Source organism: Pituophis catenifer, unplaced genomic scaffold, assembly GCF_029215685.1.
Source record: "Pituophis catenifer annectens isolate HBS135680 unplaced genomic scaffold, rPitCat1.0.hap2 SCAF_1, whole genome shotgun sequence".
NCBI classification, from domain to species: Eukaryota; Metazoa; Chordata; class Lepidosauria; order Squamata; family Colubridae; genus Pituophis; species Pituophis catenifer.
This window is the reverse complement of record NW_027256881.1, coordinates 66,706,739-66,821,496: the sequence shown is the minus strand read 5'-3', so window position 1 is coordinate 66,821,496 and position 114,758 is coordinate 66,706,739. Positions and strand designations below refer to the sequence as shown.

The window sequence follows — 114,758 nt, the reverse complement described above, 5'->3', positions numbered from 1 at the left end:
AATAGGCTGTTGGGTTGTTGATGGACAATTCCCATTTCCCCTCAAGCATACTTGCACATGGCCATTATTAAAAAATACTCCAGTTGATCTCTTTGTATCCTCTATCTCAGCGGTTCTCAACCTGACCCCTTTGGGGGTCAAACGGCCATTTCCCAGGGGTCGCCAAAGCCCTCTCTCGCCCCCCCCCCCCGCCTTCACTCACCCTCTGCCTCTGCTGGATCGCCCGGTCGCCGTTCGCTTACCCCGCCCACTCCCAATCTATTGCTGCTCCGGAGTCCCAGCTGATGGCTAGAGGGAAAAAAACTTTAAATTCTTGCCACGGGGCTTCAAAGAGCTAGCTGCAAAGAGGTAAATTCCTGGAGCAAGTTTTTTCCCCCTAGCTATACTGAAAAGAGAAAGCGAAAAAGCAGGGTCTTAGCTGACAAAATGAGGCAGAGAGGTTTCTTTTTCTTTTTCCTCACCAAAAAAGGTAGGTACAAAACTGCAAACAATGGGAAATTTAGGGCAAGAGGAGGTTCAAGATTTTAAAACACAAAAGAAAAAAAGCTCTATTTAACTAGGGAATTGTAATAATTGAGATACTATTAATTGTATATTGTGCTGAAAGCAGAAATGGTTAAGTTGTGGTTTGGAGGAATATATGGGGGAAATTATTTGGTTTATTATTATTGGTAAATATAATTAATTGATTTGTAAGAAATTGGATTGCATGGAAATAATTGGAATATTCATGTTCATATTGATAAATATACAAAAAAGATAGTTATATAACTAATTGATTTATATTAAAATGTTGAATTTGTATTAAACAACTGTATTACATAATTAACCAATGTGAGGATGGATATAAAAATAGATGACAATGCAAAGAGGTATAATATAGAATAGAAGGGAAAAATTGAATTTGATTAAGATTAGAGATGAGGATGAAGGGTAATATTGGTTTTTTTAAAAAATAGTTGAGGAATAAATATGGTAAAAAGGAAATATAGAAATTGTAAATTTAATTGAAATGACTAAATACTGTGTTGGAAGAAATATCCTTCTGGGTTCTGCTCCAAGTGGGGAAAAAGACACTGGAAACATGGAGACTGTTTGGAAAGATGTTTTAATAGTGGACAGGATCACATGGCTTGATGGGGCCCATTGTGTTAGTTTCTGTTGCTATTGTGTTGCAAATGTCCTTTGACAAAGGATTGACTTTCTGCCTCTGGCCCATTAACAAAGGGTGGGGGGCAGGAAGGTGGGAGCTGCTTTGTCTGTAAAATATGCTTCTCCATTTCTCATCCAGGGAAATATAATATTCTGCCTTTTTAATATTTCCCAAAATATTTCATTCTTCTAGGAAAGAGGTGGCTGCTAACCTCCTACAACTGTTTAAATTTGTGGACCGGCCAAATACTCTGTTCAAAGAAAATATGTTGTATGTTTGTATGTGTGTTTCTAATTATTGCTATTTATTGCTATTTGTTCTCTTTTATTCTTTAAAGTTTAACAATTCATTCTTTATCTTAATATCTTTATATTTGTTTGGGGTTGGCTTTCTTCCCTTTCATCTTTTTTATTGTACAGCAATCTTTCTCCTCAAACCTACCACCTTTGTCTTTTCTTTCTTACTTACTTTCTCTTCCCCCCCTCTTCTTCTTCTCCCTACTTCCTCTTTCTCCTTCTCCTCCTCTCTTCCTCCCTCTCTTACCTTCACTCCTATTCTAATTTCCCTTCCCTTCCTTCATCCCTCTCTATTGCTGTATCCTTTTATGCATATGGACTACTCAGAGGGCTGAAAAAGTTATTTTTGACTGGTCCTCGCCCTTTTGACCAGTCCTCGAACTTACGACTGTCCTCACATTTTACGTTTTTGCCCTATCTTGTCACCATGGTGAAGAGAAGCAGTTGTGAAATGAGTGACATGGTTGTTAAGAATGCTACAATGGGCATAAATGATGACCAGTCATAACTGCGAAGACCGGTCAAAAGTGCAAGGACCTGTCAGAAATCACATTTTTCAGCCCTCTGGGTAGTCCTTTTGTGCACAGGGACTACTCAGAGGGCTGAAAAAGTTATTTTTGACTGGTCCTCGCACTTTTGACCAGTCCTCGAATTTACGACTGTCCTCACATTTTACGTTTTTTGCCCTATCTTATACCATGTTGAAGAGAAGCAGTTGTGAAATGAGTGACATGGTTGTTAAGAATGCTGCACAGGCATAAATGTGAGGATGGTCATAAGTGTGAGGACCAGTCAAAAGTGCGAGGACCTGTCAGAAATGACTTTTTTTCAGCCCTCTGAGTAGTCCCTATACACATAGCCATGGCCACCCGGTCACATGACCAGCTAGCCACGCCCACTCGGTCACATGACCTCCAAGCCATGCCCACAAAATAAGCCACGCCCACAGAACCGGTAGTAAAAGAAATTTAGAACCCACCCCTGGTTGGGGGTCACCACAACATGAGGAACTGTATTAAAGGGTCGCGGCATTAGGAAGGTTGAGAACCACTGCTCTATCTATTCTCTAATGTAAATGGGAGTGTTTGAGTGAAACTGACTGAAATCCCCCAGTCCATTCATAAAATCCATATTTAGGAGAAGAGAATTGAGATATTGTCTACTGTGTTTCCCCGAAAATAAGACCCTATCTTATATTTTTTTTGAACCCTGAAATAAGCGCTTGGCCTTATTGCCATGCGCTCAAAAGCCCGATTGGGCTTATTATCAGGGGATATCTTATTTTGGGGGAAACAGGGTAAATTAGGCAACAAATAATTCAGACGTATCCCTTCACTTTTTGTTACAAGCACTGCTAATCTTCTGTATAGCTCAACCCAGCACTTTCCAGTGTCTTCCCAACACTGCTTCCCCTACTTTCAGGTTCCATATTTTCAATTGATTAGAAAGAACATAATTCCCATTCTGAATGATGCAGGTATCCTTGCCTTACAGTAATTCATTCAGTGACCAAAATTATAACAGAAAAAGTGACTTTATCACCGGTTTTCATACTTAATGAGCATGGTAGCTTCCCCACGTTTACATAATCAGAATTTGGGCACTTGGCAACTGACATGTACTTATGACAGTTGCACTGTCCTAGGGTCATGTGATTACCATTTGTAGCCTTCCCAGCTGGCTTCTGACAAGCAAACAATGTGGGGATCTGGATTCACTTAATGACTGCATGGTTCACTTAATAGTTGCAGTGATTTGCTTAACAACTGGCAAAAAGGTTGTAAAATGAGGAAAAACTCACTTAATAACTACTTCGCTTAGCAATAGAAATTTTAGTTTCAAATGTGGTGGTAACTCAAGGGCTACTTGTATACAGTAAGTTTAGTAGTTAGTTTACCCTTGGCTCCTTAATTTATCTTTTTAATTTCATATTCTAATTATTCCAGTGTTATTTAGGCATAAGCCTTTGTTCTTTTTTTAGGTGACACAGAATGGAATTCATTGTTATTTTGCCCTGCGGTCACTTTGGCTTGGATACTATCACACAACTCTAAACATAACACCGAGAAAACACACATTATTGTTTTTTTATCCTAATCACCCTGTTATTTAATTGTTTACCCTTCTAGTTTGTTTTTAGGGTTATCAACTGTCTGCGTACTTAGTTGTCATGAATCCGAGGAGTCTAATAGATGATAAGCTAAGATGAACCTATATATGAGGAGGGTGGTTTTTAAAATCCTTTACATTCCAGTTTAGGAATTGAGCCAGATGTGCTCATTCCTGACCTCTCAGATTGCCAAGTATTGGTTCGTGCCCTGATTATTTCACATCTGTATTATTGGTGCAGTTTGTTGGCTGGATTTCCTGCTTTGATTCTTCAAATACATTGACATATCATTCCACTGAGAAGAAGAAAAAACTCAGAGAGCAGCGTAGAAAACCACCATAGATGCATAAGAAGCTTTCCGTTGAGCTGAGTTTAAAGGTGCAAGTATAGGAAAAAGGAAGTGGGTTTAATCACCAAGGAGGTGAATCAACAAGAAGCCAGTTTCTGCAGAAAATCTATTAAGCTAATGTGCAAAAAGAACTTAGATTTGCATGGGAAGCTATCTAAGCTTCTTTGGTTATGTCAGTAGTAAGAGGTAGAAAAAGGGAGATGTAGGGTTGAAAAGATGGTAGGATAATAGCAAGGCACCAGGAGAAGACAGAACATTACAACTCCTCTTTTCCTCTAATCTTCTCTTCAAAGGAGTTTGATATTCAAATAGACCTAAACAGAACAATTGAATAAGGAGAAAGTAGCAAGCCAGATGTATAAAGAGATGGTGGGGTACATTTTGCTTGCAAGAATGAATTGAGGTCTTCAGATGTTCTCATCAGTTACATGAGAACACTGGTGTCCAGAGGGTGAGGGTAAAATCTGCAAAATGGTAGACATGATGTCCTGATCAAAGTATACCATTTTTCTACATATATTGTATGTCATCTTGTAGATTTTGAATTCCACCCCCCCCACCCATGAATACCCATGTCAGATGGTCTTGAATGAGGAGGTAGATGCTATTTCAGAGTTGCTTTCTGTGGGCTTTGAGAAATCACAGAGGATAAAGTTAATGAAGGAGGTTGAATGTCCTATCTTTAAATTGGGCATTCAACTTTTTTTTTGAGAGTGACCAATGTAGTTGGGAATAGAATATAAAGTACTTGATTTCAGCAAAGCATCTGGTAAACCGACTTTTGAGATTCTAGCAGAGAAAATGACAAAAGGTGGGCCAAACTAGACTATTATTAAATGAACAGAACGCAGATTAAGCCATCATACTCAGCAAAGAGATATATATAAAATTTTAAGTAGTTATTTAAAAGCTAAAAGAGCAACAAGAGAAAAAAGAAAGAGAAAAAAGGAAAGAACATTAACAATTTGCCAAGTATAAAATTACAAAACATTTTTACCAATTTTGAAAGTGAAAAAAAATCCATTCTTATAAGTCACGTGAATATAAAAAAATATATAAAGATAATCATACAGCAGTTTAGCATTTCAGAATTTCTATCAAGTCAGATGTTAACAAAACACTCCAAATAATAAAAATGGGCAGGAATATCTAATTAATCTGAAACAGTACATTCTTAACTTTATGGCTAATCAGATAAAGCTTTAAAATCTTATATCAAAATAAACCTGAAATTCAGATGTGATAAAAGTTATGTGCCAAAATATAGACCATAAATACTTTTCAAATTGAGTTGTAGTTAGCATCAGACTCATTTTTCAGATGTGAAGTTACTTTGACACTTATGCTCATCATAAAAATTAATACGTCAGTCATGTAGAGATTGAACACAATTTCCAACGAGAAGTGTAGATTTACAATGGTTATCATATATAAAAGCCTCTCAGCACACTTTGTAGACTTGGCGATAGTTCACAGAATAACAACTAGCAGAGAAGGAAAATAAATATTTAAGATTTGTTAGGTTTAGGTTTAGGTTTATTTGGATTTATATACCGCCCTTCTCCCGAAGGACTCAGGACGGTGAACAGCCAAAGATAAAACATGTACAATATAAAATTTAAAAAATAATTTAAAACATATTAAACAAATTTGGCCCATACTAATTAAAACACTCCTTTTTTAAAAAAGCAAATTAAAATTAAGCAATTAAAAAGAGTTAGGCCAGCCTAGCTTGTTGGAATAAAAAAGTCTTGAGGGCACGGCGGAAAGTCCGTAAATCCGGGATCCTCCGTATCTCCGGGGGGAGCTCGTTCCAAAGGGCAGGTGCCCCCACAGAGAAGGCTCTCCCCCTGGGAGCTGCCAGTCGACACTGACTGACGGCACCCTGAGGAGCTCCTCTCTGTGGGAGCGTACTGGCCGGTGAGAGGCTACCGGTGGCAGAAGACGGTCTCGTAAGTACCCAGGTCCTAAGCCATGGAACACTCTAAAGGTGGTAACCAATACCTTGAAGCGCACCCGGAAGACCACCGGGAGCCAGTGCAGCTTGCACAGGAGAGGTGTTACATGGGAGCACCCATGTTTCACACTAAGTGAATCATTTTCCAAAATTGTGAGTTTTGAGACATTGCTGCAAGAAATAGAAAAACAATCCAACTTGATGTTACATTTCAAACAGTTTTTTGAATATGTATTATTAATTTTGACAATCAACTGCAGAATAATATATCAATGAAAAACATACGTTTCCTTTAAGTATAATATTTTACAGTAATATTTACTTTCCATTGCTATTCCCATTGTTGCATATTGATTGTTCCATTTAAATTATTAATCATTCTGTGTCTTGTTCAGTTTCTGAATCATATTTCAGTAACCACTGAAATACATATACAAGTCCTAACAGAAGTAAGATGAATTTCATCAGGGTGAAATGCAAAATATTTCATTTGGACCGAAAAAAACCAATGGCCTGAATATAGGATGGGAAAGGACTTTACTGAACAGCTATTCATGCAAAATGGGCCCAAATCACAAGCTCAACATAAGCCAACAAAAGCAAATGCAATTCAAGATTGCAAGATGCATCAATAGAAGAATTTTGTCCAGATCAAGAGCAGTCGATGTTACTCTCTATTCTGCATTGATTAAGCCACACCTACAATATAACATTGAGTTCTGGGCATTGTATTTTAGGAAGAACTTTGATATACTGAAGCACTTGAACCAAGATTATGACTGGAAGGAAAAATTGTAAAAAAACCTGGATGGTGGGGGGGGGCACCTTGCTAGGCCACGAGTGCCATGGCCCACGTGGGATGGAGCCGCAGCGGCAAAACAAGCCAGGCAAGCTGGAGACTGGGGATGGTGGGGGGGAAGGGCAGCTTGCTAGGCCGCAGCACCGCGTTGGATGTAGCTGTGGCAGTGAAGCAAGTCAGGCAAGCTGGAGTCTGGGGATGGTGACAGTGAGTGGGGCCACTAACTAGGCTGCAGCGCTGCATGGGATGGAGCTGTGGCAGTGAAGCAAACCAGAAAACCAGCAGGAGTCTGGGGATGGTGATGGTGAGGGGCGGCAGCTAACTAGGCTGCAATGCCGCATGGGATGCAGCCGCGGCAGCGAAGCAAGTCAGGCAAGTTGGAGGCCGGGGATGGGGGGGGCAGTTAGCTAGGCCACGACTCGCAGGCTTACTTACCCAGGCAGGCAAATCAGGGCTGCTCAGTTGGGCCGCAGGCACCATGTGAGAAGGCAGGCAAGCCGTAGAGACTGTGTGGTCAATGGAAGCGAGGACAGTATGCTATGCCCAGGAGGCGAGATGAGTAGTGACTGGGTGGGGCGGAGTGAGATGGTGGGCGGGGTGGGATGAGAGGGTGGGCAGGGCGAGCAGCGAGCGGGCAGGTGCGGGGCCAGCCAAGGTAGTATTTGCTGGTTCTCTGAACTACTCAAAATTTCTATTACCGGTTCGCCCGAACCATACCAGCTGAATACCACTTCTGGATAGGAACTATAAATTAACAATGTCAACTGCATACAAAGAAAATTTGTATAAGATGTTTTATAGATGGCATTTTGCGCCAGCGAGGTTGGTAAAGATGTTTAAAGATAAGTCGGCTAAGTGCTGGAAGTGCCATCAGATACCTGGGTCATATTATCATATGTGGTGAACATGCTCAAAAGCAAAAAAATATTGGACAAAAATACATACGTGGCTGGAAAAACTGATAAAGCAGCATATTGATTAAAAGCCGAAAATATTTTTGTCGAGGATTTTACCCGAAAGATATTGTAAGGGGAATGTATATTTAATTATCCATATATTAACTGCAGCTAGAATTGTATTTGCACAAAATTGGAAAAATGAAGAGATCCCTACATATGAGAATGTGATCAGGAAAATATTAAAATGTGCAGAAATGAATAGATTAATGCTAGCAAATAAGGAGAAAGAACAAACTGAATATTATATGACATGGGACTTATTTTATCAATGGTTAGATAATAAAAATGGAAGTTAGAAACAGGGAAACAAAAGAAAAAGATTAGTGAAATAAAGAAGATATGTTAAGAGAGTGAAGCAAGTATTGATTATTATGTTTAATACTATCATTTTAATATTATAGAATTAATGTTAATGTAATGAATATTGTTGTAAATCTTGATTATCATTTTACAAAGATATTTGTACCCAGACGGCACACTGTTTAATGATATATTTATCATTAAATTTTATATATAAAGCCTGGGTACTTAGTTATGTCATGGGACTAGCCTGCTAATCTCAAGTTTACCTCAGAGCCTCATGTTTCATACCCTGACTGTGATTTAGGCAAGTGTGGTCCAGCTGTTCTGATACTGCAAGATACTCAGTAGCTACAAATTATGTAAGTAATCTGGACAACATGTCATGATGCCACAGATTCTTTTTATAACGCTAGTAAGAGCTGGATTTCTTTGAGGTCCACTAGTTAAGCTCAGTGACACATTTCAGTTGTCTAAATTGTAATGAATCATGGAATGGCATACATCGACTTGATCACTAGGTGGCACAACATAATCATTTACTAATATTAGGAAGGAGGATGCTTCATTTTTACAAGTATGTTTTTCTATTATCTATCTAACACTAGGGATAACCTCCTGCTGATATAGCTATGGTCTACTATATTTTATATATCAAGGAGATAATTTGGTTTCTGGATTGAAGGCTGGACGACAGCAGTTAAAATGCAGGCTGGGCTCTAAAGAGAAGCATCAGTTTTCTGAATTATAATATTCTGAGTATAAAGTAACTTTGTACCCTTTCCTTTCCTTTCCTTTCCTTTCCTTTCCTTTCCTTTCCTTTCCTTTCCTTTCCTTTCCTTTCCTTTCCTTTCCTTTCCTTTCCTTTCCTTTCCTTTCCTTTCCCTTCCCTTCCTTTTTTAAGAGGCAATATTATTCTGTCAAGAACTGCTCAAATTTTTCAAGGTTCTTGAGAAAAGCTGATTTGCACAAAGATATCTGTCACTTATTTTTTCATCATTTGAGTGCTAAGCTAAATACTGCTGAAACTATTGGTCATTAACTATATTTGATTTATATTCAAATTGCACATCAAATCAGTTCAGCTATTCATCATATGATGCATCTATATGAGCTTTGAACCATAAAGATGGGAAATTTGTGGTTTCTCTAGAATAAGAAACTGAATAATTACTGAATTATCATTTCCAGCATTTCATTTGGATTTCTCCTCATTAGCTAATGTTGCTAAGAATTCAGCAGCATTGTGAGGGTCATATGTTCCCCAATCCTACAATATCTATTTAACTTGGATTAAAAATCACAATCTTGGTCATTTATTCTTCTTTATTCATTGTCGGAAGACATCAGAAGGCTCAGGGGCACTCTAAAGTTTGTAGAACACAAAATGTCTTTTTGTGAGCTCATGAAAATATAGGGTAATTCAGTAGCTTAAATGGCTTTAAAAGGTGGTTGAGATTATTAGATCTAGATATAGTCTGTTCCTAAGTATCAGCTATTGAGAACTAATGCTAGGAATGACGTCTGGTAGACTTTGTATAAGCATCTGATTAGATAAACATTTAGACCGATCCAGCAAGCAATTGTGAAAGTAACATTGAATGGAGAGTACCATTAACTTCCCAATGAGCATTTGGTTTAATCAAAAGTTACTATCTTGCTGTTGACGGTATTATCATCTAATATCCTCTAACAATTCCCCTTTGTCTTGTGTGTCACGAATATCCAAGTTTTCCTTAGAAACCTGCCCCATTTTCATATATCCCATAATACTTCTTCAATTGTAATGATAATATTTGGGGCATTCTTTTAAGGAAGTTTTTCACAGCCTTCAAAGCAGACTTATATAAGACTTTCCCATATAATTTCCACTGCCAGAGAGTCCATTCATCTTGGTACCCCTCTCTTCTTTTGCTTCTCCTGTTTTATCCAGCCTGTTTGCAATCCTTGCACTTATATATCCATTTGATCATCTGCTTAGCTTTCCAGGGGTTGTATTTATGTTTATAGTAGACTATAGGATGGAGTGTGTCGGTAGGCTAGGTGTGTGTGGGAGCAAACTGCTACAAAATTATTTTGTATGAGGGGCTATGAAGGGGATTTCTTATTAATCCTAGGACCAGCACAGATGCACTACATTGCAGACCCTGACACAATGTAACAGTTATTGGATAATTTGGTTTAGATTCAGCATGCAGACATAACAGGAATTTTTGAAAGTCATACATAGAAGTGGTTTATATTTTCTTTTACAGGGTCCCTATGGAGCTTAATGAGAAAAAAAGAATAAAACAAATCAGAAAAAGGTGTTATTCTAAAAATGCTTTCACATTTAGGCAAATAAAATGTTACCTGCTGGGAAATGATACTGATCAACTTTGTTATAATTTTTTTTTTACAAAGCTCTTTTGAGATTTTACACACCAGCATTTCCCCAACTTGATTGATATGCATAGAGAATATAGCACAGTAGTTGTGAAAAATATAAAACTGATGTTTACATTAACAGATGGCTCTCAGACTTTGAATTCCTCATAAATTCAGTTCACATTGATTTTTAAAGAACATTCAGATCACAAAGAGGACGTGTTTTATATGTAATTTCATTTTTGTGGAAACGATTGTGAGAGACATTTGGGGAAATAGAGTTTAAGCCTGTGATATTTTTCTACGGTGGAAAAATACAAAATTAAATATAATATGTCAAACTCACTTTGAAATTCTGTTGCCTTTAGTATTGAACATGTATTGAGTATTGAGCAAGTATTGCCATGAGCTCAGTCTTTTTCTTTAGGTGATGCAGTGGTGGGTTCCTCCCGGTTCCGCCTGGTTCTGCTGAGCCGGTAGCGATGATGATATGATGTTTTTTTTATTTTTTGTTTTTTTATTATACCTAGATTCAATGGTGTCCAGGATGTTCTATTTCCATTTCCCATGTCAGTGTCCAGAAAAAACTCAGATTTCTTTCTGGAATGTTGCCAAACCCATTCACAGAGCTATTTCAATCCTGGATTTCTGGTCTAGTTTTCTGCTGCAGCAGAAATTTGTCCTTTATCCTGGAATAAATTGAAAATCTGATAAAGGTAGATACAGTTTTTGATTAATTTACATTGTTTTGATTTTGTTTCTATATATGCAATGCAATTAGCAGGCTGATTCTGTTGTTGTTATTATGTGCTCTGGATTGTATTCATTCACATTTCAATCAAGGCTTTCCTCTTCCTTCTGACATTATTTCATTATTCTGAACAAAAATAATGGATAATAACATGCTAACTTTTCTCAGTGATGCTCTGTTTGTCATTTTGACAGTTGGATAAGTAGCATCTCTAGAATAATCCATATTTACATTGCAAAGCCTTCCCAACACTAATTGCCAGTCTTGTAATTAAGGATGCTGGCATAATGTAACTAGAAAGGGGAGGGGGGTTCTTTGCTTTGGAAAGATAAATTGTTTTTTAATAAGCCCCTATGAGAATTAAAATAAAATATACAGTTTTGCTCAGCACAGATACATTTTATTTATGATTGTTAACTCTGGTCTGCCTGTGACATTGTGTAGAAGAGGAAGCTAAACATGTTACTGTAGTTTGTTGGGAAAAAAACATAGACCCAGTCATCTCAAGAGGTGTTTTAAAGGCTAACCAATTTATTGTGGCATAAACCAGGTCCCCTCCCAACATCACATTTGCAAGAAGGATTTACAGCTAAATGAAATGTCAGCCAGATGCTCAGCAGCAGTGTGGAATGTCAGGAAGATAAGTTCTATAAACTTAGTCCAAAGTGTGCCCAGTGAGCAAATTGATCACTAAAGCTGTTAACTTTAGCTACCTCAGAAGACTTCAGAGAAGCTGAAAAGCTCCTGACTGGCATGCAGTGCTTAACACAGAGATGCGAACAGTTCCATAACTGGCAACAGGACTGAAATACTAATTGATGCATCTGGGAGACCAAGCCAGCGTGAGCTCACTGCAAACCTGAACTTTGAAGATAGCCAACACTTTGGAAAAAATCCCTATAGGAATGGTTATGAGCAGCACGGCTGAACACATCCATCTCTGCCAACTTAGGGCTCTCTTAGACTGAGATGTAAAATAACAGCTCATGAACTCTTCAGAGTTTTTTTTTTTAAATAATAATAATCTCATTAAAATGCTGAAGCTATTTCTCTCTCTACACCCCCCCTTTTTTTAAAAAAAACATTTGCCTTCTGCAAATGAATGCCAAGGAATGATGCATACTGAAATCAAAGGAAGCAGAATAACTTCTGTACATTTATGGCAATTTTCATACCTGACTTTTTTTTTTTAATAAAGGGAACGTTTTGGCATTTTAATAGTTCTGTAGTTTGGCTGCAATTTTTGCATTTTTCAGAGGTTTCATTAGGCAACAAGCATTTGCGAGCTTGGTACTTGGTAGATAACATGTTTTGAAAAGAAAACACTGCCAGATCTGGCTGTAGAAATCTGGAGGGCAGCAAAGAAATACTGCCCTCTGTACGTCATCCAGATTTCTGACGCATTAGTATGATAGTCCCAATTAAAAATCCGTACCCACATTTGGTGGGAGAAGCATGAACTCTTCTTGATGCTGAATGATGGTTGAAATGAGGGGTCCTTGGTGCTCTCTGAGCTTGGTTGTTTTCTTGCAGATGTTTCATCTAGGTAAGTGCTGGGGGCACTGATGATCCTACCTAGTTTGGGTAATGAAAAGCCTGCAAGAAAACAATTAAGCTCAGAGAGCACCAAGGATCCCACATAGGAAAACGGTAGGGAAATGGCCTAATTAATGCTGTACTCTACTCTACTCTACTCCGACAGATGCTTGCTTTTTACATTCCAGATCCTTAGTGCAGGAAAGGTTGGGGATGGGTGATTTTGAGTCAAATAAATGTGTTTATATGGATCACATCATGTATTGAAACTGTCTGGTTATCTCTGGTGTCAGAGCAGGGCCTTGGCAAAAACATGATTTGGCCAACGCCTATTAGTATATAGATGTTAGTCAAAAGTATACTTGATGGATTTAGGATTGCAATCTATTAGTGTATAAATCTTGTGGGGAAAAGTTGAGATAACCCTCCTGTTGGAATCTTCATTCCCAGTTCATTCACTGGGATCCATAGTTAGTAAAAATAGGAAGATCAGAACCAAGCATACTGAATATTTAAAGACCAATGCTTAAAGCTTAAATGCCAAATAGGTTTTATTATGAAAGTTCCATGCTATGCCTGCATATGAGTTTCCTCTCTTCAGTTTGGGGAAAAAGAAGGACGAGGATGAACACAATCTATTCCTTCTGTTGACAGCAGGCTGCAGCTTCGAGTGTTGAGGCTCCCAATAAGTCAATAAATGGTTAACTGGAAAGAAATGCTGGTTTCAGCAAAAAGAATCCAAACCCATTGTTAAATACAGAAATGTGACTGCAGGATGCTGCAAACAGCTGTAAATGTGGCCTGATCCAAAATGTGATCATGTGACTGTGAGGATGGGTGGGTATTAGAATTCTGAATGTGGATTATTTATTTATTTATTTATTTATTTATTTATTTATTTATTTATTTATTTATTTATTTATTTAGCATATGGCATACAATGTCAAGGAAATCTACACATGCTAGATACCTAATGCAGCCCCGAGCTAGTTCATACTGGTTTTGGCACTTGTGTGCCTATCCTTGGTGCATCACACTGCAGAGGGTGATCCAGCTTTACACTGATTAAGTAGTAGCTCTCAGGTTGCTAGCTTTTCAGGCTCCATCGCTGGTCTCGCCTCATCTCGTGTCATTTCGCATCATGTTGCGATGCCTCATGTGTGGCCAGGTCCAGCACTGGCTTCCGCTATCCTCACACACAAACGCAGCTAGTTTTTCCCACAGAAGTGGCACATGCTTATCTATTTTCAATATTGCATGGTTTTGAACGGCTGGGGGGGGGCAAGAGTGAAGGATCGAGTGATGGGAGCTCACTCTTATCTCACAGAGTTGGCCTCAAACCATTTCTGGCCAGCAGACTGGCGCAGTGTCAGTAAGCCTGATGCTTATTGTAGCCTTACAACAGCAAGGTCTGTTGTAACTTTGAACAGTCACTAAGTGAGCAGTCATAAGTTGAAGACTACATGTACACATAATGGGTCAGAGACCATGTCTTGAATTTTGAAAGTGACAGTTATAAAGATTTAACAAGAATATTTTTCTTAGTAAGTATTGTCACCTCAGAGGGCTTTCTGGAATCTGCTGCGGTGGTTATGGACATCTCATTGGCTCCAGAATGTGATTTCCTCTGAAATATATGAGATACCCAATACATCTCTTAAGCATCTGTGAAAATTATTTCTTTGTCCAGGACTGATTAGAAATAACTTTCAAAAGCTGGATATGATTTGGCTCTGGGTGTCCTATCAGTTCTTCTTTAGGAATCTATGAAACATTCCTGATATAATAAAAATAGCCATCATATCATATCTCAGGCATATTTAGATTTTTCTAGCTCCTGGTGTGTCTGACTATTGTCTGGCCATATTCTTTTAATAGGGAGGCTTTTGTAATATTTTTCTGTAAAATGAGGGCTAAACCTCATGGCCATAACCCAAGTTTTTCCCCATAGAAAATAAGAAAATAAGAAGTGAGTGCAGGGGTGAAATCCAGCAGGTTCTGACAGGTTCTGGAGAACCGGTAGCAGAAATTTTGAACAGTTCGGAGAACTGGTAGCGGAAATTGTGAGTAGTTCGGAGAACCAGCAAATACCACCTCTGGCTGGCCCCAGAGTGGGGAGGGAATGAGGATTTTGCAGTATCCTTCCCCTGGAGTGGGGTGGGAATGAAGATTTTGCAGTATCCTTCACCTGCCACGCCCACCAAGCCATGCCCACCAAGCCACGTCATGTCCACCAAGCCACGTCCACAGAACCAGTAGTAAAAAAAATGGATTTCACCACTGAGTGCACGGGTGTGTTGAGCCCAGTGGATTTACATCCTTTTCCCTAGAACATCTCTCTCTTCCTATTTTAATAATTGTTGAGGATAACTAATCAGCCATAATATATTTTTAAATACATCAGTTTTATATAAGTGCCTAGCCCCAAGTAAATGCATTTAATTTCAAACCAGCAGAAACAATTCTATATTTTTTCAGCAGTCATATGCTGCCATTATTGAAGTGAAATTAAAATGCAAAGCTGCCTATTCAGAATCACCTTTTTTCCCTTTTGTTCTACATTCTTTTATCAAGAACTCCTGAAATAGCAAAAAGTGTTAGTTGTATGCTTTGCAATTAAAACTACAGATATAGCTCCTAAAAAGGGGCCCCAAGCACACTGTAAAGTCCAAAGTTTAAAACAATGTTCTGTAGTTGTTCTACTGGCTAGGGAAAGAATGCCTTGCTTATTGTCTGTGACTCAGCCTGTCACTGGAAGTTCAAACAAATGAGCAGAAATGAAGAAAGCGACACATTTATCTAATGCTGCTGCATTTGATCTTGGAAAGATTAAAGCTGCTGTTCTATGCACGCTTACTTCAAAATAGATTTCACTGAGCTGGGCTGACTTTTTTGCAAACTTGTGCAATAAAATAGCACTATACAGTATGACAGCAAAGACCAAGTCCCTTATTTCCTTTGTGATTTTCCATCAATCAATCGTCTTTGGGTTTATGAATATAGCTAAACATGACTTGAAAAGAAAATTATATCACTCTTATGGGTTAATTGCTTGAAGCATTTTTAGCAGATGGGTTATTTTTTTACAAAAAAGAAAGAAAGAAAAAGAAGGCTCCATCGATTTTATGGCAATTAGTTTATGTGTAAACATGGAAGAAGCCAAAGAATGCTAAATTCTATAGAAACATGGATGGAATTTATTAAAATCCAGCTATATAGAGTGCGTGATTAAGTTATCCCAGCTAACATTTTTTGGAGAAAATTGTAAAACTACAATTTGAAGGAATACTTGTCAAGAGCTCAATAAAAAACATAAACCAATCACAATCTTTTCCATAATTTCATTCTCCTTCTACTGGCTTTCCATGTTTCTCTTATGAGATTTATTTCTTCAGATCTGCATGTGTGCATGTGTTTATTATTTCTGTTTTGGATAAAATTTTGTTGGAAGTCCCCAGTTGAATTTTTTATTAATGGGAAAGAAGGCCACGTAGAAAGGAGGAAGTTTGTGACCTGCGTGATTTTGTTGAATAGTATTGCTAAACATTGGCTATACTGGTGAAATTACTGAGAGCTGAAGTTCTCTTTTAAATAAATAAATAAATAACTTTATTGTCATTGTACATGTGTACACAGTATACCCATAGAACGAAATTCATTTAACACCCAAAGACCAGGTCCAACACACATAACAATCCCCAAACACACTCCCACCCACCACAATTCTCCACCCCTAAACCACCTTTTGGCTTCTGTATCACAGAGGTAACAGATCAGAAATACAAATTTTAAGTTAAACGATTTCTAGAAGATGGGAACCATTTTTTTCATTCACTAGAATTTTTTCACGAGCACTTCATTTATAGAAAATAAAATGAATGCATGATACCAATATTAGGAAGATGGATAGAACAGTTGCAAGTGATTTGAAAATGTAATCAACTTCACCACTGTGACGAAGAGGTCTCAGAAGTGCTACAAATATGCAGTAGCAACAAAAGGCCTCATTCCTATTGCACAGAAAAAGGAAAGAATTTAAAAACCAAGCAGCAGTCCTGGCTTCTTTTCTGGGTCAAGGAGAGGTTTTGAATCAATTTTAATTGTGCTACATTCTTGTACAGTATGGGGCATGATGGATCAGTGGTTAAAGACACTGAGCTTGTCAGTTGGAGAGCTGACAGACTAGGCTCGAGACCCGAGCTCCACGCAACAGAGTGAGCTCCCGTTACTTGCTTCAGCTCCTGCCTACCTAGCAGTTGAAAAGCATGCAAATGCAAGTAAATTAATAAGTATCACTTCAATGGGAAGGCAACAGTGTTCCATGAGTCTTTGTCTTATAGCCATGCTGGCCATATGACCACGGAAAATAACTTTGGACAATGCTGGCTTCCTCAGCCAAGAAACGGAAATGAGCACCGTGCCCTAGAATCAGACACAATTGACAGGAAAACCTTTACTTGTTATTGTTATCTCTTTTATTCATTAAACATGAAACTCAATCAACTGAACATTTAAAAATGTGTCACAATTACGATTGACTGGTGCTAATGGTTGATACGAGTTGCTCCCAACATCCTAGGTAATGTATCAACCAAGTATCTTCTTAAAATATATGATGTTCCGAGTAGCGATTTTGCAGGTCTGCTGGTGTTATTGCAGGAAGCTGTAATTTCATTATTATTATTATTATTATTATTATTATTATTATTATTATTATTATTATCTTTTATTAATTAAAAATGAAACTCAGTCAACTGGATAGTTTTATTACTATTTTGATGATGATGATGATGATGATTATTATTATTATTATTATTATTATTATTATTATTATTATTTACATTGATTTTTATTTTTATTGTTCTAATCATCATCAAATAAATTTCTGTCTGTAAAGAAAGATAAAACTGACCAAATTCTGTCAATTTCACTTCTCATTTTTGCCTTGGTACTGAGGGGTTGAGACCTCCTTCAAGATCTGGACTCCCTTCATAGCTGTCTGATTGAGCTAATCATGTCTCAACCTATCTTATATGGTTGTTGCTATGGGCATAAGATGGAGGCCCCTACGTAACTCAATTTGTACTTCTGGATAAAAAGAAAAGAAATATAAATCAGTAACAAAAACAATTCTTCCATCAATTTTACTTTTTTCCCAGTCCTCTCATCCTTGCTGGTATATTTTCTACCACAAAACACTATGCCTTTTAACAGTACCTCTACACAGTTTCTGATGAGATTCAGCTGTAACACTGCAAGATGTTGGCAATGACAGAGAAGACACTGGGATATACTGAAACATGTTGCTTTTATTTCTGTGAAATAAAAAGTTAGTCGGCTTAGCCTGAAAATTTGCACCTGAAAATAAAACAAAGGATCAAACATGCTATGAGAAATACATTCTGGGTAATATCAGGAATTTAATATAACAAAGTTATGAGAAAAACTAATAACAATTGCATTAAAAAGTAATATTTACACAGCTTTAAATTAATGCAATATACAATAATTTCATTAGTGTTATTTAATTGACAACTTGGTATGCATTATAAATATAATTTATAATTAGCATTATAAATATAACATGTAGTTTTCTTTCAAACACGAATTCTAATTTTATGGAGACTTAAAGTAATGATTTTTAAATATGAAATACGATAAAAAGAGATTTCTATATCAATCCATCCCTTTGGTATTCCCATTTAAGTTCAAACAAATAATCAAGTATTTTATCTTTGGTTACATTTAGTAACATTGTAAATCAGTTTTCCCAATGTGATTTCCCCCAGAGAAGTTGAATTATCTCTCTCTTCAGTCCTAACCCATTTGGATTGTGCTGGAGATTTCTTTATTTATTTGTCCAATTTATTGGCCGCCCATCTTACCACAGGGTAACTCTGGGAAGTTTACAATATTAAATGAGATGGTAGGAGTTCTCCAAGAAACTGAGAGCTCCAGAATAGGGAGTTCTGCTCTAAACAATGGCCCACTTCACAGCCAGTCATTGCTCCTAAGCCTGATCTTCAGTGGCAGAAAACCCAAATTAATGGTCAACCAAAACAATAGTTTGGATCCTATGGAATGTCTTTAAATGCTTAATATTTTCAAGAGTTCCTCACCATAGAAAGCCTACCTTGATTTGGGATTATCTTTTTGCAACAGTGAAATGAAAATAATTTTAGCAAATGTCCTAGTATGCATTTCAGTTTAATGTTCATCATATTGTTTAGTGTGTACTGTTTACAATGCCAAGAAAAATAGCCACCGCGCCCTGCATGAATGACAACACTGAAGAATATTACTTAAACTAGCTGTCCTCAAATATGTAGTTCCCCTCATAGATTTAGACTACAACTCAGCCAGACGAGCCTTGCAGAATCTGAATCCTAATATATCTGCAGGGCACAAATTTAGGGAATGCTGGCTTTATTCATTTCCTTTTTTAAAAGACAAAATGGACTTCCACCAGCATACCTCAAAAGAAAAACAACAAGAAGAATTGCACTGTATTTGGGGTTATTCTACAAATCCCACATTTTTATAATTACCCTTATGATTCTGCCTAATTTATTCAAAGCCCTATTGAATTATGCAAGTGTCTCCAGGATTTGCTAAGGCCTCTAACTCCATATGTACATGGTGTAACAAACACATACTGATTACTGACTCATGTATAACCAAGCCCACTATCTACTGAAACGGGCTTCCTATTACATTGTCTCCCATCTGCCTCTAAAGTGTTGTAACATCTAGATCTTGTAATGGATTGACATTAACGACTGTAATTATTATGTTCTTAACTTCACACATTGCTTGGTTGCTTTTATGCAGACAATGGAACAGTTATGGAATCATGCAATATATACTTTTTTTTTAAAAAAAGAGGAGTATAAAACATTGAATATTCTTGTAATAAAGCAGTTACGGTGCATAGGCATTCATCAAAGTCATATCATAAAACTGAATTACATAAGCATGCAGCAATTGCCTTGTGCTCAGCCTTTGGAAATTAAAGCACATTGCTCAAATACAAGGTAGATATAGTGTGTAGCAACTTGTTTTTGCAAATTACATTTCCCACAGGTGCACTAGAAAAAACAAGACCATAGCAGGTCTAAGCAATGCAAGGAACTCTTGTTTGGGAAATTGGTAAGGCTTATCTCAAGTATCTAAAGTATTTAAGCAGAGCTGTTCTTTTCCTCTGATTATCAGTTCACATAAAAGAAATGTCAATCTAGGGATAAACTATATGAGTAAATTATTGTTTTTTTCATATTTTTCCCTCTATGAGAATTCCTGTAACACTCTAGATCAGGGGTGTCAAACTCACGGCGTCATGTGACATATCAGAACTATTTCCTCTTCGCTGGCATGGTCAGCACATGACACATCCAGCCTGCAGCCCGCAAGTTTGACAGTCTTGCTCTAGACCATTTTACTTTTATTATAGTGACCAGTTTTAATTGAATAAACTGAGGGTTGCTCCAAAATGTTTCTAGTCAGCAGATGGCTCAGGATCCTTCAACCTTGGTTACAATTACATATCCAAACAGAGCTTTAGAGAAAAATATTTCCACATCTAGTTACTGAACAAGGTAGCCATGTGATTTTAAGAGTTTAGACCTCTCTACTCTTTGATAACAATAAGTATCACACAAACATACGGTTCTGTTCCTGCCACTTCTAAATTCTGTTTCTATCGTTTTCAAAATAATGATTCTGACCACTGCAAAAAGTGGATTTATTTGTCTCTAAAAAGATGGCATGAGAATTTCCTAACTGTCCTGGGTTATCAAGTTCCAATTCCTAAGCAAGGGGTCTCTCAGCATTATTTTCTAATTTAGCACCCCATTGAAAGCATGTTGATAGTCAGGGGTAGGTTCTACTTACCTTTACTACCGGTTCGCAACGGGGCCGCACGCACGCACGCTCTTCTGCACAAGCGCAGAAGCTTCTGCGCATGTGCAGAAGTGTTTTCATGATGTCACGGTCAGTGGGCGGAGCCTTCCGCCGGTTTTACTACTGGTTCTGTAGAACCGGTGCGAACCAGGGGCAACCCACCACTGTTGATAGTGGAATCCATTATTTATTGGATAATAAACAAAATGCAAATTCCATATCAACCTATTCTTTAAATCCCATGTTAATATGGTAATTATTCAACTATGAAAGGTATCTTTTACTGAGGTAGGATTGACATTAAAATTTATAACAGTAAATGAATACACAAAAATGATCCAGATTATCACAAATGATAATCTGCCTGCCTATGTACCTATATCTTTTATGGCCAAAGGAATGGAAGTGTTAAAAAAGAAAGAAACAAAATCACACTGTTGTAAACAACATGGACCATTTTGGGGGAGTTGGTTTGATCACATTAGTCAAAACGTAATTTTCTGGCCTTTTCTTTTTCTTTAATTATGATAATGAATGTTGAAGTTATGAAAGAATAGGTGTGAGTTCACCACCTTGAGTTATTTATAAAAATAATAATGGCAGGATATAATGAATGAATGAATGAATGAATGAATGAATGAATGTTTTATATAATAAAGTCAAATGTTAAAAGTTCAAAATAAGTCCAATATAAATAATACACAAGGCTTAAGTATGTGATTAGGTTTAAAGTCGTATATTAAATATTCTGAAAACCTGCCCTTCACAAAGATGATATTTTCATGACAAGGGTTAAAGAAAAGTTATTAAAAGGGTAAAAAGGGATGAAACGGAACATTATTTTATGAAGTTTAGATCAAGAATTAAAGTGTTGAATTATTGTTTCATACCTATAAGTCTGAGATGGAGAAATCAATGCAATTAATTGTATAATCTTTCAAGGAGTTTTCAATCTGAGTACATTTGAGTTGATTAAAAAGTCATGTACTGTATTTATTAAAATTATCTTTATAGTGCCTATATAAGAATTAAGGAGAACAATTTTTAACTGGACTTCTTATAGTATAGCTGGGTCCTTATGTATATTCACAATAGATCTTGGCTAAAGTTATCTCATAAATATGGTTTATTTTCAGTGCAGTCTCCTGCATGGATATTGTCATAACAGTTTCATGAATATATACTTGCCAATGCAAAAACCAAACAATTCATACCTAAATCAACAACTTGGTATGGAGCAGCATGTATGCTTACTATATATTGACCTGAAGGCTTTTAATATTTTTTTCTTGGTTAATCATAAAAATAGACTATGAAGATGTGAGGTTCATTTGTAAAACAATTTTTCATGAGATTATTACTTTATAGCCAGGCCTCAGGAAAGAAATGCTTTTCTCAAGGCCAGAATGCTCATCATGATAATTTTTTAAACTTTTAAATATTATACAAAATGAATGAGCCAATTTAGTCTAGAATAATGTATCCAGGAAGAGAAGAAATATCCCCTATTAAAAACCCACTGAATAAACGGATGAGGAAGGAAGGCCAGTCAGAAGGTGAGCCAAGTCAAGTTTTATTGTCAAAAGAGTGTGGGGTGGGTGGGTGCCAAAGGCCAGAGAGGAAACTGGGTTTTGGTACCTTGCCTACTGAACCAGCAGTGGTGCCTTCTACTTTGTACTATTGTGGACAAGATGAGGGGAGGGTTGCTAGAGGAGGAACTCTTTCCCCACAACAGCAAAATATGAATGGTGTTGACATTTCAAACAGCCAACCTACCCCTCCATGAAGACGAAGGAATGTGAAGAGGAGGCAGATGCTACATCAGAACCATGCTGAGCTCCATCTGTCCCAACACCAGAACCTCCAGTCTTGCTTTCCTGATGGAGATTCAGGAAGTCAGTGACTCTAATTATTGTGATTCGCAAGGCACTCTGACAGCTCCATAATAGCTAAACACAGCAAATTATCATCTATGTAGTTCAGTCATTGTTTTTTCTGAAGTTATAGACAAACAGTTTACTTTGGTTTGACTCTATTTTGGGATTTTTTAAAAAAGAATTTTGAATGAATTAAAAAATCAGACATTCAGTGTGGTTGGCTACAGTGCTGAAATCTGAACCGGTTTGCTACCGGTTTGCTGGCTGTGCATGCGTGTGCATGCGCACAAAATGTGTGTGTGTTGTGTGCGCATGTGCAGTGTGCACCAAACATGTGCTATGTGCGCATGTGCAGTGCACATCAAATGTGCACTGAGTGCGCATGTACAGTGTGCACCAAACACACGCTGCGTGCATGCACAGTACGCACCAAACGTACGTTGGATGTTTAAAAAGCTACTGGTTCAGGCGAACTGGTAGTTAAAAAAAGCTACGATCTGATGATCACTTGTACTGCAGGGTTTAGCTTTGCTAGAAAGCAGGATTTCCTGCTTTCTAGCGAAGCTAAACTACGCGTCACAGCTGATCCCTCCCTCGCTGTTCTACTTACCTTCCCAAGACTCCTTTTGGTGCATACTGCACATGTGTGCGTGCAGCATGCACAAAAAAGGAGGCTTGGGAAGTTAAGTAGAACAGCGAGGGGGGATCAGCTGTGGCGTGCAGTTTAGGTAAACCACGCCATAGTTTAGGTAAACCGCATGGCACAGGTGATCGTCAGATTGTAGCTTTTTTAAACTACTGGTTTGATCAAATCGGTACCTAACTACTGGTTCAACTGAACTGGTAGCTTTTTTAAAATACCGGTTCACCTGAACCGGTGGTTTTTATCACTACCAGTTCGCACAAACCGGTAGCATTTCACTTCTGGTTGGCTAGCTTTTGGAGTATTGGCTGTGGTGTATGTGTCACTGTATATCCATCCATGTACCCTCTGCATCATGAATTCTTTTGTACATAAGTATGCATTCATCCTCTTGTGCACTGTGGACTGCACAGAAGTGTTTAAACAGAGCCATCTGGTGGGAATCTGAGGCTTCTGGAAGGTGCTAGACTAGGTGACTTCCAACAATATATTTCTGTGATGCAGCTAGTGGTGCATTCTGCTGCAAAGCTTTTGAAGTTGGTTTGATGTTTGTGGCAGATTTTCTGTAGCACTTCAAATGTCAAAATTGCTGAGCAATCTGAATTTAGCATGGATGGCAGCCAGCAAGGAGACACTATTTCTCTGAACTGTTATGTCTAGCTTTCCACAATCCGTGTTTGTTTGTTTGTTTGTTTGTTTGTTTGTTTGTTTGTTTGTAGGAGTAGGAAGTGGATGCCACCGGGCAACAAAATAAATTTTCTTTTTTGGGGTACATATTTAAAGAACCTGACTCTTCAGACCAATGATAAGTTAATGGCAACAAAAAGTTAAGAGTTTTTCTGAATCTATTTATAATTATCTAGCTGCCCCCCTTGACTTTTGCACTCTGCAAATATCACATGCTATGTCCATATAATCCAAAACTGCTTTGGATTCCAGATTTATGGAAAAAATTGTGATACCAGATATGTAAAAAATAAATAGATCAGGCATCAATGACAAAACTTGCAAATCACAATGCTCTTGTAAATTATTATGTTCTGTGCAGGAAACAAAGCACATTTTGTGCATGAACACCTCTATTGTTTCAATAAACATTAAAAATGATGACTGAATTATATATTATTAAGGGTTTTTCTATAGGTAAATTGCAGACTGAGGAGTCCTTGGTCTCTCTCAGCTTCATTTTTTTCTTGCAGACAATTCATTACTCAAACTAGGGAACATCATCAGTGCACTGACAATGTTTCCTAGTTTGGGTAATGAAATGTCTGCAAGAAAAAGCCAACCTCAGAGAGCACCAAGGCCCCCCTCATTTCAACCCTGAGCTACAAATATTCTAGTTCTATCAGAAATCATAAACTGCTAGAAGGAGCTCAGCATCATTAGAACATAAAATTTCTAGACTAAAATAATGGATGTGATGGACAAAAGGAGGAGAATATGCAGGGGTGAGCTTCAACAATTTTAGCAAGGGGTTCTCTACCCAGTTGCTGGGTGGGCGTGGCCATGGTGGGTGTGGCCATGTCAGCCTTCTGCACCACAGCAGGGGGGGCATTTTTACCCTCCCCGGGCTCCAGAGGCTTTTTTCAAGCCTCCGGGAGGGTGAAAACGGCCTCCCCAGGCACCAGGGACACTCTGGAGGCCAGAAATGGGCTGTTTCTGGCCTTCTCGAACTTCCGGTAGGCCCATTTTTCACTTCCCCAAGCCTCCGCACGCACCCTGCACTTACTTGCATTCAAAATGGGCTGCGTGGAGACTCCTGAGATGGGTGGGGCAGGGTGGGAGTGGCCAGCCAGGAGTGGGATTTGGGGCTTCTCCAAACTGCCCAGAATCTTAGGCAGAGGTTCTCCCAAACCCCTGTGGACCTCCAACAGCCCACCCCTGAGAATATGTCTGCAATAAGTAACTTTAGGAAATCAGTTTAAAAGAAAGCTTTACAGTGCAATTCTATCTATATTCACCCTGCTGAAGTCAGTTTACTTCTGACTGATATGAAGAGACTGTATGAATAGTCTTAAAGTTTTTGGTGTTCCGTTCATCTTCTTCCAGCATCATTGCAACCCTTACCATATATTGTATCAGCTAGCTCTGAAAGTTGGTGCTTTCACTTTCCACTTCAAACAAATTATTGTATTTTTCGGTAAAAAAATTCACCTAAAAGTGGGTGAAAATTTAGGTGCATCTTATATACCGAAAGTAGCCCCGGCCAAACACTAGGCCCCACCCTTTGGCCTCTGCCTCCCAGCAAGCAGCAAGAAGAAACAGCCCATTGCAGCTTCAGCACAGCCTAATTAGCACAAATTGATTGTCCGTTGGATTGGCCTCCCGACTCCCAGCTGTTTTTCATGGGCCTCTGTTGCTTGCTGCAAGGAGGTAAATTGCTGGGAGCAGATTTTTTTTTTCTTGTGCTAATCAAGCTATGCTGAAAACAAAAATGAAAGTAAAGCAGGCTATTTGTTGCAACAAAATTGCTGGGAGGCAGAGGCAGATTTCTTTTTCTTGTTTTCCTCATCAAAAAAGGTAGGTGCGTCTTCTGGTCTGGAGCGTCTTATACTCTGAAAAATATGGTAAACTTTCCTGCTCAGCCAGAAGAAAGTACTTGAATTTATCAATGCTGAATACCCTGCCTTCAATATTAAGCAAGCTGAAATTTGGAAGCTCATATCTATAGTGAAAGAATGTGAATGGGACTGATGAGTTTTTAATAAATGGCTACTCATAACAATTTATAGAATTTCCCAGAACGTGATATGGAAATACAACTTCTGAGCAACCTTTCCAACCTATCACAACAGACTGGCTGTTATAATTACCACAAATTAAAAATATAATTGTATACATGCAAACAGTGCTCTAGAACTATAGTATAAGGTTTCCCTATTTTTCCTGGATTTTCACTTTGTAGGGGAAACTGATGGATTAATTTTAGTTTAGTACGAATTTATTTTAAAAATACTTTAAATACTAATGATAGGCTTGCTAATAGAGAGTTGAGTAGTTTGAATGCGAAATAATACATTTGCCTACAAAAAAATTATCTTGTCATATTAATTACTCTGCTTCTCTTTCTCAAAATCTAAAAATTTAAAATTAAATCCACTTTATAATCAGAAATTCTATAGATTATGTTGTAAGCTTTAGAAATCTATAAGGATTTGTTATTATTAAAAAGAGGTACCCAAATGACATTATTATAGTTGGAGCTTAAAAAAAACCCATCAGTAAACAAAATCATTTAGATGTTAGAAAAGTTAGTCTAAGAATATTTATCTGGAAAATGTTAAAGTGGGAACATTATTTCTCCATGAACAGTAAAGATAAACATCTTAAATAACAGAAGAACTCACCATATTTTTTTTAAATAAAGCCATTTTCTGTTAACATGATATTCGACTATCAATTACCGCCAAAGTCATTTTAACTTTTGACTTCATTTTAAGATCTCTCAGTATCTTATCAGAAGCTTGAGTAAACCTCATATCACAATTCATTTGCATTACAATTGCTGACATCAAGAGGGTTTCCACGGGGACTCTCGTAAGAATGATACTGAGATCAGGATTACATGGGATTGCTTAATGGATTACATGGGAGATGAGGAGGGAGGCATGCATGAATTGAATGCTCATCTTCCCTTGTGGGCTGCCTGGGAAGGAAAGAATGGGTGAATTGCCTCTGAGCCCCTACTGAAGTGGTTGGGGAATTCTTCAAGTTGCCAAGGTTGAGAAACACCATCCTAGAGGATTGTTCCCCATTTCTTCACAACATAAATGTAAGCTTTAGCCCTGCAGAAACGATTTTACACAGAGACAAGTATTTTGCTTCAGTATGGCAGGTAAAGTTACATGCCACCTACTGTTGCGTCATATTTTAAAAAATAAAAATGTATTTTGTAGAGATTAAAGCATACATTTTTTTAAAAAAATCAGACAATCGAAATAAATTGGTACATGACTGGGAGAAGGTAATGGTTATGGTTGATTAGAACTATTCCCTTTACAATTTTGTTTTAGAGGTTCAAGTAATAATAGGTCATTTAAATATAAATGGATTGGACATAGTATTATAAATTCAGGTAGACAATCAGTATCTTAAACTGGGCATATACTATTTATACAATACAGGCTTTGTGTGTACTTAAATTATGGGATTGAGGGAAATCTGCACTTACTATAAACTGTTCTAAGAATTTTTTTCCATAATCAAACTTGCTTTGTATATACATTTTACTATATAGCAGAGAGAGGTAGAAATAACCTTTAAACTGAAGAATCCAGCATGCTTTTAAATATGAATGAGATATGTCCAAACCAACAGCAAAGCTGAAAAGACATTCATTGTCAGCAGTAACAAATCTAACATTTGTAAATAATACAGTATACAGAATATAGTTTAAAGAACATTTTATGTAAGTGTGCTTTTTTACTATAAATTGTTTTTTAATTTTTAAAAAAGTCTATTGTCCATAAATAAGAAAGTGGGAGTCAGCATGAGTCCTACTCTATTACTCCCTTGGCTGTGATACTGAACAGTACAAGGGGCGTCAGTTCATATTGCTTATGGCAGATTTATTGGCTGCTGCTTTGCTGTGTTTGTAGATTAGACAGTTTGAAATCTTTGCTGTTGAACTTTTAGCATAATGTGAATACCAGTCCCTTTCAAACACAGCTTTAAGTTGCTTAATTATGCTGGTTTTGTTCCCTGTGTCTGCATGGTTGATGACAAGACCAGCTCCAGCATTCTGATTAAAATAGGTCCCAACCCAGTCAAAATTGCCTATAAGGTAAATGAAAGGACAATCAAAGTTATGCAATGATTGGAAAACATTCCTCAAGAACAATTCTTTTTCTTAATTAAACTTCAGGCTGAACACTTTTGACTTTTTATATTTAATATAGAGGCAGACTGAATTTACCTTCTCCATGAGAATCTCAGCTTCATACGTAAACAGATTATGTCACATGCTAATTTTTTCAAATCTAATGTTTACTAATAAAACAAGATTTTATATAAATTATCATATCAATTAGGTTTTCATTCTTCAAATGCTTTATACTTAATCTGTTATTCTCGATTCAAAGCTACAAACAGTATACAAATAATCCGTCTGGAACTAGCTCATTCAATTCTTTACTTACCAATATAAGCAGCTCTTTCAGTCACCACATATTTATTGCGATTTAGCTTGAGAAGAGAAGAGTTTTTTGGCTCCTTAATAAAACATGCACTTTCTGATTCAAGATCAAAGAATTTCTGAATTAAATGAAAAAAAAACTCACTTAGAGATAGCTAATCTCCACTTTGCTGAAGGAACTTGAAATTTAAACATGCTGACCTATCAGATTTGGAAAAGGGAAAATAAAATCTATAAAAACATTATGAAATAACCTAAATATAAAGAGGAGTTATGATTGCATTTTGCAAAATTTCCACATTAACAGACAAGTTGATTTTCACAAGCTTGATACTTTATTGCTAGTTGTGATTATGTAAACAGTAAGTACAGGTAGTCCTTGAGTTATGACAACAATTGAGCCCAAAATTTCTGTTGCTAAGTGAAACATTTGTTAAGTGAGTTTTGCCCCATTTTACCACCTTTCTTGCCACAGTTGTGGCAAGTGAATCATTCAAGCTGTTTAGTTAGTAACATGGTTGTTAAGTGAATCTGGCTTCCCCATTGACTTTCCTTGTCAGAAGGTCACAAAAGGGGATGACATGACCCCAGGACACTGCAACTGTCATAAATATGAGTAGGTTGCCAAGCGTCTGAATTTTGAACACATGATCATGGGGATGCTGCAATGTTTGTAAGTGTGGAAAAACAGTCATAAATTACTTTTTTTCAGTGCCATTGTAACTTTGAATGATCACTAAATGAACTGTTGTAAATCGAGGACTATCTGTAATTCATAAAGGCAATAAGTAGCATGTCCTCAAACTGATACCCTAATTCCCCACTATTACTTTGGTACAGCCCAAAGTAAGAGACCAAAAGATTTTCAGCTACAATTCATTGATATTATTAGCTTTATTTATTTTTTCCTGGATTAGAGAAATAAGCAATTTCCTAAACCACAAATAGTTTTCCTAAATCACATTGAAAACCTAACTCAGTTTGTCTGAGACTGGACATAACTATAGTTTTAAAAGAATCAAATCCTTCCTCTTTAAAATGCAAGAGAAAGCTGTGCTGCACTCATGGGCGGGGGGCAGTTACAATAGTTCTTTTTAGGACTTTGCTATAGGGCAAGAGGAATTATATTACTGAACAATACATCTGAACAATTCTTTAGATTTTAGGTAAAGAGGAAACAATATTCTGAGATGACTTCACTCATATTATGAAGAAAATTATGAAAGATTCATAGAATCAAAGAATCAACATATACCACAATCGCAACCATGCTTAATTGGCAAGAGGGGAACCAAACACAATCTAAGCAGAGAATGGGCAGTGAGAATAATACGGAAACTTGAAATAATGACCCTCACTTTCCATTATTAGTAAGAGGAAAAAAAGACCCTGTTTTATTTTACTGTGGATTTACATTGGAATTCATATGATTGAGATTCAACATGATTGCTAAAGAAATGTACTAGAATATTGTTTTAGCTATATAAACAAACAATACGAGGAATACTTACAACTTTTAAACTACAGTTAGAAACATCAGTGCAAATTGCTTTAAGAGATGAAATGAAGTTAAAAGTGAGGGGATTTGTTTCTTTGGATAAACTTATAAGGAGTCGCACTTTAATATTGCGTAGAATCAGTGCTTCTCTGATCTTTCCATCCAAAAAAGGCCAATACCTATAAAAAAAGGAGCCTATGTTATTCAGGTTTTTTTTTTTAATGAAAAGCCAGGATTTGTGATATAAAAACAAAAATAAAACCCTAACCAAGCAATTCTGAAGTACCATGACTCTCAAACAATCTCTCACATTGAAAAAGGTAGAACTTATCAATGTCTTGAGAAACAAAAATGTATAGTAGCATTTGTCAAGGTCAAACTGTATGGCTAGAAAATTAAGTGGAAGTCCAAGAATGGATAAAAGTAGAGCTAGGAATGTGATAATGATCCTGGTTGTCTTAGTTAAAATAGAAGTGTTATAGGAGAGCTTTCTGTAATATGATAGGGTATTTTTATCTTTTTTTCAGTCACAATTTAAAATAGTATTAGCCAAGAGGTCAAGCCCAACGGCAATGTTATCAAATTTATTAGGACTTTTAGAATTGGGGGTAGTAGTGAGGTTTCTTTTCTTTTTCTTGCATAGAAAAAATATAGAATTTCTCATGGTTATACTGCAGTGGTGGGTTTCAAATTTTTTTACTACTGGTTCTGTGGGCATGGCTTGGTGGGCATGGCATGGCTTGGTGGGCGTGGTTTGGTGGGTGTGGCAGGGAAAGGTTACTGCAAAATCCCTATTTCCTCCTGATCAGCTGGGACTTGGGAGGCAGAGAATAGATGAGGGTGGGGCCAGTCAGAATTTTTATTACCAGTTCTCCGAACTACTCAAACTTTCCGCTACCGGTTCTCCAGAACTGGTCAGAACCTGCTGAAACCCACCTCTGTTATACTGACTCAGGGATACGAGGGCTGGTTAGATCGCTTTTTCCTTAGGATTTCCTGTGCACATAAGAAATCAGTGATTCTGCTAGATATCACTTCTAATTGACAGGTCCCATTAGGAAATCAAGTTATATATTTTCCCATTGAAAACATAATGTGTGGTAACAAGTCTGAATAAATGATATATTAAAAATAAACATTAAGTTGGAAAATTAGGAAATAAATTACATTTTTGATAGTACATGATCAGTTGCTTATCAACATAATGAAACATGCTAGCTATAGAACTGCAAAGAAAGATTTTTTTTTTTTTGCAGGATTTGTGACTGAATCTCAGACGTGCTCAGCAAAATCTACAAAATCTTTAAACCTTTGCAGGCTTGCTACTTTTCAGTTTAGTTGGGACTTACATCTTCTATAGTTTCCAGCCAACAAGTATCATAGGAATTCTGGAAACAGAAGTCCAAGTACTATTAGAATAAATTAATTATTTGTTTGTTAGATTTATATCTTGTATTTCTTCCGGGAATTCCAGGTAATACGTAAGGAGATGTTCTTTCATTCCATTCTTACACCAAACCTGTGAAGTACTAGGTAACTGGCTTAAAGTTATCCTGTGAATTTGAATGCTTGAGGATAGGTTTCTCCTAGATCTTAGTCCTAACATTTTAATCACTCTACAACATAAGCTCCTGAATGTGCTAAACTGGGAAAGAGAGTTCTTACCAAATGCTTTTCTCAGAAAATATAATGTATTTATATTAATATAACAATACATAATGAAGATTTCTGGTGTCTACTCACCTTGTCTTATTTATTATATTAACAATAGGCAGATAGTCCATAACAGCTATATATATAAACTGTTCAGCATTATCTACCACATTATAGATTGCATCAGTATCCAAAGTCCTGTCTTTAGGGCATAGGAGCTTTGGAGAATTCTGTGGAGAGAAGATTAAAAATATATTAACAGAAATATAAAAGATCTCATTTCAGGTTTTTTTGTGTGTAAAATTATAAAATCATTGTACTCACACCTGTAACAAGATGGCCTGTATAAGTTTTAATATTTTAGTAGTGTTTATCATGATGTCTTATCAATCGATATATTTTATGTTACTTATATGCAGTGGTGGAATTCAATTTTCTTTACTACCAGTTCTGTGGGCATGGCTTGGTGGGCGTGGCAGGGGAAGGATACTGCAAAATCTCCATTCCCACCCCACTCCTGGGGGGAAGGATATTGCAAAATCTTCATTCCCACCCCACTCTGGGGTCAGCCAGAGGTGGTATTTACTGGTTCTCCGAACTACTCAAAATTTCCGCTACCTGTTCTCCAGAACCTGTTAGAACCTGCTGTATTTCACCCCTGCTTATATGCTACCATGAAAGTATTTCTGTTCTGAAAAGCAGGATATAATTGTTATCTCTGATTTCTCTAATAAGGGTGTTGGTTGAATTCATAATTATTCTGCATTAAATAAATAATGCAGGTTATTTAAATCATGTAGTTGCAAAATCCATCATTATCTGTAATGGAGTCTTGAATATAATTAAAAATATATGTTTGCAACTACAAAATTCATAATTTTCTCTGGATAAATTGGGGATATTCCAGAGTAAATGCTGGAGGGGCAGGAATGAAAAAACTGAAGATAATTCCATTTGCATGACCAGAAGGGTTCTTGTGTTACTGAATTCATTTCTAATTCAAATCAAAAGATTCTAGGGAGTTCACATTAGAGTAAAATAAAAATAAATAAAAACAGTTAAAAAAATAAAAAGACTTCAGCAATATCATTAGCCAAAAATATTTAATAGTATGGTATAAGGCAAAAATATAATTTTCTATTAATTATGCTTTAGATTTATTATGTTGCAGCTCCTGTCTTCTGGAACATTCTCCCCAGAGATTCACCTGGCTCCCACCTGTATGACATTTAGGAAATTACTAAAAATTCATTGTTCTTCCAGGTCTTGAAATAGGACAATAGGGAGCACCATAATTATACATATGAGTTTTCACACAGAGAAATACTTTAAAATCCATATTTCCCTTTTAAAGAAGGGAAGAAGTTTCAAATGAGCAATGACCTTAGGTGTCATTTTATGGCTTTTGTCCTTGAGCAATGTCTGTAACTGAACAAGTATTAAAAAGGAGTAGAAATATTACATATTGATGTTCATCAAGGCAGCTTTCAGACGCTCAATACATTCCCTGATAGTGTCTGACCTGAGTTTCAAACTTGGAGGGATTCACCTGTGCCTTGGTTAAGCTGAAATAGAATCTTTCCTTTCAACTGCAGGCTATCTTCAACAAATTTATGGGAATTTTCTAATAATTCCCCTTGTTATTGAGATAACGGAATCATATAATAATATCCAGCATTTTCCCTTATGATCACCTGCAGGGCCAATTTTAGGATTACAAGATAAAATACTATAGAGAAAATTACACTTTAGGCTGCAGCCAAGAAAGACTGTTTTGCAAAAAAATGGGTTTAGCAGTTGTTTCTATTTTGGCTAAAATACAATTGATTAGTGACGTGAGTAGCCTGATCAATATAATAGTACCTTGGCTTCTAAATCTTATAATTTAAGTATCTATTAAGAAAAGAAATATGTTAAGGCTATAACTAAGGTAAGAAATATTTTAAAGGCAAAGAAAGAGGAAAGAGAAAGGGAAAGATGTAGTATTCAGTTATAATTACAAATAAAATTATCAGTAACAGAGCTGTGTTTGATCTGGTTAAAGTATTTTCTCCTAGAACAAAGGTACTATTTTCTGTCTCCTTTCATAGGCCCAAAAGATTTCATAGGAGAGCTGCTGTATTACCACCAAGACAGTTCCTAACATTGCTTTACTAATAAGCATATATTAGATATATCTGCACCTCCTTAGAATCACATCTTCTCCTTTAAGTTCATTTTTATTCCTTATTGCTGCCAGAATTTTTCTGGGTAAAAGGAAATCATTGAATAGTAGATTCCGAGGACATCCCATATCATGTAGCAACAAACTTCCTTCTCATACATAAAGATGCAAGTCTTCACTACAGGAATATGTTGCTTCCCACTAACATAATTTACATGCTAATGGCATCTATGAGGGCAATGTGTGGTTAAGAAGTTTGGTGTATAAATAAATAAATTTATAGCACTATTGGTTTTGCAAATATTGAGTATGTTAGGGATATAATTTTAGGGGGGAGTAACTCAGGTTAGCAGCTAAAATTATCTAAAAACAAGAACAAAAATACTCACTGAGACAAAGATTTCTGACTTGGTTTCATTCAATTTAAGAAGCAGTTTATTTTTAGTGCCATACACTGCATACAGTCTTTTAGACCAAGTGGGGGGAACTTTGCTCTTGGATTTCAAGGAACTGTACAAGGCAAATATCCTTTGTAAATCTAAAACCAGGCAACTGCAGTTGTATACGATGATGCCAAGCTCCTTCATCTGTGAAATCAAAGTATGTATTACAAGGCACATTGTCTATTATAAGACAGGTTGATGTGATTATTAGATGTTCTTTTGCTGCAAAGACTATTACTTATGTTGAAATATATACACATATGTTGAGCACCTCAGTCTAAACTGGAATCCTGTTGTTTTGTCTTCCTTTGCATTTATTTGTTGGTGCTGGAAATAATCAGTAATAAATAGCAAAAAGAATAAGACAGGTTTTCATATTATAACAAATAGCTTGTAAGCAGATAGTAAATTCCATCCTGAAAAGGACAGAGCTTCAGCACATGCCTATTTTATATTTTAATTTAAATTATTTTATAATAGAAATTGACACAGTGAATATACAATATAAGTTTTAAATGATTGCACAACAATTCCAATTCCTGGAAAACTATTCTCTTATAAATTTCTCCTTGGTTCACATTTGCAGGTCAACATAGTACACTATGTTTCTAGCATCACCTTCATTCGTTCTGTATTAAACATGATGCTCTGCACATACTGTATCTTCCACTAACTCTTATAAATCTCAAATAGCATGTCAAATCTGCAAGAAAGGCTGCTCTAGTGCCAAAGAAAAAGCAATGCATAATAAGGAACAGACAGTCCTAAAACTTAGATTCTGATCCCTCCAGGTGGGACAAGATGATTGGGAAATATGAGTACAGCACATCATCTCAGGGGTGCTTTGAGGCTGTAAAGTTAGAAATTACGCACTCCTGAAGAAATTATTTTCTTTCAATATTAAACATATATGCAAAAATGACCATTCTTCTTCTTTGACAATCTTATCCCTTCAGAAGCTGAATATATTCATTAGGCTAATTTTAATTCAGATATGGAATCATTCATATGGAACCATATGAGCCACAGTGGCACAGTGGTTAGAGTGCAGTACTGCAGGCTATTTTTGCTGCCAGCTGCCTGCAATTTGGCAGTTCAAATCTCACCAGGCTCAAGGTTGACTCAGCCTTCCATCCTTTCCGAGGTGGGTAAAATGAGGACCCAAAATTGTTGGGGGCAATATGCTGACTCTGTAAACCGCTTAGAGAGGGCTGTAAAGTTCTGTAAAGCGGTATATAAGTCTAAGCACTATTGCTATTGCTATTTCTTATAGCTATTATTTTTTACAACTATGAAAAAAGTAGTTAAGTTTCATAACATTTGAAAGCACTTGTCACATCTTATGCAGGCTCTTTATATACATGAGTTTATCCCTGTTTTGAAACAACAGCACTAATCTGTTCTTTTAGAATCAAAATTATTTTTACTGGTCACCTAGAGCAGGGCTTGGAAATTAAGGCTGCCAATGCTGACACCCCACCCCTGCTATGCCAAGACCCTGCCAATGTTGCCAACACTCCATCCATCCAATGCCGATAACGCCCTGCCCTCCACCACCAATGCCTGCCACTGCAGGCTGGACTGGGACAGCCTGCAGAGAGATGTGGCCTGCGGGCCATAAAATGTCTGACTTACAGGAAACAATGTGAATTGCCCTTTGTTTCTTTTGGTAACAGGGCTACAAAAACAAATGGGTAGCAAACAATGCAAACAAACATTTTTTTAAAACAGTCTTGCTAAAGACTGAAGCCAGAAGCCAGCAACAAAATCAAGACTCAATAATGCCCATAAAAATACATTGGATTAAACATGCATAGGGTTCCCTTTTTTACATTTTTAAAAGCCCAAACTCACTTTTGCATTTAACTATTTATACATTCAGAAACAAAACCATGGCTAAACACAACTGAAGTAGCTATCAGGATATCAGAGTTTAATTAGTGATTTCCTGACTAGTTTAGTAGTTAATCTGAATGGCAGATCAAGATTATAGAGAATATAAACAGGCATTTGTTATTAGTAAACTAGAGATTTTGAGGCAAGATCAAATCCAAGTCTCCTCTTCTGAAAGCTCAAAATCTGATCTAATTTGATCTATTTGTAAACTAAATTTACAATTTGTTCAATGTCTGGGAACCATCTGTTGTAGCCTCATTCCCTGAGATAAGTTAAGATACAATCGCTAACCATGTTTGTCTTTGTCTCTGTGGCAGCCTGACAGATGTAGTGATTTCATCTGAAGGTAATTTGATCAAATAACTCCATCACAGCAGATATGTGAAACTGCACGGCATGATGAGACATATTTATATATCCATCTAGAAAGGCCATACATTTTGTTCACTCGTCTGGTCCTTCAGTCAGTGTTGTTTTGCATTGCAACCATTTGGATTACCATCACCTTAATAGTTAGAACTTGTTGCGTCTGATGCTTTACTGGAGGCAAGGAATAGATCATCTTGCTTTTCACAGAGATGTGCTGAATAGAAGCTTGCACAAGCTTAATACATTCCCTATGTCATCTAGATGATGTGGGAAAACATGATACTTTTGCCTGACGACTTGTGATGCAAAAAAGAAAAGCAATAGTGGAATAAGATCAGGATTCTGTTGCACTCAGTTTCTGTCTCTCTTTATCTCCGGTGTCATTTGGGCCTGCAACTGAGTTGCTTCAAACAATCAATTATTTAGGAAATTGATGTTGGGGGAAAATGTCATCCAATCTGTTGCATTTCATAGTAGTGAAGAAGCTAGTATCTGCCAAATGGCATGTAGACCCACAGTGACAAAAGCATTAGATCTAGAAAATGACATCATTGATTGTTGACCATAAGCCTATAAACCTGCTGCATTGCCCTCAGACATAATTATTCTGCATACAGACTATTAACTGCAAAAGAGTTCTTTAAATGAATTTCCTACTATCTATGAAGAAGAAAAAGAAGGACTATTGGAGGAAAAACAGTTTGTATCCAAGTTATATGCCTTATACATCGGAGAATAATGTACACACTGGTACATGGGCAATTGAAACTGAGCCTACAAAGCTAATAAAACTAATAATAGTAGTAAAGGTTGCCATATAGCCTATTGTATCATATTACTTTCTATAATTTTAGAAGATTCAGTTAAGAACAGTACAATTTCTGGAATTATATCATGAAATGAAATAATTAACCATAATATAAATGATCCACATATACAAAAGCCAATGGCTATTTCTTCCATAACAAGTTAATTATGATTTTTAAAATAATTTGTTTTGCAGTTTAAAGAACTAATACCTGCCCCAGTGAACTCCAATCTAAATTGGCACTTCCAATGTACACATGTTGCTTATCCACAATCCAGAATGATGACTGCAAATGACCATCATTATAAGCAGTTAAATTTACATATATCACTTCTGCACCTAAACAAAATAAAAAATATAACAATTAGAACATGTAATTAAATCCTCTCTTAATGATAGTGATTACATAAAGTCACATAGAGCTCAGTGAGACATAGTTCAAAATATCTGAGGCTGAATTTATTTTAAAAATAGACTGGCAGAAGTTACAGAATTGTAATTACCCATCTGCAGACATTCACAGATTAAAATGTGTCTAGAAAATGTTTCTCAATTCATTGTATTCACTTTGATTATGAAGATGGCCTTGAGTTAGTAATTAAGTATTGACTGACACATGGAAGAAAATTATACTAGGGTAAACAGAGCATTTTGAATTCTTGTAAGTGAAGTTTTTCTCATACAATAGTCTTGCCACATTTTTTGAATTTTACAAAAGATAGCATCCTTCAACTTCTAACCCCTTTTCCCTCTGTTTTCTTCTTACCACAAAAAAAGTTGCCCAGGAAGTAAAAGATGGAATAACTGTCCAATATCTTGATTTACAAAGCTAGGACCCCACTGATCCAAAAGTATACTATATCGTATCATTACTATACTACAATGTACTACTGCACGCTAAGTACTATCTTGGAAGACCCTGACAAAAAGTGGCTAAATGGAAAAAAATTATAATACATTCCAAACAAAGAAAGAATGAAAAAAAAAAAACCAGCTATATCAAAGGTTTTAGGATGTAACACAACCTAAGTTATTTTTTTTTAGAAGCCTGACATAGTGCAAATGATTTGCCCGTATTTTTCGGAGTATAAGACGAACCGGACTATAAGACACACATACCTTTTTTGGTGAGGAAAACAAGAAAAAGAAATCTGCCTCTGCCTCCCAGCAATTTTACCTCAATGCAGCAAACAGCAAACAGCTTGCTTTACTTTCATTTTCATTTTCAGCATAGCTTGATTAGCACAAGAAAAAAAAATCTGCTCCCAGCAATTTACCTCCTTGCAAGCAAGCAGCAGAGGCCCACACAGCAATAGGCTATGACAATCCCTGCAGCCTGAAACAGCTGAGAGTGGGTGACAATCAACTTGTGCTAATTAGACTGTGCTGAAGCTGAAATAGGCTGTTTCTTCTCGCTGCTTGCTGCAAGGAGGTAAATTGCTGGGAGGCAGAGGCCAAAGGGTGGGGGCCAGTGGGTGGGAGGGGCTACATTCGGTGTATGAGACGCACCCAAATTTTCACTGCCTTTTGGGGGGGGAGGTGCATTTTATACTCCAAAAAATATGGTATGTTCTTTCTGAAATGAATGAAAATAGTTTTTCTTGTTTTTGGTCATACATTAAAAGGAACACATTTCTAGCTTTTCAATGAGATTTTTTAACTTTAAAAAAGCATTCCTTCATTTTTAAAATGCCACAATGCAGATAAAAATAAGCAACTGCACAAACACTGTCAGTGCCAACTTTACTGGGACTTTTAATATATACGAATAGAAGAAAGTATTATTTAAAATATGGAATAATGGAATGTTATCTACCAGAGGAACACAATTGTTCCTGAAACTCCTCTAAAGGAGGGAGGCATGTCTACCAAGTCAAGATGGAGCAATTGCGGCTTGATGGCCATAAGCAACCCAGCTGGAATCAAGTGCAGCGTTTATGTCACTCCTATTTTTGTCATGCACCCATAACAAATGTTCAGGGTGTCACCTCTTTTTTGCCTTAACCAATTGCTTTCTCTAGGCTGAGACACTCAAGAGTGCTACTAGATGATGAAAAATGAACCTGTTTAAACACTGCTAACAGCCTTTATTAACAATGATAGTATTACAATTAGAGCAGCAAAATATAGTTATTTTTCTGCTTTTATTGCACCAGTGGATTGCTGTCTGGTGGCTTCATTTAGGGTAACCCAGTCCCAGAGAGAGAAAGAATTAAAAGCTCCAGAGGGATGAACTGGGCTGAGCACTGAGGCTTTAGCTGATTCAGACAGATCTTCCACATGAAAGGAAGCCAGCTGAGCAGCTATAAGATGTTAAGGGAAACTGACTGGTTATTTTGGCCAGCAATGAGTGGAGTTGACAGAAGAGTTGTAACTGTGCTATTATTCCGGCTTGCAGATATGTAGCTTCCAAAAGAAAATGCTAAGAAGTTCAGTTGTAAAGAAGCCCAACCAAACCAGTCCAGCTATCTGATGATTAGTGGTAATGCCGTGTGGTGCAGTGGTGGGTTGCAGAAGCAAAGCGCGCAAGTGAAGCAAGTGCACGTATGCAATCCTGTTGCAAACCAGTAGTAAAGGTAAGTAGAACCCACCCCGGTGTGGTGGCAAGGAGACAAGATATCCTTGACCCAATGGTGACATTAATCTGAAAAGGTTTGTGTGCAGGTGGAGGAGAAACCTAAATTCCCACACCATCCAGTCCTCTTGTTCAATTTAGTGATGAGAAACAGAGGCCATGTTTCTAGAGAAAAATACTAGTGATTGCACTGCAGTGGCAAACACTCCTATATGATTTTTTCTTAGAACTTGGGATAGGAAAAGCTTAAATGGAGGCAAAAAATAGGGGGGAGGGAAAATCAGAAAACCATATCCTGTCATCTTTCTTTGCTAAGGAATAGCTGTTTATTTCTTGTGAAAGTATTCAAAAGTAAAGCAACTGGCTGAGCAGATAACAAGATACTACTTTAGTAAAACTGCCAGAATGTTGAATTTATATTTTACCAATAAAGAAATAGTAGTATAGCTCTATTTCAAGCTATTTAGCTCTCATCAGCTAGCCATGCACTTTCTGGGATTCGAACCCAGGCTACTTGCATTTTAGGTAGATGTATTAACCTCTAAGCCATGGGCTCTCCTTGCTTTGTCAGCTATACCAGGGGGGAGATTTAAGTGTTTTCCGGTGAAACCGGTCTATTAGGGCAACCTGGTCTACCCAAATATGGGACAGAGCATACTGCTTCTGCTTTCGCCTTTCAGCCCCAATCCAGGAGCCTTCGCAGGTAGTCGCTTTCGCGATAAACTATTTTTTGTGTTGAATTTATATTTTACCGACAAAGAAATAAAGGGAGACTAGTATAGATCTATTTCAAGCTATTTAGCTCTCATCAGCTAGCCATACCAGAAGTACAGGAAGAAGGCTAGAAAGATGCAGCTGAGGGGTCAGAGCTTCAACACAGTGCTGAAATATCTATGGACCTGAAGAAGCTTCTTGGATGAGAAGTTAAACATCTTCAAAGAAAAAATAGAAAGTCCAGTTGCCTCTTGAAAAAGCACCTTGGGACAGTACTGAAATATATTTGTCTATGTATTTATTTATTTAAACAATTTATACAGTACTTCATCTAATAGCAGTGACTCTAATAAAAGCACCCGCAGCAGAAATAATTCAGTATGTTACCTCCGGTTTATATCATCCAAAAAAGTATTCACAAAACAGCCCGACAATGATTTCCCCTTCAGATATCCAAAGTATCTTTCTTTTTTCATTTCTTTGTTGGAATCTTCTACGCCAGGATTGTCCCCAAACAGACCCCCAAAATATTGACCCTACCTTCCCAGCCAATAATAACCTTTCTTAGTAAGATAAAGAATTCCTATGGTTACTATCCATGCCACCTGCAGCATTTCTTGTTCAAAGTAAAGATAGATTTATCTCATCCATGCGTATGCCAATCTGCTAGCTAGGATCTCTAAAGACCATCAACAAGCAAGCCAAAAAACAATTGCCTATTTCCAGTGGTGGGCTTCAAGTAATTTAACAACCGGTTCTCTGCCCTAATGATTTCTTCCAACAACCAGTTTGCCAAACTGCTCAGAAAGTTAACAACTGGTTCTCCCGAAGTGGTGTGAACTGGCTGAATCCCACCACTGCCTATTTCCTGCCAACTACAAGATACATGGTACCAATGCATACTTGGGATTGTTTTAACTCTAGGGATTAAGATATGTTGATGCTGTTGAGGTATATTGTAAATGGTTTCCAGAAAACTGACTCAAAGTATGATGATGAAACTGTTTTGTGCGTGCAACTAATTGATAATTGTAACTTTTGATACGCTGATAGAGCTTCCAGTGCTCATTTTGAAATATTAAAGAGAATTAAGGTTTATGAAGGTTTAGTGAATTATTTCTTTATTTTGGCCCCACTGGGGGCCAAAATAAAATGGGGCTGGGGACCATAGACAGCTCACACCTGACCTTAGTTGTAATAAAAAGAAAAATAAAATCGGAATGAAAACTTTGTGAGATGTAGAAGTATTACTTTCTTTTTAATGTATTATTTATCCCACTAGAGACAAATAATTCAATACAGTAAAGTTTGTATATTTGTATAATTTGATCCCAAATTATATTTAATTGGTAGTTGTGTATCACTAATTTCACAGAAACTTTCCGAAAAAAGAAAGTGAGATATTTTAACTAGAAATTACAGTTCTCAGAGAAAAAGAATTCATTGTTTTTTAGGAGACAAATTATTTTAAAAAGATATTAACTGCAACGAGAAGAATCTTTTTATTTGGTTGTGTTCCAATGGCTCAAGGATAGTATCTCCAGACATTTCAAGCTTCCCTTTTAGCATTTTTGTCAAAGGCCTGGAGATATTCCAAAGATTCCATTAATTCAAAATCTTTGCACTCAAATAGGGCAAGCATAAAAATAGAATGCTCATATTAACAACATAAAGCTATTTTATTACTCATCCAATTTTTAAACTGAAAATTATTTTTATGTTATCCAAGACTATGATATTTAAAATAGTTTAATTTCTAGTAATACATTCTATTTAAAGAAAACCCACTGCTTTGTCTCTCCTCACTGCTTTCTCATTAGTAATAGCTGTGAATAATTCTTTTTCCCTCTAACTATTTTTTCTTTTCTATACACCCCCAAAACACTACATTTTCAAAACAGAACCAAACCTTGGAGGTCTTTTAATCTAACCCCCTGCTCAGGTAGGAAATTCTAAACCATTTCATATTTAGCTTCAGTATTTTTATTGTTTAACACAATCACTGTTCTTTTTCATTATATTTCTACTGAAATATAATGCATATGTTTCAGGAAGTCACTGTTTATAATAACATATATATTATTACGAAGTACATATTCAGTATTTTTTCTTTTTCTCGTTGATTCTGGTTGTACTCTAATGGTCAAGTAAAGTAGGTGTAATTACGTAACCCAACAAACAAATACAATGTCAGCCTCCGCTTCTATATTGCTTGCTTGCTATGGCTGCCATTGTAACGGGGGGAGGGGGGAACTGTCTTGGTAGTTGGGAGGGGGGAAGCGAGCTGGTGGAGATGTCTCATAACAGGGAGTGAATTGGAGAAAGTTTCCCTCAGCGTTTTCTCTGCAGCTGGGAGGCGTGCTGATAACCAGTCAAGGTCAACTGTCCTGGCATACCAGAAGGATGGAGCCATCTGAAGCTGCACCCCACATGACACCTTGGGGGGGATGTGGATTGGTCAATCCTGACTGGTCCCTTGGGGGGAGGGATTTGGGGCTGCTTTCTGTATGTGTTTTTCGCGCTAGTGCCTCAGACCTTGCTTTTCTTTGATTGCATTCAGTTCATACTCAGTAAAAGTACCTTTCTCTATAAAATGGAGTCGGGGTTTTTCTTTCTTGAGTACTGAAAGGAAGCATACCTGACATACAACTTCAGAGTTTTCTCTTTTGTACTACCGGTATTTCATAAATTCTTATATGTGAGTGTGTGTGTGTGTGTGTGTGTGTAAACATATGGTTGTTGCTGTTTTTCTCAGTATTTATATCACTTAGTTGCAAAGTCCACTTGTTTTGCATTGCACTCACCTTAACTAGTCATCCAATTTAACACTAAGATGAGAAATACGCCTTTTTAAGATATTATAATTCTACAAAGTCAATATGGAAGCTGTATATATGTATGCCATTTGTCCTCTTCCAAATATCAGTATACAGTAGTATTAATACCTATAGAAAAGAGGCTTTCACTTGATAAATTGAACATGCTAAAGCTCCAATATAATCTGCGGTTTTATTAGCACAGGAATCCTGTTTTCATGAAGCTCTCCCAGGGTAAAATTCTGCACTGGAAGTTTTATTATATACAGATCTTCTATATAACACACCACTCTAGATCCTGGGTGGCCTCATTTAATAATTTCATGTACTGTATTTGTTCATGTGACAGGGCAGAACCTCATTGTGTAAACATAATGAACTAAGAGACTTCCTCTATCAACTTCTAGAACTGACAGACATACTGAAAGCTTCAGAAATATAAACAGATTTATACCTCTGTGGTCCCAGCAAAGAAAGGCTTATTTGGGACTCATTTCAGACGGGTATACAACAGGGGTAAAATCTACTTACCTTCCCTATCGGTTTGGAAGTGCGCACGCCATGCATGCTCCGCCTGTGCACGCAAGCGGAGCACACGTGTGCGCCATCTTCACATCCAATTTTGGACCCTCTGCGCATGTGCACAGCCTGCTGCGCATGAGCAGGGGTCAAAAACAGATTACTTCCTGGTTAAAACCATTAAGTAATGATGTCTGGGCGGGTGGGTGGAGCCTTGTGATGCCGCTGCTACCGGTTCACCAAACCACGTGCCATCGCCACTACCAGTTCGCCTGAGCAAACTGGTAGCATTTCACCCCTGGTATACAACAAGCCATAAATTATCAGGTTCCATGGTTAAAGAAAGTGTTCCAATGGTTTGGATTTATTTAATAGCTGCATAGTGAAATCCAATTTTTTAAAAATAGATTCTGTATCTCTCCTCAACTATTCATACAGGTCAATTTACATAGTTCATATATTTGAGTATCAGCGACTTAACATTTTCTAATATTGACCTACTTTCCAGCACCACAGTATATCTCTGCAATCATAGGAAAATTAATGCTTTCTATATTTTTTCTTGTGTGCCATGTTTCCTTTATCTACCTCATTATACTAAGTCACATAATCAATAAGCATTTTGCAAGTATTTATACTCAAAGATGAATATGGCACATCCTACTGAGAATTAAAGCTGTATGATATATCTTTATCTCTCACACACATAATATACTTCCCAGTTTAGACTTAACTGGTAGATTTTTATTTTTTGTTTTCCCTTCATCCTTTATGGTGATCAGCCACCTCTGATTAATATATTTATATATATATACATACACATCATTCTATTCCCTTTAACAGTTAGCAGAATTTTCACAGTACAGAAATGGAGCAAGAACTAGGAAACCACAAGAATTAAGGCATGACATAAGACATGTACAAGAAGTATTAAAATATCTAGTTTACACTATAATTCACTACACCTTAATACAGATACCTTACAACAGACAGTTTAACTATCCACTGTTTTCTACCAGCATCTGCATGTCTTAAAATCTTATCTATTCATCTTCTAATCTTGAATAAACACTGTCTTAAGGTACATAAATTCATCTACTTGCTTTAACTCTTCACATTTATACATAACATATACAGTGAGTCACTCCATTTTACTGCCAGATACAATTGATTATCTGAAGCATTACCTCTGGGCCATACTCTCCATTGACTCATATAATCTATCTTGAATTTGCTGCGATTTGTTTGGGCATCCTCTGCATACAAAAGTACTCTACACAGACATTGACATTCCCAACTAACATATCTCTAATGTCACCACAAGTGTTTCATTATGCATTTCTCCATAAATGCCTAAATCATACATAGGTATTATCACACATATTACTTCCTGTTCAATGCTGAGCCTGTTCTGAACCATTCCATTTACTCTGGGGCAAGTTGACTTCCATCATTTATTGCTTTTATTCACTTTTATCGTTAGTTTTCTCTAACACAATGTTCCTTCTCACATTACTGTGTTTCTGAATAACCTCCTAAAGAGTGGAAGTCTGGTCTGCAAATCCCTTGCCCAATAGAAATCATAGCTTCCCAATGTTATGAGACATTTAACAGAGGATCCTATAAATATTTTAGGTTAATTGTATGGTGCTGTGTGATACATTTGAATAGGTTTGCTTTATAATTTGGAATTTCTCTTTCATCCTTCCTCATTTCATATACAATTGAACAACAAGATAGAGATAGCTTGAAACAGAATCTGCAGGGAATACATTCCATATGTCTTACATTTGTGTTTAAGAACTCACCATGCAGATCTGCAATTTTGAAATACTCTTACTGGCACTTGGTAAAAGGATACTACTCTAATGCAGACCCAGGTAGATTTCAGGATGCTTGTTCATTTGAATAGGACTCCCCTCCCTTCATTTATGCAGACTGGCAGATTAATGGCACCAGATCAGTTAACAAGTCTATGAAAGACCTGGGAGTAAAATTAAAATTTACATCCAAGTACAAATACAATTCACTGGATCTCATTGAATCCATAAGCGTCAACATTCAAATATAGAAGCTCCATGGGAACTTAAGGGAGATTTTCCAATTTTTGTTTTCCAAATTTCTTTTTCTTTTATTTATGCATGTCTAAGTTTCCATGTTATTTTCTCATTCTAGGATAACTTACCACCATTCTGTTGGCCATCTCATCACAGCATCTGGTTTCACACCTCCCTGCAAAGTGAATGAGAAAATGAGCCTGATTTTGATGTGAATTACAAAGAAGTTCTAGAATGGGAGTTATTTTTTTTTTAACTTTTACCTCCCACCTCCCAAATAGATGCAGTGCATCTAACCTTAGGCTTGAGAATATATGCTAACAATAAAAGCTCTAAACTTGTTTTTCTCCCTGAAATACTTGGTTAATGAAACTTTGTGTAAAAATTAGCTTACATTCCCATAGAGCATCTTGAATAATTGAATGTTGACACAATAATGGTTTAAAATATTGGTGAGTTGAATGTTGATGAATGTGTTATCTTCACTAGTAACACAGTAGACCCTTTTAGTGCCTGACATGGACACAGTAAATGATGAGAGTAAATTATGAGTTACATAAAGGCATTAAAAAAACCTATTAAAATAGTAACAAGGTAAAGATATAGAGAGATAACTGCAGTATGTTTGCGTTTCTGTAAATGCAGTATGAAGAATAGAGATAGGTTATTAGAAGGAGAATTCTGCACCTGATTTAAAATTTCGGAAATTTTAAACTGCTCATACATTATTTTTCCTATTAATAAACATTACCATAAAACAGAACAGATTACAATTTAGGCAAATTCCATCAATGTCCCCCTTGCTAGCCTTGCATTTTAAAGAAATTATATTAGTTACAATAGCAATTGTAACATAGTAATTGTAAAATAAATACATGGGACAAAAGAAAAATTAGGGTTTCAATTTTTGAATTTTTTAACTATTTATTTAGTAATGTAGTTATATTATTTAATTATAGTATATGAAATATATCCTTTATCACACCAGCAATACAAGACCATTTATTTTTAATTGATTGACACTTCAAGCAAACAGGCTGTATCCTGAGGATGTAAGAAGCACTAGATTTGGCTAACTTCTTAATACTTTTTCATATGCCACAGTTATACAAATAAAAACATTTTTTCTTTAAAGAAAATAAATGTATAGCTTTGATTTATTTGGCTCAAAATGTTTTTATTTCAGACAAAACTGGTTTGTTAAATACTACAATCTTCTAGGTCTTCAGTACTATATAAACACTTTACCAATACAATAATTAAATTGTATTGTAAATGGTGAGTATCCAATTTTGGAATTGATGGATCCAATCCATCAATTACAACATAAAAAATTATTATTTGACAGAACTGAAACAAATAAATACTGTAGTGCATAGAACAAATATTTCAATAAAGTTGAAGACTTCATTATGTATAAAATTGGCAAAAAAAATTCTGAAATCTATATAATCTATATAAATCTATATAAAAATTATATTTGGATTCTGTAGTAAACAGTTACATTTTATTTATATATGTTGTAGGACTTATATATTATTAATTGCTGTGTCACAGAGATACATCATATAATAGATGCTTATTTTCCAATATTTATTTATTTATTTATTTATTATATTTCTATACCGCCTTTCTCCCGTAGGACTCAAGGCAGTGTACAGTCAAGAAAAATATAGACACACAAACATCATAAAATTGCTAATTAAAATTATTACTTAGTTTGGTCAATTAAATAAAACCCAGAATTAGATAACATTTAAAAAATCATTCACATGTTCGTATGTTTAGCCCCGCCTGTTGGAACATCAGGGTCTTGAGGGCACGACGGAAAGCACGGAGATCAGGGATATTCCGTATCTCCGGTGGCAGTTCATTCCAAAGGGTTGGAGCCCCCACAGAGAAGGCCCTCCCCCTGGGGTCGCTAGTCGACATAATTTGACTGACGGTACCCTCCCTGTGAGAACGAACTGGTCGGTGGGAGGCTATTGGTGGCAAAAGACGGTCTCGTAGGTACCCAGGTCCTAAGCCACGGAGCGCTTTAAAGGTGATAACTAACACCTTGAATCGATATGCAGAGAGCTTAATTTCAATTATTTGTTTAAAGCTTATTAATACAAAATTGTATTATGAATGTCTCCTCCCAGAGTGTGCCATATTAAAATATATGGTTTATAAAGTATATTTCCACTTGACTTGATTGTGCTCTGTTTTAAAATCACCACAATTCAAAATTAAGTAACACAGAGAGACATATTTCAGTCTACCACCATAAAAGTATATAGCTGTCCTATATGCCTGATGCCCAATGAAGGGAACTTTTGATAGTGCAGAAAAAAATTGAGTTCTTTTGTAAATTTGTTCTTTGTTTTCTATCAGCATCATTGTGAAGATTTATATATCTAACAGTGTTTTCTGTTTTAATATGGATTGGCATAATTTGATCAAAGTGAAACCATTTACGCAATACAAAATACTTAATCATGTTCAACTTTTCCACAGAACTAAATGAAAATCAAAAATGCTTGACTTTACAAGGCATAATCCAGCAATGGTTTTGTATACCATGTCAACAACCCACATGTGTGACATAAGCAATAGAGCTTTATCACTATAATAAGACAAAACAAAGTTCATGCCCTTACCCTTTTTTTCCAAGTCATTTAATAATTTGGACTTCTTGTGAAGAATATCACTCACTAATTTGATTTCAATATTTTGGGACAATAATTCTTCCAATTTTTCAAAAATTTGCTGCCCCTATGAGGAAAAGATTTATTTATTTACTTACGTAAAACATTGATATGGTCGCCATTTTAAACCAAACTTTGGGCAGTTCGCAACCCAAAAATAAAAACAATGTATAAACATGGAATTAAAACAAAAAAGGCTAGGTGCTGCAACCTTCCTATGCATGCCATAACAAGTTCATTCCATGCCAATCTCAGCAGTTGGTGGAAAACCTAGGTCTTAAGTGCTTTTCAGAAGGTTAAGGAGGTGTAGAACTTCTAGACCTCAGGCGGAAGAGTCTCCATAGGACAGAGGCTGCCATAGAAAAGGCACACATCCTAAGTCCCATAAGATGGCAGCATTTAAAGGAAGGGACTAGTGGGATGAGCAGGAATTACATTATATATGAAATCAATGAGTTTATGGAACCTGGGAAGCTTAAAAGGAACTCAAGAGAACAATTGACTGCAGAAGAATTTATTTTTGGATGGTTTTCATATACACAAAAAGAGATTTAATATAGATACAAAGGTAATTGGGAATTAAAAAAAGATAAAATGGACTCTGAAACTGAACTCTATACAAATGATGAATATGGGATGTACAAACTTTTGCTCAGATTTAAAATGGAGGAAGAACAAGTTAAACAGTGCATGATGCTACACTTCTGTGTCAGAAGCACAAAAGGGCTTCTGTAGTGAAAGGATCAGCCAATGACATCACCATTGCCTGGGGGATGCCCAGATGGGGCTCCTTTCATGTTCCCATTAGGTTGCTCACTAAAGTCCTACCCATCTATCTATTCACAGTCATCTGCTTTAAAACTGTTGAGTTGGCAGGAGCTGGAGTGAGTGATAGGAGCTCACCCTGCCACACGGTAGCAACCAGGTTTCCAACACAAGTCTGCTGATCGTCAGATCAGCATCCTAACCACGTGAGCCACTGTGTTCCCCAGTGTATGATAAAATGGCCTAAGAATTTTGGTTATAATATACAGAGATGAATCAATTGGGAGAAAAAGTAGTTAAAAGGACTGAAATTCATATTGTGTTAAAATTTAAGAAGGAATTTTTACTAAATGATATACCGTTGGCGTATTACACCAGAGAAATAAGTTAAGATGTATAAAGATACTTCTAATATCTGTTGGCAATGTGGAAAATATGAAGGATCATTTTAACATGAATGGTAGATTTGTGAAAAACAAAAAATATTTGATACAAATAAATATAATGATGCAATGAATTTTAAAGACTCACTTTCAAAGGAAATCAGAATAATTTATACTTGGATTTATGGATAACCAATTAGAAAAGATTTATGGAAGATTAGTTTTGTATATGGTAATTGCAATAAGACCACTGTATGCAGAAAACTGGAAAAATATTGAAATGCCCACAATAGAAGAATGAATTGTAAAGATGATGGAACATGTGTAAATGGCAAAATTGACCTACAGTAATTAGGGATATGACAATTATATCTTTATTAAAAGGACTGGAAACCTTTTATGGATTTTTTCTGAAAATGAAAAAAAAATGAAGTGGTTGTGTATGGATTTGCTGATTAAAAATGGTTGATTACAGGAAGAGGAGAATTATGTAATTTTAATGAGGAAGGAAAAAGGGATAAATTTGTTTCAACAGCTGTAAGAAAGTTTATATATATATTCTTTTTTCTTCTATCTGTATTTCCTTTCACACTTTTCTTACTTTTTCATCTCACCTCATTTTTTCTGTTCTTTAATCTTTATACTATTTCATATTTCTCTTTAATCTATGAAACAATTTTTAATAAACATTACTTTTAAAAAAAATCAATGCCATTGTGTCTGTGTGTATGTATGAAGGTGTATAATATACTGTGTTATATTATATGATAGTGTTTCTATAAGACTTTAAAACTATTGCCTGGAAAAAGGATTTGAAGCTTACAAAGTCATGTAGATAGTATCAAGCAGAATGATATCTCACATTCCCCTTAAATAAGAACACTGTGCAAGATGTCTCATTTTAAGCCAAAAAGTTAAAATAATTGGAAGCCTTTACACTATCACGAAAATCAGTGAGCAATTTTGAAAAGCAATTAGATGCTAAATTTTGACAGCATCTTTGGCATCGAGATTGCAAACTACATTACTTCTAAAATTCATGTTATGTACTCTGACTTTTTAAAAGAATTGCAAGGTAAGATAATATTGCAAGCTTCTAATTATATTAAGTTGCTAATCAGCATTTTAGAAAATGCATTGACAGAAATTTGAATTTGGTGGTGGTTCCTCTACTGAATGCAAAAAAAAAAAAAAAATTGACACAATACAATTTACATTTTTTGAGCATTCCTGTAAGTTGTTAAGGTCTAAGTGAGGAGTAGCAGGCTTTTCCCCAACAAAAGATAGTGGCTTGTGTTTGGAAGTCATCTGACTCTAAAGAATCACTGCCTATAATTCTAGACCCAGCCATGCATGACGCAACACACAAGTGGAAAGAGCTTGTACATGTAGTCCTTGACTTATGACCACAATTGATCCTCAAATTTCCATTGCTAAGCAAGACAGTTGTTAAGTGAGTTGCTGATATAAACAGATGACTGAAAATTTCCATGAATTATTGGAAAGATAATTGCTATTAAGTGAATCTAATTACAGCTTTATACACAGATACAAAGAGAGATCCCTTAGTATGGGGATGGACAGATACTGAGATTTTTTTTCTATTTAAATTGCAATTTCTCTAAAAAGAAAGCTTAACTTTCTAGATATCCATCTTTCACCATGAAGTATAATTCGATAACTTTTTAATGGAATCTAAATGATCTTTCTCAAAATCCATTATGTGCACAGCTATAATGTTATCACTTGATCTCGCCAATATTTCGGCAGGGGCTTGATTGTTCTTTTACCAAAAATTCAGTTATTGCAACAGCAAAGGCTGCAAAAACTGAATTTTTTCAAGGCCTGTTTGGCTGATTTTGTGATAATTCAGTCTTTGTTTATAAGAAAAATTGACAAATTGGAATTATATCAATTTAAAAATTGCAGGTAAATCCTTCTTAAGAGTGTTAGAGCAAAAAGTAATATTAATGTTTGGGATCATCTTAATTGTTCCTTATAAATGTATTGATATGCTAAATATGCTAAATGCGAGAGTGTGGAATAAACAAACATTCAATTAAAACTGCTTTTGATTTCACAATTCAGATCTGAATTGTTAGCAACTCCTAAATCTCTAAATCACTTGTTGTATTGAAAAGTATTTTAGAAGAGTCTAACCTTCCAAATTCCTGAGTCCATTTGGATTGAGGTAGGCTGTAAATATAGTATTTTAAAACAAACAATCCTATTGAATTTCTGATAGACAGCTGAACAATATTAGATAGATATTTGTAATTTATAGGAATTTTGAATTATGGAGCAGGAATATCCTAGTTTAATCAATTTGTGATCTTGTATTTAAAGAATATTAATTATATTGCTTTTAGCCTTGAGACTAATTCATCAAAATATATTTTTTCATGGATTCATCAATGCTTTTATAAAAATAACATAGACAATAAAATTTTCTTCTCATTACTATGAGACTTCACAAACAGCACAAAAATTATATTTGCCATATATTAGAAATGCTTTTATTCTAACCATAGTAAAAAAAAAATAGGATTGTTTAAAATCGCTGTGATAAACTAACATATTACTAAAGAACAAACAGAAATGAATTTGACTAACAAAACAGGCACTGTTTATCCTTTATTGCAACCTTCCCATCCTCATTAAATAATAATTCCCAGAATCTCAGCTGGCATCATTGCAATCTGACAACCAGGAGAGTGCCAGGACCATTTAGTAGAATATGTAAACTAATTTAATAATTTTGAAAGAGGTTTCTTTAAAAAGAATTTTATTTTCTGTCTAAATACATATGCAAAATATCATTATAATAAAACATGAAAAAAGTCCATGATCAAGTTAGGAAACTCCTTATAATCTGGTATCACCATTTTCACTATTAAACTTATATGATCTGAAATATTATTACTCATTCTAAAAGGCTATTCTACAGGCAACTGCTTCAATCTCACAATGAGAATAACTGGAAATTATTTTCTTATTTAAATAAAACCTGAAGGATTCAGACTCAGGCAAGATTGAACTGTAAAACTGTAAACCAAGCAGACAATAAGACTTGAAAATTTTAAAGAATGTACCTGCCATGGAGTTGAATGACTGTGACTAAGGTTCCATTGGGAAGACACTATGTCAACCGATGCTTTAGCCATATTAAGTAAATTCATCCACCCCTGGAAAAGAGACAAATGGGATGGTGCACTGTCTGAATAGTTTATGCCTTCAGGAATATTTTCCACAAGAACAACTCTGAGAAGACACAAAGAAAAAACAATACAGGTTTTCAAATGTTCCCATTTTAGAAATGCATCAGCTCTCTGGGGCCTTCTTTATGGTAGGTGGGGTGGTGATGAAATCTTCAATCTCTGCCCGTCAAACACTGGGGAAATCAGGAGATCCAGGCAGTTCAAATCAGTATAAAGATTTATTGCAAGCTTAAGCTCTTTACAAGAATCTGATCAACTGGCGGTCAAGAGAAATGAGCGAGAGATAAGAGAGGCATTCATAGTAGGCTGGACTTAGATCTCTTGTGGGTGTTCAGGGACTTGTGCCTTATAACAACTTTACTCTTCCCTCAGGCTCAGCCTGGTCATCTGCTACACTGTTTTAACTAAAGATTTGGGGCTTGGATAGGAGGGGGGAATTGTGGTACATTACTCTGCACATACTTGTATGTCTGCTAGCCTTCCTTCTTTGTTATGCCATATTTTGTTCCCAAATTAGCATTAATGATTACAAATGCTATCCACTTTAAGTTTTAATTATGTTTAGGATTATAGGGAACAGTAAGTCAGACATATTAGGATCTATATTTGCCTTTCAGTTAGTATAACTAACTTAAGTGATAGTTTGACTCTCTAACATCTTAAGACACAACCCTTTACTAAACTTGCTACACTTTCTACTAAAAGCAGGTGTTATATGGAGTGTAAATATTTTAATTTACAAATATTTTATGTGATCTTTCATTTAATCTTTATCTATATCCTCAAGAAAATTAAATTCAATGTTTCTATAGAAGTAAAGAAACTTGCCATGGATTTATTTATAGCTTAATAATTCTTTGAATTGAATAACTCTTATCCTTTAGTTGTGAAATTTACCAGGCATCCAGATGAAAAGGTGTTGCTTTTTTTTAATTTATTCATTACTTTTCATCTGATAGTTCATCCATAATTTACATGGCTTGGTGTTAAATACAAGAATGTGACATGAACTCCCAGTTAACAGTATATTAATATTAAAACATTTTAAAATTGATTTCATTTTTTAAAGCCAAATAACTTAGATTTCAAAAATGTTGAAGTTTTATTATAGTATCTGGTTGAAAATAAAATCTAAACTATATTGAAGTATAATTTCTAAAGAGATTCTGCTACTCAGTGCACATAGCATTGAGTTAGATAGACCAATTATTTGAGCTCTAGCTTCCATCTCCCAGAATAAGATTTAAAAAGCAATGAGATAACAATAGTAACAAAAAGCACAGGATCAAGTTTTGTATATTTTCACTAAGAGGCAAAAAATATTTTTGCATCAGAAGAAATTTTGTTGTAATGAATTTTTTTCTGGTCAAGTGGCAATAGATTAAGTATTCAAATTGCTTCTGGGAGGACTAAATATTGATGATTAAAAATGAAAACACTGATCTGTCTGTACTACACATTGCAAGGAAGATAAATAAGAGCAAGAAAAAAGACAATCAGGTCAAGGGCATCTATTCTGCAGAACATACTAAAATGATATATTAACTTATACTGAAACTGACAAAGTATCATCAAGATAGGTCTTGGTCCTTGATAAGGAAAATACAGAGTGAGCACCAATGATAAATAAATGGTGAACATTACAGCAAGTAGATGAATGCCTATACCTTGTTGGAATGTTTATTAAAAATATTATTAATGAAAAATTTAAGATGTACAAATATTGGTAAAGGGATGGTGGGTAACATGTGGTCTGTTATGATGAATGAGTGTTTATCAAAAAGAGTAAAAATGGCCCTGTATGACAATATGCTTCTACCAGTACATTATATGGAAGTGAGAGCTGGATATATCAGGAAAAACATAAAAACAAATTGAATGTAGTACAAGAAATGTATTTGCCGTAAATGTATTCTAAGCATGTGAATGTATTTAAATGTACTTAAAAAGTATTAACAAAGAAATGAGGGATAGCAACAGCAAGCGAGCGAAAGAAAGAATAAACTATGAATGGTTACTAAATGCATATGGACGTGAAATGACAAATTCAAAAGAAATATGGCTTGATCATATTGAGAGAATGAATGAGAATCCTGCTCCAAAATAAGTTGAGAGGATGGGGAAAACTGAAAATGGGAGAAGTTAATGAAGAAAATATGATGTATGGAGTGGTTGCAATATAGGTATGCTGCAAGCAATGACGGCTTGCAAGGACAGAGAAATATAATGAGATATATAGTGAATGTGTTGGTGTAAATTAGATTATGCTGCTTCTTTTTCTTATCTCAGATCTTTAATTTCTTTGGCTCAGTATTTTTTTTACCGTTTTCTGCACTCTCCCTATATTGTTTATCCCAAATGGAATGCATGATAGATATTTATCCAGTATCACCTTGATCTAGAAACCTGTGTAGAGAGAGGAACAAGTTTATAGAAAAGCCAGGAGTAAAGAAGAAAATGCATTTTTAGCATCTAGTTTCCTATACCCATCAATTCTAAAGTAATGAAAGAAGAAAAATATGTCTAGATTTCAATCTCTCTGCTCTTCAGGTGTAATACCGTAATTCTCCCACAACATTAATCTACTAATAGGAAACAGAAATGAATTCCATATCTACTGAGCCTACTTGATTCTTTTTTGCTGCGCTTTTTCAAATCTATTTAAGAATATTAAGGTTTAGAAGGATTATGGGCAAATAACAGTCTATGATCAAAGAACCTTCCTGTTAAACCTAATATGGTTTGGTGAGGACATCTAGACAGGGTCTGCTAAAGGTCCTTCCTTGGCAAGAGGAGCATGTACCAGAAGGCCAGACACATTCCCCAAGAGATGTGTTTGGTCTTCTTAATTCTAACATTAAGGAAATTTTTGTTTTATAAGCAGAATTTTGATGCCTATGTGTATTAGGGAGCCATTATAAATTTTAAATAATACTATGCATTTTAAATGAGTTTCAACTGAAATATTTTTTTTTGATGACAATGAAACAATACTGAGAGGTGTTCAACAGAGCAATGGCAGATGGGAAAAAATGTCCCTGTGTCTAGTTGTTTTGGCATGCAATGTCCTACAGCAGTGTCCTGAGGGGAGGAGTTGAACTTGTACCGATGGTGGCACTTGATACTTGATTAGGATCTGTGCAAATGGCAACTCAAGGAGGAATATTTTCTGTAGGCTTTATGGTCCTGAAGCTTATCGCTGCAATTTATGAAAACCATTTGCAAGACATTGTCCAAAATACTGGTCATTAGCTACTCATCCAGGTGGTAATGGCAGAGGGGAGGGTTGCACTGAGAAGGGTCTTTGGGATAGTTCATTTGGTATCAGTGGACTGCTGAGTGTGAGAGTAATAAGTGGGTGAATAGGTGGAGATATATGTGAATGAATGGATGGATATGTCTGTATGTATTCAGAAGTTAAGTGAGAGCACTGAGAATATACACTAATTAAGAAAAGGTTTTAAACATTCTGAATTCTTACCAAATATAAGAACAAGACAAAGACCACGAACAATTTTATCATGCATTACTGAAATACAAATATGTGAATGTGAATGAAGAGTCAATGTACACAAAAATATTTCTTTTTGCATAATAAAAAGGTGATGAGTCATGCGTGAATGATAATACCATTTAAAGAAAACAAATCTTTATAAGCATATGGTTATTTGTTGTTTCTTAATGTCCAGAATGTCATAGGTATCTATGGTTACTCATCTTCTTTGTTACCTAACATGTGAAGGTGCCTCAGTCCAACAAACAGTAAAATAAACAGCTCAAATACAGCTAAAATTCCAACATGCAGCAAGACCGAGGACTACAACGTAAAACAAGAGAAGATAAAAGGGGAAAACTGCAATTTATAAAATGTGCTTGGGAATACCTGTAAAAGAATGCTTCTGTATTACAGTGGATATTTTTATAACACAATTGCCAAATTTCATATTATTTTTATCAAGGCTTGCCCCCTTCTGTGTATATACACGGAATCTGTTGATGTGGAAGAATTATTTGGACAGCTGGTTCCAGACCTTTTTCTCTTTTGAAATCCAGCTAAAAGTCAGGGCAGTTGTGTTTTTGCCTGACATAAAAATGGTTGGGATAATTGTATATGTGCCTGTACATGTGTATGTATATATGTAGGCATGTGCATGTATAAATATATATATAATGTATAATGTATAATGTATAATGTATAATGTATAATGTATAATGTATAATGTATAATGTATAATGTATAATGTATAATGTATAATGTATAATGTATAGTATAGTATAGTTTAGTATTGTATTGTATTGTATATTATATAATATTCTTCAGATATGAAAAAATATGGTCTATGCATGGCTCTCAATATAATGCTTGCTTGCACAATACTAATACAAAATGCATGCTTTTTTGTGAAGCTCTTGGTGCCCTCTGAGTTTGGTTGTTTGCTTGCAGAGATTATCAATAAGGTAGCATCAGTAGGTAACATTAGCAACGATTATGTTACCTAGGCAGATAATGAAACATCTGTAAGTAAACAACCCAACTCAGAGGGCACGAAAGATTCCACAGTACAACTTTGATCTACTGATATTCTCTTTTATTGCATGGTTTATTGTTTTAAAGAGAAGGTCGGTGCTTCATTAAAAATGCCCCTTTTCTTAGAAAAGGAAGGAGAAAAAATATACAAATACCAAATTTATATGTAGTGCAAGAAGATATTTTTGAATTAAGCAATAAAAGATACACATACAAATAAATTTATAATTTAAAAAGAAAAAGATAGGAAGAAAATTTTTAAAAAACTAAAAAGCTTAAAAAATATTCTTGCCCACATTTCAGAATGTAGGCACTAGATTTTATGTTACTTTATTATCTATTAATTTAAACACATGAAATCTAATTTCAGCTCACATGAATATTAGTACATATTGCTTTTTCTGGTTGTTGTGAATGATAATGTACATCTTACTTATCTATATATTTATTTCCCTATAAAAATGGTAAACTACCTGTCATTCAATAAAAACCCAGAACAGAATACATAATACTATAAAAATACAATATCAGTTATTTTATAAAAGTTATTTTATAAAATATTACATGGTAAGAAGCATAAAATAACCAAAACATCTCAACAAATGATGTAATAAAAGTTACAAAAGTGAGAATGCAAACTTTGACATAACACATAATGCAGAACACCTGCAAGCCCTTATTTACAAAGCTGATAAAGAATCTGAACAAGTCAAAGGCTCTATGCTTAAATGGATACATAATTTGAATCAGTAACATACACACACACACACACACACACACACACACACACACACATATATATATATATATATATATATATATATATATATATATATATATATATATATATATATATATGTATGTTTTTCTTCTAGCCAGGTTTTCCCTACGTAGCCAAGGTTTTTTTGTAGCTCCAGCTCAGTAGAATCTCATCTACTCGGTTCTGGGCTTTTTTTTTTTTTTTTTTTACAAAAAAAACTTGGCTACGTAGGGAAAACCTGGCTAGAAGAAAAACACACATAAACCCTACGAAGAAGTAAGAAAATTGATATATATATATATATATATATATATATATATATATATATATATATAGATGGAAATTTCAGTGGAAGAATGTTAAATTCACTTCAAATTTTACTCTTAGAGAAAAGTGATACAGGAGGTTTAATCATTAGTTTATTAAATACAAGTCTTGTCTACTAATTGTTTACCAAAATTGACAATGTATTCTCTAAAAATTGCTGGAAATGTAATGAGCAGTTGGATCATTTTATCATATCTGATATCAATACTTCTGGAAAAGATCCTTCCTAGAAATAAAATAAATCTTAAAAGCCAAATTTCCTTTTTAACCTGCAATTTTTTAAAAATTAAATGTTACCAACCGTACATTTCTTTAACGTATACTGAGTTAGCTTTGTATATGCTAACCGCACAAAATCTTATACCCTTTTTATTAGAAAAGCTGTTGGATCCCTTCAGAGGAATGATTAACCTAGTTGTGAGAGTATGTTTCAATGTCCAGGATAACTATGTACTTCAAAAGTAAATCTGACACAGAATTCAGCTCAAACTAAAAACCACTCTCAGACTATAATTTGAAACATAGTTTTGTACTGCAACCAAAATTGAATTACTCTATGTAGAGAGTCTACATTTAACTTCCTGGAATATTCAAATTAGAATAGATTTTCAGTATGGGTTTAATTAATTATAGCTGTTAACTTCAGACAGTGATTTATACTGTATTGATCGAAGTTCTTGATATTTATTCTCAAATCAAACTTGTGATTCATCTTCTTTTAAAGAGGTATAATGTATTTTAATTATTTATAAGTAATTAATTATAACTCAGACTTTTTAGATCTATGACATTTTAGTTTCTTTATATTTAACGCTTATTTCTTATTTATACTTTTTCTATAACAGGGGTTCCCAAATAGTGGTGGGTTTCAAAAAATTTTACTAGCGGTTCTGTGGGTGTGGTGTTGCTTGGTGGGCATGGCATGGCTTGGTGGGCGTGGCTTGGTGGGCGTGGCAGGGGAAAGATACTGCAAAATCTCCATTCCCTCCCCACTCCAGGGGAAGGATACTGCAAAATCCCCATTTCTTCCTGATCAGCTGGGACTTGGGAGACAGAGAATAGATGTGGGTGGGGCCAGTCAGAATTTTTACTACCGGTTCTCCGAACTACTCAAAATTTCCACTACCAGCTCTCCAGAACTGGTCAGAACCTGCTGAAACCCACCTCTGTTCCCAAACCCTGGTCCATGGACCAGCACTGGGCCGCAGCATACCAGAAACTGGGCCAGGTAAACAAGCGAAGCCCCATCCGTGGGATGCAGGCACCACACAAAACCATGCGTCCTCCAGTCCGCAGAAAAATCTCTCTCCACAGAACTGGTCCCTGGTACCCAAAAGGTTGGAGGCTACTGCTCTTCTCAAACACACACACACTATTTATTTATTTATTTATTTATTTATTTATTTATTTATTTATTGGTTTGATTTATATGCCGCCCTTCTCTGGAGACTCAGGGCGGTTTACAATGCGTTAAGCAATAGCCTTCATACTTTTGTATATACCTGCTTAGTAGGGCTTTCGGGGGCCCCCTAAGCAGTGTTCTTTTTTATACAAAGTCAGTTTATTGCCCCCACAAATGGGTCCTCATTTTACCTACCTCGAAAGGATGAAAGGCTGAGTCAACCTTGAGCTTGGTGAGATTTGAACTTGCAGTAATTGCAGGCAGCTGATGTTACTTAACAGTACTTTAGTCTGCTGCGCCACCAAGGCTCATGATACATATAAATAAGATGACTTTTTCTGTTTATGCCATTTTCCTCTTTTCTTTTTAGTTATTTTGTAATAGTTTTATATGACTCTTTTGTCTCTGTATTGCTTAGATAAATACGTTTTTAAAAAATCTGGTTTGCATTGATTTACAAAATGTACATGGCCACCCATTTAAAATATATAATTTCAGGTGGCTAACACACCAGTACAGTACAACATTTTTGTATCAATTCAATTTCTTCAATTCATTGGGAAAGATCTTTTCTAATTCACGACAAAGAAGCTATATCGATTACTCTCATACAAAAAATGCATCATTTCAGTGATAGATGTTCAAAATCTTCTCAGTCATATTGTAGCAACACCAACAATAGTGAACAATGCCCGCCTTCACACAGGGGCTTTCCAGTCCTTAGATCTATTTTCAACTACCAACTTATTTCTAGAATGGCAGGCTCAACTTCTGCACCTTCTGATCTTATTTGAATTTGTTTTTGTATATGCATCTTGTCCAAGACTCTCCCAATGGATTCTTCCTTATAGGGTTGGGAGAGCATTGCAACTTTTGTCAAACCCAGAGTTTCTGAAACAAAATGGAGAGGGCCTAAACTTATAAAAGTACTATAACTTCTAGCAAAGAGTTTCTCTCAAAGCTTTCAAATTAATTCTAGATAATCATTCATTTGGATGTTAATGAACAATGCTACACTGGCCATTATCTCAATAGACAAGGTGAATTCATTCTTGTATTCAATGTTCCTCACTGTCAATTTGGGCAATTGCATATTTCCAGAAGCATTAATCTCATGGCTTTTAGTGTGCAAGCACTGGCAACAATATTTTCTTACCATTTGGGTCAAGCCTGACAGGGAGTCCACAATAGTGATTGCACTGCAATGTCACCCAGTCTCTATTCCAATACTGTGGGCTCCACAGATTTGTTTATACTTGAGTACAACATAAAATACAACAAATATTCCAATTTGTTCTCTTCCACAAAGATACTGAAAGCAAGCATTAAAAATGCCTGTTTTATATAAGTTTTGCTTATATTGATTATTCTATGTTGTCCACAGTCACTTCTCATGAGATGGGTAGCTACCGTATATAAATTTTATTAATTAATAGATAGATAGATAAAACAAGACACACAGAGAGAGACTAATTACATTCAGCTGCTAATTCCAGAGATCCTGTCCAGAAGTGTAGAACCCAAAAAAACTAGTATTGTATCAAAGAAGGGTTATGGTAGATACATGATTTGGAGTAGGCAAAATACAGTGTCCTGTATTTTATTTTAATGAACAGCATGTTCCACCTCCTGTAAGTATACATTATTTTTACATTTATGTAAAGCACAAGGATCAAGAAGAAAAGTTTTCTTTAATGGTTTTTCAAGTGGTCAACTGTACATTCACATTCTAATTCCAAGCTTACTTTGGCACCTTTCTCATTCCAAAGTAGACTTGATTTGCATGGGTTCAAGAAAATAAGGGAACAGTGGAGCTATCAACAACAGCATGCACGATGGGCTGAAGAAGTTACATTTTTCCTCTATAAACTTTACTAGAAACATTCTGAACTATATTCTGAAAAGGCCCATAAAAATACATTTGAAAGCATGGTTAACTACAGAATCATGCCTGCAGGTAAATCACATTTTAAATATGAGCCATATATTATATTCACCTTTGTTATTCATTTGGATATTTGCTTGTGTTAATATGAGAAAGAAAAATGTGTAATAAGACCATGCAATCTGATCAATTTAAACCCACATTTAAAAATGTTATCTATTGAGCTTCTGGTTCAAATGGATGATGTTGTGAAATTAGAGATTATTTCAAAAATCTGACATTCACATTGCTCTTACAAATGAATTGCAATTCACCTTGTTTTTATACCTCTAAAGACAATTTTAAAATTTCTCCTCTATATATCTTTTGCATCAGAGCAGCCATTTATCCCAAAAAAGAAGCTTTGTTTGTTACCTCTTACCGACAGTTATTTTGACAGTTTTTTTCTGTGAGTCCATATTCATCTTCTCCCACAATATCCACAGCTGAAAATATTAGTGCAACCAGAATTGCAAAGCAGCAAACCAGTGCAAAAATCACGATGCATTTTTGCTGGGACTGAAAGACATTAAGGAGAAGAAATTGATATCAGAAGAGTCAAGTATCTTTCCAGTTATTGCAAACACTATATAGTTTAGTCTAAAAATAGTTTGCTTTGATCTAAAAATTGCTCAAATTTGTATCACACACATCAAAAAAGACAAAGCATTGTCATCTTCGTTTTGACTATTTTATCACAACCTTGTTAATGGTGTTTTTTTTTTTTTACTATACATCATGTATGCCATGATATGGACAAAATACTTTAACCTTTTGTCAATTATCCTAATTTTAAAGAAAAATACTCAATAGTGCTGAAGAACTGACACAACACAACACCCCCCCCCACACACACACACAGACTTTTGAGAGAGAGAGAGAGAGAGAGAGAGAGAGAGAGAGAGAGAGAGAGAGAGAGAGAGAGAGAGAAAAGTACTGAAGTGTACAGTATCCAGCTGTGCTGGATACTGCCATGCAACAGCTTCCATTTTTCTTTTACTCACCGTTTACATTTCTAAGATACATAATTATATGACCTAAAACCTACTGGTTAAAGATCTTATTTTCTAATTCATATCAAAACTAACAAATATAGCATAGCTGCTGCATAGTAAACTATGCAATTTCTTCAAATAAGTCCAACTCATTTTATTGCATAAGCACAAATTATACAAAACGGCGATGAAAAGCATTTTATTTTTTTCCAACAAGAAATTAACATCTCAATCTACCTAAATCAAATTATAGGCAAACATATGTACCAAAAACATGCATGTTAGAATACACATCTAGAAGTTGGTCAGTTAAATAATAAATAAATGGCCAATTAATCCAGACCAGCATCTCTTGCACCCCCTGAGACAGACGTGAGTAAAGGAGTATTAGGATCCATAGATTCAGCCTTAATTCCTTCCATCAGAATGACCCATCCAAAGAAATCCTGGGGAAGCAGTCTCAGCCATCTCTCTCTCTCTCCCAGATCATAGCAGAGTCCATGGAAATGACTAACAATCAAATGAACTTGATAATGATGAATATTGTCAGTGAATATTGTCAGCATCACATTGTATGCCATCTAATCCAAAGAGCCAAGGTGGTGCAGTGGTTAGAGTGCACTGCTGCAGGCTACTTCAGCTGACTGCTAGCTGCAGTTCGACATTCAAATCTCACTGGTTCAAGGTTGACACAGCCTTCCATTCTTCCGAGATTGGGCAAAATGAGGACCCAGATTGTTGGGGAAAATATGCTGAGTCTGTAAACCACTTAGAGAGGGCTGTAAAAGCACTGTGAAGAGGTATATAAGTCTAAGTGCTATTGTTATTGCTAATCAGCCAGCAGGATGGAGAAAGGTGCCATCCTTTGGCCACCCTTTGACTAAATGGCCAATGTCAAAAAAACAGGTTAAACTCAGCACTAGCCTCACCAACCGAAGAGATCCATTCAGTCTTGTAACTTGGAAAGCAACCTACCTTAGATGCTGGGACAATTACAGTGATAGCCACAGGCCACAAAAGAAAAGAAAATCTCTATGCTCAGAGGGACAAGTCCAGATTATTTTGGGCAGCAGTGCCCAAACCCCACAACCTCTAACAATGATGCAGCTTGATCTCCAGTAAGCAAACAAACTGAAAGCCTCTCATGAGAACCTGGCAAGTTCCACTGCAGCAACGAAAAAGTGTCGCAAGAATCTCCCAGAGTTTGGAACCAATACCCTAAAAAAATATCAGATAACAAAACATAACTTGCAAAACAAACCAGCCAAAATAATAATAAAAAACCCTTCATAATTTAATATAACCTAAACAAAAACTCTCCCTTTCACTAAAACCAGATGACCTCCATGATGCCATCTTAAAAATTAAATATTGTAGTAGACACAATTGAAGTAATCTTATGTACTCCTCCTGAAATCTGATAAAAGAAAAGAATTAGATAATATACAAGTAGGAGAGCCAGTTTGAAGATAGGTTCTAGCCCCACCTTTGACATAAAGCCATCTGGGTGACCTTAGGCCAGTTATTCTCTCTCAACCTTAGGAAGAAGGAAATGACAAATCATTTCCCAAAAAATATTGCCTAGAAACCTTAGATGGCTTCCTTCCTTTTGTTCAACCATGAATCTATTACTTTTTCTTCCAGCTCTTAATGATAATTTCTATTTTAAAAATAAATTCTTCATCCCACATAAGTCACCAATTCTAGATTCTCTAAGATATATATTTGAAATGATTAGAACCCTTAGTCATATTTATGCAGATATATTGAAAATATACAATACTAATGCAACCTTCCCCCATCTGCCATGCTCTTGTGGTATTAGGACTGCCAGCTGGAAACAGAGAAATTGCAAACCTAACACATCAGGAAAGATCTAGCTTGGAGGAGGTTGGCCTGATATATTTATTTTGATAACATGACAGAAGTCATAATAAATTATACTGCAAGCGAACTTGGATTGTTTTTCAAATGCACACCACACATTTTCCCCTCTATAGCTAAGTGTTATCTGTAGAGAAAACTGCCATCTGTGTACTGAAATATATGTTAATTTCTTTCTTTCAACCTCAATTCTCTAAAGCTATCTAGCTCTTATTCAAAGCAGAAATGGCAAGACTGAACACTGCTTTTGGGAATCAGTCAGTGAATTGAAATGAACTGGAATGTGCTACTTCATATCAGAAGAGCAGATGATCTTCTACTGCGAACAAAAGAACATAGAAAAAGAGTAATAATCATTGTTAACAAAAGGATGTCAAAATTAATACTCAGATATTAACCCCCCAAATGACAGAATGATATCAATTCAAGTCCAAGGCAACTTGGTGATGCAAGACAATGTTCCAACCATAGATATGAAGCAAACAGAAGATGAACAATTCTATGCTAATTCGCAGCACTATGTCAGCACTACACCAGAAACAAAAAAAGACAACATGCTAATTATAGCAGACTGGAATGCTTAATCTGAAAGGAAAATATCTGAAATAAAACAGGCGACAAACAAATGGTTTTGCCAATTAAATTCAATATTTATAACAAATGCTTTCTTTGAACAACCTAAAACAACTACTGTAATGAAAAATGCTGGTTAGAAAACATAAAAATTATAATTAAAATTTCTGGAAGAAATATCAACAACCTTAAAAAGCTGTTTATACCACTATGACGGCTTGAAGTGAAGAAGATTGAAGGAATTTCTTCTTGAAGATGAAAAGAACAGTGCAAAAGCCAGTCTGCTGCTCAATGGTTTAAAAAACAACAACTAAAAAATAAAATTATGCCAACAATGGATATAAGCAGAGAAGAAGCTGATGCTTCTTCTCTGCTTATATCCATTGTTGGCATAATTTTATTTTTTAGGCTCAAAAATTCACAGGGATGGTGATGGTATAGCCATGAAATGAAAAGACATCTGCTACATGTGAGAAAGATGACAGATCTAGACAAAATATTCAAGTGCAGAGACATCACACTGACAATAACAGCATGAATTGTAAAAACTATATTTTTCCCAATTGGAACATATGGCTGTGAAAACTGTACCATCAGAAAGGCCAAGTGAAGATAAATTAATGCCTTTGATTTATGGTGCTAGAGAAAAATGGTTGAGAATACCTTGGACCATAGGAAGCAAAAGATTACAATACTAAAACAACACAAAACTGGCTTGCTTGCAAGAAGCACTAATAAGGATAGCATTTTAGAACCATAATGCAAAGGCAAAAGACTCAAGAGAAAACCCCAATGCTTAGGGGGAGGGGGAAATCAAAGGAAGTTGATGGAAGACAAGGTTGTTACATACTATCACTGATGACACAAACATGAATTACAAGAAGGAAAGAGTTATTGGCAGACAATCCTTGTGAAATGATATCCATCAGGTTGCAAAGGCTGAAAAGCAACTGAATGACTGAGTAACATCATATGAGAGTTTGACATTTACCTCTGTGTTCCCTAACTTCACTGTTCCATAATAATTATAGCTGAGTGTGCCTGATTTAATATCACTAACTGCCTGCCATTTAATATTACGTAGTTATAGTGAGTTATTTGACACTTACCTGTTGAATAGCTCTAACAAATGTATAGTACTACTGAATGTACTACTGAACATTAATATAAAGTCAATAAAAACTTGGGTAAGGAACCTGACTCTAAAGTATATTGATAGTAAATTTGAGTAAGGGATTATGTGGGGTCTTCAGTGTTCTCTAAGCTTGGTTGTTTTCTTCAGATGCTACATTACCAAACTAAATAACATGAACAGTGCCAGAAGGAGTGAGGCCTGCTCCCTATATATACTAGTTGGTTACTCCCACCAACATTGATATACTTATCAATGTTGGTGGAGGTATCCTTGATTATTCCTATTGTTTACTGTTAGCTTGTTTTTGTGAGTTGGTAGTTCTTTGACTGGGGTATAGTTTATTACTTGACTGTTGATCTAGTGTTAATCTTGGTTGTTGATTGCTGGTGAGGAGGTGATTTGGTCTTTTTGTTTTCTTTTTGACTTTTTGATTGTTTCTTTGAATGGCATGTGAATATTTGTTTGTTTATTTATTTATTTATTTATTTATTTATTTATTTATTTATCTATCTATCTATCTATTTATTTATTCGATTTATATGCCGCCCTTCTCTGGAGACTCAGGGCGGTTTACAATGCGTTAAGCAATAGCCTTCATACTTTTGTATATATCTGCTTTGTAGGGCTTTCGGGGTCCCCCTAAGTGGTGTTCTTTTTTATACAAAGTCAGCTTATTGCCCCCACAAACCGGGTCCTCATTTTACCTACCTCAAAAGGATGGAAGGCTGAGTCAACCTTGAGCCTGGTGAGATTTGAACTTGCAGTAATTGCAGGCAGCTGGTGTTACTTAATAGCACTTTAGTCTGCTGCGCCACCAAGGCTCATCATTTATGTCTGTTGATGGCTGATTTGTCTGAGTACCAGGCTTTCAAGAATTCTCTAGCATTTTTGGACTTGGCTTGGTCAAGGATGCTCATAGTTTCCTATTTAAAACTGTTTGTCTTTCCATATGTTGTGAAATTAAGGAGTTTTCTTCATGTCTTTTGACTGCTAGTGTTCATGGATGTGTTCTTTAGTCTTCTGCCTGTTTGTCCTACATAGTGTCTGCTATAGTCCTTATACCATAAGTTATAGATAACTCTTGTTTTTTTTTCTTCTGGGGCTGCTGGGTTTTTGGTTTTCTTAGAATGTTTTGGAGGGCTTTAGTTGGTTTGTATGCTACAGTGATGCTGTGTGGCTTTAATAATCTGTTGGTGGTTTCTGAGATGTTTTTGATATATAGAAGTGTTATCCTTTTCACAGCTGATGCTTTCATACTTCTTTTCATGCCTTTTCTGAAATAATCATCTGTAACTTATGAAATTTCCTGAATTGGGCTGAATGTTCAACTTTCAGAAGGCTATTATGAATTACATGCTTTTTTCATTTTTTGTTTATCTTCTCTCTTTTCTGAACTTGTATCATTTATGCCTTGATAAACTCTGTGTTGGGCTATTTCAAGTAAAGGAATTTACAAAATTTCTGTGGTTATTTTTTATTGCTTTTCTACTCTTTTTTGTTTTTTTAACTTTGTAATCTGCCCAGAGTCCTAGCAGAGAGATGTGAAACCATATAAATTTAATCAATAAAATATAGAACATAGAATCAAAAGGCTAGAAGAGACCTCAGAAGTTTTCTAGTCCAATCCCCTGCTCAAGGCAGGACAATGGAGAACTCCAGGAGCAAGCTATTCCATTGATTAATTTTTTTCACTGTCAGAAAATTTACTTACTTCTAGGTTCTTGAGATCCAACCTAGTTTGAGCTTGAGCAATATTGGATTGATGGATATACTACAGCAGGGGTCCCCAGCCCCTGGGCGGTGGTCTACATGTGTGGTGGGCGGGCGCATGTGTATGTGCAGCTTGACTTCCATGAGCAGCAGGCTGGTGTGCACAGCGGGCCGGCTTGCACACATACCAGCCCACCACTTGTGCAGCTTGGTTCCCCCTCCTGCCAGGCTGCCAAACTGTAAAGGTTGGGGACCACTGTAGTACAGTGGTAATAGTAATAAATATGTCAAATGAAATGTTTTAAAAGAATGTTAAGTGCATACGTGTAAGAAAAGAATTTAACACCGTGTGAATTATGATGCGTTTGTATATTTCTAAAACATAATATAACCGATTAGTCTTTTTGTTTGGCATATTCGTGTTCAATAAAAACAAAGCAAAGATAAATAGGTATTTAACTGAAATATTATATGTCACATACAAATTGCAATTTGCCTTTCTCTATGTTCTTTCAGCCATATTTTTAATATAAAACTATACTGAAAGTCTCTGCTTTATGTAATTAAAGTTATTGCCTATAATTTAACACAGGTTATAAAATATTCTATATAATTTAACATTAAACCTTTCTCTGCTTTAGATCATGTTCTTTTTGGCCCTAATCATGAATATTGTTTCTGTTCTTTCCTCCCAAGAATGAGATTAAAAGTATTCCCTGTCAGGCTTTGAGTTGGTTACCATAGTAACTCCTTGGTGTTTTTTTTTTTCCTTTTCCTTTTTCTTTACAGAATTCAGACTTCTACAGTACAAGTTTTATTCCTGCAAGAGGACTGGAAAAACAATAAATAATAAATCTGAAATTGTAGGAAGACTAAAACAACAACATTAAGGAAGAGTGATATTTGGGGAATATGCTTGTTTTTAAATCTGTATACAAAACAAAATTGTATTGAATCTTGTAAGTACGTTACACATAATACTTATATAAGAGAATTGTATCAAATGGTGCAAATTCTGTACATATGGGGCTGTTTCTGAATATTGCAACTAATTGAGTAGAATAGTTCACCTTACCCCCAAAGGTGAAGGAAGCCCCCACTGGCTTTACGGAAGAGTGTTAAGACCTGGCTCTGACTGTGAAAAGATGGGGTCTAAGCATTCTATGCATCCCAGAGATAATTGAGCCCTCTGTCCTGTTAACCTTTTAGCCATGTTAACTTTTTAACTGTTTTTTTTTTTAACTTGTACGTTTTAACCTTATTTCTTAACTTTGCTCGGTGCTTTCTAATCACAGTTTTATATGATGGTTGTTTATAAATCATTTAGGTGAGGTGGATGCTCTAGAAATTTGATAATTAAAATACAATAAATACAACAGAAAGGAAATTAATTCCGTCTTGCAGAGGGCAATAGAGAAAATGTCATGGATGTCATGTTGAAGAAACAGTAATGCCCATTTGCATTATCTACACATTATCTACACAGATGAATGTTTCTCACATATATATTCCACTGTCTTGAATAATAATACCCCATTTTATAAATGCTACCTATATTTTTGTTACTCGGTAGTACAAATTATTTCCAAACATGTTGTTCTCTGCATTTGTGTATTAAGATTGGACCATTTCTTGACTTCTTTGTCACAAGTTTAATATTTCAAAACATTGTATAAAAGTCATGTAAGTAATGTAACACATGAAAGTTTGAATTAATTTGGGATTTTTTATTAAATAAAAAATATGATAACAAAACACGCAGGCTGAACTCAGATGGTTTCTAACTAGGACATGGTCACATTAACTTGGCTTATATTTGGATGAGATACTGAGGTGTACTTGACTTAATAGTATGATATTCCATTATATGTGTTACATATAGTTTGCCACATTCTATCCAATGAATGCAGTTAAATGCTGCTCATCTCTACATATCCCATAATTTAATACAACTAAGAATCATCATTCACCTTTCCCCGCTAATATTCAATAATTTTAATAAATATGTACTGAATATGTTACCAGACATGACAGAATATGGCCACTAAATAAAATAATCACAGGCTCACTTGTATAAAATGGACTGTGCAAATAGGAAACATGAAATCATTCAAACTATGATGATAAAGAGTAAGTCATGTTGATTTCGAATAAACAATCTGAAGAGCTTAGTTTCTGCCTGAATAACAGGATGGAGTACAAACAAGCTGTTTTCCTATTCATATCAGAAGCTACAAACAGGATGTTACAGACCTGACTTTTGAACTAAATCATACCATGCTGTATATCAGCTGATTTATTTGGGCATCTTAATTCCAGAATTATCAAAACCACATCTGAAGCCAGTCCAAGGCACAAAAAGTCCAAGGCACATAAATATATGCTTAAATTTACTGTCCAATTTATTTGGGGAAAAAATATCTGGCAAATTGCACAATATATCTGTTCAGCTAAAAAAAAGATGCCTTAGCTGCTTTTTTATTTCAATTATGAACAGTAAAATATCCTTTTCATATGTGAAATAGTCAAATACGTACTGCTCACTGTAGCATGTTTCTTTTTCCCTAATAGTCTCATAATTTCAACAAACTATTATAATGGTTATAAGGTTTTCAGACAAGAGTCTGTGTGCATAATTTAAAAAATATGATCAATACTTTTCCAGTTAGGAAAAGCAATGCAACCTGCTCACCAGTCTCTAATCAAAAGAATCAAAAGATGGACAAGCATTACCTCCCTAATGAGACACTTAATGCTGATTTCTGGTTTTGCTGATTTCTAAATGTAGTAAAGTAAAACTGTCTGTCTTATTTATTGATTTAGTATACTTTGCTTTATTTCAATTATTAAAGATGTTATAAATGGCAGGCAAATATAACAAACTCATTCAAAGTGATCCACATCAGCAAACAACATATGCAATCAAACATTTAGAAGTAAATGTAAATCAGTATTATCTTTGAATACTTGTTTTATTTACAACCGATGGCATAAGACTATATTCACCAAAAAACCCAGATATTTTCCTCAAACAATCCCCTCAAGGCTTCTGTTAAAATGTATATGATCAGGACCAGAGATATTTTTTACCAACTTGCTCTGCGTTGCCAACTAAACATTGATAGTGTTACTGATTTTCAGTTGCACCATGCTTTAATTAATTACTCTCGGTTGTTCTCACCAGCAGATTCTACTGCATAGCATTTTGCATTTCAAATAACAATTTATGGGAAAAAATATTAAAAGCATCTTACCATTCTGATTTTGTAAATTGCAGCAGTATCAAATGAGCTGTGGCCGCAGTACTATTCATAGGAGCCAGAGATATAAGAAGCACAGAGATGTGTGGAAAATGTATCCATGCAGCTTACATTTCAGTCATTCAATTGCTAGTCATATTGCTTTAAAATTCATCAGCCAATCAGAATATAAAAAGTAGAGCTTGCAACAGAAATCTTGTTTACACAGGATAGTTAGGGATACTTGTTTTTAAAAGATGCCTGTGTATCTCCTTCCTGTATAAAAATACAGTGTTGAAGCTTCATCTAAAAACTGACTATGCAGTCTACGTGATTACACAAATGTTTGCAACCTATCCAAATCCTGACTTGTAAATAACCTATGACTTCATACATGGGCTGCTCTCAAATCCATGATTTCTCTAACTAAGCCAGAAAATGGAATAGTTTTGCCATAGGCAAAATACGCAGTTATATAATAATAGGAGATAATGATTTTTTTTTACCCTATGCTTCTTTTTAAAATTACATTTAAAAATGAGGACAAATAGCAATTAGGTGACTCAGACACTTAAGAAAATAATAAATGATTAGAATACTCATAATTCAATATAATTCCTTTCTTTCATTTCGAAATATAAAATTAACTAGTTAATTTCCAAAAGATTTTATGACATTAAGTCAAATTAAAATAGCCTGCTCAAATAAAAAAGACAGAATGCAAAACAATACCTTGTTGGAGAGTCTTTCTCTGAAGAAAGAGAGAGATAGAGAGAGAGAGAATCTAAGGAAAGGAGTCTATGTAAAAGAGCTACTCCATACACTTTTTGCACAAAACATCTCAGAAACAACAAACCTCCACCCCCACCCCCACCCCAAAAAAACATTTCCCTAAAACAAAGATTTTAGAACATCTAAGAGAAGCTCTGAACTATTAATTCAGAAATTGAATTAATTCCAAATTGGTCACTTTCTTCTCTTATTCCCTAGAATTCCTCTCTTCCAATGCTGTTATTTTCTACTTAGTCCTAGATAAGGAATAACCAGCTTCGTATTCATCATTCCAAGAAACTTCATAGCAATGTGTCTACCAAAATTGTTCTGGTTGCCCTCAGTATCCAAACATAAATTCAAAAGACAATGAAAACAACCACAATCGCTTGTCATTGTGTTCCCCCATTTCATAATAGGAAATACCTGCAACAATGATATATCATTTCTTTTCTGCTCTTTCTATAGTTACCTATCCATAGCCATTCTACCTCTAACAAAATGAAATTCACATTCCATTTTTCCCTCCATCTCCCAGGCTCCAAACGGCTATCATCTTTCTACAGGTCTGGTAGCATGTTTCTGAAGCTTGTCTCTTTCTACATTTAGAGGTTACTCTCTGCCTCCCCCAATTCAGCTGCTAGATCAACATACAAACATGGTTCCATAATTGATAGTGGTTTTTACACTTGGAACTTCCTTTGATAGCTTCTAGGATTCTGAAGAAGTAGCACTCACCTTCTCTGGAAGCTCAAGCAAAGAACCCCTTAAAAGCAAAACCATAAAGAGACACCATTTTTTAAACAATAGACTAGAACTACATGGCTTTATTATTTTACTAATAACCAAACATTTGTTAAGTGCAGTGTGTTAAATTTGTTCAAAACCAAAAACAATAAACCGTGTGGTCAGACAAATGTGCATGCACAAACATCCCAGAAGGGTTACCACAACTGTTGTTTGCTTCTGCATTGGATTAGAAAGCTTCTTAATTTTTTGTCCTTATCATTCAGCACAAAAGCAGGCACACTCTTCAAATGTTTACAATTCTTCTTAGGAGTAGCAGAAGAAGGGAAAAAAATCTTAAAGGAACTATTTCCCTTTAAAAAGGTTTAACTATTTCAAATTTTAATATTTTTCCCTTGCTTTCTATGCTAAAAGAAGTATCTTTGATGAAACAAATATTCATCACATGATATGTGCTGAAAATTGCATTTGGATGCTTCAGTGGCTCCAGTAAACAAGGATGCACTCTGATGAATTCTCTCCAGTGGCTCTAGAATAACATTACCTGAAACTATAATATAGGAATAAGAGAAAAGTTAAATACATGATTTTGTTCAAAGGGCCAAAGTGCTGCTCTTGCAGAACAAAGTGACAAAGTAACAGCACTTGGTAATGCCACTTATTTAGATCCATTTCAGACTGATTTTTTGTCTTATTCTAGGACATACAGTATAGAACTTATTATTTGCAGTATGAGAAGAGGAAGCATTAACTTGCTGATCTTGGGCATCTCAGCATGATTAAACATGAAAATTAAGACAGTGGGTTAAAAATAGACTTCTGTGATTGCTTCACTTTTTTTCTGAAGAGTAGTTCCAGAAGTCCATTTTCAGAAGTCAACGGTGAAAAAATATTTCCTTCTTATAGAATCTGTATTAATGCAACTTTCCTTAATGCAACTGAACTGGGTTCAGTTCTGTCACCATGTATGGATGGAATTACTCCAATCATCTGGCCAAACAGGATTAGGTGTAATCAGTAGGGAGGATGACAGTTTTTCTTCCTTTTTATCAAACCTTGATTTAAAAAAAAAAAAACAGATTCCCTGAATTGATGCTGAAATTCATTATGAACTAGTGAAAATACATTTTATTTCAGTCAGGACAGGACAGAGATTCTGTCCTGTAATCAAAGTGTGATTTTGCTGTGGCAGCCATTTTTGCTTCTCAGCTTGCCACAAAACCAAGGGGGGGAGGGAAGACCAGGTTTGGAATGCTAGTTCCAGGCAACAACAAGAAATTGTCCCGTGGGAACCAAAGTCATCTAATCAGATCGTCCACGAAGACCTGGACCGTTTCTAAAACAATATTCAGATACCTAATTGGATGTGAACTGCACTAGTGGGGAGGAGGGGAAAAACTATTCTTTAACAATATGAAAACTGCGGGAATTAAGTAGAGCTGGTTTTGCTTTCATACTATGCTGAAATAATGTACTCAACAAAGCTTTGCATTAAGGGATTGGATCATCTTGTCAGTGCTTGCTGTGTTGGGTTCGTCAGTCGGAACCTTGACAGTATCTCTGTTAACTGGGGAAATATCTTGCCTTGATTATGAGATAACCTAACCCTTAAGAGAGAGATTTATAGGCAGAGGATGTTAATATCTCCAAATATCTTTTTTCCTAACGTTGCTTTGTTCCTCAAGTGTACCTACTGCTTGAAGAGAGATTTAATTACAAGTATTCAGATTCTGCTGACTTCTAAATTAGAACATTGCTCTCTGTTCTACATGAAGACTTGAAGACTATTCAGAAACTGTTTCTAGTATAGAATGGTATTATTCATCTGATGCACACAGATAAAAATGCATATACACACAAAAGCAAACACACAGACATAACTGATAATCTGTTTATTTCTGGATATAAATTAAAATACTTATTTTGATATGTAAAGTTACATATAAACTTTGCTATCAGCAAAGACATGCTTTGCTGATAGTAAGATATTGGAAAAGTGTGATCTATATTAGCTTTTCTGTGACTTCCAAAGTTACTTTAACCTGCCTAAGAGAATAGGCATATTTTTAGCTCAAAAGAATTACTGTCTTTAACCAGAGCAAAATGGAATGGCATTGAATAGTGAAAGGCATTGAAACGCAACAGGTACCATAGAGATCACTGGGCAGATAACAGAATGATTAGCAGCAGCTCAAGCAAACAAAAACAGAATTGCAGAAAGGCTAAAGACTCCTTTCTGTACATAAAAGAGAAAACAAATAACACAAACCCTATAAGCTTTTTAAAATAAATAAAGAAATGAATGGCAACCTGCCAAGAGGTCAACTTAGCAATATGCATTCAATCAATCAACCAGCATAAATGAATTAACTCCCTTTTCTCTATTCCTCAAAGGATTTGTTTTGTTTATTCTTTATGTGTACCCTCTAGTGGCCACTAACAAGAATAAAATAATACAATCCGTTGCATAAATTATAGCAAGGCTTTCTTTTATTACATAGCCCTAATTCTCTCTGGTTGTTGTGGCCCCGCCCTCTGAGCCTGTCCCATCGGAGGAAGAAAGCTCCGAGCATGAGGAAGAGGAGTCAGCCAGGCCTCCCTCTCCAGGCCCCTCCACTCTGGCATTGTCTCAAGTGCCGGTCGAGGGAGAGGAGACAGCTGATTCGAATCAAAGTGATAATGAAACATCATTCCTGGACGCACGCCTCCGAAGGCGTGATAAATGTTTGCAGCAGTTTAGGAGGCGTGCTAGGGATTAGAACTAAGTCACTGGACCACACCCCAGAGACTATATAATAGAGGGTAGTGGTCAAAGGATCCTTGTGACGAACAAAGCAAAACCTTGGACAGTCACTAAAGCCTCGTCCGGAACTGCTGGGAGGAATATTATTTCTGTTTGGACTTTCTTGAACGTTCGTATCTTATCTGTCTGTTTGTGAAAATAAAGTCCCTTGGCAGACGGTGTGTCTATCGCTGCCAAGAGGGAGATAAGAACTGGGTGCGTTCCAAAGTGTTTCCTTAACCCTCGGCTGGCTGTGTTGTGTGTGTGTGGGGACGGGGACAGATCACTGGTGAGACATTTTTAATCAATAAATATGGTAGAATAACAGAGTTGTAGGGGATCTTGGAGGCATTCTAATCCAAGCCCCTGCTCAAGCAGGCGATCCTATACCAGTGGTGTCAAACTTGATTTCATTGAGGACCGCATCAGGATTGTGTTTGACCTCAGGGGGCCAGGATGAGTGTAACCAGAGTGGCCGTTGCCAGCTTGTCATTCGTGTGATCAAATGCCACTTTTGCTAGTAGTTTGTTTTGCTAACACTCTGCCAGTGAAAACGGAGCTCATAAGGGCTGTGCATGGACCCCCGGGCTCCATTTTTGGCTGCAACAGCCTCCTGCAGCCCTCTGCCAGTAAAAACAGAGCTCATGAGGGCTGCAGGAGTCCATCGCAGCCAAAAACGGAGCCCGGGAGGGCTGCATACGGCCCTCTCAAACTCCGTTTTCATTGGCAGAGGCACCGCAGGCCGGTCCTTCACTGTTTTCAGAGTGGCATCCAGCCTGCGGGCCTTGAGTTTGACACCCCTAGCCTATATCATTTCAGACAAATGTCCAATCTCTTCTTAAAAATCTCCAGTGATGCAACATCCACAATTTCTGGAGGTAAGCAGTTCCACTAGTTAATTGTTCTCACTGTCAGAAAATTTCTCCTTAATTCGAGATTGGTTCTCTCCTTGATTAGTTTCCAACCATTGGTCCTTGTCTTGCCTCTAGGTGCTTTGGCGAATAGAATGAAAAATCATCCTTACTGGGTGACGGTAAAAGATCTCTGAAGAATTTGTTTCCCTTGTATCTGGCATACTTTTGTTTCCATTGTAATCTCTAAAGCAGGGCAGCCCATACTTATAAAGACACCATATAATATCCAACTCACACTGATAATAAGGGTTATGAGGATAGATATCTTTGCAGAATTCAGGTTCCCAGTCCCTTCAGGAGCCAAACAAAAATGGTCATGAAAGTTGATGCTCAGCATGGAGGGGGATCCAGAGTGACCTGAGCTAATCAGCATAACAAGAAAGATCCCAGCTCTTGACTATGTGATCAGCTAAATCAACAAAGAGGCATTCTAGATTATTTCTACAGCACAGCTTGCATTATGAGAAGATGAAAATAGTATTTTAAAACTGAAACAGCCAAGGGAAAGTTAAGAATGCCTGTTTGATGTTCCGGGGATGATATGACAGCAACATGATGAAGATATGCTCTTTTAAAACCATTAGTGGAATTTAAGGATTAAGTTCCTTAACTTAAGCCCGTGGATCACCTAGTTAGCTGCTGCAAGAAGATCGCACAGACTCACTGCAAACAACAGCAGTCAGACATGGTAGCAATAATGGTGCATTGGAAGATTTGCAAGGAATACCATTTCCCCACAAGCAAGAACTGTGGGGACTGCAAAACAGAGAAAATAATAAAAAACGAAGAAGCTAAAGTCCTTTGGGATGTTAGAGGACTGTCACACAATACTCCATATTTAACAATTGTCTATAAGAAAAACAAAAGACGTCTGAATAGTGGACATTGCAGTACCAGGAGGCAAGGGTATAGAAGAGAAAGCGTATAATATGTATAGATTGCAGTGGTGGGTTTCAAAATTTTTTGCTACCGGTTCTGTGGGTGTGGCTTAGTGGGCATGGCATGGCTTGGTGGCCGTGGCAGGGGAAGGATACTGTAAAATCTCTATTCCCTTCCCACTCCAGGGGAAGGTTACTGCAAAATCCCCATTTCCTCCTAATCAGCTGGGACTCAGGAGGCAGAGAATAGATGAGGGCGGGGCCAGTCAGAGGTGGTATTTACTGGTTCCCCGAACTACTCAAAATTTCCGCTACCAGTTCTTCAGAACTGGTCAGAACCTGCTGAAACCCACCTCTAATAAATTACATATGATATCATCAATAAGAGGAAAAAAAGAGTCAAGTTTAAAAGAAGCCCCCAAAAATGTAGACTGTTTACAATGGAAATTTTTAAAAAATGATTTGGAAGTAGAGTTAAATGAAAAGGTCTAAAGAAGGAGTATTGGCACAGTGAACAGAATTAAAAATAAGGGTGATGACATGATTTGGAATGAAACTGAAGTGAGGAAATATTGGAAGGACTATTTCAGAGATTTGCATGGAATAATAATGATATATTAAAAGAGTAGAAATGAAATGAATGTTATAAATGTTCATATCCAAGATAAATAGGAAGTTGTAACTGTGATCAGACAGTTGAAAAATGATTCAGACTGCAGATGTGGATGCTGTAATTTGAAAAATATTAAAATATGAATGTGGATTGCTTTTGGAGTGCTTGTGCAGTTGTTTAACATATCTGAAGGCTGTATTTATTGTTACTGATGAAAAGAAAATGCCATTACTATTTCTCTATATTGAATAGAAAAGTTACAAGAGTTAATACAAAACTATAGGGAGATTAGTTTGTCAAGTGTGCTTGGAAAGTGTCAGCCCTCCCAGACAAACAAGACCAAATGAGCTAATTCTACTTTATTGTTAGACCACAATAACAGAATCTTGCAAGTTTGAAAGTACAAATCTCTTCCTGTTTGATCTATTAAGGTGGATCCCTCTTAAGTTTCTTTCTCTGACCATTAACCAACTGTGGATTCTTCCCCCTCTTTTCTAATTGTTCCTTAGGCAGCATTTCTTCCCCTCATGCTCTCATCCTCTCATTCCCCCATAAATTACAGGAAAATTTTAAGGAGTAGATAGACTGATATGAGAGACGACAATGAACAAAGTTCAGCAGGAGCTTTATACTGATTAAGTGGTATACCAATTTTTGCCCTTCAACTGATTATTTGAAAATGTATAAAAGTGAGGGATAAAGTTTACTGTAAACTTGTTCATTTATAAAAAATCGTAAGGCGAATGGGCTTTCCACTATAAAATATTTTGCACAAATATGAATTTGAAGATTCCTGAATATTGTAAGTATGGAGATAGGAGTAAAGAATCATGAGAATAAATAGAACTAGACAAGCCATACTGTGTTGGGTCATCATTTCAGAGACCTAAACAGAGAAACTGAATCATCCAGGGATGGGCAAAAATGCAGTGGGAGCAAGAGCAATTTCCAGCTTTCTGCCAGTTTTTCTATTAAGTTTCCTTGAGGGAAGCTGACAGGGAACATTGGAAAACTTCCTTCCTGCCTTCCTTCTCTTCCTTCCCTTCTTCCCTCCCTGTTCCTTTCTTCCTTCCTTCTTTCTTTCTATGGGATTGTTGGGTGGGGAAGGGAGTGAAGCAATCTACAAGTGGCTGGGAAATTGTCACAGAACATTGAAAATGAGGATCACATAATCACAGCAGCAATCAACACTTTTCCAAATTTCATCCCCTCAGGATTAATGTGTTCCAGCATTCTGTAAATCAACCCATCTGAGATAACTTTGTTGACAAGGTTATGCCCTATGATGCACCATTTTCAGTGGTGGGTTGCTACCAGTTTGCCCCAGATTGGGCGAACCAGTAGCGGCGGTGGCAGGAGGCTCCGCCCACCTGCCTGGATGCTTCTGCACATGCGCAGAAGTGGTGCACGCACACACACTCACAAGCAAACCAGTAGCGATGGGTTTTGAAACCTGCCCCTGACCATTTGCCCATTTACAGGTTACAGACATAAGAGTTTTAGCAGTATGGTAGATGGTAAGCAGTTTAACACTGAATACAAAATTACTAACTAAATTTATAATATCAATTCAAAGTAATAAGATAAAAACTTAAAAGCCAAAAATAAATGAATGGAAATTGGCAACTGAGGAAGCCAATTGATCAACACACAGGAGTCAATCTAACTTCCTGACTCTCACATCCAGGAAAATAGCCAGGTCTTAAGGATTTTCAGAAAGGCCAAAGTTGACAAATGGATAATTGCTATTTATCAGCCCAAAAGATCAGACATTAATATGTAAAATTTTTATCATTAAAAGGTTTGTAAGAGGAGCGTAGTGTCTCTTGCCTACATATAAATAACATAGTAGATGGTATGAAAATAATTAACAAGGCTGCACTTCCTTCAGAATTCATTTTAGTAGTTGCTATTGCCTCTTTTTATAAGACAAAAAAGGGGATAAAGGAGCCATTAACCAAATTTCTTAATCCATATTTTTGCTTTTTGCAAGCACTGAAAAAATTTTCTCTCTGACCACCAGAGAGAGCCACAATGTCACACAGTCCTATATTCAATACATTTACAAGGTTTGAATGGAGGTGCATTGCACATATTTAAAACATTAAGCTGTGCAGAGATCTGGATTCAAAAAGGAAAATGTACTTAGAGAGCTGCCTTAGGAACTGTCTACACTTCCTAATTCAAACACACCTTTTTCCTGCAATTTCTTTAAAGGAGCTGCTGGTTGATGCTATATACATGTCCATTCAAAATTACAAATCATCTTTTAGGATTCACATTAGTTTAGTACATCTAGAAAATACGTATGTAATGTATGTATGTACTGCATGTATAAATACAGTGACCATATTTTGTTACTCTGTTTCCCCCAAAATAAGACATCCCCTGATAATAAGCCCAATCGGGCTTTTGAGCACATGGCAATAAGGCCAAGCGCTTATTTCAGGGTTCAAAAAAATATACGACAGGGTCTTATTTTCGGGAAAACACGGTAGTAAAAATAAAGGAAAACCCTGAAAAAAGGGACAAATCTGAAAGAGGTTCATAAGGGAAAGAAAATTTCCCCTTATAAAATGTTTATTTTTATAACTTTGCTTTACAATGGAAAATTCAAGAACAAAATGAAGAAAATATATAGTTAAATTAAATCTAAAGGACAGCTTTCTGGAATAAAGGATTGTCCTTTATAATAAAAGATATATGGACACTGTATTTATAAAATAAAAATGGACCAAAATTCCTGATCCACCATCTGTTCACTGCAGCTCTTTAAATAGCTTTAAAGAGCTCTTTAGGTATTTAAATTGTAGATATTTCTAAGTCAAACATACATTATTCATCATTCTTTCCTTTCATTATTCTTTCCTTAGAGAATTGGCTAATTCATTCACGGCAAATTCAAAATTGAGGTTGGATGGCCAATAAGTTTAAATAAATAAATAAATCCCTGGGTCAAGGCTACAGAAAATATATCTTCACATATCCAGTATACAAGGAGATACAGACCTCATTTCCTTTGGAAAAGACGGTGAGGCATGTGAATATGATTTTTGAGACTAAATGGATGAAATATTCTTGGAAAATTTCTCAATATCAATAGCCATCTACGAAGGTTAAAACTAAAATTATTATATGATTCCGTCATGCCTGAATATTTATTCATAGCATATGCACTGAATATAAAGAATTACATTGCTTTTTCAGTTCTGCAATTCAGCAGAACTGTTCACCAGGAAAAACAATCCCTGGCAAGTAGGATAATGTCTTTTTTATGAAATTTTAGGAACTGGGCAGCCTATCTTGGCTTGAGAAGATGTTCTTTTATTCTCATGAAGTCTGATTTTGCATATGCGATTTATTTATTTAGATCCCATCTTTATTCTTTTTAGAAATAATTGAAGGCAGCAATCATACCTAACACTCCTTTCTCCTCCTATTTTTCCCATAAAACAATTCTGTCATTTATTTTAATGAATATTAAAACAGCTTGCCTTCAGAAATTGTGGGTGGAGGTTTTTAACAACAGAAAACCTCATTGGAGGATTTTAAGAAGAGTCTGGACAGCTACTTGTCTGAAATGGTATAGAATTTCCTGCTTGAGCAGGGGGCTGGACTAGAAGACCTCCAAGGTCCCTTTCAGCTCTATTCTATTCTAATTTAAAGCAAAAAGCAAAAAGTGGGATTCTACGAATATTTCAGTTTCCACACATCATTCTTCCAAGGATTAATGGGAAGAAGTAATAAGTTATCATCGATCTTTCAGATATCCTAGAACCCAAATGTTACTCATATCAATCTCCATCCTTCAGTGAAATATAGAACTTAATTGATTTACTTCCAAAGGCCAAAAACAATGCTCAAGAGGAAGCAGGTTAAAATGCAGGTTAAGAAAGAGATTAATAATATTGTTACATTTATATACATAAACAGAATGTGTGTGCGTGTGTGCGTGATGTATATGTACACATATAGAAATATTGCATTCTTAATCTGCATAAAAATCTGGAGCATTCAAACAGCAGTTGCAATTAAACAAAAAAATTCAATGGAGAAGTCAGCAAGTAAAATAACCATAGTTTTAAACCAGTGACAGCTAACCTTTTCATCACCAAGTGCTGAAACTGGAGCACACGCATGCGCTCAACAAACCCGGAAGAGCACCTGGTGACAGCATGCGTGCCCATAGAAAGGGCTCTGCATGCCACCTCTGGCACACGTGCCATAGGTTTGCCATCACGGTTCTAGACCAACCCATACAATGAACAAGAAGTGGGATTATGAATTCTTCACTCCAAGCACAACAGACGGGTTAATGAAGTAAGATGAGGTCTATTGATTCAAAGTTCTGTATAAGGGATGCTATTAGATCCTGCTCTAATGAGAACATGTTGAGAGTAAAGTCTCAGCTTCAGGAAGTATAGCATCCTTTCCTTCAATGTATATTTTCAACCTAAAGGATATAGGAATATACATTTCTTAATAAATAAAATTATTATAGTTCTATTTAGCATGTCCTTTCACCTTCTTCTTTTAAAGACCTTTAAAGGTAGTATCAGCTTTTCAAGAACTAATTTTCTATTTAAAAAACTAAAATTAAATATGTATTCATTCTGTAGAATTAATTAATGTATTGCATGCCATAACTACTTTTAACACAATATCTATGGAGATTCTCAATCATGTCCTAAAGGTGACCTTGCAAAAGGTAACTGGATTTTCTTGGGGTTTTTTTTCTTGAAAACATTTCATTTCTCACCCAAGAAGCTTCTTCAGTTTTCAAGGGAAAAAAAACAAGTCCAGTTGCTTTTTGGGAAAGCTCCTTTACGATACTCTTAGCAGAATCTTAAAGATTAAGAATAGTCCTTTGTAGAAATCTATTAAGTGCAAATCTACTAAGGAAGCTGATATTTATCACCATATTTTTTATTTGAACTTTTCTTTGAGGATTGCTTGTGCATGACACTTATAATTGTTCATTATTATTGCTACTTGTATTATTTTCTGTGACAAGTAAGCTCTGATCAAGAGAAATAACTGATAGTGAATTTGATATGGTGTTTGAAACTTACACCAAGTGATTGGTGTTAGAGAAAGGAGGAGAACCAGAACAAATCTATACCTCCCAATCCCAATTCCTGGGTCTGGTCTAGAAAGACATCATGATGGATGGTATTGAAACTCGTTAAGAGATCAAGAAGACCCAAGATGGATGCATCACTGCAATCCCTCTCCCACCAGGAGGGAGCTGTATAGGCAAACAATGGTGTCTCAGTCCCATGTCCAGTTCTGAAAACCATTGGAAAAGGATCCAGATAATCTTTGAATTCTCTAAAGCTGCCACAAGACCTCTTTCTCAACAACCTTCCCAAAAAAAAGAAGATTGGTGATGGGGTCAGTTATTTAAGTTATTCAAATCAGCAATGGCTTCCTGAAGAGGGAATAAACCACTGCCTCTTTAAACAGCAGTAGTTTATTCCCTCTTCAGGAAGCCTTCTATCAAGGATGAATTCACCACTGCCAGGATCCAATAGCCTGTTACTTCCCAGGAAGTCTTAAGTAGCCAGGAGGGAAATAGGTTCAATATACAGATGGCCATGCTAAAAGTTCCAAGAACTCTGTCCATAAGGATTAAATTATCCCAGATAATCACACAAAAATTCAGTCATCTCCACAGGTTCTGTCTCAAGTTCAGAGATCAGTTTGGAACAAATCTGAGTCAATTCATCTGACAAATGCTTAGAATAATTCTCATATCAATCCTGGAGAACCTCCTCCAGAAAGAGCAAAGTCACTGGTAAGTGTTAAAGGTACACCAGGTGACTACCTATGGATACAATAACAGAAAGATTGACATTTCACTGCTTTTACCACCATGAGATAAATCTTAAAAGGGGGCTCTAATTCATTCCAATCAGATTCACTCTTTGTTTTCCTTCATCTTGCAATGCATTGCTTTCCCTTGCAACAACATGATGTTGAGTACTGAATCAATGAAAAGTCTCTGCTGGCTGGCTTGGAGTGAAATATGGAAAAGCTGCACACTACAATTGGAGTCACTGCTCAATATATTGTATTGTGGGAATGCACAGAATAGTCAAAAGAAAGACAAACAGGGAATGACATTTTGAAAATGCCAAGCAATTAAGAGGCAATTAGAAATTTCTATTCTTTTTCCTCTTTAACCTGCCATCAATTTCACAATAGCAGAAATGTCAGGTGCATGAGGTCACTGACTTCATGAGTGTCACTGATTTGATTAGATGTCTGATGTCACAGAGTCACAGATGATAGATGATCATAAAATGTTGACCCAAATAACTGTGATGAGAGCAGTCTGATTATTTTAACACTCAGCATGAAGTCCTTTACTGCTTTAAGCAACTCTGAAAAGAATGTAATTATAGCTTACTGGTGAACCTTGAATTATATGTAACCGATCACCACAAAAATATAAAATTACTATACTAGAAGAACACGCTGGAACAATTAATCAGAAAGATCTAAGAGCATAGAAGCTGAAACTGATGAAAATTGAGTTACTCAATTAGCTGGAAAATTCCATAGATAATATTTTCACTCATTTTTTTAAAAAAATATTCAGCTCTGCAGAGACCTCACTATGTGCTTCAACTCCCATTCCAGATTTTACAACTGGAGATTTTAAAACTGTGTGTTTGCTATTATGAAATCCACATAAATCTTTTTACCCAAGCTAAAGGGTAAAAATAAGCAGACAAATTAGATATTAAAATAAATATCTTTATTCTAATAGAATATTAATATTCTATTAATATAAAGCATGTTACTGAGAGCAATCTTAAGCAAGGTAATTTCAAGAGAAAGAGGACAGAAGCAAATGCTAAAAGAGATTCTAGAATATAAAAGCCCTAGATAAAATAAAAATATGAATTTTAGAAGCTATAACATGAATTAATAACAAAACTAAATATAAAGTAAGAGATAATTGGAGGTGTACAAGGAAGGATAATGAATAAGAGCACACATCATCTTGATAAAATTTATTCCAGTACTGCAAGCATCTCTTTGTTCAATTGGGAGAAAGATATTAAAGCCCTAAAGATTACTTTTTTTATATTTTTACATCCAAATATTTGGTTGATGAATGTCAATGAATAATTGAATTATGACTATGTGGAGACATATAAATTGAATGAGTTCTATGCCACAAATGTTGTTATAATTGATAAAAGAAGAATTAGGAAAAGAAAGAAAATTCATATGACTTCCACACAACCTCTGCAAAGAACTGATGTAAGCTTGATCAAGAGAAGAGACCTGCTAAATTTATGCAAACCAAATCAGGAAAAGAATTTGAGAAGCTTATTAGAGCACATCCCCCAGAGGAGATAAGATTTGCAAAATCTGGAATTGTTCTTTCTGCTTCTCTCCTTCATCATAAATTTTCCCTTATTATTTCATTAATTCTACATAGCTTTTCTATCCCACAAGAGGATGAAGATGGTTAACAGAATAAAAATACAATTAAAATAAAACAAAGATACTTAATTTACTGATAGGAGGGTTAATTTTTCTGCAAAGAATTATTTCTGAACTGGGAAGTCATCTTATGTTGCCCAATAACAGAACAAGCTGTTGAAAATAAAAGAACACAAAATGTAAAAAACTTTAGAATTAATACTAAAATGCACAAATGCTTTCAAAGATTAGTCTGAAGATTAGCTTGAACTCAAGAGGCACTGTTGCCTGGTAAATTTAACTTCTTTTTAACAGCTAAATAGAGATTTTTATCTTCTACTTTCCTTCTCTACATAATTATGTCTTCTGCTTATCTCATATCCATCCAGTTTTGTTCCCTCTTTCTCATTTTTTCTTTCCTTCCCATTTCAGTTTTTCTTTCTCTTATCCATTCTCTATTGCAGTGATGGCAAACCTTTTCGGCACCGAGTGTCAAAAAGGGAGCGCACGCGTGTCTGGGCCGCAACCCGGAAGAGGAGCTGTCCAGAGTGCATGCACCCCCCGGGATGGGTTCTACTTACCTTTACTACCAGTTCGCTCACGCATGCACCTTGCATCTGCACATGCGCAGAAGTTTCTGCGCATGCGCAGTTCGCCGATGATGACATCCGGGCCAGTGGGCGAAGCCTCCTGCTGATTTTACTACCAGTTCTTGCGAACCAATCTGAACCTGGGGCAACCCACCACTGGCACCCCCCCAAAAATGAACTTCCGGTTTCAGCTACTGAACTTCAGGTTTCAGCCTGCTACTCTTCCAGGTTTCTGGCGTGACGATCAGCTGGCCGGTGTGCATGCTCATGCAGGAAAACGGAAGACCAGCTCTTCTAGTTTCCGGCACTGCCATATGCAAAAAGGCCATCTTATTGTCTTCTCCTCCTCCTCCATATACATCTACTCACAACAGACTTTTATAAAATGTGAATACTTAATAGCAATAGCACTTAGACTTATATACTGTTTCACAGTGTTTTACAGCCCTCTCTAAGTAGTTTACAGAGTCAGCATATTGCCCCCAACAATCTGGGTCCTCATTTTACCCACCTCGGAAGGATGGAAGCTACAATTTGAGCAGTACACTTCTACAGCTGATAGCTTTTCCCACTCTCTTATATAACATCAAATTAATGTTCCATTGGGAAATCTTTAAAGTGATCTCTCTCTCAATATTTTGGATAACAAATATGGTCACAATTCATCATGTTTTTCCACAGGTCTAAACTGTGTATCTATGATATATATTAATTACCTCCTCTGGAGCTAAAGTATTTCCTATGGAATATTTAAATACTCCCATGACAGGAATAACTAGCTGTTTGGGAAGGGTCATCTATTACCGAAAAACAGTACCATTAAAATATTCTTCCTCGGGGCTGCTGTCTAATTTGAAATTAGGGGATGGGAGCAGCAGATAAATTTATCATTTACACATTTGTGTGATCTATGTTGACATATAAAGTTTGGTCATGCATAATATGGTTTCAGAATATATATATATACCACATTCTGGTTTCCTTGTTTCATACAAACTGTTGTGAACGTTAATCTGTATATATAGGCCAGAAAGCTACAGGAATAGCATGTTATACTGAAGGATTGACTTTTCCATTTATAGAATAATGCTAGATACTTCTATTTAAAGTATTGGCTGCTTATGATGTAGCTAATTGATATGCAGAACCATCAACTTAATAGTGTATGCAGGTATGTATGTGGGTATGTAATGTGAGAAATATATATACACACACATAAATAAAAAGTGTTATCTATGAAGCAACACAAAGTATTTTTTTTCTTTTACTTACACAATTGATTCACCCCAAGGAAAAAAAGAGTACATCTGCTATTTATTTTTTATTATAGTTTAAGTAGTACCAAAGAAGGTGCTCATTTCCAATTAAAATCTTCTCCCAGTGGTTTCTATTGGTCCAATTTTGTCTGCCTGGTTGGGCATGCTATGGATCATGTTAGACAAGGGAGGTCAGCTAGCAAGGACTAGTCTTATCTGCCATAGCCCCTGCCTTCTGGAACATTCTTCTTCCAGAGTTGATGATGCCCCCAACCCCGTTGGCCTTTCACAAGGCTTTCTGCCAAGGATGTGAACGGCCCAGTTTTCTGGCTGTATTGACATCTATGATGATGTTTATTTCTTGGCTGTCATATATATTTAATTCTGTACTATGCTGTAACTATTTTTAGTTGGTTTATGATTGTTCACTGCCATGGGTCACTTGTTTGAGATGGGTCACTATAGAAATTGAATGCATTATATAAATAAATGAATTAAAATCAAGTCTCTGAACAATGCAGATATTTTTGTTTAATAAACATGACTCTTTCTTTCTCCATCTACTTCACCAAGAAGTTAAATCAGTGCAGTAGAGAAAATGAATTGTATTTTAATGAAATGAACAATGAGATGAAATTATCAGTAAAATGTATTTACCATGCCAGCATGTAGAATCAGTTTTCTGAAAGTGACAATATCATAAAGACAAATCAGATTTGAAAAAAAGCCTTAATATTATATTGAACATAGTTCAAATTATTTGTTTTTCAAATAAGTTTTATTAAGTTAGCTAAAACACTTGCTGAGTTTGCCAGATTTTGTTCATCCCCACTACATTAGATTGATGACTATGTGCCATTAAATTTATGTCAATTTTTAGCAAACACATAGATAGATTTTCTCTAGGATTTGTATCAGAAATACTGAGTACAATTCTAGCCAACTTTAAAAGTATCTCTATACATAATGCATCCATTCAAATACCCTGCGATTTAAAGAATAATGAGCATCTTAAAGGATGTCTTTTCTTTGGTAATAGTGTTTTCGGGGAAATTGTTTCTATTTTGATTGTCACATAATTTGGTGTTGGTATATTCTGCTTCCATGGACATTCTTCTTGATATTGAACCTCCTATATGCTGAATCTGTATTTTTCGACTAAGCAATAGCACCACAGCCTCCTCTATCAGCCTGAATCCATATAATCATGCTCCATGGGGTCCACCACGAAGCAAAAGCTCCATGCCTGCAAAAGTAATCGCATTGCTTTTTCAGGCTTCCTGCAATCTTGCTGAAAACTGCCAAATATTCTAGTGCTGCAATGCATAGAAATAGCCCCTTTCCTCCAACTTACTGTCTGCATAGTGCTTGTCTGCATAGCTCCAGTCTTTTTCATTCTGTCTGGAGATGTTTGTTCCCTTCCACGTCATTCCTCTTTCCCACACTCCCACACTCCTGCATCCCAGCCTGCAGCAGTAGAAGCAGTGCAGAAGGGATAGAAACAAAAGAGAATGGCCTAGGGAAGATCCCACATGACTCTGCCTGTTCCAGTTTCCAGCCTAATGGATGGAAACTAATCAAGGAGAAAACCAACCTAGAACTAAGGAGAAATTTATTGATAGCTAGAACAATTAATCAGTGGAATGGCTTGTCTCCAGAAGTTGTGGGTGCTCCAACACTGAAAGTTTTTAAGAAGAGACTGGACAACCAGTTGTCTGAAATGGTATAGGGTTTTCTGCTTGAGCAGGGGACTGGACTAGAAGACCTCCAAGGTCCCTTCCAACTCTTATTTTGTTATTTATATCAAACACAAAAACTCTTTATAATCAACTTGTTTACATTCTCCCTAATTTATTTTACTGCATTTATATGTTATCCTTCCTCCAAGGAGTGGCATATTTTACTCTAATTTTATCCTCACATGTATTGTGAGGATAAAATTAGAGGAAAATGTAATGATCTGCCTTACCCATTTGATGTGGGATAAATTAGAGAAGATAATTTTCCTCCAAAATGAATTTGGATTGTTTAAATTTGCAGAAATTTGCACCATCTTCAATTCAAATATCTTGACTTCTCATATTAGACCTGATGCTTTAGCAGCATTTGAAAGTCCAACATAACTTTTTCTGTTGAAAAAAATCTTACGTTTATGATTTATTTCTACACAGGTGATCAAGATGACCAAGATAGATATTGTTAATTTGTAACAAGTCTTGAAATTCTTGAGCTATAAATGCTGTAATGAAAAATCAATGAACTGAGATTAATTCATCAAAAGTTTATTTTTTGCGTTTGATGTTTTAAAATGAATGGATATGAATCTTTTTACATTGGAGATATATTTCAGAGAACTCTGGCACAAATGATTAAGATTTGCTGTATGGTTCTCCCTATTTGGGTATAATTGTTATTTAGACAATATTGTTATTATCTAAATACAGTTAATATAATTTAAAGAAGGTGAAACTGAATTATATATTGAGACTTGGAATCTTTTCAGTCACAGTCTTAAATTTAGTCTTTTCTGATGAAATACAAAAGCTCAACCATATGATCCTATGTAGGAATTTTTCAGATATGCACATACAGTTCTTTCTTAGTTATTAATTGATTGGGTCAGTGTTGACTCCTTGCAACTTCCTGCAGCTTTCTTGGCAAGATGTCAGAAGTGGTTTACCATTGCCTCCTTCTTAGAGTTGCAAGAGAATGGCTGGCCCAAGGTCACCCAACTGGTTTCATTCCTGAAGAGGGACTAGATCTCAGTCTTTTCTCTTTATTTAATATATACAGTGGTCCCAGGCTAGCTTAACAAACTATTCAATTTTATTCAGACCATTTCAAATGGAGCTTTATTTTATCTGTTTCACTCTCTCTTCCCCTCATTCACACAGCTTCTTTTTGTGCCTTCTCTTTGGAGCTTGCTTCTATCCAAGGAAGGAGACAAAATAACTCTGGCTTCTTTGTCAAGCTGACGTGGATGGCCTCTGATCTGTTCTAGTCAGGCTTTCCTTTCCACCAGCCAGTTCCCTTGACAGATCTCTCTTGGGTCCTCTTGCTCCTGCTGGGTCTTCAACTGTGGGGGGTTTTTCCTCCTAGTTACACGCAGTATCACCAGATCGTGCTGCACCAAAACAACTCCAGAACTGGCCCAGATCCTCCTCCCTGCCTCACTTAGTGCTTTTGCCCTTTTACATATTTATTGCTAAAAGGCAGGTGCTCAGTTCTGAAGTTTGTTTCCTCTGGATATCTTCCTTGGACAAATATAGCAGATCTCACAAACTTCAACATGTTACTTTTTCTATTAGTCATAGACTCTGCTTTTATACTAGCTCCATTTCTGCTGAGCCTATTTATGCTTGGGGAGTGTTTTCTTTCCACATTTGGGGATTTAGACTTACTCCCTCTGAACTCCTCTCATTTAATGTTGTTAAAGAAAGACTTTTCAGAAGGGCTCCTTATTTTTTCATACTTTTTATTTCATATTTGGTTTCAATTTCTTTGTATTTGTCTTTTTCAGTGGTGGGTTTCAAATTTTTTAACTAACGGTTCTGTGGGCATGGCTTGGTGGACGTGGCATGGCTTGGTGGGCATGGCTTGGTGTTCGTGCCAGGGGAAGGATACTGTAAAATCTCTATTCCCACCCCACTCCAGGGGAAGGTTACTGCAAAATCCCCATTTCCTCCCGATCTGGGACTCGGGAGGCAGAGAATAGATGGGGGCAGGGCCAGTCAGAGATGGTATTTATCAGTTCTCTGAACTACTTAAAATTTCTGCTACCGGTTCTCTAGAACTGGTCAGAAAACCTGCTGAAACCCACCTCTGGTCTTTTTGTTTTATTTTTCAGTACCTTGTAGCAAAAAGGAAGTAAATATTAGTATCTAGTACAAGATCATCCAATGTGTTTGAAAGCTCAGTGGGTATGCAGTTTTGAATTCCCTGGTCTTTGTGTGCCATTAACCTACCATGCTTTGAGTTCAGACATCATAATGTAGCTTGTTTGCTCTTGACTGGAAATACTGTGCAAGCCCAGCCACTATGTTTTATGGATCATAGATTATTGGAATATATGAATCCAGGCAGTAGGTCTCATTTTCCACTCCACTGCTTCTTCCTTTAGCATGTATTGTCCTTGCAAAGAGATTGTTTCACTTACGCAATTCATACAAACACTTTCTGCTTATTTATTTGAAAAGATTTATATAGCGTCCTTCATTGCTAATTCTAAGCTGGGTTACAAAAGAAGCCAGTTGGGCACACCACATTTAATAAACCATGCATAAAATATATTTCAGGTAAGGAAATATCAACATGCAGTGTTGTTGTCATCTTTGTGTTGACTATTGTTTTTCCTAAATTATACTAAAGAAATCAGTTGATCATATTGTGATTGATGTTAAAACTTTTAAGAAGAGTGAAGTTGTTGCTGTGATGTTTGTTTTTATAGTTATTCTTCATTTTCTACTGGGTAAACTGAGATGACACAAAATGCAATCAGTGAGCACCCTTTCTTCCTTCAGTAGTGATCTTGTTAATTTATTAAGGGATGCTTTTAACTTTACTACAAAATACAATCTGAAGATATAACAAAAGAATTGTGACAATATTAAGATGGCATTTGTGTATCAGCTATTATGGGACTATTAGAACAACTATAATAATCTTTATTAAGGTCTGTAAATCAGACCAGAATTAGCATTGAAGGAAACTCTTTGAATAAATAAAGTGTACTTTACTAATTACAAAATTATGATAAAGTATGGGTGCATTGCCTTTGCAAGACAACATGACACAAATTTATTGCTCATATCACATACTGCTTTACATATTTATAACTTTCTGCACAGGAATCTGTGTTGAAGTGATGAATAAAAATGAAATAAAAGCAGCAGCACTCTTTATATACTTTAATACTTTTGCGTTAATAATTTTATAAGAATTCTGATCTTGTATCCATCAGGATAGTAAGCTACCAGCTCTTGGAGAAAGAAATGGCAGACTGGAGAGACTTCTATGAAAAGTCACAACCATGGAAGGATGAAGGTTTCTTTGGACATACAGAAGAAATTGCTTGGTGCTTTAAAAATCAAAAGGGAATTATAAATAATAAACCAACAGAGTGACCTGGATAATTGAATTTACAAAAGAGGTTTGTTAAATAAAGCTTAAATAAATCTTGTGAGAAGAAATTAAAAAATGAAAAATTATTTGACATTAATTAAATGGAGATTAAGATTGTTAGAAGAAAAATAAAAGGAATATAAATTTGGTTTATTTGATCAAGTTTGCTATTTCCTTAATGGGCTTTTGCTGATACCAAGACTGATGTGACAATGCTTTATGGTCTTGTTTAGAGATAAGACATAGGACACAGAATGAAGAAATCATTTGTTGTAAATTAAAAGAAGCTGAAAAGTTACTAAAATTGCTTATACTTTGTGTGATGAAGGATGGAAATCACTTTTTATATTTTTCTTATATTTTACTTTACTATATACTTTCTTTACTTTTTTCTGTTGCACTTATACTTTCTTTTGTTAGTTTTCATTATTACAATTAAATTGGTTTTAAAGAAAGGGTAGCAAACTATTATTATGTGATTAACAAGCAACAAATTCTTGATCTATGTAACTGTAAATGATTCAATTGTTTTTAAATTTTAAAGTCAAAGAAACACAAAGAATCTAATATCAGTTCACTGTGACTAAAGCATCCTTCTATTTGTATTTCCAAGTAATTAGGAAGAAATACTTACTAGTTCCTCTATGGACACTTCATGATAAACCAACTGTAGTTTAATATTCATTCATATAAAGAGGAAATTGCAGATATTTTTATCACTTTAAGCTTACTTTACATAATGAACCACATAGAATTAAAAATAAACAAATTATATTTTTTATTTTGATTGGTTATTATTTGTTATTTACCAAATAGCAAAATCCTTTTTAAACTTGTCCAAAATGATGTTAATTTCCAAATCCAAATTTTAAAAAAGTGTTTTAACACTGTTGTATGGTATGTCTTGCCAAAAAGCATACTTATGTCAATATGCACAGTAAACATATATTAAATGAAGTTAACCCAAATAATAAATTTCATAATATGTTATTCCTTACATCTCAATGATCATGTTAAATAGCCTAATAATCATACTCTGACTTTTTTTAAAAAAAACAAAAGGACCAAAACATTAATTATACTTATCCGAACTTTTTTGCTGAATATGACTTAACATCCAGATCTCCTCATGTACATTTATCTTGCCTAAAAAAACACAAGAACTTCACTAATATATGACAATAACTAATTACGTGAGATTTCCAAAAATTCTAGAAGCTGTAGCATTTAAAATGGGAATGATTGTTTATGTCAATATACTTATATACTTTCTAAGGAAAAAAAATAATTCCTGACAATTCCAGAGCACAGGCATAAGCCAAAAGAAAAATCAGATATGAAAACCTTTTTTTAAAAAAAATACTGTACAATTAAATACATACTAACATAAAAACGACATATACTGTATTTCATACACTAGTAATACAAATGGAAATCCCATATACATCATGCATCACCATCTGGCATGTAAAAAATGACTGTGTCATTATATTCACTCTGGTAGGTCACAAATTATGCAGGAATGATTCACATTTGAGCTATTGAGTTTTTGGTTTGGTTTGGTTTTTAACAAAGATCCTTTCTTTAGAGAGAACTAGCTTGTTTAAGTTTAACAGTAGAGGTTCATATAAAGGAAAGAAAAGGACTTTTTCTTGCCTATCAACAATTACAACTTGGTGACAGCCTGAGGAGTTGCAGAGATCTGTGCTGAGCCATGTCACAGAATGTGCTGGAAATATCCTTAAAGTCATCAAATCAACCCCTCTGCACAGTCATGGAATCTACTATTACAGTTTTCTCAACATCAGGATGGGGAGGATTCGTATAAAGACCACATTGCTGTAGACGTTAGAACCATCTAAATCTGGAAATACTCCATCTCTAACCCGCAGCTTCAAGAATAGGGGAAAATCTGTTGGTCTTCCTGGAGCAAAGGTCTTTGCACAACTTCATCTGGTTCACCAGTTGCAGCCTTTCCTAAATCAAAAGATATTTCAAACATTCATGCCCTAGACTCAATTATTGCAACATGCTCTGTATGGAGCTGTCCTTAAAGACCACTCAGAAGCTTCAACTGGTCCAGAATGCAGCAACATGGGCAATGATAGGCACACTTTGGTGTGCCTATGTGATTACTTTACTTCACAAGCTACCCTGGTTGTCAGTTTACTTCCAGGTGCTAGTTGCAACCTATACAGCCCTTCATGGCATAAAACCTGGTTACTTGAGGGACTTCCTATTTCCGTGGATGACTGCCTGGCCAATTCAATCTGACAGGGTTGGTATGCTCCAGGTTCTTTTAATTAAGCACTGCCAACTATCAACAACCCATAACTATGCTTTTTCTGTCACAGGACCTGCCCTCTAGAATAGGCTTCCCTTTGGAATACAGGTGACTTTCATCTGTGACATTCCAGAGAATCTCAAAAGCTAGCTCTGGGCAAGTGTGACTGCAGCCCCTTGCTGGGTGTGTAATATATGTTTTGTTGTTTCTGGCCAGGTCCACCATCTTGTTTAATGTTTTCTATTCCAACTATTTATTTGTTATTTTATATTTAAGTTGTGATCTGCTCAAATAAAATAAATAAACCCAACCTTCCTTTTCTATGTATGATAGCTTTATTTTATTTATTTTATTTTTATTTGTGAAATGTACTAGCCACTCATCTTGCCACATGGTAACTCTGGACTGCTTACCATGGTAAAAGATAAAACTGTATAGTAATATAAATACAATACTATAAATACTATAAAAACCAACCTAGCTAAAAAGATGGGGCAGGGAATATGATGAGACAGAGAAGAGGGTGGGATCTGTTGTTAATCAATTAATCACCCCTAAAATGAAGCCCCTCCCTTAGTGCCCAAAACCAACTGGTCTTTAAGCTCTTACGGAAGGTCGGGAGGGTTGGGGCTGATCTCACTTCAGGAGGTAAGATGTTCCAGACAGCAGGTGCAATGGCAGAGAAGGCTCTTCAGTTTAGCTGAAAAGTCCTTATTACCTATAAAGGTTTGCTAAGCAACACCCATTTTGTTCTTATTAGAATGGCATCCAACTGTACTTTCTGTAGCTTTTATTTTACAAGTTTCCAACTCTCCTGAATTTCTTTTATCTGAAAGATTTCTGCCCATGCAATCCTTAGTACTTCTTTAACCTTGTTAAAATTGGTTCTCCTGGATCCAGTGTGCACATATATTTATGCTAAAAATTCTCTTTCTCTAATATCTTACTTTCCAAGATGATATAGCAGTTCCTTCCAAAGTTTCCAAGGGTTTTATCTTTTCCACTAGCATTTTCCTATTATTTGGGATCATATCTAGGACATCCAATCCCTTGTCTCATCTGCAAACCTCTTGAAAATGAAGTAGCCTATTATTGCACTTTCCAGGGGGGGAAATCTGCTTGTCCTATTTACCTAAAGATAAAAGCTCATTTTATTTGCAGATAAAAAGGCAAGATAAGTAAGTACTCAGAAATGAGGCTATATTTTTGTAGGTAGCAAGTAGTTGCATTAGACGTTCTGGTATGTTTTAGTTTCTGTACTCATTATTTCTAGAAATCTTTTTCACGATCAACCTGAAAGAGCTTATGAAATGAGCAAGACAATGTGTACTGCATGCACACATATAGTAATTCTTGCTGACTTACTACTAACTGATTGATTGATTGATTGATTGACTAATTGATTCAAATCAGTCCAACTTGGCTAATAGTTTCTCTTCTCTTCCTCACCACTTTGCTATCGTGGCCATCACTCAGCCTCATTCAGAGAATTCCAATATTCCTTACAATTTCTATTCACCCCTCACATGATCATATCCCATGCAACTTGATCTAAATTAATCTCCCTCTCATGTTCCTCATGTCATTAGGGGGGAAAAAGTTCTCCACCTTGGTCTACCTTATCTCATTTTGCCTTTTATCTCATTTTGCTTCCTGAGTCTCTTCAACGTTGAATTCTTCCTCAAAGCCATTAAAATATTCATAAGGTTAAAACAGCTTATCTGGCAGTTTGATTGTAACAAACAGTAAACAGGCAGTTTTCAGCCTTAGATAGTTCACTCATCACTTTGCACATTTGAGTCATTTAAAAGATGTATGGTTTTATTTTATTTTCTCTCTGTGTGTCTCTGTTGGTTGTTTTTGTTGTATAGCACAACTCAACATAATTAAAAATGGGATAAATAAAATAAAAACTAGATAAATAAATTGGGAACAGCGATCATCCAAGCCCTTACAGAGTGCATGTGAGATATAAAAAGTGAAGAGATAAGGAATGGGAAGAGTCCCATTATAGGAGTGTAGTAGTATGTTCATACAATAAAAGATTTAGTTCCTGGACCATTAATATTGTATATTTTAATCTCATAATTGATATCAGTACCATGATGATAATTACTTAGTATGAAAAAGTTACAAAACTTTATTTTATGGATTATTGCCTAATTCCTAATTGTTAAACATCAAGTATTTCTTGAATATTTGATCAGGACAGAAGGGGAATTCAACAACTACAAATAATTCCATAATACCTTTGTGTGCATAGAAGTAGACAGTTTTGGAATATACCATAACCTTGTATGTACAGGTAGTCCTTGACTTACAACAGTTCATTTAGTGACCGTTCAAAGTTATAACGGAACTGAAAAATGTGATTTATTGTTTTTCACACTTACCACCATAGCATCCCCATGATCAAAATTCAGATACTTGGCAAGTGTTTCATGTTTATGGCAGTGTCAGTGTCCCAGGATCATGTGATCAGCTTTTGCAACCTTCTGACAAGCAAACTTAATGAGGAATCCAGAGTCACTTAACAACCATGTTACTAACTTACAAATGCAATGATTCATCTAACAACTCTGGCAAGAAAAGTGGTAAAATGGGGCAAACTCACTTAACAAATGTTTCACTTAGGAACAAAAATTTTGGGCTAAATTGTGGTCGTAACTCGAGGACTACCTGTACTTGTTACAAAACTGAAAGAACAACATATATTCAGCAATATATTCTGGCTAAGGTAAAGCTTATCAACTCAGCACATCTTCCCAATAACCTAAGAATAACACAGTATTTCTCACCTACTTTTTCCAACTCATTACCTTAAAAGTATTCTTTGTGATAGCTAAAAATGTGAAATTAAGTAGGACATTGAAGCATGTAGTATATCAATGTTTAAAGCTATACAGGTATTCCTCAATTTACGACACAATTGAGCCCAAAATTTATGTTGCTAAGTGGGAAATTTGTTAAGTGAGTTTTGCCCCATTTTACGACTTTTCTTGCCATGTTTGTTAAGGGAATCACTATAGTTGTTAAATTAATAACACACTTGTTAAATGAATCTGGTTTCCCCATTGACTTCGCTTGTCAGAAGATCGCAAAAGGGGATCACATGATCCCAGGACACCGCAACTGTCATAAATGTGAGTCAGTTGTCAAGCATCTGAATGTAAAACACATGACCATGGGGATGCTGCAACGGTCATAAATGTGAAAAATGGCCATAAGTCACTTTTTTCAGTGCCGTTGTAGCTTCAAACGGTCACTAAGCAAACTGTTGTAAGTCAAGGACTAGCTGCATACAAATACATTTGCAAATATCTATGAACTCAGGGAACCATATTAATTGCTCCTCAAAGCTATTGCAGGACTCCCAATTCCGTACCCATGAAATCCTAAAACTAGTACTGTGCTCTAGCATAAGTCAGCATGTCTCTCAGTTTGAATATGAAAGGTTGCTGCAGGAAAATATAATGGGGAGTTGCCAAATGCATCTTCTTGGAAAACCCTGTGGAGTCGTAGAAGAAAAGACAAGTAAAACAAAGCAAAATATCCCCTTCCCTTAATTAATTTCCTGGAGATTTGAGAAACAACTCTGCTGGATCAGCTATACCAAGGAATGTTGATATAACAAGGAGATAATATTAAGAGACAAGCATTGGCTCTGGGAACCAAGGCCAATTTAGCATAAACCCCATAACCTCAACTGATTAGACGGCAACTCGTGGAATGTCCTCTGTATTCTCTCAGTATAGTATTCTTTTTGTAATTCTACTCTATTCTCTCATAGAATCCACTCCATATCCAATCTCATTGATACATAAGCTTCTTCTATATCCAATCAATTATATTTAATTGCTTTGCTATATCCAACCAGAAGCTATTTTAATTTACATAATTATCTATAGAAAGATTGCATCCTTACCACTTTATATTGCTTCTACTGACTCCAGTAACATAATTAACAATCTGAGTGTCAGCCTGGAGGCAATCTTTTCTTTTGGATCTTCAGGGCTGCCACACTTAGTGCTGTGGAAAGTAGGGGGGGGGGGATTGCATGGAATTGGTAGAGTTATTTAGCCATAACAACATTCTTTTCTCTGAGAGTCAAGGACGTTCAGCCTGCACCTGGAGTGGCGTGACTGGGAGGCATCTCCAGTTAGGACAGTGGATTGATTGGACCATGTGATGGACATGTGAGTGCAGGGGAAGAGACTTTGACTTCCTTTTGGGTGGGGAAAACTCGGGATTCGGGTTTTCCCAGATGTGCCAATATGACATCTCTAATAAAATGGATCTTTGAGGAATTGTTTGCCTCTAAGTCTTACTTGGTTGGGGCTGTTACTTGGAACCTTGGCAGTAACCCAAATCCCACTTTCCCACAACACTAAGTGTAGCAGCCCTGAAGATCCAAAAGAAAAGATGGCCTCCAGAGCTGACACTCAAATTGTTAATTATGTTACTGGAGTCAGTAGAAGCAATATAAAGTGGTGAGAATGCAATCTTTCAATAGATAATAGCTTCAATAAATTCTTGGGAAATTTATGTGAGAGATTTTTTTCCTATGGAGTAAGCTTGCTAAATCCAGGTAAAATTATGCTTCTTTGAAAAGCAAAATTTCCCACGTCTTATACGAAGCTGAAATGTTATTGTTCTTCTTGTAGTTGTTGCTATTGTGGTCAAACTCATTGTATATGCTAACAAGGCAAAATAATTATGCCTTGATGGCATATGGCTGCTATACAACACTCTGACCATCTGATTTGATACTTATCTCTTTGATACAAGGGATGAAAAAGAGTACAGTATGAGCTGGAGTTTAGATGAAAGCAGCATTGTAAAGACATTGCCTATAAAACTATAGGGAATCTTCCTGCCATGGTTAGGAAAAAAAATCTATAGATAAGTACTAAGAGAGCTGATTTAAAGCAAGAGACAATGTTATCTCTGTTGCACATAGCAGCCCAACTAAAGGAATCATCTCTTTTTTTACAGTACTGTTTTTCTGATTTTGGGGAGTAAAATAACTGTACACAAGGGAAAGATGAATAAATCATAAAAATATGTCATCTTTTTTTTTTTTTTTGATTTATATGCCGCCCTTCTCCGGAGACTCAGGGCAGCTTACAATGCGTTAAGCAATAGCCTTGATACTATTGTATATTTATACAAAGTCAGCTTATTGCCCCCACAAACTGGGTCCTCAATTTACCTACCTTAGAAAGGATGGAAGGCTGAGTCAACCTTGAGCCTGGTGAGAATTGAACTCACAGTAATTGCAGGCAGCTGGAAGCTAAATACTACCTTTAACAGTAGCATTAGTCTGCTGCGCCACTCAGGCTCCTATTAAAAAATAAACATTGGATTCAGAGCTTTCTTTTGTTTAAAGAATGACTAATACCACAACTAATTTTAAAACACCTATTAAAACATGTTTTAACTTGAAAATATGATAACTCTGTATCTGCAAAAACACTGGTCTGTGTATGGGCTGAAAATCCAAGATAAAAAGCTCATACTTCTCATTAAAATATGGCTTTAAAATTTATTTTGTTTACTTTCAATAAAATCATGTTCATTTGTAAAGTCTTGAGGGTCTATCCAAGTTTCAATTGATATTTAGATTATATTTTAATTATTATAACCAACCCAAACCACAGTGACATGGCGAGGGGCACAAAAAAAATTGAGAAGTCCCAGAGTGATGGAGCATGGAGAAAGAAAGACACAGAAGGTTAATTTAGAATTTGTTACATTCATTTTCTGCTTCATCTTATCCAAAGCCAGGGTTTTCCATCTTGGGCAACTTCCAGATTTATGGATTTCCAACATCCAGAATTCCTAACAATCCCTTTGCTAGCTGGGAATTCTGGGGAATTCCCATACAAATAAAGGAGAATATTTGTAGCTTAGGGTTGACACGAGGGGTCCTTGGTGCTCTCCGAGCTTGCTTGTTTGCTAGTCTAGACTAGCACTGATTGATGTCACCTAGTAATGAAACATCTGCAAGAAAACAAGCAAGCTCAGAGAGCAGCAAGGACCCCTCAATCCATAACTCATACCATTTGGATGTTGTCCAGTTTAAAAATACTCCTATAACCCAAGAACTGAAAACAAGGGGATGCTAGTTTTATGGCAGAGAAACTATATTATAGTAGTTCTTTGCTTCTTCTCCATCGCAAGAATTGTTTTTTAAAAAATCTATACAATGGCACAAGCTTAGACTGTCTTTATTTCTATAGTCATAGATATTTACAGAGGCAATTACCAGGACAGCAAATGACGAAAGCATCATTGTGCCATTGCGATATAAAATACACTCTTGTGCCTACGTTGTGATGTCACGTGCACATATGAAAGGGATGGAACATGTATCAAAATGGCATAATGTTGCTTTCATCATTTTGAGGAAAGGATTGGATTTATTTATTTTATGTATTAAATTTATATGCTGCATGACTCCCATCCTGTACATGTCTCTGGCTTGTAAATATTCATAAAGAAAAACTGATGCTCAATGCAAACTGCAGTTATATTAAAATGATTGCCATTTTTTTTAAAAAGTTAAGTCCTTCAAATTCAGCATGTTCCATGGCTAGCATTATCTAAGTGAATGGCTAGCAGGCGGTTGCTAAACTGAATGTGACCAGAATCCCCTCCAAGACTGTAATATTTCAGCCACATGATCAAATAGGATGTATTTTGTTCCAAGGATATTTTTTAAGAAACACAGTAAGACAAGGAATAAATATCAATGTTGATGTTGCAAACAATGCAGACTGTCATGTCCCTCCTATCAATGCTATTTTATTCATCTAATATTGTTTTTCCTGCTACCACTGTTTAATGAGTACAATAGCTGGTGAAGTGTGCTCAGCTTGATTCCTGTATTCATCCAACAGAAGAAAGGCAGATAACTCATATACAGACATGGCTTTAATTCCAAATCAGACTGCCCAATCTAAACTCAACAATAAACCTTTTAAGTGGATTTCATGCTGACCCACCCCTCCTACTGCCATCAATTACTATCTACACTTCACATGAACTTCTAAAAAATGCAGTATATTACAATGTATTTATTATTAGGTAGGTTGAATATTCATTGTGCGTATGTATTGGTTCAGATTATTTTTTTAAATTTTTGCACTATTTTGAAATGTTTAAACATTGGAATGTTTAACATGTTTTAAATATAAATAAAATAAAAAGTTACTATAAAGTAGGAGTAGATGACTTAATACACTCCAATTTTTTCCCCTTTATTTCAGTTAATTACACAGCCACTCCGGCAAATGGCAAGAATTTGTGGAATTTGTAGTCCAAAAATATACCAAGTTACCTATGGCTGATAGCAGATTGTCAATTACAAAAGCATCCCTTATAAACTCCAAAAACGTATTGCATGTCGTGAAACAACTTACAGGAAGGTTTGTACATTCTTTGTGAGAAACTATCTAAATCCTCTATGCTTACGCATTTTTCCCATTCCAGAAATATAGATATGTAGAATATACTCCACCAAATAAATTAACAAATGGAGTTATCACTGAATTCAAATGGCCATGACCATTATGCAGACAGAATTACACTCTTAATTTTTTAAAAAACCCACAATCACATTAATATCCCAGTTTATGTGTATTTATCCACCTTAATTCACTGCCATATTCTCAGGTCAATAAATTTCTTTCAATCAATCATCTTGCCATGGCTCAAGATTAGGTACATTATGTATTTATATATAAAACATAACAAATGTGTTTTTAACCCCGATTACAATTATCTAGTTCTTTTTTTTATTGTTAAGGTTAGTAAATATGCTACATTTAGTTAAAACACTGATGCATAACAAAAAGAAACTGATCTATTGTCCAAACTTAAATGTACTGAAGCAAAGCAGTAGTTTTTCTTTAATCTGCTATTTAGAACCCCTGTTGAATCAAGATACATAAAATTGCTATAAGGCTGCTGAGGATATTTCAAGAGTTTAACTTTCCATTGTTGATCATTCTGCTTTGATATAAATTACTAAAATACAATCCATATTTGGGCTTTGTAATTTACTGATATTTGTTTTTTCCAGATTCCTTTCTTAACTAAATAGCGGTATACAATACTGTCGGAATGCAAGGCTTTCACCATTCCAGTTTCTGCACCTTTGCCTGTATTTTGGATTACATCACTTGGCACTAGTTCATGTACTGTAGCTTTATACAAAAGTCAGAATATTTTGCTACAGTGATTTCTTTCAAGGAACTAACTTGCATTAACTGCACTTTATTGTTCATATTTTGCATATAAGGAACATAGGGACTCTCTATTTCACCTTATTTTGAGCAGTACACAGCATCCCCTTAAGCAAGCCTGCTGCATTATAAAACTTAACTGTTTCCTTGCTTGCTAACATACATGCAACAAAACTTCACATTAGAGTTAAACTCCTTTTCTTCCTACAAGTACGTACTTAACCTAATATCAAAATCAAAATATGCTGTTCCATTATTCATACAACTCATTAATGCCATATACTACACAAGAACATGACAATCCATTGCTGTAAAACCTCTGAACTACAGGAATATTTCCAAGTACCTTAAAGCCAGCATTAAATGTTCATTGCAGCCAGCCATAGCTTCAATTGTTTCCTGGTCCCCAAAACCCCTTAGTTAACATTATTCCTGCAGGAATTGACAGCGCAATCAAATCTACTTTGCACAACCTTACATAGCCATGTAAGAAATATATCTAGAAAAAAATATACCTAGAATACAGCAAGTCTATACTTCTAAATACAAAATAAAGGATGCAAATCAAAAATCAGCTACATCTAAATCATCATAACACCGCAGGATGCATTCAGTTGGAGAAGTGTTCTACAATGTTCCAGAGTTTCCATGACCTCTCAGCAATTAGATGCCTTCATGGGACCTAGATGTGAAAACTGGATTGCAGCAGATAGTGGTTTAAAAAGAGAGAGAGATGAAGCATATAATATGAAAACAGAAAACTATTTGCACTTCTGAGGAGACTGAACAATGACTAACTATTTGGGCATCATAATGGATAAAATATATTACATCACATGCAATCCTATATATGTTTATTCGGAAGTAAATCCAGATGGGACATGCTCCCAAATCAGCATACATGGGATTGTCATTTAAATGCTGTCCCCAGATAACTATGTTTTTTATTCCACTTTTGGTATTCTTGGGAGGTAGGTTTAAGTAGGGACAACCCATGTTGAGGGGTAGTGTTGATATCAAATTGGTCTTGTGCCAGGTCGAAGTAAAAAGCTAGCCTCATCCTGACTTCACGAGCACGTCTATGAGTCCTGGGTGCGAATTCTCCCTCAGCCCAAAACGCCGCAAGTCGTCAAGAAAGTTTCCGCTCCGGCTCAAGCTTTCGCACCTGTAAAATGGGTCGATTAACCCGCCTGGCGGGCTTAATCGAAAGAAGGATTTAAAGGGAACGGCGGTTAGCCAAGCGTTTCAGGAGAGAGCGAGAGAGAGAGAGAGAGAGAGAGAGAGAGAGAGCAACAAAAGTGGCTTACATGCTCCAATTTGTCTTTCCTTCTCAGCCAGACGCTGGCACTGTAGTCCTGCTGCTTGACGGCGCTGTAGAAGTTGGAGCCCACTCGGGTCAGGCTGGGCGAGGGTTCCCGGGGTCTGCTCTTCAGCCTCATCTGCTCGAAGCCCTCAGGGCGGGTCGAGGAGGCGAGCCACTCGCTCCTGCCTTCCATCTTGACATGACAAGGCAAAGTCCACGGCGGACCCAAAGAAGACACCGGGCGGAGGAAAGGCGGCGAACGCGGGGCTGGGTTTAAGAACAAAGCCCCGACGAAGAAGCGCGGGAGGGGTTGGGGAGGGGGACACCCGACGGAGGCAAAGGACAGGCAGGCTCGAGGGAAACGGCGCACCCAAGTGCCCGGTGGGGAAAACGAGCCGAAAGGAGCCTCAGCTGGGGCAGGAGCCTCTGGCCCCCGCCGAGCTGCAGCTCGCTACCAGCGCAGCCCTAAGCAGCTCTTTGCGGCACTGGCTTCTGACAGAAGCTCGAGCGAATGAGGGGAAATCCGAGAGCGGCCACACACATTCTCGGGCGGGCAGGGAAGAAAGGAGGGAGGGGCCGAGGCGGGAGGGAGGGAGGGAAGGAAAGAGGGAGGAACGCAAGCGGCGGCGGCCACGGGGAGCTGAGGGGCGCGCGCCCCCTCCCATCCCACGGATTCCACCAGCCTGCAGGTTGGTGCAGTGGCGGGGCTGCGTCCTTCGCGTCCGTCCCGCGCCTCCGCTTCTTTCTCCGCGGCTGAGGGGAGGGAAGAAAAAAACTTCTGCCGCCGTCGCCATTCGAACCGGCCGAGCATCTCGGGGCAGAAATGCCCTTTCATATGGCTCATGGCAGAGCGGGAGGACACGAGAAGGGGACAGCCGGAATCATTTCGAGGAGGTTTTGGGGGGCTCGCCACCAGCCCCGTCGACGGCTCAGCATCAACTGGTCTCCATCAGAAGTTGTCAGTGCTTGTATATCCGCGCGTACACGCACACACAACACACACACACACACACACACACACACACACACACACACACACACACACACACACACCCGCTCGGACCCTGGGCGAAAAGTTGAGCAGTGGGGAGCTGGACTGTCGCCCGCCGCCGTTGGCGAACGTAGCCTTGGACAAGATGCAGGCAGAGCGAATAGCGATTGAACCGAACGGGACTTTGTTAAGTTGTGGGCCTTGCCAAACGGCTCACTTGGCAATCGTCTCTCCCCCCCCCCAATTCTTGAATCCGCAAGAAAACTCAACGGGCAGCAGATATGCCAAACCGCCCCCCCTCCCCTTCCTGACTTTACTGCCTCTGTTTCAAGTCACTACCTTCACTGGAATTCTCTGTAAGATCATAAAACATAAAAGCTAACGGATGGTGCTTACCTTGAGGCTGTCCTTGAACGGTTTCAGTTAAGGGGGTGGGGGGGATGGGATGGGATACTGTAACGTTGTAATAGAGTTAAGGATGATTTAATCTGGGCTGGAGATAACAGGAGTGTTGCCTTGTTTTTGCTGTAGTTAGGAGCTCATCAACAGCATTGTGTAATCATAGATTTGCCTTGAGATGTCAATAATAGCCCCTTTGCCTTGACAACCTCTACTCTGGATGTAAGATGCTTGCAGAGCTTGGCCCTTCCCTCTTTACTGAGGGCATCATCTCCATCCACCCCAAGAAACTGCTGCTGTCCCGGTGGCTGGGGGGCTGAGTTTGGATGGGGTGAAGCCGACTTAAGCTTCATAAGATAGATTCAGAAGCCAGAAGAACAGAGTTGGAAGGAACCTTGGAGGTCTTCTAGTCCAACTCCCTGCTCAATCAGGAGATCCTATACAAGTGCTGTCCAATCTCTTTTTAAAAATCTCTAGTGATGGTATACCCACAACTTGTGAAAGCAAGCAGTTCCATTGATTAATTGTTTTAACTGTCAGGAAATTTGTCCTTATTTCTAGGTTGGTTCTCTCCTTGATTAGTTTCATCCATTGCTTCCTGACCTGCCTTCAGGTGCTTTGGAGAATAGGTTGACTCCCTCTTCTTTGTGGCAGCCCCTTAGATATTGGAACACTGCTATCATGTGATCCCTGGGCCTTCTTTTTATAAAACTAAATCAAACCAATTGATTCTGGAGGAAGGAAGGAGTTGCAATATCCAGGTTGATCAGGTTCTCGGTCTGCAAGTTTCCTGGACTCACAGGTGATCTCAGAAAAATAGATTGAGACCTCTACATAATTTTCTCTTGTAAACCAATTGTGGCCACACATGCTCTTATGGTATTAATTTGACTACTACAATGAACTGTACATGGGGCTGCCCTTCAAAATGATTCAGAGTTGTAGATGGCTGAAAATGAAGGAGCCCGTATAATAATTGTATAACTTAGTTTGCTCATGTGACACCTCTACTTTGGGACTTCCCTAGGTTTTGGGTGCATAAAAATCTTTAATGCTTTGCCACCCCTAATTCAAGGAACAAGAAATGTATTTTGGGAGGTAGGAGCTAATCTTCCTTTTAGGCACTATAGAGATTTGTTCCCCAGAAGTCACCATAGATTTGTCAAGAAATCTTGACAAATTTTTTTATTGAGTAACTCCTTTAGTAGATTGTGAGAATGCTATAAATATATAATTCTTTGATTTCAACAAAGTGTTTGACAAAGTACCCCATGACATGCTGATTAGTTTAAGTGTAAGCATAACAATTAAATGACCATAGAGTATGCTTGGAAGTTGAATTGTGTCTTCAAGGCTTGTCAAAAAAATTCAGATCTTTAGCTAGCTGACAACAGAAATTTCAAAGTCTCAATGAGGATAAGTTATTTCTTTGCAGAGAATAAAAGTTAAATGTACAAAAAAATCTATCTATTGCAAAATTCAGGAATCAAATCCAGCACACAGATACATGAGTCCTGAACGTTTTCCACCAGTGGATTTTTCCCAGCCTGAATCATTGGTGACATATCTTCATCATTTCCATATTTGCAGTTCTGTCTGGTAACAGTTCTGTCTGGTTTGGGACTCCATTACTTCCCACCTTGTCAACTTCAACCCTTATATCACTATTCCTTCCTCTCCCTTTCTCCAGATGTGGGAGACTAGAGGGCATTATGTCCTACCTTCTATTTCCATTTCTTCATTAAATTAAGCTGACATTCTTCTCATCTTCAGATTCTCTAACCCTTCCCAGGAGCCTATAATCTTTGAGGGTGATGGGTAGAGTGTTTTTTCATTTCTTCTTTGTTGGAATCGAAAGATATTTCACTTTGTACCCCACCCTTTCCACAGACACATGCAAAACTTTATTAAAGTCTACTCATCAGATAGGAAAGAGGCATCAAGTGACGTATCACAGAGCTCAGCCTTGGGTTCTCTTCCATGCATCATTAAAGATTTGGAAATATAAGTGGAAATAAAGCTTGTCAAATTTGCTAATGATGCATAAACTGGATTTGATAGATAATAATCTAGAAGATAAAAATCAAAATGATATTGAGAGGCTGAAGAAATAGATGGAACTAACTGTTGGAATGCAATTAAACAGCAAAGTACAACATTTTTAAAATCAAATTCTTGTCCTCTCACCCTCTCATATACTGGTAGTATGGAGAATACCTCACTTGGTATTAGCCCTTGCAAAAATAGTATATTAGGAATACTGTAGTAGGTTAATTGCAAGCTGAATATGGGCCATCAATGTGATGTGAAAAGAAGGGAAATGTAATTTCAGGCTTCATCAACAGAAGTATAATTTCCAAATCATGATCAAATTACATTTAACTAAGAGCAAAGATGACTAAGTGATGATGGATGGACAGACAGACAGATGTCTTCATATTTCTGAAAGAACATTCATTATACAATCAGGACCAATTCTCTCTTGTTCAAGAATACAGGACACAAAATAATAGGTTCATGTTATGTGAAATCACATTCCAACTGAATGCTAGAAAAGAAATTCTTAAGAGCAATTTGAGAATGGAATTACTTACACAGAGAGGGAGCAGCCTCAGGTTCATTGGATGTGTTCAAATGAAGGCACCTTTCTCAGGTATTTTAATTTGGATTCTTGCACTGCTTGATATAGGCTAAATGGTCTCTTCCACCTCTATGATTCCAGCAAAGAAACACACACACACACACATACACTATGTGGGGAAGAAGAAATATGTTTTTATGTAATTTTGTATTAGTTCAGTAATTCTGAAATGGTAATATGTGGAATCTTTTCCCTATAAATGTGGTAATCCCATGTTTGATCACTGTGCTGTCCTGAGAATAATGTCCTGAGAATTTATCAGGACAACATCACTTGATTAAGGACTTGCAGCAGACACAAATGAGGCAGGATAGGAATTGGTGATCATGACAGCAAATCCTGTATTGTGCTGACAGAAGGAATGGTTGCTCTTTAGCTCAACAGTGGGGAAATAGAGTAATATGGCTATCTTTTTTGGTGATGAATAGCTTTGCTTTCAAATAGACATATTAAGACAAATTCTTAATCTGGAAATTTCCCATTGGCCTGAAATATATCTAGGTTTGTGGGATTTATGTACATGTAAACCTAACAGCAGAACATGAGGCTTGATTCCATGTAATCAGCATAACTGATGGAAAAGAAAAAGCAAATTTTTGGAAGAGTGCAGACAGTCCAGCTTGCAGTAATGGAAGGGGACTGAAATACTAGAATCTGATTATTAGGATAATTTCTAATAATTACTGCTATTATATTTTTTAATGAAAGCTAATATTGACAGGCAACCCACATACCCCTGGTCAATCTCAGCCTTTCCTAATGGACCTTCTCATGGATGAGCTGCAGGGAGTCTATAACAATACCTTCTCCAGAAACAAAGTACCTGTTGCTTCGACTTCTAGCTTATTTCTCATGAGATTTACAACAGCATTTGCTTCAAGCTAGGCTATCATTTCACTTCCCTTTGTCTGGTTTCTTCATTCATCTGGGAGTTCCCATCATTAGGAACATGATGAAATTTTGTTAGTATTCCCTCTTGGCAGGCTGTTTCTATGGTGAGCCCCTGACAGCAGCCTATCTGCCCCGAGAGACACTACTGTTGCCAAGGTGAAGAACAGAATGCCAACAATGACCAGAAGGGTTATGCAGAAATGTGGAACAGTAGCAGAAAGGTTGGCTGAACAGTAGTTCACAAAACAAAATGGGTTCATTTGAGAATATATGGCACATAAATTATCATAGAAACTGTCCTCATTTTTATATTCAATTTTTCAAAAGAAGCACATCAAAAAGAGCCTTTGTATCCTGCAGGAAGATGAGTTGAAGAAAGAATTTGTACCATGTGTTATACAGAATGCTGATGACTTGATCTGAAAATTTGTTCCCTATTGAATTTACCAAAAATTGTATTAGATTTTTAAGGCTAACATCAAAACCATGAAGAATGGACTTTCTGATGCATTTTAATGTATAAGAACTGTTAATTAAATATCTCAACGTACATTGTTTTAGTATTCTGTCTCATCTTGAAGACCAAGATGAGTGTATTAATTTTAAAATTAAAAATGTGTGTGTGTGCGAATATATAACCTGTGAGCACCAATGTAACTAAAACACAGTTTCCCCATTTGCATCTGTGATTTTGAAAATATCTTGAGTATATACCGAATACATATAAAGAAGATGAAAGAAAAAACTGTCACTTCAGTTAGGAAGTGTATCATAGAAATATAGCAAAGAAAACTGTATAAACCACATAATTATTCAGAAATAAAGCAAAGTACTGTATTGATTAAAATTTTTAAAAATTACTTTCACAAATAAGGAGATATCTATACCCCAGACAAAAAGATTGAGGTAAAAGATGAGGACAAGAAAGATGGACTTACTTTTAAAAAATGAGCTCAAAAAAGTTTGTCAAGACTCCTAAATATGAAAAAGCCTTTGAAGAGTTAAAAGTTAAGAGGGTCAGATTTCAATTTTCCATTTATTTTGATGTTGGTCCATCTAATGAGGATTTGATGTTGTGCAAGAGTTTGAAGAAGATATGTAACATCTACATTTTTATCTTTCAAAAAAATTCTTTCCTAGGGAAAGATTCTACAGCACCATAAAGAAAGAGGCTTGCACTGTGAAATGGGAAGTGGGAAGCTTCAAAGTTTACTTGTAGGGTCACAAAGTCACTGGATCATCGACTATCACCTATCAATTGGGTTACAAAAAATGAAAGGCATTAACAGAAGGCTTACCCGCAAGGCTTACCCGCTTACCATGCACCCATATATCTTTGTAGTCCAGCATCAATCAGGGAAACAGCACCAAGTTGCTGATTTTCTGTCTAGATAATTGAATTGACCCAGATATTGCAATCTGCAAGACAAGAGATTAATGAAGCCAGTAGAAGGAATGGAGAAGATTAAAGGGGGAGAGTGACAATACGTAGCAGCTAAAGGCTGGCTGACATCCTGTCATGAGTTTGCAAAGGTACATACTGCTGATAACAGAGGCTGGGAGAAGACGAGATAACCTACTTTTCTCAAAGACTAAAAAAAAGGGAGCTATTGTGCTGTTCAGAGGGAGGAGATTGCTGGGAGACCTGAAGAGAGGTTGAGGAGAAAGAAGAAGGATAATGACCCAAAAGAGATTCTAGGCCTTGTTGGCTAATAAAGTCTTCTTGATCCCAATGCAGACTGAGGCAAGATTCCTGAAGTAGAGATGGGTGGGGTCCAAAAGCCACCAAAGAAGAATGTTGGTGTTTTCTGTGTAGAATCATTTCCTACAAGATCTTCGTAATCATTTACAAGTTTGCATCAACTAATGCAAACTTTTGCAAGATAAGACCTTTCTTCCACAACCAGAACTAGACACAAGAACAGTTTTTCCCCGAACGCCATCACTCTGCTAAACAAATAATTCCCTCAACACTGTCAAACTATTTACTAAGTCTGCACTACTATTAATCTTCTCATTGTTCCTATCACCCATCTCCTCCCACTTATAACTGTATGCTGTAACCCTCTTGCTTGTGTCCTTACGATTTATATTGACTGTTTCCTAATATGATTTGATTGCTTATTTGTGCCCTATGACCATCATTAAGTGTTGTACCTTATGATTCTTGACAAATGTATCTTTTCTTTATGTACCCTGAGAGTGTATGCACCAAGACAAATTCCTTGTGTGTCCAACCACACTTGGCCAATAAAGAATTCAATTCTATTCTATTCTATTCTATTCTATTCTATTCTATTCTATTCTATTCTATTCTATTCTATTCTATTCTATTCTATTCTATTCTTCCTCTATCCCTCCCTCCCTTCCATTTGTAATTTGCTTTTCCAACAGGATCTTCCAAAAAGTTTCAGTCATACAACTCAAGATAGGAGAGGCTCTACTCTCTTACAGAACGTGATAGAACTCAAAGAAGACCTTCATTTTCTTTAACATCTTTGGTCAGCATTCTTTGAAAACTCAATGAATTCACCATCACCAAATATTGCTGCCAGCAGGACCAATTCACCATTTCTGAATGCCTCCAACACTTCTATTCCTTACTGATGCTACCAGCATCTTTGTTGCCACCATTCCACAACCACCAACAATTAATTGGCGCACCAAGTATTTTTTGCAGCCCACAATTACTTTTAATTTATCAGTGTGACCCTTTCCCCTAAACAAGTTTTACAGGCCTGCTTTATGCTAGCCTTTATTCAGTATTAGAATTACAATGCATAATCCATTGCTAAAGGTGCTACGTGCTTTCCATTCTCATCTAAGTAGGAACCTATTTGCAATCATCTTTCCAGTTTCTATCAGATATATTTTAAATGCAAGCATGTAGTAGTAAATTATCAGGACCGCCTTTGTCAAATATTTTCTTTAAAATTCTGCTGCTTTAGATTAATTGAAATATATGTATATTAGACTTATTCATTTGTGGTTTCTACCTATATAGGGAAACCTGTGGCATTAAACAGAACTAACAGAACATTATCTATTGCTATGTTCAATAACAATAGGGAAAGATTAATATTCTTAATGATACATATATTTTTCTTTCTTTCCTGCACTTCATGTATGATACGTTGCACTGTGTGCTAGGAACTTGCTACTCTCTACAATGCATAATATAGTGCAAATATTAAGAAAGAAATAAGAATTCTTCCCCTATCTGTTATTGTTGATGCTTTCGCCAACATGTTTGTGTTGTTGATAAGAGCTTTATCCAGTTTAATGCTTTCCAAATGCATTAGAGCACAACTCTCATTATTTGCTGCAAATAGGTTGGGGATGATATTATTGTTCTGCCTCAGCTCTGGATTCCCGAGGATATTGACACACACCAATGGTCCTTATCAAATTTATTAAGTAGCAAGAATAAACCAAAGTCCGGCAAAGGTTGGCAACCAGCCCAGAAAACAAGATACAATAAGACTTTTCCAAAAATGCTCTGATGATAATTACAAGTTGTTTCCAGCAAGAAACCTACTAACAGTATGTGACTTAAATAGGCTAAGGGAGTGGCCAATTATCCTCAAGCCTTACTCTCGAGGAAACCTCCTCCTCCTGAGTAGCCACTCCTGCCTTTTGGCAGCCCTGCATGCTCGAGCATTGAGGAGAGGTTCCTCCACTTCACTCTCTCCACTTGAAGGAGCCTCTGGAGGTTCTGAAGGCCCTGGCTGAGTTTCTGCCTCTGGCACCACATCCTCTTCAGCCTCCTCACTGTCCGATGCGAACGCCGGCTGCGAAGGCTGCTGGCACGACACCACACCAGCCTCCTCGTCGTCAGGATCAGCCACGATCTGTGCAGGCCGCTGGCGGGCCACAAGTATATTCCATCACTGATGTAGTAGAAGCAGGATATAGGCTGGGGAGGCCTTGTTTGACATACCCATTCAGCCATAGAGCACACTTGATAATTCTGGGCTGGTTATTCTCTCAGCCTAGCCAATTCACAGGGTTGTGATGAAGATAATATTACAGGAAATTCCCAAACAAATTCCCCATATAAACTGCCTTGAACTCCCAGCAAATGCAGCAAAGAAAATACTTTTCAGGATACCATGTTGGGGTGTGTTGGTTTTTAAATTTGTTGCAGTTTCATAGAAAAGAAACTGCATATTAGAACATAATGTAAGCTTTTCAAGTACCTGTTCTCACAGTAGCCAGCCAATTGTATTACAATTACTTTTTGTTTAATGATTCTTTCATTATGAGAAATGGTTTGTTTCTCTAAACTCTTAGGGAACTCCATTACTAAGTTAGAATCTGAACCAAGTTTTCTTGTACCAAAATCTAACACCTTTTGATGCTTTTATGTTTTTATTTTTAGCCCAAAGGCAATGTCTCAAGTCTTTTGATAATAGGACGAACTATTCTAGACCCACTTTAAGGTAGAACTCTAGAGAACCCAGGCCTCCTGCTTTGGAGATAAATCATCTAAAAAGCAAAACATTCTTTTTTAAAAAAGCAGGAAAAAATAGCAAGCATTTCTTTTGTTGGTTATATTGTTGTAGTTACAGGCAAAAGCAATCAAGGTTGGAGAAACCAAACATATACTGCTGCTGAGATATTGTCTTAAAAGAATCTTCCATTGAATGTTATAAAGGAGAAAATAAGTCTAGGGCAGATCTAATAATATAGCAGACATTATTGCACAGAGATCCTAAGATCATATTAAACATATTACTGAATTTTGTAAATAAAATAAACAGAGAAGCAGTAAAGATCTTGAATAGTACACAGAAAATTAAAAAAACAACCTTCATGGAATGCTAGATCTTTAGTTTTGGGGTTCTGAAAATTGCAAATTTAAATGTGGGGATGAAGGAGGTTGGCCTCTGTTTTTCTCTTTCTTCCTTGGTTCCATTCCGCTTAAAGTTCTTCTTGATTTCAACTCAACAATTTTTTATTTAGACAGAGAGGGGCTGTCTGCACAAGTCACATTCAGAAGCACTTCTGCTCAGTGGACCATAGTGACAAATTTCACTTTGCACTTTAAGCCATTAAGATAGGATGCATCACATACATCAAAGATAGTTTATGTGAATATAAAGAGCTACTCAACTATAATTGTATCCATTACTGCATCATTCTATAACAAAGCTTCATTGCATCTTTTGCTATGACTGTAATCCATGAATATTAAAGTAATCAATCAAAATGTGTTTGGTACATATAGTAGGCCTTGCCACATGCAAGAACATTTGCTTTTGTGCTCATTAGTAATTCATTCAAACCAGAAGCCAAATGCCAGACTTCTCAGAAGAGCTGATTATTATGCTTGATAAAAAGTATAAACCTAACAGATTTTGTTTCCATGAGTCATTATTATTTATTTATTTTATTTTATTTTACTTCAAATTTATATACCGCCCTTCTTCCTGGGAACTCAGGGTGGTGTACAGCCAGATAAAAACACATAATATAAACATTAAGAACAGATTAAAAGGAAATATCTCAATTTGGCCAAGAATTTTAAAAAAAACATACAAATTTAAAATCATTTAAAAGGATTTTTTAGGCCAGCCCGGCTTGTTGGAAAAGGAAAGCTTTAACGGCACGGCGGAAGGCACGGAGGTCATGGATTCTCCTTATTTCTGGGGGCAGCTGATTCCAGAGGGTGGGTGCCCCCACAGAGAAGGCCCTCCCCCTGGGGGTC

General features: G+C 36.3%; 1 protein-coding gene across 2 annotated transcripts; it reads right to left on the bottom strand.

Annotated features, from left to right (window-relative positions):
* Nucleotides 1–27,542: 27,542 nt before the first annotated feature.
* Nucleotides 27,543–104,319, bottom strand: PLD5 (phospholipase D family member 5). Of its 2 annotated transcripts, XM_070950602.1 has the most exons (10): nt 104,131–104,319; nt 62,025–62,161; nt 52,576–52,744; nt 48,288–48,402; nt 37,176–37,303; nt 33,838–34,035; nt 31,375–31,514; nt 29,645–29,810; nt 28,138–28,252; nt 27,543–27,775 (listed from the first exon to the last, which is right to left on the bottom strand). In XM_070950602.1, the coding sequence occupies exons 1-10, from the start codon at nt 104,317–104,319 to the stop codon at nt 27,543–27,545; spliced, it is 1,590 nt and encodes a 529-aa protein (XP_070806703.1). The 2 variants fall into 2 exon arrangements, with proteins under 2 accessions (XP_070806703.1, XP_070806712.1); XM_070950611.1 differs by lacking the exon at nt 104,131–104,319 and having other exon boundaries at nt 62,018–62,067.
* Nucleotides 104,320–114,758: the final 10,439 nt, after the last annotated feature.

Coding starts and splice junctions, on each gene's coding strand:
- PLD5 (XM_070950602.1), bottom strand. CDS start 104,319: ATGGAAGGCAGGAGCGAGTGGCTCGCCTCCTCGACCCGCCCTGAGGGC. Junction 52,745..62,024: donor AACTGTCAAAATAACTGTCG/GTAAGAGGTAAC, acceptor GTGTCTTCTCAG/AGTTGTTCTTGTGGAAAATA. Junction 28,253..29,644: donor CTAACTGTAGTTTAAAAGTT/GTAAGTATTCCT, acceptor CATTTAATTCAG/AAATTCTTTGATCTTGAATC.